This window comes from Equus przewalskii, chromosome 15 (genome assembly GCF_037783145.1).
Source record: "Equus przewalskii isolate Varuska chromosome 15, EquPr2, whole genome shotgun sequence".
Taxonomy (NCBI): domain Eukaryota; kingdom Metazoa; phylum Chordata; class Mammalia; order Perissodactyla; family Equidae; genus Equus; species Equus przewalskii.
The window spans coordinates 20,800,345-20,944,523 of NC_091845.1; positions in this window are offsets into that span (position 1 = coordinate 20,800,345).

Here is a 144,179-nt window from a genome sequence, read left to right on the forward strand (position 1 = left end):
TAACTTATCGCCAGTGAGACCCTCAGTCCAGGAATCCATTTAAAAGTGGTCCAACATAGGCCACTGGCACTTTGCCACATGCTGTAACGCTCCCTGGCTTACATGCAATGACCTTCAGGTTGGCCATCCACATGTATTCCAAACAACCTATCCGCCCCAAATGTAACAAAGAGCTAGGATTGTAAAATCCGGGGAAGACATTTGAGAAATGATAAACAACCCTGAGGATTTGAGTATTTATTCTAGGCTGCTTATGATGACATATTTTTATAACACTTGTCTGGGTGCCAGGTAATGGCAGGATGGAAAATCACATTCCCCAAATAAGTGAAGGGTGTGTCACCCTGAACCACTTCCATCTCCAGCAAACTCTATTGATAGCCGAGAGAGTTTAAAGGTGCAAGAGAGATTTAATTCCTCTCAAAATGTCTTTTAAGAACCTTATGTTCAGAGAAGGCTTCTTTTTCTTCCTTTTTCTTTCTTTTTTTTTTGACAGCCCGCTCTCAGTGTTTGCTAATTTGTGATCTTTAGAAATGTCTAATGTGTTTTCGGGCCTTCTGTGTACCTTTAGTGAGAAAGGTTTCTCTGCTTAATTAATTTACATTCTTTTTTTGTTTGCCAGACAGGGTCTTCTGTTAAAAAAATTTTTTTTCCCCTAGGAAGCAAAGAAGGAATTGGAATAATTTTGCATCTCGGTTTTGGAACATTTTATTTGGGTAATTTGGGGATCAAGCTGACTAGAAGAGACGTATAAATCAGATCCCTCTCATTTTCTAACACTGTGTTTCATAGAGTATTTGCTGGAAGGTTAACTTAGTTTTTCTTTTTTTTTTTTTATTAAAGTATGACTTGAAATTGGGATTCCAGTAGGAACCCTGTATACTTTCTAAGCACTTTGCTACTTCTCGTTGTAAAATAACCCAATACAAAGTTTCAAACACTATACAAATTAGGGATGGTCATTAAAATAGTCACCCAAGATGCCTGTATGTTTTCCCCTCATGTAATTAAATTTACACATGTAAGTTAGAAGCTGCTACAGAAAAAGAAGCACAATTTGTGTAAAAACCAGGGCTGAGAAGTTGTTCCTCCTCTCTGAAAATTAGAATTCGCCCAGCGTGCGAAACTATAATGCCGACTTCACGCTGGTCAAGTAAGAGACCATTATTAGTGACAAGTAAAACCAGGAGATTTGCAATTATGACTTTGTTCCGTTAGGGGTTGAAAAGTGCAGACAATTTATGCCAAATACATCAGATTTCTTGCATTTTTTGATGTTATTAGTAGACTTCGCTTTCACATTTGCTGAAATTTGCATGAGGTATGCCCTAGCTCCAGGGAAGAGAGTCAAAACTGTGTTTCAATGACCAAATTGAAGCTCGTAATCTCCAAAGAACTTGGAAACTGGTTTCTTTTGGGGCTATGGAAAGTCATTTGGCTGTTTCTTACAGAAGCCAGAGATATAACACAGCAGAAGACCGTTTTCATTCCTCTTGAATGTCCAATAGTGAGCATCTGAGGAAGACGTGGAAGTGTTCCAGGATATATACAAGTGGACTGTACCATGGAATCGCAACCTGGGCAGTCACACAGGGCCCTGTGCTCAGAAGGGGCTGCACTTGTTCTGACTCTCTGCTGTCTCCATCTTGAAATTTTAAATAATTTTATCTTTGAAGTTGTGTTTTGTAAGTGAAGTCTGATGGGATGACAGACCATGCAGGTGTACAGGGGAGATATGTGTAATATGTGTGTTCATTTTTCCTGACACCCCATTTGCATATAACCTTCAAGAAGCCCCTTGATCACAGAATTTTGGAGGATCCATGGTGTGTGGGAGTTCAATGAGACTCAACGTGAGAAGAAAAGGAGCATGTTATGGAAGCCCAAGTTCCGTAGAGAATTGGTAGAATGTGAGCGAACCAAGAAGTGAAATAAAAATAGTTGAGTTAGTTTTGTGCAGTGTTTCTACCGTTCTGGTAAAAATGAAATACATACAGGTTTAAGAGCTATGAAGTAGAAATTGTGTAATTTTGGTGACTCCATGTGCGAGTTATGTTCTTATATTTGCATTTAAAACTGGCACTGCATAATATAAAGATGAACAGTAAAAATCATGCTAATAATTTAAAGTTTTAACTTTACTGAGAACAATATTAAATGACAAACAAAAACCACTATGACAAGTTGAAAAAGAGAGAGAGAGATACCATGGAAGAAAGGAAAACACTATATTTTAGTATCTTTAATGGCACTTTTCCTTTACTTTTTGAGCAAGAGGTCCTGCATTTTCATTTTGCATTGAGCCCTGCAAATTGTGCAACTGGGGTTGGTTAGGAAGACAGAAACCATGCTAGTTATTTTAATGGAGATAATTTAATATAGGGAATTGGATAAACACGTATTGATGGGCTGAAAAGGCAAAAAGAGAACATGGAGGTAACTCAGTAAATGCAGACAGCAGTCACCACTCCTACGGCAGGGAGAATAGAGGGAGGAGCTGGGGTTATCAACACCTAGGAGCTGAGAGGAGGAGCCTTGTGAAGCTGGGGCCCAGATGGCTAAGAAAGAGGCATGACTGGCTGGTGTCGGTATCTCAAAAACTGAGAGGAGCAACCCCACAGAGTCAGGCCTTAGATGTCTGAGGAGTGGCCATTGCTTCTTGTGCTGGTCCCTCTGACATAGTGCAGTGTGGCTGGTTCTGGAAACTAGATCATCACTGCTGGAGCCGATTACTGCTCCAGGAACAGTGCTCAGGGAAGGAGCGAAGTCCTTCTGCCTCCTTCTGCCTTCTGATTTACTTTCCGTGCTCCCTATTGGCCAGCTAACAAGAACTCAGTTGGTAAAGGAGAAATATGGTTTGCAGAGTCCCAGCATGAGCTTCACAAAGTACAGTATGTAAGGATGGGATCGCGGCTGTGAGACTTCCTTAATAAATTAACCATTTTGGGAGCTCTGGAGTATTAATAACTTGTTACAAAAGCCGAGTGTTCATGGGGGGCCACAGACAAAGCTATAAGGTTCAACCTGAGAAGTTAGAGAAGTAACCCAGAAGAACAACACTGTATCTTCAAGGCTGAACATTTTGCTCATCTACGCTCACCCATTTCCAGCCACAGTGACTTCCATTCTCTTCCGTGACGTGTCTAGCCCATTCCCACCTCAGGGCATCTCCAGGTCTGGAGCCCCCTTTTCCCAGACATTCCCATGGCTGCCTTCTTCCTATCTAGGTCTCAGCCCAAATATTTCCCCCTCAGAGAGGCCTTTCCTGACCTCAAATCCAAAATGCAACCTTCCCTCCCACCCTGAGGCACTCTCTACCTCATTGTATGCTTTGTCTTGGCAATTATCAATATCTGAAAGGATCTGCTTGTCTGTTTAATGTCTTCCCATACTGGAGTGTCATCTTCACTGGAAGAGAAAGATTGTCTATCTTGTTCAGTGCCCAGAAGATGGCTGGTACTTGATAGGTACTAAATAAAATATTTGTTTTTAACTCCAAGTGGGAAAGAGTCCTACAGCAAATATTTTCCATCATTAATATTATTGTGTGAAAGGGTAGAGTATGGCTAGGAATACGGTACTTGGCTAAAGTGGTGCTCATCAATTTTATGATTATAGAATACTCTACTACTTTTTAAACATAACTGAAGATTAATCACACTTAACTCATTGAAACTTTCTACTTGAGGGGTTCCTGATGTGAGTGTGTGCTTGCGTCTGTGGGTCCAGGCACACTTTTGAATTCTAGAGTTTTTAGTGACACAAGCGAATAGATTAAAAGATTCAAAAATGTTTTCTGAATGACCCAAATGTCTATCAACTGAATGGATAAACAAAATGTGGTATATCATATAATGAACTATTATTTTTGTCATAAAAAGGAAGGAAGTAATGATACACAATACAACATGGATGAATCTTGAAAATATTGTGCTAACTGAAAGAAGCCAGTCACAGAAGGCCACATATTATACAATTCCATTTATATGAAATGTCCAGAATAGGCAAATCTATAGAAACAGAAAGTATATCCATGGTTTCTAAGGGCCAGGGTGGTGGTGGTGGGATAGGGTAATGATAGCTAAGTACGGGATTTCTTTTTGAGGTGATGAAAATGTTCTAAAATTGACTGTGGTGTTGGGCGTACATATCTGTGAATATACTAAAAATCACTGAATTATACACTTTACTTGGGTAAATTATATGGTATGTGAATTATAACTCGATAAAGCCATTATTAAAAATAAATGTTTTCTGGCTCAAGATGGTGGAGGAAACATACACATTTATGTTGTCTCCCACCCTATATACTAGGGATGGACACACTATAGCCCATGGACCAAATCTGGCCCAGTGACTATTAGCCTGTTTTTTATTTTTATTTTTTTAAAAAGTTACATTGGAATGCAGCCATGCTTATTTGTCTACATATTGTCTATGGTGGCTTTCTTATGACAACATCAGAGTTGAATAGTTGTGACAGACTTCATTGCCCACAAAGCCTAAGAAGTTTATTATCTGGCCCTTTAACAGAAAATGCTAGCCCCTGTTTTAGAAGAAAAAGACAGGCAGACGAATAATAGCAACATGATTGAAAGAGCAGACACTTGCCATGCTAAGTGCTATGTATGAAGCATGTTAAAACAGAATATGTTGGAAATGGCCACCTGGAAAATTTCCAAAGAAAAGCCAACCTTCTTATGAGCATTTCTTTCTTTCGTTATCATACTGTTATTCCCTAAATCACCCTATTTCAGTGACTCTAAGATTCTACCAATTATAGGAAATGCTATTACTGTATGTATTACTAAGGAAGAAAGAAATATTTTAATTAAAATATAACACAAGGCCTTCCCACCACAGAGAACTTCTATTTTGCAATTATTGAACAAGCTCATTGATTTAGGTGGAGTTTTATCATACATCGTTCTTCACATGCAGAGAAAGGTGGTCATGAGCTGTGGCAACACGCAGAGAGAAACCTCACTGTTGGTAAATCTGGAAAGCCGTCCTGACACTGGGCCCTCTATTTCCTGCCTCTTTTCCATTGCTTCTCTTACTCTCTCCTTTGTTTCTCTCCCTCTCTTCCCAACTGTTGCATCTGTCAGTCTCCTCTGCCCAGATGCTCCATATCTTCCCTTCCTCTGATCAGCCCCTCAACACACTTCCTCTCTTTGTGCATTTCTCTCTGCTTCTTCTCACACGTCTTCCCCATCCCCCTTCTTGTGGTGAGTACGAATGGCCCGTGGATAGTGATTATAAGATACATCTTGACTTCAAGGAGGGTAACATATGAAAAAAAAATGCACGACTTGGAATCCGTGAAGAATGGTTTTGGAGGGCTGTGGACTGTAAGTTGTAAACAAGATGATGTAGACAGGTTGCGGTGCAACAGTGCTAGTGTAGCCAGTGCTGTTTGGCTTATAAATTGGGTAGATTTTTGTATGTGTGTGACCAACTCATAATGCCTGGAGACATTATTGTGTTCAGCCCCATTAGAAAAGGAATCCCTCCAGCCCTCTGCTGGGGCAGGCTGTGATAACTAAGACATGCATGAGCTAGTTCATGTTGGAGGTCTAGTGGCTGGAGCCTTGTTTCTCAATTGCAGTTCCTGCTCTGACTGATAGGGGGCTCTGTGGTAACTTTCAGTCAGCCTGGACAACACCCTCTTTGCTCCACCTTCCCTTTGCTCTCTAGCAGTGGTTCTCAAAGGGTAGGTCCCAGACCAGCAGTATCAGCATTCCCTGGGAACTTGTTAGAAATGCAGATGTTTGGGCCCCAGCCCCTACCTGCTGAATCAGAACCTCTGAGATTGGTGTCCCTTAAAGTGTGTTTCAACAAGTTCTCCAGGCGTAAGCTAAAGTTTGGGAACCACTTCTTGACAACCTACTTGGAGTGGTGATCCCTGTCACCTTTATAGGCTTCCGACCTGTAGGCCTTATCTTCTGCCTCATTGGGATTACGAGTGGCAGGAGGTGACAATAAACCTAAGTTTTAAAAACTCATCTCAGGTGAGACTTTGTTCTCTGTGGAAGGGACTGCTCAGTTAGAGGAAAGGGCCCTGCTCTTTTGGCATTGTTGGGAGTAGAAAATTTGCCTTCCCTGGGTGATGAGATAGAACATGACTAAATAGGCACTGTAGACTGGGCAGTGAGAGAAGCCCTTACTGAAGAGGTGACAGTTAAGTGGACTGTGAAGGCCAAAAAGGCATCAGCCTTTCTAAGATCAGGAACAGTGTCTTTCTTCCTACCCTCTTCTGCATTTCAAATCATCCTTCGCATGGATGACAAGTTGATACACTTACAGCACCCATTTATTCATGCCACACTACTGTTCCACAGAAGGGAATACGGCTCCTGTCACAGAGTGTGTGTCACTACCAGATTTACTCTGCATTTCTCCATGGCCCACATGCTACCCATCCTTTCTATCTAAGTATTTTTACTTCCGTCTCAGGCTTTCCTCACGCATTCATCCTGCCTGTATGTGCTTCTCTTCCTTACCACCAATTTGAAGCCTACTGACCTACTACTGTGTCACTGTATTAAATAACCCCATTAATCACACTTCCTTCACAAAGCCTTTCTATAGTACCATGATTTTTACATGGTCCCCATTACACACTATTTGTACATCGCTTTATAATTGTTGCCTTAAGTTGTAAGAAGTGCTTATCCATAGGTATATAAGCATGGATCTGCCCATTTTTCCCTAGGTGTTTTAAAGATTCAGATCAGATTCAAGTTTTCACAGAGTCTACATAGTATATATTTAATGAATGTCTATCAAACTCATATAGGAAAATATGCCGTTATGTGAGTAAAGAAATTATTTGTGGCAGAGTTAGCACCTAACCTAATTAATTTTTCCTTGAGGGCAATTTCTGTTTGGTGTATCTAAACAAACAATAGAGGTGGGGTTCAGAGGAATTGCAGAAAAATGGGAAGATACCTGCTTGAGATTAAAGAGTTTCCAAAAGGGACCAGCCGAATAGATTTTTCAGTATTAGTGATTTCATAAAAGGGAATAAAGAAGAAAGGGAAGGAAGAAAAGCAAGAAAGATGAAAGAATGGATTGCAAACAGTGGAATTTTAAAAAATAGAGCTATGAATTAGAGGATTCAATATTTTAAAAAACAAGCACAATAGCCATCATTTTTCCTTTTTAATTACATATTTCTAATCTCTCAGTTTTTGAAAGTTTACTACAACATAATTCCCCCAAAAGAAGGAAGATTTCCAAATCACCATGTAAATGGCAAAAATCAGGGTTGAGACTCATCTCAGACACCAGATAGCACACACACGTGTGCTCTTAAGAAGCTTTCCCAGCTTCACTGTGCCCATTTCAGAGCAGTGTAAACAAAGCAGCAAGCAACCTTTTGTGCCTTAGAAAGTGAAACAAAGGTGAGAAGTCTGCAGCCTAAGACAGTGGTTAAGAGTTTAGGGTCAGAACTGAGACTGCTGTGGAGTCAGACAGCGGTGTCAAATATCTACTCCACCCCTTACCAGCTGTTGGCCTTAGACAATTTACGGGACTGCTCCTGAGGGTGAGCTGAATAGTTTCTCTTGCCTTCTTGGGAAGATTAAAAGAGATAAAGCATGGGAAGCTCTTAGCATAGGGTTTGGCAAGTAATAAACACTCAATAAATGCTAACTATCATACAAAGAAGAGGCCTTTTTGTCTAACCACCAGATGACATTTCCTTCCTTTTGGGTTCGCAGATTCCACTATCAAGTGATTATAAAGCTACATGCTATCTCACAGTAAGGCCTGCTTTCATGGCTCAGTTTTATGAGTTTCCTGGCTATCTGAGTGCTAGGAAATCCTTCATCTGACCAATGTGCCAAACCCGTTTCCCTGCTAAAAAACAAAACAACAGTGTCCTATTCAAAAACAACATAAAACAGAAGCCAGAGAATGAACGCATTTTTACAGTAAAGAGTAATGAGCACATCAAGAATGTGATTTCTGCCGTAGTCCAGGTGGCCTTGGAGGCAGGTGACACAGGGGCCATGATGGTATTAACTTCCTAAGAGTAGATAAGTCAGCGAGAGCTACTCAGTCACTTGACAGAAGTCAATTCAGGAGGCATCTGAAATGCCTGGCTTTAAAGATAATCACTTTAGGAATCAAAAAGCAGTCTAATGTTTGAGTCATGCCTTTCAAATGCAACAAATCATTATACCTGTCAAGATTTATGGACAGATGTATTTATGTTGACACTGTACTACTAATACTTTGACAAATGAGGGACCTTGACATATACAACAGACATGTCCAAGACTATTTCCCGATTCAAAAAAAGGGATGAAGTAGTGAATCATGACAAGCTGGCGATGTGAGCTGGCATGGCTCTGGAGGGCTTCCGCTGGCTGCCCTGGCTCCACCACTGCCCAGTGCCCATTGCAGAAGGCCCAAACAGTGTTCAACACAAAGCGCCCCTCTCACCAATAAACAAGACTGGAAATGGCTGTTATGAAAGTCTAATAAAGAATGAACTCCCATGGAGGTCACGCACGCACTGAAATGAGTCTGATTCCCTAGGCCTCAAAGGATTTGTGGCCCTCTGTGAAAGAAGTGAGGAGAATTTAATTAGCAGCTGGGAATCTGAGTGGTGAGGGTGTAGTGGCCTCAGCTTCTCACTAAGTTTATTAAAGAGGCTAATTCGTATCAGTGAATTAAAGTCAGGGCTTGATTCATACTCAAATACCTGGAAGAAATTTGCTTTGGAAAAAAAAGAAGTCTGTAAAGAGACAATTAGATTTATGATCTATCATCAGGAATTTGATAAACTCACATGGTCAAAAGGGACCTTTGATGAGATTCATTAATGTAATAGAATCTATAGTATTAATAAGAGGGAACTTTGCAGGTGGAATTTTATTTCTACCTGCTTGTTTTTGGATATTGTCCCCTGAATTTTTTTACCAACTCCCACATCTTGCCTTAGGAAAGTCCAATTTATAATAATTTAGTCCTTGGATTAAAAGTAGTGATCTTTTTGGGGGCAGAGAGTGAAGAAGATGCACCCTGAGCTAACATCTTTTGCCAATCTTCTTTGTTTTCTGCTTGAGGAAGATTAGTCCTGAGCTAACATCTGTGCCAGTCTTCCTCTATTTTGTATGCAGGTCATCACCACAGCATGGCTGATGAGTGGTATAGGTCTGCACACCTGGGATCTGACCCCCTGAACCCCAGGCCACCAAAGCTGAGTGCACCAAACTGAACCACTACTCCATCAGTCTGGCCCCAGAAGGGATTTCTTTATTATAGGACAACTCAGTGCGCATGAAGGCTTACAGGAGAAAACAAGAGCCTTCAATGTTGACAGTGAGCTTTTCCACGGGAAAGGAGATTGGATACTGGGTACTACTGCAGACAGGGAGAACTTGGCACTACTGAATGAGAGGTCCCCACAAGGTACAACAGAGAGCTTGGGTGGAAAACAGGGGTTCAGCTAGTATATCTCCATGTTCTTATGCAAATACACATACACTTTCTGAATTTAGTTGTGACATTGGAAAACAGAAGAATAACAGGAGTTCTGCGGGGTACAGACAACAACTATACCAACATTCATTCCTTTGAAAAATATTTATGAACACATACTGTGCTCCAGACATCATGCTAAGCTCTGGAGATACACCAGTAGAAGATTGCAGATAACACGCTTGCCCTCAGGAGCTTACACTCAAGTTGTGGGTGGTGTGAGGGGAAAGAGCGTCAAACAATGCACACATAGGCAAATAAAAAGACAAGTGCAGTGTGAGATAGATGCCGTAAAGAAAATAAATGCCTGTGGGATAGAGAGTAACTGGAGAAGGGAGCTACTCTAGAAAGCAAGTTTAAGGAAGATTTTATAACAAGATGACCAAGAGAGAAGATCTGAAGAAAGAGAATGGAACAGCCATGCTAAAACCTGAAGTGTTACAAAGTGGGACCAGTGAGTTGAAAGGCCCTAAGATAGACTGACACTTGGCTTGTTGTAGAAAAAGAAAGGAAGCTGAGTAGGGCAGAGTAGGTAGAGTGAGTAAAGGCAAAGAGTGGAGAAGGGCCACTGAAGTGGTTTATGCTTAGGAGCCACATCATCTGATTTCAATGAAAAAAACGCATTCTGATTGCTCTGTGGGGAACTGATTCTAGAGAGGTAAGAATGAGCGCAGGGAGATTTGTTAAGACTATCTAGGAATTTAGGTAAGATGCTGGCAGCTTGGACCATGTGGACACCATGCAGATGGAGAGAAGTGGATGGATTTGGGTTTTATTTTGGAGTCAAAACAGACTGTAATTCCCTAGTCAGTTCCTTCTAAGGTTAAAAAAATTTTTTTTTCTACCATGCACCTAAGATTTATATGGAGATTAATGAAATGGTACCCACACAGTGCTTTGAATTCCTTGGAGGGAAGCAAAGTATTATTATTATTTTCTTTACTCATATTATGAATTTATTAACTTTTAACTCCTAGACTGAGGTAGGTATTTCACTGACAGCTGGGGTCTCATTTAGCTAACCAGGTGCCCATGTTAAACAAAGGTTATATTATTATTGAAGTTATTATTAAAAAAACATAATAGCTCATGTTGAATACCAATAACAAAACCTAATTTCATATAACTCCAGCAGGCAACCTTAGTTATGGAGCCTGGCTAGGTGTACTCAGTGATCATGTTTCTGATACTCAGTGTTCTGTTTTCTCACTAGCTTTAAGGAGGTTTGAGAGCTTGAGTGATTCCAGCCCAATTCGTTCTGAATAATAGCTTTGCACAGTGGTCAAAACCAAAATTCTCTCCAGAATTTTAAATTAAGCTCTTGAGGAAGTGAAGGCCAGCATATTGACAGGGCAAAAGAAAAAACCCAAATTAATTGGTTCTTAAGAAGTAATTAAACCCAGGAAATTTGGTTATAGGAGGAAGGAAATTTTAGAATAAGCTTATGATTAAATTTAACAAAACATAATAAATGTAATAAGAATACACAGCAATATATTTTTCATAGTTTGGATGTGGACAAAATCAGAGCTAATATATCACCTGAGAGCATTCTAATCTCCCCCCTGAAGGCCTTCCTCCTAGAAAATCAGATTGTACCAGGCATACTTTTCATACAGGTAGTTGTGAGCACCATCACTTGATCGTTGTTTTTTTAAAAAATAATTAGACCCTGCAAACCGAATAGAATTGCTTAAGTATGGCAATTGTATGCAGAAATACTGGTTAATATCCATGTTAACCAGGGTAAAAAATATCCCTTAATATGGACTGGGCACTCGTTGAGGATACAGGCATTACTGTCAGTGTTTGTGTGTGTCCGTGAAGGGCACTGTAAGAACCTGAAAATGAGTATTCTCGGAGAGTCAGGAAATCAATATATAGTTGGAAGATGGCCATTACCAACAGCATTAACCCAAATAAGTCGAATGTGCAGAGGAAGAGTTTCCTCCAACTGAGTGATAAGTTGTGAACTCTTGAAAGAGTGAAGCATCCTTATCTTTTTCTAGGTCCAGGCCCTTGCTCTCATATTCCATGCTCCCTTCCATCATAGAAGACATTAGTCTTGCCTTAGTTGACTGTTCAATTTTCGTTCTTTTCTTCTTGGTTAACAGAACCCTGATTTTGTTTGGGGTGACCATGTGCCTAGGTCAGCTTCCCAGAATCCCTTGCAGCTAGGTTGGGCCATGTGACATGGTTCCAGCTAATGAGATTTAAGTGGAAATCTGTTGGATGGGGCTTCTTGAAAGCTACTGTTTTTCTAATTCTAAAAGGACAGACTCAATTTAAAATTTTAGCCCACTACTCTTTGTCTTTTTTCTCTTCTTTGCACCAGAAACAGGTGTGATGCCTGGAGATGAGGAAACACATTGACAATGTGAGGCATCAAGCATGACGATAAAAGCTAACTCACTGAGGATGATGTAGAAGTTAGAAAGAGCCTGGGCCCTGATGGCATTACTTAGCAGCGATAATAATCCTGGATTGCCTACTTTCAGATTTGCTAATGCATTTTTAAGCCTTGGTTGGCTGAGCTCTCTGTCACTTATACACTATCCTGAAACACTCAGGTTGACCTTCAGCTTTCACCTTATTTGCAGAGCAGTGCTCCCCATTTCACTGTAAGTTTCCTGAGGGGAAGAGCAAAGCTTTCTTCATCTAAGTGTTCTCCATGGCTAGTACAGCCTAAGATCTAGGGAACACTGAAGTAATTTTAGATTGCAAAAGGGATGTAAGAAATCTAAGGCTTCTTCTATCCCAGTGATTCTTAACCAGGACTGCACATCAGATTCACTGCGTGTGTATATATGTGTAGAAATAAACACACAAACATATGCAACATACCTACCTGGACCCCATCTCCAAACATTCAGATTCAGAAGGTCTGAGATGGGACCCTGGCATCGGTATTTTAAAAAAAACTCTCCAGGTGCGATTAAAATCCTCTCTTCACACGATTGCCAGGAAACTTGGCTTTAACTTCATGTACTATACATATCCATCCATCTCGTTCTGTCAAATACTCCCTTCGAGAAAAGTCTGCCATTCATGGGCTTCCTAAACTTTCTGGTCATATTTGTAACCTTAGTGGCAAAACCTCTTCTCCCCACTCCCCCATTAATGAAACATGGTTTTGTGTAGTACCCAGAGCCTTTTCTATTTTAGCCGTTTGAGAGGGATACAAATTAGAAGGAGTAAGAGTTAAATCACGGCTAGCTAGTCTGGAGCATTTTCAAGAGAAAGCTTCAAGAGTGTGCATGGTAAGGAATTATCATCATTGCACCCCTCAGGTAATTAAAACATTTCAAGGTGGCTAAATAGTGGCTGTCTCTGGAAGGGTTAGGGTAGGGACATGGGGGCATCCAGTCAGGTAGGGGCACTCTGGGATAGTAGGTCCGTGGATATTTGCTGTCTATATACCTTGTACATGCATTAGAGATATGCTTTTGAGTATGAAATAGTTCCTTAAAATACTGAGCAATTCAGGTAAAGGATATCGTAATTTTACTTTGATCAAAGAATATAGAAAAAACAAACAAAAGCCAAACAAATAAAACACTGAACTGTGTTTCATACCAATTTTCCCTGACAGCAAATGATTCCAGTTTCCGGCCTCAGCAGTTTTCTTTTCCACTACCTTAGTACACAAATTTTCCTGATTAGGGAAGTTTCCTATAATAAGGTAAACCCTAGGCCACATTAGAGAACTTACCTCTAAAGTAAGTAGAGTTTTATTTAGAGCAGTTAGGGTATAATTACTTTCCATTGACCCTCAACTTATGAAAGAGAGGCAGGTCATGGAAGGCTGTGGATCTATCTTGTTTTATTTCAAAACAAATTCTATTTTGATTTTTCTCTCTTGGACCAGGCTTTCCAATGATCTGCACGGCAGGAGATAGATACAAAAGCATACACATCCCCACAAAGAAGGCAAACTCACAATGTATCATTTCAAAAGCTAGCTTACTTCCTATCTAACCCAACATTTGCTTCAGAGTTGGAGCAGAGTTGGACATTTGCATGCATGTCTTTCCTTCCTTCCCGAAAGTGATGGAGGCTGAAGTAAGGCAGTGACAGGCAGCAAAGTAGTAAGGGGTATGCCACCCCACCATGGTGAGTCCATGGCCAATGTTGCCAGTTGATTACAAAACTCTTTCTTATTGAGCCAGACAATGAACCAGAATCTACAACTCAGTGCTTCAAACAGTCCCTACCCATCTGATAGAGACAACAGACTACATGGACCTATTTGCCATGACTGGTGAAACCTGAAGGTCAATGCTCTGAGGGAGTGGGGAATAATGAATTTCTCAGCCACATACTCATACTTCTGCTTTATGACCCTCTACTTGGTGATGTCAGGCCTTTGGATGGTAGGTTTTTGAAATGTCAGAGGCCAAATCCACTGCACTGAATGAGATGCCTTCCTCCCGGCTTCCCTAAGTCACCCAGAACAATAGTTCCCCAAATTAGTTTGCATTAGACAGACTTGGTGCCCCAGCCCCATTGATTCAGGTAGGTATAAGGTAGGGAGGGGGCCCAGCTATTCTAGCATAGGTAGTCCAAAGTCCACACTTTTAAAGACACCACCTCTGGATGGCTCTAATGCCTTTGTGGAGTGAGAGTCTTATTTTCGGTGGCTCTGGGGACTCATAGGGGTACCACATACAAGATGCAGTGGATCTCTCTGCCAGTCCCTACCTCTCCTACCCATTTGGTTCAGACCTGAAAGGTGACGCCGGACAGATTTGTCCTAATTCCTCCTCCCACTGATTTATTCACTGACTCACCCTCAAAACAATGAATAACTGACACATAGTAGGTTTTCAAAAACGCCTTGTGTGAATGGATGCGTGAATCCAATTTTACTTTAGGAGGGAGCTCTTAGAGGTCTCCTGAGATGTGTTTGAGGGTCTTTCGAGATCTTTGATCTGCATCGTCTCTTTAAAGATTTTTGCAGGAGAAAAATGTAAAGATCTTTTCAGGAGCCCGCTCCAAAGTCAATGCTGTCAGTTGGAATGTGCTTGGAGTGACTTGATCAGGGAGCATCATTTCTGCTACGGATAATTGAGAAGAGCCTGGCTGTCAACTAATCCAGGGACAACCACTGTCTGAAAACTTCCTGTGTTGCACAAGCTGCCCACTATGCATAAAAGAACAAAGGTTGGAGCAGATGTTTGCGTGAGAGTTGTCCAGTTGAAAAATTGGCTCCAAGACAAAATAAAAATAGGACTTTACAAAATAGATCACACTTGTGCAGTGAGAGTGACTCACCTATCTTTGCATCCCTCAAGGTCAATGTTGCCAGCTGCTGTTTATATAGGGAAACAATTGGCTAATATTTCCCATTATGCCTTTTTAAGTTTTAATGCCATATTCTCAGCAAGACCTCATCCCACATAACTGTAAGACATTGGCCTGACATGTTTCAGATTGGGACGTAAGCCATCCACTACTATAGGGTCTGCCTTCTCCTCGAGGGACAAGAGAATTGTCAGGATTCATGGGAAGTGTACTTCTAAATAACGCCGGATTAAAATTTGTTCAGCTTTCATCTCGATTCAGTTCCGTCTCTATTTACTGAGCACCTGCAATCTGTGCAAGGTCCTGGGAATACGGCGGTGAATCAGCCAAATGGGGTCTGGCCTCAGGGAGCTTTTAGTCAAGGGCAGGCACCTCTTCTGCACCACAGAGCCCTTTTGAAGTTTGGTGAAGACTATGAACCCCTTCTTGAGAAAATATTTTTGAATACATTAAATACACAGGGTTGTAAAGATAACCAATGATAATGAAATTACCTAAATAATTTCACATTTTTGATATAATGTAAGTGCTTCTTTATTAATATATTAAATAAATTCTTGCAGCGTATCTAACGACTATCATAATAGTGGTGAGCATAAATCTTTCAAGAGATCAGCAATAACTGTAATGTGTCATGAAATATCTATGCTCTGTTGTTGACAAAGTCATAGCTACTGCTAATACTGTTGTGTTTTGTTGCCTGCAATTATACTAGAAGAAAATGATGAATTTCAGCTTGAGGTTAGTTAAAAAAAAAAAGAGTAATTTTCTTCCATGACCTTCCCACCCCTGCCAATTTCTATCTGTGGATCACTTGGAGGTCTGTCATGTCAGGTTAAGAACTCCCGGTAGTGGAATAGACAATGAATTTGGTAATTCTCCTACACCATATCTATATCTATGTGTCCATATAGGAATAAAATATAATGCATGGCAGATGTTCTGATAGGAGAGTACCGGTGTTACTGAAGTACCTCATCTACTTACAGCTGGAGGAAGGCTGGGACTTTTGGAAGGAGTAACACGTAGGTTATGACATAGAAGATACGTAAAATTAAACCAATGGAAGGGCTGAAAGGAGGGGGAGGTAAGTACTGTTTTAGACGAGAAACCATATGTGCAGTCTCCATAAGACAAAATGGAGCATGTATGCGAGGGAGGAGAGAAATTTCCAAGGCTGGACTGTGGAATGGTGAGATGGATGTGGTTGGGAAGGGTTATGAGCTGAGGCTGGAGAGGTGAAGATACCTGTTTATAAGGGAAAGTCGTTTATCCTAAGACTGTTGAGAAACCATTCTCGGTTTCCAGGAAGTGTTCCTTTAGACGATCATTTTGACTACTATGTGGAAAGAAGATCACAGAGTAAAAGGAAAGAGGCTGAGAGATAGTTGAAAGGCCGCTGGGCTAATTTGGTCACCGAGTTGATGCAAGAGCGAGCGGGCCTCTGGGTGTATGATGGTGCCTTTACTGAACCCGAGAACGTAGAAAGAGATGTGGATTTAGGGCAAGGGAGAAATCCTGCATTTGGTTTCAAATATGGCAAATAATTTCATGTGCCTATGAGACATTCAAGAGGCTATAACCAGTAAGCAGTTGTATATATGCATGGAATCGGATGCACAGAAATAAAATATGGGCTAGAGATGTAAATTAAAATAATCTTTTTCTTGTTGAATACCAAAGATTCTAAAATTGATGAAAAGCTATAGTGAAGCACATGTTGAGTAATTATTTTAAAAAATTACCATTTAATGCTATGTATTAGGGATAATAATATACAACCTTTTCTTGGTCTTCGAAGAATTGGGTGATCTAGGTATGTTTGTGCTAACTTCACAGACAGGAAAATCAATACTAAGAGAGGTTAAGTAACTTGTGTTTCATAAGGTGAGTAAGAGAAAGAACCAGACTTTAAACCAGGTCATCAGATGCCCAAACCCACACTCTTAAATTCTGTGTTCTACAGATTCCCTAACCAAGTGCCCTCCACGAAAACAAAAACACAATGCTGCATTTACAGAAAAGACAATAGAAATTTCAGACTTTTTCTTTCTCCCTAAGAAGTCAACCAATTTTTACAAAATTTCCTGCACCTTTTTGTTTGAGGGCATGGATTATATCTAATAAAATCTTTTCATCCATTTCATTTTGCACTACTCAGTACATGTTTATTAAATGAATGGAAATACAAGTTTCACCCAAGTTAGATTTATCAGGGAAGAAGAATATGCATGGAAATTTTGTGATTAGGTAGAATTCTGTTAGTTGCAAGAGACATAAGCCCATAAATCTGATTCAAACTAGTTTAAGGGGGGAAAAAAAGATTATTTCCCGAAGAATGTAAAAGTTCTCTTCACGATGGCTGGATCCAGATATTGTTCAAATGATGTCACTAGATTTGGTCTCCTTCCTTTGTTGTATTAGGCTTGTCACAAGGCTGCCCCTAGGAGCTTGAGGTTGACATCCTCTTGGATTCATTTCCGGGAAAAAGAGCTTCTTTATTCCAGTCATTCCAGCATGATTCTTTGAATTGCATCTTTTTGGTCTGGCTGGGATCACACGCTCAGTTTGAGCCAATCTCTGTGGCCAAGAAGAAAGACTCTGATGTCTGGATGGGTCTGAGTCACAGGTCCACCCTTCTAGTGTGGGCGAGGATGAGGGTCCTCCCAAAACCATATGCACTAAGGGGATTAGAGGGGTGGGACCTCCCCCAAAACGCAGGCTCTGCTAATAGTAAAGGGAGGAATATGTGCTGGGCAGGCAAAAACAACAGATGTCCATTACATTTGGCCGCAGCAAAATAAGATTCTGGTTTGTCACAAAGAATGCAGTTTTCATATAAATATCTTTGTGTCTAGAGATAAGAATATTTCAACAACAGTAAGTTACATAGTTAACTGTTCAATCACCAGGTGTTATTTTACAAGAGTTGCTCTGCGATTTTAACTGGAATTGAATAACTTAACCAAGACATAAAATTTTAAGGGCGCCTAACTGCAAAAAATGAAAACAACCATAAGCAATGTCATCTGGCCTACTGTCAGGAATTTCTAAAGCTATATATTCTATGATTTAAAGAAAAAAATTATCCCTGACACCAGTGTAACTTCTGTGTGAAGAATAAGTGACTAATCTTAGAACAGAATAAGAAAACTAGCCCTTATTATCTAAAATTTATTTGGTTCCTGAGTTCGGATAGCGTGAGTTATCACCGTGAGGGACACCTGTATTGGTTTTAGGGTAATAATTCTCTATACTTTAGGTAGGAAAACTTTTACTTTTTGATGTATCCTCATAAACATCAATGACATACACAATTATGTAAATGTAACATTTAACAAAATAAGAACAAAATTCCATCCGTTAAAGATGAACTATAGCATTCTCGAGATGTGTGACAGTGTGTTAGTTTTGTCTAGAAGTAAAAGCAAGAGAAGGAATAACTCGCTATCTAATCGAAATCATTAGGCAAATACCTTGTCGTCATTAGCACTGTATTTCTGTGGGGCCGGTATCAGAATGCTTCGAGTTGATAGATGTCTTGATATTTCTTAAGGAATAAGTTCATCCATAACAAAGCAGAGCAAAATTAGATTGAGGCTTTTCTTCAGTTTTTCTTTTCGCCCTCTCCCTTTTTTGTTCTTGGCCCCTAGAGCGACTAAGTAAAGAAGGAACATTAAGAAGTTTTCCCAGGAAACTGATCAACATAAATATTTCAAGATCAAGAGAGGGAAATTAGTAGGATGTAACTAACACTCATTGAACACCTACTGTGTGCATGGCATTTTGCAATTAAGAAAAATATTTTTCAATTTTGAAATAATTTTAGACTTACAAAAGAGTTACAAAGAGATTTCCTGTTTGTTCTTTAGCCACTTTCTCCTTATGTTAACCTTTTAAGTAACCATAGAATGTTTATTAAAATTAAGAAATGAACTTTGGAACAATACTATTAACCAAAGTACAGACTTTATTTGGATTTCACCAGTTTTTTTCACTTATGTCTTTTTTTTTTTTTTCTGTTCCAGGAATCAATTGAGAATTCCACATTGCATTTAGTACACTTTTCTTAATATTTATATTTATGTCCTTTAGTCTGCATGACTTTCATACAAACTAAACAACAGTTACTAAGAATTTATTAAGATTCCTGGTGGCATGATCTCTGACATCAAATGCTGTAATTTTCTTATCCCTATACTTCACTTTGCTTATAAATTCATAAATTATATAGGGGATATTTTTGCCTAATACTTTTATCAATTAAAGAATTTTACCTTCATACTTTCAGAAATTTCCCCTTTAAGATGTACGATATAGCCAGTTTCACAACCTGTATGGATCTAAAACCAGTCAGTCAAGATCAATATAATGCTATAAGAAAACTACTAGTAACTGATTAATTCAAAAGATAAACATTTCTAAGATTCTGAACAAATAAACAAACAAGAAGTAGTCAGGCAGATCTCGTGGTCGTTTGTAGCCCTGCATTCATTCCTGCTTTTTGATGTAACTTGATTTTTCGGGAGGAAATTACCTCTTCCCCTTTGCACATATTTTTGGTGGAAAGGCAATTGCTTGTGATGGTTTTACACTGAAGAAGGTGAAGGATCGCCTACGTCTCCCTCCCGCCTGGAGGAAGTCCAGAAGTAGGTGCAAGACCTAAGCTCAACCAGTTGCAAACTGTTTCCCAGAACTTTGGATCCTGAGCAGATAACATAAGGATGAAAAGACCAGCCAGAAGTCAGCAGCCAGCTCACTATACCACTTCTACTTGTAGATTCTGGTACCTGTGCCCAGTCCTCTCTTCCTGCCCATTTGTAAGCCAAGGTCTCTAGCTGTGCATTAATTCTATGCATTTCCATCTCAAATTTCCTTCCAGTGAATTTCCTTTTACTTAGATTAACAGAATTGGTTTCTGTTGCTTGCAACCATGTACTCTAAGTAAAACATACAGGATATCCTGTCTAAGCATTACTAATTCCTTACATGTTTAAAATGCTTTGGAGGGCTTCAAAACACTTTCTTTTCCAATCCTTCCGTTGTTTAAAAGTCTGAACATTAGCCTCTAGCTTTACGGGCCTAGGAGCCAGTACTGCCCATTTGGTCATATTTATCACACTTAGTTTTTGCTGTCTGACTTCTCGCTTGCATGACACTTTCCACGCAGGCAGGGCCTCAGCCACCAGCATTTAGCATTGCGTTGGACACATAGTAGGCACTCATTAGATGGAGGGGAAAGAAATGTATGATCACAAAAAACATTTCTTCCAGTGAATGTACACGCCTCATCACTATTCACGAGAAGTCGCATTTTTACCTTTGTGATAGTTGTTTTTACTTCTGGTGAAGGGCTAACATTTTTGCCCAACTTCAAATTATCAAAAGCAGAAGCTATTTCACCAAATGTTAAACAAGATCGCTTTAAAGGTGGCAGAAACATTGTCATCATGTAGATTGGAAAGTGTTTACCAATTTCGACTTCACCAAAGAGGCCCACATCATTCCCTGGCCTAGGATGATTTAGGAAGAAACGACTTCCAAATGCTATGATGAATCTCATGGTAGATCATTAAAACTCTTAAGGGAGATGTTATTTTTCTCTTATTCTTCAAAATCATGGGCTTATAAGTGAGGGAACAATTACAGCCAACCAAAGACATAACAACACTGTTTAGCAAACGAGGGTGATGTTTACAACAGGACTGAATGTGACAGCTTTCAAAGCATTATGTATATTTCTAGGCATATACATGTATAGCTCTGACAGCATGTCAGTTATAATTTTTGTAATAATGTGGATATAATTTACTAGAATTCAAATATAGAGTAAACTGAGCACATGCTTCCGCCCAAAGTACTAATTCGTCTATTGATGACAGTTTTGTATGTGTTTTAAGTAGAAATAAAGACATTATAATTGAATAAACGTTTTCCCCTTGCTAACCATGCCCTCTCAGGGTTAACAGCAAGCAAATGCAATAACGTGGAATCCTTGCAAAAGTAACCACAAATAAGACAACTATGGGGGAGAGGTGGGTTTCAGCTTTCCTTGTTGCCTGCCATAGAGGTTTGCTCATATGTGATTGATTGCCCTGGTGAGTAATACCAGTTGGCAGACATTAGTAACACTTTGTCTTACTTTTGGTACAGTTGTTAGCTTTTCTATGTTTAGCATGTTTTCATATTTTAATAAGAATTCTGAAGCTGTGTATATATATATTCAGCATTAGCCTGAAACTTGACACTTTTGATTCTGGGGTAATTTATAGCTTCATCTGTATTTGACATAACTACAAGATGCTTTCAACATATGGAATTATGCTTATAAAATTTAACCTTATTACATTCCTTTTCCAGCCCCTGTGCATTTTTTTATACACATTTTATTTTGCATTTTAAACATTTTGATTATATATTGTTAGCGGGCTTGGCATGGTTTTGCAGGAGGCACGGAGGATGGGAGAGAATCAGGAGACGTGGAGTTGTTTTTTGTTTTTTTGACAATTGACCAGAAGGCTCCATTTCATTTATGAACTGCGATGGATGAGGTACCAGCCTGAAATCCTTTGTGATTTTGCCAACAACACGAGTACCCGGAATGTTTTTACCCTCGCACTGAAGTATCCGATGAGGTGTTGGAAACATGTGGGCTCTTCCAGTATTTTGCATGGTGCACTTGCTCCCTTCTGGGAGTTGGAACACGTCCACCAGGCGGACCATGTGAAAGGCATGAGCCTTCAACAATGGTGTGATGGAAATTTAAATAGGCGAGGACCTGTGCCAAGTGTGTGGAGCATTGTTTTAGGCTGACTTAAGCTCAAGCCAATGAGTGGCTTGGCTTGTGTACTTCAAGGCAGAAGTTGAAAATGGCTTAGGGTTGTCTTGAAAATCGTGGGAGTTTCTAGATACTTAATAAAGCACTATCAGAAGATAGTTCTAAGGACTGACTTGATCTAGGAAACGGCGCAAAATACCCGCAAGAAAGAAGGCTCTGGATGGTTTTAATTCACAATGGCAAACTACAAACTAAAATTAAATGGATGATAAGCCATTCTATATTTGCTTATTTCAGTTTATTGCAGCAGAGGAGTGTATTTTAAACGCTTTATCATGTTCTTTCTATGGAGTTCAGTTAACATTGCCTGGGGCCCGGGAATAGGGGAAACTTAGAGGTTTTTCTTAAACAAAAGAGAGGAGAGCTTGCTCCTGAAGCAGGTTTCCCAAGGTCATGGCCACTTCTAATTACAATTCTAATGAAACATAAGGAGATCTTCCCAGGAGATCATTACTTGGTAATTTTTCAACAATAGCTATACCATCTTCTTCCCTATTTGGAAAATACAGAAAAATGGCCCATCAGCGTCCCTACCATAGATTTCATTTTCGTACGCGGTATTTCTGAATTCCTGATTAGTTCTCTGACAAGCAGCACATTTATATACAGTATGAAATATGAGCGTTATCTGTGCCTTGGTCTTAATTTAAAATTTGCATTATACAGTATTTATGTAGCCCTTCTCTGCAACCTTTCAAGTACTCGAATGGATGATTCTCCATTAAAGGAGTTTATCTTGAAATATCTGTCTGAGCATTGTAAATAGCATGTTATGGATCACGCGTTTATTTAGACAAGTGAAATACAACATCAAAAGCTATCGCGGAAAAACTAGGCCAATATGGGCATTAAAAATATAGCGCCATATATCTTGGGCAAGAAAGTTCTCCGGATCCCACGTGCGATGATGGGGAATATTTAGACTCTCTAGCAAAGATTACATGTTTCTTGATTCATCTCACAGTGCAAGTCTACTTCATTTGCAAAGTGATAACCTATTACCATAACTAAACCGCCTATTGCATGGAGGCTCAGAAATAAAATAAAAAGATTAGCCAGTTATCTTATTTACATATATTGAATTGCAGTAATACAGCCCGATCTCTGCCTCTCATTTGATTCTAATTAAAGCGTAGCAGAGAAACTGCAATCCACACAAGAGCTTATTTTAATAGTCAGAGCTGGCAAAGTCCCAATATCACAATGTAGCAATTAACAGCACGGCTGTATTTGCTATTCATGGTTTGATGTAAAAACTTGTTTATTAAGATGGGCTGGAGGCGCTGGTGTGCAATAGACCTGCATGTAATTAGATTCCAATTATTTGTCTGTTTCTGATATTGTAAACTGGCACTTAGCACATCAGTTAAATTGACACACGGCGCTGCATGGTTTACTCGGTAATTAAAACATGTTCTGTTAATTAGATGATGACCACTTTATTTCAGGGCTCTTGTGTTTGGGTTTTCTAGTGTGCTCTGTTTGTATCATGAGCCACCAGACGCTCCTCTAATGAGTCCTTGTTTTGTTTCAATTACCACCTGCTGTTCAAAAGCAAAGCTTGTTTTAACTAAACAAAATTAATGCTTGTCTCTTCCTTTGTAAGAACTTAAACGTTAGACAAATTAATACGCTTATTATCGAAGTGCTAAGCTCTGGTTTTAAAGACTGCTAAGGCAATTAGAAGAAAGTTATAAAATGTTGTAGAGTGCGGCATAAATATTGTTTAGCGTATTAAGAGGCATTACAAACAATGAAATATTTGCTGGAGTTGAAAGGGAGCGTGGAGACTTAGCCTTCCCACTTCCAAATTAAATTAGGTCTCGCAATTTGCAAAGGGATCCAGAAACTAAAGATACCAGGGACTTTCTACGAGAAGGAACTGGATGAAATTGGACATGAAGGTGTATGGCATGGCTATGAGTAAATCCATGAATGATATTGTACCATCCTGGATGGTTTCCAAAACTACGTCTTTGCTGCATGTTCTCCTACATAGTATATGTTGTTTCCATGCTAAAGAATCAATTGAGCTGTTTCTTAAAACTTTTACTGTGAACGCTAGTGAGAAAGCCACTTTGTATTTTCTGGGAGGTCAGGACTTGTCCTGTTAACTAAGCTTCTTATTCCATAGCCACCTCTACATTGGCGATTCTCCCATGGAACCACAGGGCACAGTTTATCTTTACAACATTTCCACGGCCCTTCCCATCCCAACAGCTTCTCGTTTGCACGCCATGATATCATGACCACTCCTCTTGTCTGCAGTTGAGAATTGTGATGGTGCAAGGGTAGGGAGCAAAGGATGACGACATTTTCCCCAGAGTACCTTCCTCATCAGATTTGGAGAACTCATTACTGAGGCTAATAAAGTGATGTCAGGCAAGTAAGCCACTGGTAGGTGTTTAAGAAACTGTTCTAAATAGAGTCAGGCATGTTAGAATATCATGCAAAACTACCAGTTCATTCCCTTACATTGGCACCAAATCAGCCAAGTCAATAGCTAGGGGGTTGTCCTATGTAAGGTAGTGAAACACAAGATAACTTCAGGATTAGTTCGGTGTACTGTTTTGTAAGTTGCAATTCAGAGTTATTCAAGGTTCATGTCACCGTGTTTTAGAGTTAATATCTGTCATCCTAGGGAAAATGCACAAACAAACCTGGAATGGCATATTCACAATATAGTTTCTTGGAAGGTATTTTAATTCCAAGGCAAATCATGCTCTCCTGTTGTGAGAATTGGTTTTATTCCTACAGGTGTATTCTAGAATTCGAAATATCATTTATACCAGAAATTCAACAACAGCCATGTCACAATGTGGAATGCCAGCCTGAGCTTGTGGACATCAGCCCCCAAGACCACAGCCCCATCAATAAAGGTGATATGCCTGTATGCAAAAACTAAATGCCACACTTCCTCCTGGAACTTCAATTGAAAAAGAAGTTACAATAGCTGATTTCTATACCTCAGGAGTACACTTCCAAAGCAATGGGTGGCAAGTGAGCTTCAAGACTTCTATTGATATTAATGGCAGTTGCGGAGCTAAATCATTGAGCACCACTTGGCAAACTTACTCCATAAAGCTGCAGTTGCCTTAAATTAATATTTTACAAAGACCTAAAGTAATTAGACTGTGTCTTACTAAATGCCCCATTTACTCATTAGACGTTTCAAAATGCATCTTTTGCGGCAGGCCCATTGGGGCACATTAACTTCTCTAAAATCTATAAATGACTTCAATGGGATCGTTTTTTTTTTTTTAAAGATTTTCTTTTCTTTTCTTTTTTCTCCCCAAAGCCCCCACTACGTAGTTGTATATTCTTTGTTGTGGGTCCTTCTAGCTGTGGTATGTGGGACGCTGCCTCAGCGTGGTTTTGATGAGCAGTGCCATGTCCGCGCCCAGGATTCGAACCAACGAAACACTGGGTCGCCTGCAGTGGAGCGCGCGAACTTAACCACTCGGCCACGGGGCCAGCCCCTTCAATGGGATCTTTTTAAAAATGCTGGTCCAGGGGACGGACAAAGCCTCCTCACCGGTGACCAGTTAACATTGGCCCATTAAGGTACACGCTGTTGGGACTTAAAGGACATGACTTGATCATGACTTGACCATCTGGATGCTATCCAGATCCAGGAACCAATGAGTTATTTTTCAGGCACAACTCATGTATAAATTTGAAATGTAAACCTTAATTTATGTCCTTGTGGTAGACATTTGCTGTTTTTGGCCTCCCAGGGTCTATTCCTCTTTGTCTAGTTTCTTATTTGCGTTCTCCTCCACGCCCAGGTATACCCAGGGAAGCTGATTCCACTCCCGATTCTGGAGTGAGAAGGCCAAGTTGAATTCATCCCTCTTGGCTGCAGTGATCGGTTCACAGATGGGCATCTTAGCCAGGATGGTCCAATCCCTGAGGTTAAGGATATTTATTGAATTGTTGAAGGAAGAAATATTTTCTTTTCTGCTGGATGGGGGCCTGGAGGGAAATAGCCCCAACATTTGCTAGCAGACGTCTTTGACTACATCTTTTAAGCAAAGGGCCAACCCAGAGGAAGCAGAGGCAACAAATGGAACTCAGTATATTGTCTGTGACCTGTATCAAACCGGGTCTGAAGACAGTGCTACCCCTCGAGCTATGTGAACTATTATCTCCTCTACTACTTTCGCCACCATTTTTGTTTTTAGCACCTAAGCCACTTAAGGGGTGGGGAAGTTTCACGTGCAAGTGGAAAAATTCCTAACTATTCAACCCTACTTTTCATATCACATTATCATGCTATATTTTACCCATTGTGTCCTGAAGCTCAAGAGAAGAATCCTTAAAAGTAGATTCTTCACCTGAGGTCAGGGTGGATTTCAGAGGACTAATCAATTCCCTGGAGTCATCAACAATGTTTTATGCTACGTGCATTTTTCTGGGGAGTCAAAGTGATTGTGAAAACATTCTCCACCTTGAGAAAGTTTAAGAACCTCTGTTACTGGTAACGAAAGTCCTGGAAGGTCAGCAAGGAGAGGGGTCACTAACATGAAGAAGGATTTTGTATGAAATCACCTGCCTATAAGTATCAATCTTAGTTTCCTTAACTGAGCTCAAAAATTCAAGAGAGGGGCTGGCCTGGTGGCATAGCGGTGAAATTCATGTGCCCTGCTTTGCAGCCCGGGGTTCACCCGTTTGGATCCCAGGCGTGGACCTATGCACCACTTATCAATCTATGCTGTGGTAGGCGTCCCACACATAAAGGAGAGGAAGATGGGCATGGATGTTAGCTCAGGGCCAGTCTTCCTCAGCAAAAAGAGGAGGATTGGCAGCGGATGTTAGCTCAGGGCTAATATTCCTAAAAAAAGAAAAATTCAAGAGAAGACAGAGGGCTTTTCTGAAGAAACTTGCATAGCTAAAAGCTAGAACTTTTTAGAAACTGGAATTGGTTGTCCTGGGAGATACAGGGGGCAAACTGGGGCTGCATATGGGAGAATGAAGTGGTGCTTTTACAAAAATCCTTAATGATTGGCTTTTTTCAGTTTGCTGTATCTATGTTTGTACAATGTGTGTAGAATATACTACATACATTTTTTCCCCCACAGAAGCCCACACCAAAATGTCTGAAGCAAGAAATAGGTATTTATGGTCCATATTGCACCTGAAGGAATGTGTAGTTTCAACTTTAACTGCACTTGGAAAAGGGGCTTGCCCCAAGCTTCTGTACTCAGAGAATAAAACCAGAACAAGACTCAGAACGGTTCTAATGCCACAGACATGGAGGCCAAGTCTGTTACATCATCTTCTCGTCTTCTCTCAGATGTTCATCAACATCTGTTTCGTCTGATCTGGATGAAAATAGGTCCCTGCTACTCAACGATGATACTATAAGGAAAATAAAGCAAAGCAAAACTAAACTAAACATGCAAAAAATGATAAACCAACCCTCCCAAACTTATCACTCACTTATACTTTGGAATTCTGCGTAGTTATTGTGTCAAAGGGATTACAAGCCTGGGCTCTCAAGTCAAAGGGTAAATTCAAATTCTGGCTCCACCACTTCCTACCTGTGTGCCCTTGGGCACATGAATTTACATTTCTGTAACTTAGTTCACCATCTAAAAAGTAATAATAAGCTAAATTACATGAAATGCTGGACATTCATCTATATCTAGAAAAAGAGCAATGTTGTATGGCTCAAACCTACCTGTATTAGTTTGGTAAAATACTTCAAACTGAGTGGCTTAGAACAGCAGAAATTTATTCTCTCACAGTTCTAGAGACTAGAAGTCCAAAATCAAGGTGTCCTCAGGGCCATGATCCCTCTAAAGGCTCTAGGGAAGAACTCTTCCTTGCCTCTTTCCAGCTTCTGGTGGATACTGGCCATCCTTGGTGTTCCTTGACTCGTAGACACATCGCTCCCATCTCTGCCTCCATCTTTACATGGCGCTCCCCCTGTGTGTGTGTATCTGTGTCTGACACTCTGTGTCTTGCCTTATGACACCAGTCATTGAATTTAGGGCCCACCCTAATCCAGTATGACCTCATCTTAACTTGGTTATATCTGCAAAGACCCTATTTCCAAATAAGGTCATATTCACAGGTATTGGGGGTTAGGATTTGAACGTATCTTTTTGAGGGATACAAATGAACCCACTATATTAACTCATACAGTTTTTATGAGGATTAAATATGTTAACACATGTAAAGTGTTCAGAGCAGTGCCTGGCACATTGTAGATACTCAATAAAGCTGAACTGTTGTTGTTCTTATTGTTTCAGCCGATTTCAACCTATCTGCGTTGGACAAAGCTCAGACTCGCTTAGACATTGGATGCCTCCATGCCCACCTCAGGATCAAACAAGCTCTTTTTCCTCCCCATATGCTAAAGGCAATTCCTTCTGTACCCTTATTGATCCAACTGTATAATCTCTCATCACAGAAATTTTTAAAAAGATTAAGCCACAGAATATTTTATTCAAAGGAAATGTTATTGGAAGACCAATATCTAAACCAGATGAAAGGGGAATTGCTCTTTGAGAAGATGGAAACTCACAAGTGATATCAGTTCCCTCATTACTGTGCACCCCTGTGCTCTATACCCCTCCCCACAATGGCCCCTGAGATCCTTTTTTGGAACATAGAAGGCTCCAGAAAAGACAATATGGTAGCTACTCCTTGTCCCCACCAGGTCAAGGAAGGAGGGGTTCCCCCTCTGGGCAGAATCTAGGATATTGATGGTGGCATGTTCACCAGCATTACTCATACCACTGGTTTGGTGACAAGGCACCAAACCACACACAAGCCTGTGCTTCTATATGCTGGATTTTGCTTGAGATTTCCCTAGCAAAGGTTGTCCACAACAGAAAGATTCCAAGTTCTTGGAATTCACAACTGAATTCCAAGATTCAGTTGTGCAGAGGGGAGGACTTGCTCATACCTTGAGGCCAAGCTATATGCTCTTGTGCAGCTTTATCAAAGGTCTGCACATATGGCACTGTCTTAGTCTATTTGGGCTGCTATAACAAAAGACCACAGACTGGGGAGCTTATAAACAACAGAAATTTATCTCTCACAGTTCTGGAGGCTGAGAAGTCCAAATTAAGTGCCAACATAGTTGCTTTCTGGTGAGAGCTGGCTTCCTGGTTCCTAGCAGCCTTCTCACTGTGTCCTCACCTGGTGGAATAGGGGAGCGATGTCTGGGGGGGGGGGGGTCTCTTTTATAAGAACACTAATCCCTTTCATGAGGGCTCCACCCTCATGAGCTAACCACCTCCCAAAGGCCCCGCCTCCTAACACCATCACATTGGGGATTAGGATTTTGGCATAGGACTTTTTGGGGAAACATAAACATTCAAACCATAGCAGGCACTTAGGAAGAAGCCCAGCTAACATAATAATGGCAAACCTTTCTCCTTTGGCTATTGTTGCTTGTATGTAAACCTCCTGTGGGAAATTGTAAGGAGAAGGGATGATTGCCCGGACTGAGTTGGGACATTCCTGTGAGGCCTGGCCAAATGTTATCAACTCTCTTTAAAGAGTGCTTCCTCCCTTTCTCTCCAAATGAAATCTGGGTTTTCCTAGGGGATACCGTTTTGACTATAGTCTTCTCTTGTGCAGGAAGCTGCTTTCCCAGTATCCTGTGTGCCTTGTAGCCACAGCAGGTTTGAATTGTTGTTAGGGCTCACTGTTTATTCCACATAATGACTTGTCAACTCATTTGGAAAGACCCATCATGTTATAGGGTCTTTCTTCCCTCTCTGCCTTGTTCTCCTTTTACCTCTAAGCATCATACTCATTCTTAGCCCCAATTTCCTGTTCATTGGGAAGGTAGACAAGATAAGTTATAGCTCTGTCACACTCCTAGTCCTCCTGGCCGTGCACTCAGGAACGTCTTCCCCAAACAAAAATGGAGCACAAGCTAAACACAGATAGGTGTTAGTCAGTGTTCTCAGAGAAACAGAACCAATAGGATGTGGATGTTTATAGAAAGAGATTTATTATAAGAAATTGGCTCATGCAATTAAGAAGGCTAAGAAGTCCCAAGACCTGCAGTTGGCAAGCTGGGGACCCAGGATTGCCAATGTGGGTTTCAGTCTGAGTCCAAAGGCCTGAGGACCAGGAGAGCCGATGGTGTAAGTTCTGGTCCAAAATCTGGCAGGCTCAAGACCCAAGGGGAGCCAATGTTTCAGTTTGAGTCTGAAGGCAGGAAAAGACTGATGTCCCAGCTCAAAGCAGTCAGGCAGGAGGAGTTCCTTCTTACTTGTGGAAGGGTCAGCCTTTTTATTCTATTCAGGCCTTCACCTGATTGGGTGAGGGCCACCCACATTGGGGAGGGCCATCTGTTTTACTCAGTTTACTGATTTAAATGTTAATATCATCTGAAAACACCCTCACAGATATACCCAGAATAATGTCTGACCAAATATCTGGGTATCTTGTGGTCCAGTCAAGTTGACACTGAAAATTAACCATCACTAGATGCTTCTCTCCTCTGAGAGAAATTCTGCGGATAGCTCTTACATTTCTTTCTTTCTTTTGCCACTCTTAGATTACTTTAATGGTTTTCTAATTGGTCCCCTGTTAACAATGCTCTCATACCAGTTCCTTCTCCGTGTAACTGGCGGACTAAACTTTCTAAAAAGATTGGTCTAAAAGACCATAGTCTGCTACCGTCCTGTCTACTCCACCCTACTCCTTGAGAAACATAAAAAAGAGAGAATTAAAAATCCTTAGTTTGGCATACAAAGCCATTCCCAAATTAGCTCACAGAGCCATCCTCAAATCTTTTAGCCTTTCTTTCCACGCATCCTGCCCTCCTGCCACATTGAATTTTTCCTGTTTCCTTAGAGGCCCTTTTCGTATTTTACTCTCACAGAAGCCCTTCCTTTCACCTAGAACACTTGCTCATCTGCACATTGTTCTAAACTCAGGTAAAACTACTTGTTCTATTTGCTGTGTTTATAAAACATGTTCTCCACATCATTCTAATGAAGCTTCCAACTCTTAGTCTGTTATATATCTCTCACTACCACTAACCCAGCATTTCCCGAAATATGTATTTGAGAATGGTAGTCCCAGAAAAGAGTCTCTCTTTAAAAAAGCATTTCCTATTTAAAAAATTGCAAAATGTGAATATTGTACTCCCCTGTAGGAATTTCGTAATGTCTATGCTAAAGACTCTAAGAAGAGCTTTGGAAAAGAAGTCTATTTAACTTGGTCTAATTGAATATTTGGCTTATCCTAAGCATGGTTTATTTTGCATTTATACTGGCTGGGGGATTGTTGAGCTCCTTGGATCTATGGGTTGAAGTTTTTCACTTCATTTGGAAACAATTCAAGAAACATTATTTCTTCAAATGTTTTTCTGCTCTATTCTCTATTTTTCTTTCATGACTCCAATTATACAATTAGATCATTTGGCATTCTCTCATAGCTCATCTATGTTCTCTACGTTTATTTAATTTTTTCAACCTCTCTTTGCCCCTAGCTTTAGTTTAAATACTTTTTATTGACCTATCTTGATTACTCCTTTCTTCCTCTGTGTTCAGTTTGTTGCTAAGCCTCTCTCATGAACTTTAAAAAATAACAGATGTAATTTTTTGGTGCTCAAATTTCTTTTTGGTTCTTTGGAAAGGTTCCATTTTCCTGCCAGAAATACCCTCACTATATCCATCTTTTTATATAAATCCTATAAATCGTTTCATATATTTATAAGAGTTATTTAAAGCCTTTGCTAATTTCAATGACTGGGTCATCTATAGATCTGCTTCTATTGACTATGTTTTCTTTTGATTATGTTCATATTTTCTTGTTTCTTCTCATATCTCATAATTTAATTTTTTTTACCTGACTATATAAAATGCAAAGAGTTCAAAAGATGAAAGATATTTAGAACAAATTTTTGGCCTTTCTCCTTCCCTCCTAGTGGAGAATGAAAGTGAAATGTACCATCATCCTAACCAAGTGTGGGAACTTCAAGAAATTCTCCTGTAGAGATGGTGGGTGTCTGCAGGAAGGAGGAGTGGGAGTCCAGATTCTGGTTGGACATTTACTTGTACATCACTCTTGCTGGACTGTCTTTATGCCCTTTTGAGCCTGATAAAATGAACAGGAGAGAGACAACAAGGTGAAGAAAGGACAGCCATGAACCCACCTTTATTGCCACACTTAGTGTGACAAGAACATGTGAGTTTTGTGTGGGTCAAGTGGGCCAACCAGGCTTGTGCTGTCTTGCCAGCTCTCCACTTTAGAGGGTTGCCTGACAAGAGGCTGGGGGTAGGGACTGAGGGTGGAACTTGGGTGGAGAATGAGGCCTCAGAAGAGCTTAATGCACATTGGGGGAGTCTCAGTGAGGAGGACTCCTGTAGGGCTTCCTGGAGAACTCATACCTGAGTACCATTGTATCCTCAAGAGATGGAAAAGGAAACATGGATAGGGCACACTTGAAAGTCATGATTTGTACCATTGCATGGCTGTATTACCCCATCAGGATTCCGAATGATTAACAAACTGCTTACATTTAAGTTTCTGTCTCCCACAATGAGCTATAAGCCATGGCTTCCGTCTGTCTTGTCTTCTACTCCATTCCTGCTGCCTGGTGCAGTTCCTGGCACACAGCCTGTGCTTAGTATGTTCCAAGAGTATATTTTGAATAAATGAACAAATGAAGCAGTGTCCCCACTTGTCCCTACATGCTCTCTTGATTTTATTTTTCTTCCTAGCACTCATTACATCTGACACATAATATATTTACTTATGCATTTGGTTACTGTTTACCTTCCCTATAGAATGTAAGCCCTATGAAAGGGGGGCTTTGTTTTGTTCACTGTGTGCCTCTAGGGCTCAGAAGAGTGACTGGCACCTAGTACATGCTCAACAAATATCTTCTGAATGAGTGCTTTTGTTATATGCCACACTCAGAACACAGAACATGAAAATGGGAGAGGGGGCAAGCTTAAAAACTATAGTCATGGCAAACTTGTGATGGGTATTTTGGTAGCACAGATGAAATTGAGGCAGGAGAGAATTTTTATGCTAAAACAGTTTTTGAAAACGAATTGTGAAGCTACTCCCAAGGATCTTTCTTTAAAAGAAAAATCCCATAAGTTCTAACATGTATCTTTAAACAGTTACCTTTGCTCAAATCTTTTAAAAATTGTAACTTTTTAATAATTCATTGTATGCCAAGGATAAAGAAAGAAACAATTCCTGATTGATAGGATTACAATCTAAGAAGTTAGCTGAACACCAAATATTTTAAAAACCAGTTGAAAAGACATTTGAATAGTGGCTAACATGAGGCTTCATACAGTAATTACTGAATCTGCCTAAGCAGATATAGAGAATATTAGCTTTGGAGCGAAGATTTTTTTAAAAGTTTTTATATGCAAAATGAAATAGTTTTATATTGAAAATAGAGAATTGTTTAATAATATACTTGTGATATGTATTTGGTTAGACTATTTCTTGACTTATAGACTTTCTTCCATCTTGCTCGTAGGAAGGGCATCAAACCATAAGCCAGGAGAGGCAGCATGTCTTGGGTTGTTTGTGACTTTGGAATAAACTGGTTTCAGAGTGTTTGTAAAGAGCGCTGTGGCTGACCTCTATCAGGGTTACTATTGGTTACATCATGCACAACGAAGCTAGTCTATGAATATCTACGCGCCAGAGAGAAAAAAAGAGTGTCATTAGGCTTTTGCCTTATGACCCCGAGCTTTATGTAACAAATATCTTCCCCGAGTAAGCAATCGATAGTCCAGTGAGCCCATCATCTAGCTCTTTGCTTCTCCTTTTCATCATTTGATTAAGCTGCAGTCAACTCGAGTGTAAGGATTCTCATGCTTGATAGCCAAAATCAAGGCAGCAGCACCAGTCATAGCACTGTTTCTTTTAATCAATGATACTGGGCATGTGGAAGAAACATCTCTGAGATTTTGCTTGATATTCCTTAGATGCTTAGTGGTGAAGCTTAAGGCAACGCTGGAACTTCAGGAACACCTATTTCAATAACCACACTTCCTAAAAACACGCTCTCTGACGTCAATGAGGTGTTGTTTCACCATGCAGGAGATTAGCCAGAAAAAGAATCTGCAAGTGGCAATTTCTACAGTAATAGATTTTGATGAATATTTTTTCAAAATGTTCTGCTGATGCTTGACATCGTAATGAATCATGCCAGATTACATCAATCATGTTGTGTCACTTAAAAAAAGACAAACCCCAAACCACCATGTGACTGTTTAAAGATGGAGTTGTAATGGGCCATAGTTAGGAGGTATCCATTTTAAGAAAGAAAAAAATACTGTAAACACTTAATACTTAGGGCCCAATTAGCAAATTAAGAAAGGCTTGTAAATTCTCTCTGAAAAGCAGACATAGTTTTATATTTAATTTTTAAAAAATGAGATATATACTAAGGAAAAAGGATCATCTAGAAACAAATATTTTAAGCTATATAGATTACCAATTCACAAATTCAGATTGATTGGGACCATTTTTAAAAAAATGGTCCAATTTTCTCCAACTTGAACACAATTCTTAGCTTATCAACCAGATAGGGCATGTATAAACATTCCCATATTGAAACTAGCTTGTACCAAAGAATAAAACATTGGAGCAAGATACAGGCGAGGATGGGGAAGATAAAATCATCCTGAAAGGTTCTATATCATCCATAAAGTTCTCTGTTAGTTTGATGCACTTAAGTAATATTTCTGTAGGATGTCAACACCCTCAGAATCAAGGAGCGTTTCTTTCTGTCTTCCCTTCAATTATTTTTTTAGCTCTATTTCCTCTTTTTTTGTCCTTAATAGAAACAGAATGACATTTATTATACTAGATATATTTTTTGAGATACAAAGATTGCATTTTTGCTTTCTCTAAAACTATTATTTTCAAACTGTTTTAGCCGAAGAATTCTCTGTTCAAATAAAATTTTAATATATAAACAGTCAAAACTACTCAAGTTAAAGGGAGTGTAGGTTGTCCTCAAATCTTTCCTACAGGGAATATTTCATTGACCTAGTTTTTGCAGACCCAGTGGGTCTACAAAGAACTTCTAGAATCTAGTATAACAATTACTGCTTCATCTACCTTTGTCTATGCAGACCCAATGCCTAATATTATATATTTTTTTACTCTTTTCTGTCCCTGTCCCCCTCCCCCACCCTTCCATTTTTATATGTGGAGCCTGAAACTGAAGAATCTTGAAAAAAACCATGCTGAAATTCTGGTGCAAGAAAATGAATGCCATGGATGAACAATGTGATTAATGTGACTGGTCTATTCTTTATATGGCAAATGTATTTCTTAATACTTTTGGGGACATGAATAGCTCCATTGGTATTTTCTTGTTTCCAAGATGTGTGATTAGGTAAAAACTTTTAGAAGTTCATTAAAAATTCTTTTTCTATATTTTTGAAACTCTAAGCCAATATATCAAATCCTTGGATTTTGTACATGGTCACAACCATCCTAATATATGCAGGAGGGAGAATGGGAAAAAAGAAAAGCAATCTGTGTGTGTTAATTTGACACACAAAGGAAGGAATCTGCACATATGTTGAGGGAGTACTGTGGAGCAGTGGGGGTCAATGAGAGATCTGTACTCAGTCTGCCTGGAGTTCAAATCCTCACACTAATTACTAGCTGTAGACTTTTGGTAAACTATTTTATCTCTCAAAGCCTATTTTTCATCTATAAAATGGCAATATTAATGATGCTTGTCAGTCAGAGTTATTGTGAGGAGAAAAAAGACACAGCACACAAGACATTTAGCAACGAGCCCTCACTCTCAGCAAATACTCACATGCCATCTGCATTTTACACTTTGTTTGGGAAAACAATAGTTCATTGTAGTCTTTGCATGCCACTTTAAATTTTTCAAGGTTCAAGAATATAACTAAATTTGTTTTTCTAACCTTTCTTAAAATTTAAAAAAATCAACCAATCCTAATCCTAGACTTTTATTAGAAGATCAAATGCTCTGCAAACAAGTATTAATATTTTCATTCATGACTTGTAGAAATACAGGCAGAGAGGCAATGTAGTTTGACTGCAAGTCATGGTTAAGAGAATGCCTGATTCTCCATACTTCTCCCTTTAGCCACTAGAAAATATTTACTCTGCAAAAGAGTTCCCCGGTGTTATTGGATCTCTTGCAGCTTTGACCTTTGGGCATTGGCTAGTACGTTTTTGGATCTTCTTCAAATGAATGGAATACATTCTGGGTTGAAATTGAAAGTTGGAGAAACCAGAAATCCTTCATGGTGAATTGTGGCCTGGGGGCCTTGTCAAATTTCTCAAAGAACATCACAATTTACCACCTGCTCTTACTTGTCTGCTTCGTGAAAACTGGTGGTGTGTTGGGTGGGTGGAGGTGGGTGGGGACTGATGATTTACAAAGAGCTGCTTCTACTACCCAAGTTTTGCAGCAGGCGAGAGCAAGTCACATGGGAAAGAAGGAGAACGTAGATTGCTTTGATGACGGTTGGCCATTGCCAAGGAAACTGCTCCCTTGGTAACCGTGGTCAGTACATCTGTCTAGTTGCATTTCTAAGACTCACATAGTAACTACCATGGAAAATGTATTTTAAAACACAAACACACAGGAAAAAAAACAAATAAAAAATAATGGAGTTGATAAGGAATTCTTTGCTTTTATGGCAAAGTTATTAGGATGGAGTTATGGTATTCAGCAGAACATGTTTAGGGGTGTTAACTCATAAATGGAAACCAAAATGTCCCCAATTTAAGCCAGCCCATAAAACAAAACAAATCTAAACCAGATAATCATTGGGTTTATTATTCACAATATACATGGGTTTAAGACTTCACAAAAGTATTTATAAGGAGCTTATTTCAAACATTGAGCAATCCCAAGTACAGTAAAGCTAAAGTTTGCATAATTTTATCTATCTTAAAGAGAGATGTGGGCAACAGTGAGGGAGATAAAGTTAAAGACCTGTTTGGGGAGAGGGTAGAATGCTAAGACCTATCAGAAATTAAGAAAAGCAACTCTGAAGTAAAAATCTAACATGGTAGAAATTATGATTCTGTTTAAGAACATTTGATTTATTCCCACCTCTTTAGGAGTACAGTAAGGCAATATGTAAGGAATGCCTCCATTGAATGGCCATTGACTTTGAGAGGCTAGAGAGAGTTACATTTTGAACTTAAAAAGTGTGAGTAAAGAGAAACAAAGATTTTAATATACATTACCTGCCTGAATTTTATGGAACATTTATTGTTTCTATGAAAATAATTTGTGAATTACAATTCACACAGTGAATAAGATCTTCACTGAGACTGTAATTTGAAGAGTTTATACCAAGAAGGAAGGGTATAAATTCCAAATGAGTGTCCTTTACAATTGAACACCTATTTTAATGTAAAATGCTACATAGAGAAAAGATGTGTAATGTTAGTTACATTTTATATTCTGAAAACACCACACGATGATAGCGAATTGAGATAAGGGTTAGGTTATATTTTCACATGCACCTTAAACACTAAAAAGTGTTTAACAAACTCTTGATGTGCTTTTGCACATCTTCATGGAAAGCATCTTAACACTGCTGTGGACTCGGCAGTAGTTGTGACAGAGTTATTATCTGTGCTTGCGCATGAAAATTCATTGCGTGAGAGTATGTTAGCAGCTTAGAAGAAAGTCTTGGGGATAATAACGGAGCATTCTTTTCAGGCTGCTAATGTTCATGATGGCACAGAAGATGAGAGAATATGGAAAAATGCAAACATCAACAACTGCATCAAAAATGAATTCAGAAAAGTTGAACGATAAGAGTTGCAAAATTTTAGGAATACTTTAACCAATTTATTTTACTTATGTTTTACTTTTTATGTTTGCACAAGTGTGAAATATGATAAAAAATGTGTCTAAGTCTGAAACTGTTCTTTTGGTAAGTATGGAATAAAAATTCTAGGTGATAAGAAAGCATTACACTATAGTTTAAGCAGCATTACTTTTTCTTTCTTAGTGGTAAATAAAAAAATGACCCACCTTGCAGTTGATAGTATCTTAGATTCAATGAAATACGGGACTGTTTAGACATCACCTTTCATTGTCTAAGAAGTGAGGCAAAAAGAGAGTGAGAGAGACTGAGATGGAAATTCTGACTAAGAATGACACTACGCACCTTTCTCCTCCTCCCCAACAAATGGAAAAAGGCAAAGATGAAAAAAGGTGTTCAATGAATTGCTGAAAAAGATAAAAGTACAAAGTTGGTAAGCATTTCTCTATGGCAAAGCATGCCATGATTAAACAAATGATTAAATCAATTTCATAGATGACCTTGGTGTTTAATCTTAATCTGCCTCTGTCACTTAATCCGAAATCCAATTTAATGTCTGCTTCGTACATCAAAGAACAACACAGGTCCACGCTACATATTTTCTCAAAGGAAAAACTTAAAATTAAAAGAGAAAAACTTTCCCAAACAGTAAGGTTGATGTAGATGCATTCGTTAGAGTAACACTAAATTTGGCAGTTTCTGTGGAGCAAGCTGATTTTCTCGCAGATAAATTACTCTTCAAGAATATCTTCAATGTCGAGCCTAAAAAGTTGTCCTTACAATACTGCCAGTCAGTTACTGTACATGTTCTCTTTCAACGGATTTATCTACCAGGGTCTGTTTGTGCCTGTTGATTGAAAAGTCAACCCTGCATACATTCCATATTCCTGACCTATTTGACAGAATCGCAGGGAAACATTCAAGGAGAAGATCCTGCTTCCATAGTTACATCACTCTGTTTGAGATTCCATTGAAATTCAGCAATAGATAATACCAATTCCAACTTTATAGTATAACTTCCATTTTGTGGAAAGCTATTTTCATTTTGGCACATTAACTAGTACAATATGAAAATGAAAAATCCTAAAGTGAATATGTAAATCCGTATACCCTCCAGCTGATTCTTCAAAGTTCATTTTCAAAATGTACTTGTTTTGAGATTTTCTGCAGTAGGAAAACTGTATTTACCAAACCATGTAGCACATTCCTAGACAGACACAATACCACTAAATCAGCCCATTTAATGTTGGCACTTGCCTTACTAGAGAGTTTGGTTTTGATCACTCTTCTCCTTTTTTCACCAATAATATAATTTTTGGAGCATGCAGTAACTGCTGGCAAATTTTAGTTATCATACCTAATTGTAGCAGAAACAAACTATGTGTGCACTAGGAAGGCCACATTTCCCCAGGCTGCATTGCAATCAAGTGGGATCATGTGACTATATTTTGGCCAATAGAATGTGGACAGAAGGGATATATCCACTTGCAGGCCTTATCTTTCTGTTTCTTTGCTTGCTGGATGATAGATACCAGAGATCCAGGGAGGACTCTGAGACTTAATGGAGGGATGAACAGTAGGAGGAGGTAGCCTGTGTCCATGTATGACTCTGGAGCAGAGCAAGCCCACACTCTCAATCCACATTTGACTGCCAAGAGTGACAGATTAACCTCTCTTATGTCAAACTGCTGAAATGCTGGGGCTGTTTGTTACAGCAGCTAGGGTTACTTAACCTGACCAGTAATGATGGTATAATAGAGAAGTCTCCAACTATATTCCTTAGGAGCTCCATCAGACACTGTACAATATAGATATACGGGCTTTGTAACATAGGAAAACATAATCAAAATGTATCTGGACATTTGTTACCTCATCTCAGAGATGCTTTTGAGTGCCCATGTTCCAAACATTGGGATGAGTTCAGCAGATATAATAATTAGCCAAATAGACATGATTCTTTCTCTTATGGAGCTTATAATCCAGGAGGCAGACATTAGGCAGTGGATTGCACATATAAAGGTAAAATTATAACCATGATCATTTCCATGACACAGAGAATCATGTTCCTATCAGACACAAAAGTAGAAGTGTTTGCCTTAATTAGGGAGGTGCCCACGAGGAAGGATTCCATGCTGAGGGGGACAGATACACAACTACGATGTGGAAGTCAGATGGTGAGACAAAATGAAAGAGGGACATAGTAGGTGGAGCAGAGAGAATGAAGGGAAATGGGGTACATGAGCCTGGACAAGAGTGCAAACCAGGCTAAAGTAAAGATTTTGCTCTTCATGTAGATACTAAACGATTAGACTTGTTTTTCGCCCTTTGAAAAAGGCCACTCTGTAGGGGAATGGATTGAACATGAACAGGAACCTATATTTATATAAAGAGTGTATGTGACAATATGAGCACCACCTATCAATACATGTATACCCCAGAAATAAAAGGAAATATAAAAACAGTTCAGCACTGGAAAAGTTTTTGAGATTGGATGGTTGTTTGGTCCACTTTAGTTACTTTTAGTTTTGTGCCATTTTTTTTTCTTTTACATTTACAGATTACCTAGTAGTTCCATCTGATAAGTTTGAGACAGGAAACATTTGCCTCAGAGCACCAAGAACATACAAGGCAAATGAAATTGCAGCCAAATGCGAGGCTGTTTGAGTGAGATTTTTGTCTTCAGTGCCTCTAGCGCCCAACACCTGTCACTCATCCATACCAGGCACTGAAGGGGACTCCCCATGAGAAGCATTTGGAATCCCTGACTCTCATTACTGGGAAGACATTGTGACATCTCAGTTTCTCCACAGAACTTGTGAAAGATTATGCCCAAAACGTGAAGGAGAAAGTCTTCCTCAGCTTCCCTGATTTACCCCCATTTGTGGCACTGATGACCAGCTGTCTCAGACTATCTCCCAATCCCTGAGAGAATTATATGCTGATGATTTACTGATTTTTTTCTCTCTGTACATGAAAACCACGGGCAATCACACCTTCCCCACCACATAAACATCAGTGCGGGTTCACACGGGGCCTCTCTCCCCTGTGCATGCGAAAAAGAGCTGGATGCTAACTCCTTGTTGCTTTTCATTTTTAGACACACTTCACCTTTCCAGAAGCGATGTGTATAGAGAATGCTAAATAGGCTGCCCTGCATTGAGTTGCTTCTAAAAGATGTCTTTTTCCCTGTAAGGAAGGATGATTGATTCCAAGTAGTTATTTCCTAAGGTACGACAGTACACCTTCAAAGTCAGGCTGTTAATTTGGTGATATTAACTTTTTGAGTCACTTGACTAATCAGTTTAGGAAGCAACAATTCTCTTGAAACTCTTATAATTACATTTGGACAAGTTTGCGCGTAGGACCGCAAGTCCATCAGCTTATTATAACCATGGCACATTTCACACACCATCTTCATTATCTTGTGCTAAAGAAGAGAGCACACACTCTTCTGTGGGTAATTTTAGATTGGCCACTGACACACTCCGCAGTGTTTATAAAGAAAACAAAACTTGGATGTTGGCCCTTTTAATTATAACTGGCAGAATCGCTACACCCAAAAATCACATAATCTCTTCACCATATTATATCTTCGAAGACATCTGCTTGCAAAGCAGTAACAAGGAACTTGAAATCTAAAAACAAACTTTGTACTAGATTGATTGGTTTGGCGAGCCACGCTTCTGAAGTACTGACGGATTCTGAAAGATATATTCCTGAACTTCAAGAAAAGTTTAAAATATGCTATAATGGAGCTACATCATATTGTCCTTGGTCTCAACAGGCAGATCAGAGTCTGTTATTAGAGTGCCTATTGGTGCTATGGGAAATCCAGTTGCCCAATGGGAGGTGCCATAAATTTTACCAGTTATTTCTATATTTTTGTTTCACAGTTTCCAAATAAACGTGTCACTGATGAAACATTTTGATAAGTTCAGTGCACTGTTTCACATGAGAACCGGTCACCTCTAAGGTGCTGTTTTCTTGGGGCTTTATATAATATTTTGAGGACAACAGAACATTAGACATTTCATCAAAGGGTGAAAGCCGATCTACGACCTCATCTTGACTGTTCATCTAATAATATGTACCACTCTTCACAAGATTTGGATGTGATCTGAGCTCATCTTTGAATAATTAAACTGTGATCCTAGTCACTTAGGTTTGGGCAGATCATTTTACAGCTCGCAACATTCCCAAACTTGTGGTACCACAACCTGAAAGATAAAACAGGACGATTCATTAATCTGTGCTCTGCGGAGGAGTAAGTCTTTCCTTTCGTTGGTGCCTTGTGCGTGTGTATTTGAATTAGGAGTATATAAAAAAAAAAGCCCAATGCAAAAGCCTGAATTTATTGCCAAAATAAAATTGCCTACATCTTATGCAGTCGTGTAATTCATAAGGTCCCACCCTTCTTCCAGAACTCCAGCCAAAGAGTCTGTTTTTCCTTCTCTAACAGTGTTTTCTGGAACCCGGGACTAGTTGTTAAACACTAACATGACTTAAGCCGGCTGCTGGGAAAGTGAAAGCAATCTCATTGTGCTGCATTAGTTCAACCAAAACGACGAACAAATTTCAACATTTAGAATATTCAATTGGACAAATATTTACCGCTCAGTGAGTACGTTTATTTTAAGATCTTAATCCAAAATTACTTTGCTGGTGTTAATGCTTTGAACATTGCCTATATTTTAGACAAAGTGATTTTTTCCCTCGATGCTAAAAATTACGTTTATAGATAGGCACATTGACTAAAAATTACAAAATTGTGTATCTCATTTTTTAAATGTCAAAAGTGTTCAAAGGCTTCAAAGATGTTGACATTTGTTGTCATTCTAACGCTAATTTTATTAGTTGAAAGTATTTTTTCCCAAATTTTTTTTTTTGAGAAGCGCAGAGTAACTGCAGCCACCCCAGGGCACTGAACTATTAACGGTTCATGGCAGGGGAATTTTCGGGTTCCCATATTTCAGCTGCATGCTTGGATATAAGTTATTTGGTTCATACATCTCCTTCTTGCAAATTCACAAGCTGAGGAAGTGAACAATTTTGAAGTGAATTAAAAACTCCTGAATATCTTCATATATGTGGCACACGCTCAGGAAACATTATTAGAATTAGTCAACCACTGGGATGATAGGAAGCCTGAAAGTAAAAAAAAAAAATGATTACAGCACTAAGAGTGATTTATTTTAATGGAGCCCGTTCAGCATTTCCATTTTGTGTATTTATGGTGAAGTTATTCAACATGTTTTCTTTCTTTTGGTAGGTCATGCCAGGGAGATTTCGGCTGAAGAAAATCAGAACAGACTAGAGATAATGCAAAAGAAAAATAAAACCATCCCATAAAGATGTTATTCTAGAACTTTCTGTTTTCCAGGGAATGAGACCAGGATGTTTGGGGCTACGTAAATTTGGGTAAAGCCTTGGGTTCTCAAGACTACCACAGAACACTGGGGGCAAAAGACTAGCAGGGGCTCTTAATTATAAGAGTTATGTGGCATGTACTTTCTTTAGAGTGTGTAGCTTTGTGTTCACAGATAGATGCCCCACTTATAAGTCTTGGGTGATTTTATGCAAGTTTGCTTTGCAGGACTGGTTTTCTTACGTGTTTTCCTGGGCCAAGTAAAATCTTGATCGTCAAGAGAGAATAAGTACATACATACCTACTACAAATTAATTTGGCTCAAAGGCTGCTAATGCACAAAATTCCTCCCAGGCTCAGAGAATCTAGAAAAGCCTGTGACTTCTGCACGGCTCTCTCAAATGTGAGGGAAGTGAGCACGACTGCTCTTTGATTCTCATAGGAAATATAAAGATGTAATTTCTGTAGTGAGTAATGGTACAAATAAAATTATGTTTATTATTATTTTATTCATGGCATTTAATTATAGAAGGAGATGGGTAGTCAGATAGCAAAACAGCCATAAACAAGGGAAAAGGCCCTCTGCTCTTTAAATGAATGCCCTAAAACAGTTGGGGAGAGCATTATAGAATACTCAGCTACAGACAGACTCCACAAGCCTATGTATTTGCTTGAGGTTCATCAAATAATGGACCGTTGGCCTATTTTTCAAGCCATTTCTCTGCAGTAACTTGACATTTGATAGGATTACCTTTGGATTTTGGTCTGCGTCTCTGCTATGCCTGAGAAGATTGTCATCTTTTGATTTAAAGATAATAGAGCCAAACATGTGAAACTCTTCTGCAAAGAGTCAACCTGTGACACATCACCAAATATCAAAAAAGATTTTGTCTACAGTTTGCTTTCTTACCTCACTGTTGTAACAGAAACGATCAAATGACTAGTTTCCATTATAAACACCATATATTTATTTTATAAAAAAGCTTGACATTCTTCAGAGATGAAATACAATAGTATCTTAAAACTCAGGGGCGATTCTTTTCCTGGAGACTCAGAGCATTTGCTGATTATAATTTTAATTCGAAAGTTTCACCAGAAAATATGAATCAGTTTTGCTTAAGCACAACATCGGAAAATTTTTTAAAAACCTGAGCAGGTTAGATATAGATAAAACCAAATTATGAAGCAATAGAATTGTAAACAGGGGAATAAACGAAACATACCTAGGCATTGGCAATGCAATTGACCAGTCAAAATATAGTTAATAAGTTTCCAAACACGCAAGTTCGAATTTGAAAATTAAGCCTCCCAATTGCCAATTTCAAAAAACATAATGAGTTTAGAGTGGCCTTTTTATTATGCATGGTTTTATGTCTTTGGATTTCAAAATTACCTAGCATGCATTTTCAACTTTGCTACAATTTCTGGGCTGTTTTCATTTCTATTTAAAAAAGCCTAAACAGTAAGTTGTGCCTCTGCTTTGCATTCTAATTGCACGTAACTGATTTGCACAGCAGAACAAAAAACTCATTTTCAGATTAAGAATCGTGCACCAAGAAATAATTATTGTTCTACCAGAAAAAAAATATTTTCTCACTTTCTCCCCTCATTTATGTGCAATCTTTGTCGCATTCCCCCGGGTTGATCTCTTTTATAGACCACCATGCATTGCTCTTTAGGGACTAAAATAATGTAAATGGAAACAAGGAACATACAACTGTTTTGACTACATTCTTCTGCTTGCAACATAACACTTGCCTTTTATTATTTTATCTTCAACAATCAAGGGGTGACTAAATGGTTGCAGGTGGTGATGAAAATAAAAGCCATCCATCATTATTTATTAGGCATGAAAAAGATACACAATAATGTAATTTAATCTCAGAGCATACAATTATTTCCACATATTGATAATACAATGTGAAAACTGTCATGAATTCTAATATGATATTTTGGCTTTATTGGTGCACCACGGCCAGCGTGACAAATAATGAAATTGTATCAAAAAGAGAAAAAAGATAATTATGTGCATATGTCAATATCACGGGTGGAAAACATATCACCAAATTTTTAAAGCTTCTTCATTATAACTTGACCAATTCAAAAGTTTGGAGTGGAAAAAAAGTACATTTTCAGTTTTCACTACTTAAAACACAATCTATTACGTTCACACCACAATCTATAATCTGAATAAACATTGACTATGTAAGTGTTTTATCATATAAAAGTTTTGAAGGCAGCCAGTCTGCTAAAATACTTGCAAGGAGTATATATACACCACTGGGTCAAATTTCTAACATGTTCTTTAGTTCACTTTAGTCTGGTAAAAATCTGCAGATGAAAACTCTGAGATCTCGACTTTGGGTAGCATACACATGACTATTAAATGCAGCAAAGAACGTACCTTTTAGCCAAATAAAACAAGAAATGGTTGAAAATAAACATCTTTGGTAGGAAAAATCCTGACTGATGAAATGCTTGCTTAAAAAAAAGTGAAGGCTAGGTTTTCGTTATGTTAAATAATTCCTCTTTCCACTTGGTTGTGGAACTCTACCTCCAAAAAGGCCTCGGTAGATGAAAACACGACAAAAAAGAAACAAACTAGCATCTGATCTCCGGAGATGGAAACCAAAAGCATTGTATGACTTATATTTGAATAGATTTTGGTTTCTGTCCAAAGAATGAGCATGATTAGAGACTTTCCTAGTTAGAAATAAATGAGATGGTTTTTAAAGGACCTGCTCATTATACAGTACACACACACACAAACATACGATGTGTAATTTTATTAAAAACTAACGGAAAGCCTGGGATCAAACCTATGTTTTTATGGTGTTAGTAAACTCCAGAAACATATACATAGCACACTCTATGCTTTCTCGGAGACTAATTTATTCACGGTTTGCATGTAGATTAGAGATATAAATATAAGTTTATTGGATGAGATAAATGACCTCTTCTTAGAAAAATGCCTTTTAGAATTATTAAGGAAGGAAAATATTTTAGACTTGGCTTTGAGTGGTGGACAGGACCTGGAAGAAAAAGTATCTCTGAGTGATCACAACACTGTGACCATTCTGGGCTGGGAGAGAAAATTTATATATCATGTGGTTACTCAATTTTATAAAGGGAACCTAAGAACAAGTGTAGGCACTGGTTAGGAAAAACAAATGAAAGGAATAATTTAAAAAGTCAATAAGCCACAGGAAATCTGGAGACTGTTTAAAAACACCTTATTGGAAGCCTAGCAAAAGTATGTGCCAGAGATCAAAGAGACACTTGGAAATGTGGCCCAAGTAAGGAAACCAGGGAGATCCACAAACTATGGTAGGTCAGGTGTGAACAAGAATGCAGGCGAGCCAAAAGAGAATTCAAGAGTACCTTGCAAGCGACTCCAAAGCTAATAAAAATGTTCTTCAAAATATATCCATGGCAGGAACCCAAGTAAAGAACTAATGGGCCGATCAAGTGACCCACTCTGGGCAGAAGAGATATTCTTCTTGAAAGATGGAAACTCTTTTGACTTTACTAAAGATGATTCATTCATTCATTCATTCATTCATACATTCACTTTAATTCACTCATTTAACCATCCATCCATCCATCCAATCAGCTATTCATTAAAAGAAAAAATTACAGAATACTTACCATGAGCCAGACTTTGGGTTCAGTACTGGGAATATAGAAATACATAAGCCATTCATTCATTTATTCAGTCATTCTTTCTTTTCATTCGTTCATTCATCAATTCATCCATCCATGCATTTGATTACCTATTCATTCAACAAAAAATTTAAAGAATGTATATCATGAGACATACCCTGGGTTAAACACTTGTCATATGTCAAACATAAGACATTCATTCATTCCGTCAACAAATATTCGAGTGTATATTCTGTGTCAAGTCCTGATCTAATTCTTTTGAGATAAATCAGCGAACAAAAGAGAGAACATCCCTGCTTGAATCTAGCGTCCTTTCTAGTAGGGAGTAGCAGTGGAGGTAGGCAATATACACAATAAACAACTAATCACAAAACCAAATCAATCACTTAGTATGATAAGTATTATGAAGGACAAACTTAGGCAGCTGAGAGTGCCTGATGGGGGTCCTGTTTAAGGCAGAAAGCAGCACCTCATGGATAGACCTGAAGGAATAAGAGCAGAGAGAGAGAAGCGGGAGGTGAGGATGAGGAGATGGCACAAGAGCCACATCATTTGGTCCCTGGGAGGCCACGTGAAGAACACTAGACTTTTTCTTAAGAACAAGGGAAGCAGCTGAAGGGTTTTAAGGAAGAGTGATCTGCTTAAAAAGTTCAACACTCTTCTGTTCAAAACTTGGCAACGGCTCGATACTTCAGAGTAAAAGATGAAGTTCTTACAATGACCTACAAAACCCTCTGTATTCTTTTCTCTGTTAGCTCTGACCTAATTTTTTTTACCTCCGTCCGCTGCTCACTTGACTCCAGTGGAACTGAGCTCCTTGTGCCCACTGGCTATGTCCTCCCCTACCCCAATCCAAACAGATCCACCCTTACCTTCTCCAAGTCCTTGCTCAAAACTCACCTTGTCTATGGGACATTTCCTGAGGACTAGACTTAATATTGTAACTTCCTTGCCCTCTCTACTTTTACCTTGTTTTCCATGTCCCCCTCTTGAGGAACTCATTACCTTCTGATGTACAGTACACTTCATTTATTTATGAGGTTTTGAGTATTGTCTATATCTTCCCAGTAGAATATATTCTCCAGGAGGCAGGAATTTTTGTCCTTTGTTCACATTTATGCTAGTCAACTACAACAATGCCTCAGATACACAATCAGTAAACATTTGCTAAATAAGTAAATTAATGAATGCATTGGACAAAATGATCATCTTGGCATTTAGAAGATTACTGTGGCTAAAGCTTAGAGAATAAGTTGAGAAGAATTAAGCGGAGATAGAGACAAATAAGAGGCTATATTGAGGGTCTAATAAAAAAGCAATGACAATTTAGGCTAGGGTGATGAGGCTAGAAGTGGAGGAAAGTAAACCGCTTTAAGAAATTTTTTAGGTAGAATCATCAGGGCCTACTTACAGTAGTGTGCTGGTGCTGGCTCTTGCTGGTTTGCAACAGCAGATAGTTAAATTTTCAGGAATTTTGTTAGTTACTTGTTAAGCACGGACATTATTAAAAATTAAATTATACAAACTTACAATTAAATAAATTATGTGAAAACGAAGTTAATAAATATTTAAAAGTAATTAATTCCTAATTATTTTCCTACATTTTACTATTATCTATGCTCTCGAGGCTATTTATGTCTATTGCGTTTCTATGGGAAATATTATCTGATAGTATGCTACTGTGCAAATCTTTCCAACTTCACATTCAGTTATGTCACATTGGTAACTTGAAATCAGTCATAATGGGAGTATTTATTTCTTGGTAATTGTCAAACACTATAAATGAGGGCTTGCTTTATTGTATTGTTGATTTTCTAGACTTAAGAAAGTGATGGAGAAAATGTTAATAATACAGATTAATTTTAGAAGTGTGTCATATCTGCAGATGTTTCATTGTTAACATCACACAAAATTGAAGAAATATTCTTCCAGTATGTGAAAACAATTATCTGATTCAGCAAAGAAGTCATTGACATCATTGACAAAAGAATGAAATTCTGACATACATCCTTATGGTTTCACTCTTGTTGTACTTATTAACGTAAAGGAAACTATGAACCAACGTACACATCAGAAATACACTCATTTGTTAGTTGCAATCATAAGTTGCCTAAGGATCCAAGAGTTTGGTGAAAACACAATGAAAGCATTCTGTGAGAATCTATTGGCTATATGAAAATACAACAAAGAGTATTGTATATTTTATTATTATTTGTAAACTGTGTGCTACACATTCTTATATCAATAAAATCTAAGAAAAATTTAAATATATATGCATACATTTTCTTTTTTGGAGAACTTGTTGTTACACAGCATACCACTGGGTATATATGAATCAAAAGAGAAGGAACTGTCAAAGATGCTGCCAGTTTCTGTCTTGTTCAGCTGCCTAAATTATCATGCCCATTCCCTTACTCAGGGAACATTAGACAAAGCCTAGGTTTCATGGGCAGGGATAGGAAAAGTAGTGTCACAGGTTAGGTTGGGTGATATTAAGTTCAAAGAAATAGACTGCATGGTCAGGTAGCCAGTTGGATCTGGAGCTCAAAAAATAATTCTAAGCTGGAGCCATCAATTGGGTGATATCTGTGAAGAACAAGTAATTTAAGACTTGAGAGTGGATGAAACTATTCTCAGTGTTTCTTCAAATTAACTTCTGAAGCAGAGCTTGGAGGTATCTAGGTAAAAGTAATAAATGCTGAATGTTCTCGTTCTGACTGACAAATTAATGGTACATACATCATCAAGACCAAACAGTGTCCTTTAAAAATATTGGAGATTTCCATTAGTGATGTACAGTCCTGTGACCAAAGACATGTCCTACTTTATTGCAGACGGATGTCTTAGTTAAATAGCGTCAAAAATATAGATCACTGTTGGGAGCCTGTGATATGTAGGAGACTGTGGTGGGTGCCGTGTGTAAGTGGACTTAAGTTATTTGCTTACCAGTAGACAAGGATTCTGAAGACTGTGAGTAGGATTAATTACTAATTGATACGAAATGTGGGGGTCAGATCTTCAAAACGAGGATCCTTCTTTGAGGACTTCATATTACCTTTAAATTCCAAGGGGCACAGACAAAAAAAAAAGAAAAAAAAAAAAGCAGCCCAACCCAAACAAAAACCTATTCTCTCTAGTCAAAGAATCAGGAAAGGGGCAGCCTAACAAGATAGAAAACTTTCAGAAAATAACCACTCTATTCCAGCCACATATCACAGAAAAAATGTGGTTCCATCCTATCCACACCAGCAAAGACCCAGTGGGAAGCCTAGACATTCACCCTTGTGAGACTGCAGCAAGGCTTGCCAGGATCTCCACTGGGACAGTATCAGAGAAGGCTGAGTAGGGAGCTTAAACTCATCTCCCCCAAACACTAATGATACCCCTCCTTCCTCATCCCTGCTCCCAGTAATGTTGATGGAGACCACAAGCAGATTCTGGACTTCCATCCCCACTCAGCATTAACGTGAACGCCACTACCACCACTGGTGTTAACAGACGCTAAGTGGGGAGCCTGGAATTCTACCTCCATTTGGCAGTAAGGAGGCACTGCTTCCTCTCTTTTCTCGTAGGAGCCATACCAGAAAAAGTAAGCTAAAACAGAGGTTTAAATAAGATTCAAGAGTCTGAAAACATAACACAGAAAAATCACTCATCATGGGGCCGGCCCGGTGGCGCAGCGGTTAAGTGTACACTTCCGCTTCTCAATGGCCCGGGGTTCACCAGTTCGGATCCCGGGTGCGGACATGGCACAGTTGGCACACCATGCTGTGGTAGGCATCCCACATATACAGTAGAGGAAGATGGGCACGAATGTTAGCTCAGGGCCAGGCTTCCTCAGCAAAAAAGAGGAGGACTGGCAGTAGTTACCTCAGGGCTAATCTTCCTCAAAAAAAAAAAAAAAAAATCACTCATCATACCAGGAACTAGGAAGATCTAAATCAGCAAGAAAGAAGACAATCAACAGATGCTAACATCAAGTGGAAGTTTTAGAACTAAAAAGTATAATAAAAATAAAAAGACCAGTGGATGTGTACAACAGCAGAATGAAGGGGAGAGAAAACAATCAATGAATGGTAGGACAGAACAACAGAAATTATCCAATCCGAATAACAGAGAAAATATACTGAAAAAATTTAAGCTTCTCAGGGACTTGTAGGACAATAACAAAGGATATAACATTCTTTTCATCAGAATCTCAGAAGAAAAGGAGAAATAGAATAGGCTAAAATAACACTAAGAAATAATGGCTGAAACTCTCCCACATTTGCCAAGACACATAAAACTATAGGTTCAAAAGCTGAGTAAATCTCAAATAGGTGAAAACTTTCCTCATGATTAAAGGGGAAATCAAGACGATCTTTGATGAGGGAAAACTAAGAGATCTTGCTAGCAGATCTCCTCTAAAAGAATGACTAAAAGAAGTTCTTTAAACAGGAAGGAAATGATAAAAGAAGGAATCCTAAAACATCAAGAAGGAAGAAAGAACATGGTAAGCAGAAATATTAGCAAATCTAACAGACTTTCCTTTCCCTCTTGAGTTTTCTAAGTTATGTTTGATGGTTGAAGCAAAAATGATAACACTCTCTGATTTGGTTATCAATGTGCAGAGAGGAAATATTTAATATAATTGTATTATAAACAGAGGAAGGTAAAGGGATGTAACAGGAGGTCAGGTTTCTATATGTTACTCAAACTAGAAAAATGACAACACTAGTAGACTGTGATAATTTATGTATCAGTAATGTACTATCTAGAGCAACCGCTTAAAAAGTTAATCAAAAGGATATACTCAAAAACACTACAGATAAACAAAAATGTCATCAGGAAAATGTTCAAGCAACCCACAAGAAGGCAAGAAAAAGAAAAATAAAAAATAGAACAAACAGAAAAAAATGACAGACTTAAGTCCTAACATGTCAATAATTATTTAAATGTAAAAGATTTAAATATACTAATTAAAAGACAGAGATAGACAGAATAAAGAACAACCTTATTTGTTTGTCAAATATAATGACACACAGATTGAAAGTAAAAAGATGAAAATAGATATGTCTTGCAAATATTAATCAAAGGAAAGCAGAAATGGCTGTATTAATATCAGATAAAGTAGACTTTAGATCTAAGAATATTACCAGAGATAGAAAGAGACATTACATAATGATAAAGGGCCAATCCACCAGGAAGGTGTATCAATCAAATAACAGAGCTGCAAGATACGTGAAGTAAAAACTGAAAGAACTAAGGAAGAAATCCAAAATTAGATACGTATATAATATATATTACACATTATATATTATATATAATGTATGTATGTATATATACATATATATTTAAATTGTGTGTGTGTATATCTATCTATCTATATCTCCTTATTTCCACATTTAATAGAACTAGAGAGAAAATTAGCAAGGATATGGAAGAAGTCAACATCATCCACTAAGTTCTAATTGATGTCTGTAGAACTCTTGATGAAACAACAGCAGAAGACACACTCTTTTCAAGTGCCCATGGATGAGATGCCAAAATGGATCATATCCTAGGCCATAAAACAAACTTCAACAAATTTAAAAAGAACTGAAATCACATGGAGTGTGTTTTCTGACCACAATGGAATCAAATTAGAAATCAATAACAGAAAGATAAGAAAATCTCCAAACACCTGGAAACTAAACAACAGACATTTAAATAATTTGGGGTGTCAAATTGGAAATATCAAGGGAAATAAAGAATACATTGAATTAAATGAAATTACAATATATCAAAATTTGTGGGAAGCAGCTAAAACAGTGTTAAGAGGGAAATTTATAGCACTAAATGCTTACCTTAGAAAAGAAAAGAGGAGAAGCCTCTAATGAATAAGCTAAGTTCCCACCTCAAGAGCCTAGAAAAAGAACAGCAAAATAAGCCCAAGACAAGAAGAAGAAAGAAAATAATAAAGATAAGATCAGAAATCAATGATTTTGCAACAGAAAAACAATAGAGAAAATTAATAAAATAAAGATCTGGTTCATGGAAATGATTGACAAAATTATAGTAAGACAGAGAAATAAGAAAGAAGATACAAATTACCAATATCAGGAATGAAACAGAGGATATTACCACAGACCTTGCAGACATTACAAGTATAATAAGAGAATACTACAAACAAATTTAGACACATAAATTTGACAACTTAGAAGAAGTTGACCAATTCCTTGAAAAACACAAACTAATACAACTCACCCAATTTGAAACAGACTGTTTGAATAGCCCTATATCCATTAAGGAGTTAACTTCATAATTGAAAAACTCCCCCAGGGTCAGCCCCAGTGGCCTAGCGATTAAGTTCAGCATGCACTGCTTTGGTGGCTCTGCTTCAGCGGTTCCTGGGCATAGACTTACACCACTTGTCTGTCAGTGGTCATGCTGTGGTGGCAGCTCACATACAAAAAGAGGAAGATTGGCAGAAGATTGGCAGCGGATGTTATCTCAGGGCAAATCTTCCTCAGGAAAAAAAAAAGGAAAAAGAAAAATCTCTCCAAAGAAGTCTCTGGTCCCAGATATTTCCACTGGAGAATTTTATCAAATGTTTAAAGAAGAATTAATACCAGCTATACACAATCTCTTTCAGAAAAGAGAAGAGGAAAAGTTCCCAATTCATTTTAGGAAGCTAATGCTGCTCTGATAATGAAACCAGAGAGGGCAAAACAAAACAAAAGCTAGAGAACAATATTCTCATATAGATGCAAAAATTCTTATCAAAATATTAGCAAATAGAATTCAGTAATATACAAAAAAAATTACATACTGTGACCAAGTAGCATCTATTTCAGGGATGCAAGACTGATTCAATATTTGAAAAATGAATGTAACTCAGCATATTGAGAGGCTAAAGAAGAAAGATCACATGATCATATCAATTGATACAGAAGAGCCATATGACAAATTTCAACATCCATTCATGATACAAATTCTCAGACAAACTGGAATAGAGGGGATCTTCCTCAACTTGATAAAGAATAGCTACGAAAACCTTAAGCCAACATCATACTTAATAGTGAAAGACTGACCACTTTGCGCTAAGACTCAGACCAGAAAGAAGACAAGGATGTCTGCTCTTGACACTTCCCTTCAGCATTGCACTGGAGCTGCTAGTCTACTAACTAGTCAACTGACTTTGGACAAAGGTACAAGCACAATCCAATGGAGGAAAGAGAGACTTCTCAATAAATGGTGCTGGAGCAAACGGACGTTCATAGGTGGAAAAAACCCCACCTGAGACTCACAACTTCTTCAAAAATTAACTTAAAATGGAGTGCAGACTTAAGTGCAAAACTATAAAACTGAAAAAAAAAAAAAAAAAAAACCAGGAGAAAATCTTCAGGATCTAGGACAAGGGAAAAAGTATTTACCCTTGACATCAAAAACACGATTCACCAAAAGAAAAAGAATACATTGGATTTCATCAAAATGAAAACTGTTTGGTCTCAAAAGACCCTGTTAGTAGGATGAAAAGATGTGTCACAGACTGTGAGAAAATATATGAAAATATATCTGACAAAAGGACTGGCATCTAGCTTATATAAAGAACTCTCAAAACTCAGCAGTAAACAACCCAAAATTCCAACTAGAAAATGAGCAAAAGATGTGAAGAGGTGTTTCACCAAAGAGGATGTGCAAATGACACGTAAGCCCATGAAAAGATGTTCAATGTCACTAGCCACTAGGAAAATGCAAATTAAAACCACAATGAAATATCACTATATACCTATCAGAATGGCTAAAATACAAAATAGTGGCAACACAAAATGCTGGCGAGGATGTGAATGAACTGGGTTACTTATACATTGCTGGGGGGGAACGTAATACGATGGAGTTACCATGGAAACGTTTGCAACAGGTGAAGTGAACTCCAACCTATTTTCTCTAATTCAATGTGCAAGACTATTTCAACATGTAATCAATATAAAAATTCATGATATATTTTACATTCTTCTTTTGTAATTATTTTCCAAATTCTGGTGTGTATTTCATACACAGCATATTTCAATTTGCACTAGCCACATTTCAAGTGTTCCATAGCCACTTGGGACTAGTGGCTAGTGTATTGGGCAGTTTAAGTTCCCATACAAGATTGAAAGGCCCAAGAAAAGCTTCACCTCCAGCAGAAGCTGCAGTCAGTCATTTTGGCCTTGGCAGACAGGAGATAGGAGGTTTTGCCAGCAGCTTCTCTGAGTCCTACAGGCAGCTGAACTCATCGGTGACAGTTTCCTGTGATTCCTGCACTTACTGGTTTCTTGAACTTTAGCGGTGTCTTGCCTAACCTTCACTTTCCCTGTCTTTCAAATGATTATACATGCTTCCTAATGTCCTGTGTTAAATCCCTTCCTACTTGAAATATCTAGAGTGGTTTCTGCTTTCCTGAGTGAATCATGACTATTAAGATTGGCAGGGATATTTCTCTTCACCAAATATCCATATGTGCGCCCACGTTTCCTACTTTCCCTTGAAGTTATGGGGCCATATAAATAGTTCTGGCCAGTATGCTATGAGAGTTAGTGATGAGAAATTAGTGATGCTATTTGCAGTCTGAAGCTTTGAAGGGTTATGTTCAACTTTCCAGCCACTTCCCCTCTGAGGCCACCTTCGTTTTGTATATTGAAATGTTGGTGTCATGAGATAGAAGCCACTGGATTGCGTGAATCACTGCATGGGAGACATGCCCTGGACAACTGCCCAACCCACCGTGGACTTTTCTTAAGCAAGAGATAAATTTTTGTTGTGTTAAGCCACTGGGATTTCAAGGTTTGTTTGTTGCCATACCACAATGTATTCCAGAAATTAGTCCTGGAATAAATACTACAGCATCAAACCCCTAAAATATGTGTCATTGACTTGGTATTGCTGTGAAAGAAGAAGGTTAACTGATTCTTCATTGCTTAGGAATAGAAGATGCAATTGAAGAAACAATTTAATCTGATCTTGTGGAAGAATGGGAAGCTGTGCTGGGACTTTGGAAGGAGAAGCCAACATATTTTGAAATCGGTAACAGTGAGAGAAGAGAATATTGGGATATTCAGACAGCTACTCAAGACTTATTTCATAAACCCAAGACTAGGTTGCATAGGAAGTGTAAATATGATTCCTTAGACATAGTCTAAGAGTCTATCCTTGAAGAATGAATGTCTCCTCAAAAGGAAATTTGATTCAGTAAGTATTAACAAACAGAAAGAGGAGAGGGAGATATATAGAAGAACCCATGTTACCATAGAGGAAGCTTGGAGTTAAGATCAAGAAGAATTCTGTATGTTCAGTAAATAAAAGAAAATGTTTTAGAAATGTGGAAGAGTAGGAATGATACATAGACTTGTCTTGGCACTGGGAAAGGAGGAAAATAGGTCTGAGAAAGTCTAGAACAAAGATGATGGTAATAACTAGTAAAATTTCAATTGATTGTTCAATAAAAGACAGCTGTATTGAAAGAAAAAATAGCTCAAACATTTTCTCTTCTGAGGCTTAACAGACTGGAGGTCACTTATCGAGAAGAAGGCATGAGGATCATATCCTATTTGTGGATGACATAAAATTGAAAGGATAGTCAGTGCTTTGGGTGAAAGAGGCAAAATTTTAATTTACTGATGGAGAAAATCATTAAGATAAATTTAAAAGCTAAAATAGAAACATAAATTTCTTTAGATAACTCTCTCCCCCAATAAATTAAGCACAAAATAAAAGCTATTTAAAATAACTTTTGCAAACAGGAAAAATCTGAGATTTTATTTGGCCCATATTAAACAAGCTCCAAATAATCTGTTACTAATTTACATGTATTTAAAGCACTCTTGGGCAAAATTCATAGGATTACTGTCCACAATGAAGGAAGTAATAATCACCAACCAGACCCCACTTGAAGATGTGTGTTCAAATTTGAGATACTGGCAAATTCAAAGTGAATTCTGATTCCAAGCAAGGAAGAACTTTCTAATAATTGTTACTACTTAGTAACACAGTTTTCAAGCATTTTTCTCGCTCATTGGGGGGCCCGTTTCCCACCCTCCCCCAAACCTTAAAATTATAAAAAATAGATACAGAGCTGCCTTACCTAAATCAACCTGCTTACACCTATATTCTTGCTCTTTGCCTTCCCTTCTGAATGAAATTGCTCTAAAGCATTGAGTCACAGCTAAGGCCAATCCCTCCATTTGTTTTCTGGATCCCACCCCCTCTTGTCTTCTCAAGGATGCTGGTCCTGCAATTATGCTTGCTTTCCTACACCATTACTTTTTTCCATCCCTTAGGTTTTAGTTTGTTCCCATCAATAAACAAACCTGTTCCAGTGTCAACCTTCTTAATCCACATTCCTCGTCCCCAATTTCCCCTCCAACTATTGCTCTACTCCCTTCAAAGGAAAACTTCTTAAGAGTTATTTATAGCCAGACTTTCTTCTGTCCCATTTTTTTAATATCCATCCACACTGGGCTCTTGCCAAGGTGATCATGACCTTCACATGGAGAAATCCAGTGGTCAGTTTTCTGTTGTCTTTTTTACTTGACTTCTCAAGCAGCATTTGAAAGAGTGATTCCTTCCTTCCTTCTTGAAGCATTCTCTTCCCTGGCGTTCTTTTAAAGCAACATTCACTCGATTTTTTGTATACTGTACTGACTTCTTTTCAAGCTCTTTTATTTGTTTCTTCTCATCAGTTCATTTAACCTCTAATTGTTGAAATGCCCTATGGCTCAGTCCTAGGCTTCAACCCTGTTCTATCTACACTCTCTCCTAGATGATCTCATAATGTTCCAAGGCATTAATTACAATTAGTATATTCAATGCCTCTCAAATTTCTATCTCTAGCCCTGACTTCTCTAAACTCTGATATTCAGATTCCTACTCAATATCTCTTTTTGGACACTTAATAGTATTCTCAAACTTAGCATGGGTAATCAGGACTCTCTCTTTCCCTTTGTGAATCTCTTCCTCCTCTGGTTGTTTCTCTTTGAGTAAGTGGTCCTTTCCCCGATTTGGTGACGTGAAAACCTAGGAGTGATACTTGATTCTTTCCCTTTATCTCAGCTCTCACAATCCACCACTAACAAGTCCTCTCAGCTTTTCCTCCAAACACATCGCAATAAAACTAGTTCTTTACAACTTCTCTGCAAACACTTTCATTTCTAGTCTAGATTATTTTAGAGTTCCCCAACAACTGCTCAGCTAGCACTCTAGCCTATTCACAATCACCTTTCCATATGGTTGCTGGAGTGATAGGCAAAAAACACTCAAAAGGCTTACCACTGCACTCAGAAAAAAGATCCATACTTCTTACCGTGATGTGAAAGACTGTGTTAATGGGCAGATTGAACTTTGTGACCACATGCTTTGCCATCCCCACCTTCTCTTACTGTGATCCAGCCATACTGGCCGTCTTTCTGACCTCACACGTGCCCAGCTCCATCCTTGCTTAGATCCCTTACACACATCCCTCTTCCTGGCCTTACGGGGCTAGCTTCTTATCTTTCATATTTCAACTCAACCTCATCTCCTCAGAGAGGTATTCTCTGGCTACCATCTAAAATACATTTCCACCCCTCTTCATGCTCCAGAATACATATCACACAAATATTTCCGTAATATACAATATGACGTTATAGAAACGTATACAATGATTATGCTCTATTGTCTTTTGAGCACTTTCAGCATCTGAAATTTTCTTGTTCATTAATTTTTTAATAATACAAATGTTCGGGTTACCTCCTCCTTTCCAAAATTATTAATGGTTCCGTGCTAATAATAGGGAAAGTCCAAACCCTTTGGAGTGTCATCCAAGACCTCCATGATCTGACCTATCTGACTTCTACTCATCTTCTGCCTATGTCTATTCATTGCCCACGAGTCCCATACTACTACTTCATACACTCCGTCCCATATCCATCCCCCCAGGGACACTGAAACGCTAGCCTTTCCCTTATCTGCCAAGTGACACTTGCCCTTCTTTCAAGACTCAGCTCAAATGCTACTCTTTGAAGTCCTCAGGAAGAGTAATTTACTCTTCATCCTTCATTCACAGAGCTTTAGGTACATGTCTTTGGTGTAGAACCACTCTTTGTCTGCCTGCCTCAAACTTTCCACTCCTAATGAGTAGGAAAATTGTTTATTCATATGAGTATTCTCACCAGTCACATTGGTTCCTGTACAAAGTTAATTTTTGTAATACACGACACATGCTTTTAATATCCTTCCCTAGACTGGATACTCTGGTTTCTCTTCTCTGGGTAGTTCTGGCTTACCATCTTAATTTTGAAGTGTGAGGCTCAGAAAACTGTGATCATATTTGACATAAATGATTCATATCTGTATCTCAGGGCTCAGTTCCTGGCACATAGTAGCAGCTCAACAAATGTTTGCTATTGCATCCAAATGAACACAATACTGTAGTACACATGGGTCCATTAATCACACGAAAACTGGACTTCTATCTTACCTGTCTTCTGAATTCATGAGAACAATTAGTGAAACCTGATCACATATCACACATATATTTTATTTTAATAAAATGGCATTATATTTTAATAATATACACTATGGTGTAAAATTTATAATTATTAAGACGGTTATTTATCAGCAATCAACAAATGCCTATTCAGCACCTACTATTTGTCTCACACTCTACTAAACACTCTGGTTGACAAGACAGATTGCATTAGTCAGGCTAGGCTAGGCTCTGCTGTGGTAACGAATCTCCACATTTCAGTGGTTTAGCAACACAAAGCTTTCTCTCTTGCTCATGTCCTAGCCCAATTGGGCATAGAGTGGGCAGTCCTTCCTGAGATCTTTCAGTGATCCAGGCTTGTTCCATCTGTTGGCCCTGCCACCCTCCAAGGACTTTGAGTCTTTTGTTGGAACTCTTGCATGTAGTCAGTTGACAAATGAAGAGAGAAAAAGCTAAGGACCTCGCAGGAGACAGAAGTAGTATTCATAAGACCTGACCATATACTATGGGTCAAAACCAGTCAAGCAGACCTAAACTAACTACGAAAAAGGTTTGGTAGTGTGTTCACAGGAAGAAGAAAGAGGATCAGTGAAGACAGGTACTGTCACGCAGATAGGGCCCTTATCCTACTGGAAATGCCAAGCTATCGTAAGATGCTTCAATCTGATTCCTTACTCAAATTTAGACAATATGAATAATTAGGTAGAAGTTTTTCTTTTCCTACATAAAGATATTTGCCAGAGTGATTAACGATATTATAAAAAAATTTCAAGAAAAATCCTTAAACTGCTCAAGGAAAGCTTTTAAAGCAGGGGTGGGTGAACAGCAGACTGTGGGCCGAATCCAGCCCGCTGTGCTGTTGGACAGCATGCAGGCTAAGAATGGTTTTTACATTAATAAGTGTTTGGAAAAAAATCAAAAGAAGAATAATATTTCATGACATGTGAAAACTGTATGAAATTCAAGTTTTGGTGTTCATACATAAAGTTTTATTGGAAAACTACAATATATATTGACTATGGCTGCTTTCGTGCTACAATGGCAGAGTTGAATAGTTGTGACAAAAACCATATGTTAGGCCGCAAAGTCTAAAATATTAACTGTCTGGTCCTTTACAGAAGAAGTTTGTCGATTCCTGTTTAAAAGCATTTGAATAGCACGTATTTTAGTGTTGACAATTCGGTAACCTAATTACAAGTCACCCTAGTATTTGTATTCATTTTACAGGGATGGGTCCCAGAAAACAGCTGGATCTGAAAATGGAAAAACAAAAATTCACCTAATGAATAGTCCAGAGTGGGAACAAACATGTTTTCAAACCAAAGAGATCCAGCTCAAGTAAACAGGAGTATTTACTTGTAGATTATTAGAAGAAACAAAGGTAAGATCTTCTTTCCTAAGATAAACAGATGCTTCTATGCTCAGGTTGTTTATCCAGGAACTTACAACCAGGTGTTCCTCATTGCCAAAAGGAAGGCCTCTTGTACATTTGTTATGCCAGCTCTTGGCTCTCGAAATTTCTGGACACGGAGACCTGTAACTGGAGGTCATAAGTCAGAACTCCGCCATTTAGTAAAACAGACAACTCATTGTCAGACACAATGAGAAAAAACGCTAGTGAACCATAATCATTTCTACAAAGTAAATTTCCAAAGAACATCTAGTAGATATTTTAGTTTCACTCCATTTATAGTGTAAGCCTTTAGAGTAAGTATCTAAAGTAAACAGTATTTCTTCTAAAGACATCGTGCAATTCAGAATGTATTAGTTCCAGTGGCAATATTTAATGGATTGTCTAATGTATTCAAATGAGAATGTGGATCAAGAAAGCCAAATTGATTTATTTTCTTTTCAAGGAAGCTCCAACTCTGTTATGGGAATGGATGCAACATTGCAAACCAGGGAAAATTCTCTACCTGATCTGTACTAAATTGTTCCCTTTGAATTCTGCTTTGGAATTTCAACAAATGCTTCTCGGGAGTTTGAATATTTTTTTCATTTGCAACTATCAACATATAAATAGTTCTATACATAACTATGAATATATATTCATATATTTTTATTAATTCAAATTGCCTTGTTAGTGTAAACTAAACCTATCACTCTATTTTCAATAGAAGTAGTAAATATGGCTGACTTTTTGCTAATTTCTGTATCATTGTTTGTCTCCAATTATCGTTTTGAAGTCCTCATTTCCAAATAGAATCCCAACTGAATTCTTGCTATGACAAGTTCATCTAGTCTAGTGAATGAGACAAGTAACATTAAGTAAACATTTAAGTTTACTTTTAAATCTCACACCTCCTGGTATTGATTTATCATGGCCCAGATGGATGAGTGATAGGTTTGCTCATTTTGATTTTTTTTTAATTGGGCACTTTTGATGGAAGGAAGATAGAACTGATTTTTTTTTTCTTTGCTGAGGAAGAGTCATCCTGAGCTAACATCTGTTGCCAATCCTCCTATTTTTTTGGCTTGAGGAGGATTAGCCCCGAGCTAACACCTGTGCCAGTCTTCCTCTATTTTTTCATGTGGGACGCCACCACAGCATGGCTGACAAGTAGTGTAGGACCACACCTGGGATCCGAATCTGCAAACCCAGGCTGCCAAAGCAGAGTGTGGGAACTTAAACACTACACCATAGAGCTGGCCCCAGAACTGATTTTCAATTCAACAGACTGCCCTAATTTTAGGTCTCTCAGGGCAAAAACATGTTTGCTAAAGTTTCTATTGAGGGACCATAGTTATAGATGTTCAGGGATTTTGTTTTCATGTGTATAAAGTATTTTAAAATAATGAGAATATTGGAGTTTGAGGGGGAAACAGTCACATTTATTATTTGTTGTTAACAAAATGAAAACTCCTATTGCTGCAGTTTGGGAGATTAATTGTGTTTTTAGGACTTTTATTTTGACTCTCTCTGCTGATTCATTTTAAAGTTTATTTTACCATTTTACCTCCCAATGATCTACTTCTCCCCAATAATGTATATATATCATTCCAACTATTGTTATATTTGAACACAATGGGCCGTTCTTATTTTTATTAATACGTAATTACATTTGGGCCAAATATTTGTTTGATAGCAGCGTTGTAGGATTTGGCATCTCAGTTTTGAGAAATGAATGGAAGACTGCAAGTTCATGAGAGCTTATGGTTTTTAAAAAGAAGCAGAAAAAAATAACAAAATTTCTTTTGGATGTAACCACAAAATATCTTGAAATTTTATAAAATTCAAAGGTAAAATACGGGAAATGCTGGCAAATTGTTCAGAGTAGCTGAAATTATGCATTACAAATATTTTTGTGTGTGTGTGAAATAACTGACATTTTGTGAGGATCAAAATTACCACAGAAATTTGGCCAAGTCAGCATCAAGTGATTTCACACAATAATTGAACTTTTCTCTGTTGGAGATGTTCCCGGCCAAATCCTTCCTTTTTGGAAATTTCCTGGAGCTCCCTCGTCTGCCACAGAACAGCATTGAACGTCTCTCATCCAACGGCTGAGGAAGACATTAGTTGCTCCCTTTAGTTTTCAGCCGAGCCTTTATCTTTTATCTCAGGACAAACTCCTCAGGCTTTTCCTCTACTCTTGATTTTTTTTGTATGTTGTTCAAGCAGCTTTCTGGAGAGGCCTCCAGGTCTGACCTTTCTCATCCATCTACTTGGCTAATTCTGCCTCTCAAACTCTGGAACAGCACCTTCCAATAGAACCTTCATGATGATGGAAATGTTTTACATCTGCATTGTCCAATATGGTAGCCACCAGCCATATGAGGCTCTTGAGTATTTAAAATACTAGCACATTAGAGAACTAAAATTTTAATTTTTAATTTAATTTTAATGTTTTAATTTAAATAGTCACATGTGTCCACATTGGACAGAACAGCTTTAGATGGTCTCTTTCCATACAGACTCTGCAACCCTTTTAAAAATAAGATTATAAATTCTATGAGTATAGCTTCATATCAAATCTGTTTTGTACACTGTTGTATGAACAACATGTAGCACAATGGTTGGCACATGGTAGGCACTGAAATGTTTTTGTTAAGTATAAGATTGAATGTAGGAATGAATATATGCACCTTGAGGATAAAGATAAAATTGATATATGGTCAACTAATTTTTGACAAGGGAACCAAGAATAATACTCAACGGAGAAAAGAATGAAATTAGACTGCTCCTTACACCACTCACATAAATTAACTTTAAATGGGTTAAAGACTTAAATGTAAGACCCGAAACCATAAAACTCCTAGAAAAAAGCATAGGGAAAAAACTTCTTGACATGGCTCTTGGCAATGATTTTTTGTATGTGACAGCTAAAACACAGGCAACAAAATAAAAAATAAACAAATGGGACTATATCAAGCTGAAAAACTTCTGCACAGGAAAGGAAAAAATCAACAAAATGAAAAGGTGACCTGAAAAATTGGAGAAAATATTTACAAGTCATTTATGCAATAAAGAGTTAATATCCAAAATATTGTGTATAAAGAACTCATACAACTCAATAGCAAAAATACAAATAATCCAATTAAAAATGGGCAAAGGAACTGAATACATCTTTTTTCTAAGGAAGATATTAAAATTGCCAACAGGTGTATGAAAAGGTGCTCAGCATCACTAATCATCAGGGAAATGCAAATCAAAACCACAATGAGATATTATTTCACACCTGTTAGAATGACTATCACCAAAAAGACAAGAGGTATCAATGCTGGTGAGGATGTAGAGAAAGGAACCCTTGTGCACTGTTGGTGGGAATGTAAACTGGTATAGCTACACTATGGAAAACAGTATGGAGGTTCCTCAAGAAATGAAAAATAAAACTACCATATGATCCAGCAATCCCTCTTCTGGGTATATACCCAAAGGTAATGAAATCACTGTGTTGAAGAGATATCTGCACCCTTATGTTCATTGCAGCATTATATACAATAGCCAAGACATGGAAATAACCTAAGTGTCCATCGACAGATGAATGGATAAAGAAGTTGTAGTACATATACAATGGAATACTACTCAGCCATAAAAAAGAAGGAAATCTTGCCATTGTGACAACATGGTTGGACCTTAGGGTATTGTGTTAAGTGAAATAAATCAGACAGAGAAAGATAAATACTACATGATCTCACTTATAGCTGAACTCTAAAAAAACCCAAACTCATAGAAAAAGAGATCGAATTTGTGATTGACAGAGGCAGGGGGTAAGGGGTGTGGGTGGGGAAATTGGGTGAAGGTAGTCAAAAGGTACAAATTTCCAGTTCTAAGATAAGTAAGTACTGTGGATATAATGTACAACATGATGACTGAGTTAACATTGCTGTATGGTATATTTGAAAGTTGCTGAGAGAGTAAATACTCTAAATTTCTCATTACAAGGAAAGAAATATATTTTTTGTAACTATATAAGGTGATGGATGTTAACTAAACTTATTGTGGTAGTCATTTAGCAATATATACGTGTCAAGTCATTGTGCTGTACACGTTAAACTTACACAGCATCGTATGTCAATTACATCTCAATAAAAGTAGAAGGAAAAAGAGGCAAAATTCAAATAGGGAAGAAAAAAGGGTCTGCATGTTCCCTTTTACCTTAGAACACATTAAATCAATTCCTTTCAAAAAAAAGATTATCTGTTTAAAGTAATACTACTGTTTAACCAAACTGTGGAACCAAAAGAAGTGATGACTTTTGCTTGCTGTGGATTATCTTCTTAGCTCTAGTCCCTTAATCAAAAGGGACTGTGTCAAATATGCACGACACAGTACTGGAGGGTGTTTTCATGCCTCAGTCCTGCTCACAGGACGTATCAAACAGTTACATCAGTGGCTGGCACATATTTGCTCTCAATAAATGTACATTCCTGAGAGATCAGTTACTGCACCTGTTGATTGCAGCTTTCTTGACATCCGCAGGTATGAAGGAGACACTGGGGAAGTGTTGGAGAGGCACGAGGCCTGGTTTTCACTCAGTAGCTCAATATTGCTGCTTTTCACCCTTGCATCACTAATTCTGGCCTGTGATAACCAAATGCGAAACAAAATATCAACAAATACAAAGTGAACTCTTAGGCTGTCGCGTTCTACTTTATTTTATGACAGGAGAGCACACAGGGCAGTTGCATTTGGGAAATCAATCACATTCTGGATGAAAATAAAGAGATTTGTTCCTATGCAATAAAGTCAAACTGTTTTTAAAAAATAAAGGGCTTATAAACCATGCTATCCTTTTTGCTAAGGGGTCATGTAAAATAAAAGAGCATTTAAAATTTAGGACAACTTGCAAAAAGAATCATTGGTGCACTTGGAAGAAAACTAACTTTTCTCTTTAAAGTTTCTTAATATATAACAAACCACCTAAGAACAGAACAATTGATGAATGATGGTACTAGATTATTGAGAATATAAACTAAAGAAAACTATAGGCAAACAAAATAAATTCTTCTGATCATAACTCAAGTTAACTGTGAACAAATAGTAATCAAGTTGGCAATTTAGCAATAATGAAAAAAGAAGTTTATCATTAGTATTTAAAATACAAACAAATAATAATAGCTGCTTATGGTCAATATTTGCATTTTTAATTTTACTTAAACTATGTATGCAACAAATTTCATGATCCCTAACGCATAATAGTGGAAAAACCACTGGGAAGCTGGATTCCAGAACTGTGTGGCATTGGTCAAGTCATTACCCCTGTCTGATTGTCTTTCCTTCTAGTTTAAATATCGTGAGCATAATAATGGCAGCAATTATTTATGATTGCTTAACAAGCTCAAGGCAGTGTCCATTATCTCATTAGATCCTCATAAGTCTATGAGGTAAGTATCACGGTTAACTCCATTTTACTGGTGGGGGAAATGAGAGCTTAGGGGGTTAAGTACAAACACAGCTAGAAAGGATGCAAACCCTGGCAGTCTGAATCCAGAGCACGTGCTCTCAACTACTGCACTAATACCACATCTAAACTTGCATGATGCTACAAAAGTATGCGTACTTCAGTTCATCTCTTGTTAAATCACATTTTGAGTTAGTCAAGGAGACATTCTATTTTTTCTAGCTTTACTGAGATATAATTTGACCAATAGCATTGTATAAGTTTAAGGTGTACAACATGACGATTTGATATATGTATATATTGTGAAATGATCACCACATTAAGGTTAGTTAACACCTCCATCACGTCATATAGTTACTCCCTTTTCATTTTGTGGTGAGAACATTTAACATCTATTCTCTTAGCAAATATCAAGTATATGACACAGTATTGTTAACTATATTCACCATACTCTGCATTAGATCCCTAGAACTTATTCATCTTATAACTGGAAGTTTATACCCTTTGTCTAACATCTCTCCATTTCCTAAACCCCCCAGCCCTTGGTAACCACCAATCCACTCTCCGTTTCTATAAATTCTCCTCTTTTGATTCCAATTACAAATGAGATCATAGTTTTTTCTTTCTCTGTCTGACGTATGCTAAGTGAAATAAGCCAGACAGAGAATATTCTTTAATGTTTTTTAAACATTCATATTGAAATAATTGCAGATGCAAAGAAAGTTGCAAAAATAATACAAAGAATTCTATATATCTTTTACCCAGTTTCTCCAAATGTTAACATTGTAATAACAACAGTAAAAAGATCAAAATCACGAAATTAACATTGATTCAATTTCAAAATTCAAAATTGTCAATTTCAAAGAATGGATATGCACAGGTCCCATTAATTAACATGATGAAATTAAATTAAAAATCAGCAACAAAAAAGTTTCAGCAAGGTGCCAGCATGGTAACTCAGTGGTTAAGTTCACATGTTCTGTTTTGGCAGCCCAGAGTTCACCGGTTTGGATCCCGGGTCTGGACCTACACACAGCTTGTCAAGCCATGCTGTGGCAGGCGTCCCACAAATAAAGTAGAGGAAGATGGGCACGGATGTTAACTCAGGGCCAATCTTCCTCAGCAAAAAAGAGGAAGATTGGTGGCAGATGTTAGCTCAGGGCTAATCTTCCTGAAAAAAATTTAAAAAGCCTCAGTGACCCATGTACTTGTAAAATAAATGAACTCATAAATAACTCAGATGAGGAAAGGAAAAAATCCAAAGGAACAAATTTAAAGTACTATATACTAAAACTTGTGGCATGCAGCTAAAGTGGTACTTATAGATAAACATATAGCTTTAAAACTGCATTTAAAAAATAGAAATGTTTAAAATACATAAATTAAAGGTTCAAGAAAAAAAAGACAACTGGCTTGTTACAGGGAAGTTTTACCAGTTTCAAATAGATAATCCATAATTTGTAGAAAGTATTTTAGAGTGTTGAAAATCTAATCTCTTATGACACTAGTATAATTTTTATATCAAAAGAAAATGGGAATAGTATAAGAAAGTAATATTTTAGACCAATTTCTCTTTTGGTAAAGGGAAAAATTCTAAATAAATGCTGGAAATCCAAATTCGTATCCATATCTATCTATATCATCTACATCTATACACCCATTATGGAAATGTAGGGCTCAGCCCTGACTGCAAAGATTGGAAAAATCTATTGATACAACAAAGCAAGGCAAAGATTAAAGAACAAAAATCAAATGATCAATTAAATAGATACACAGCAAGTGTTCAATAAACTGCAATACTTACCATGATAAAATCACTTAGCAAACTGGATTGAGGTAATTTTCATATGTAGGAAAATGTAGAGCAAACATAATGGTTAATGGTTACACTTCAGATTTCTTAGTGACGTCATTGTGAGTTTTAGTTGTTACAGGATTAGAAACAGAAATAAGAACTATACCATTGGAAAGTCAGAGATAAAACTCCTCTTATTTGCAGATATGACTGTTGTATTAGTTTGCTGGGGCTGCCGTAACAAAGAACCACAAACTAGGGGCTTAAACAACAGAAATTTATTGTCTCACAGTTCTGGAGGCTGGAAATCTGAGATCCAAGTGTCAGCAGGGTTGGTTTCTCCAGAAGCCTGTCCGCTGGGCTTGTAGGCGGCTATCTTCCCCCTGTGTCTTCACACAGACTTCCTGCTGTGTGTCTGTGTCCTCATCTCCTCTTCTTATGAGGACACAGTCATATTGGATTAGGGCGTGCCCTAATGATCTCATTTTAACTTAAGGACCTCTTTTCAGATCCTATCTCTGAGGACAGTCACATTCTGAGGTACCGGGTATTAGGAGTTCAACATATGGATTTGCGGGGGGGGGGGGGGGGGAGGGGCCCAAATCAGCCCATAATGATTGTCTAAATACAAACCATTGGCAAACTATTAGGATGAGTAATAGTTCTCCAGTATTGCTAGATCAAAGATAAACATACAAAAATGGAAAAGTATTCCTATATATGAGTCATATGAATTAGGAAATATAAATGGACAAAATTATAATGGCAGCCAAAATATAAGGTACCTGGGAACAAATCTACAAGTCTTATAAATTGTGCATAAGAGCATTATGTTACAGAGACTATTAATATCTGTTTGTATTTTTTCACTTAATAACAAAGCCCTCTATGTTATTGGGGGCAGTAATGGGTCTAGTTAAAAACCACACTTTCCAGTCTCCCCAGTATATAAATAGGGACATGACTATGTGCTGGTTAGTAAAATGCAAGGGAAGTTATTGTGTACACCTTCTGGAAAGGTTCCTTAATGGGGTGACAGACAGACCAAGCCCATTTTGCCTTCCCTCCTTTCTGGCTGAATGTATATGAGACGGTTGGAGCTCTAGCAGCTCCTAATGAATGATGAGGTGACCTCGAAGACAAAGCCATGTGCTAGGATCGTTAGAGCAGAAAGTTAGAAGCTTGGGTCCCTGTAACAGTAGAGCCGCCACATAGCCCTGAAGTACCTTCATTCAGACCACAATTTAAGTGAGAAAGAAACAAACTCTCTTCTTTAAACTTCTGTTATTTTATGTTTTCCGCTTTATATAGTTTAATCTCAACTAATACAATTGTAAAGGACGTAAAAAAAGACCTAAACAAAGGAGAGCTATTCAAGAGTATAGATAGAGAGTCTCAATGACATACAGTTGTCAGTTCTTCCCAAATTATGACATCGTTGTAATTCAAGCAAAATCCCAAAAACAATTCATGGAATTTAACAAGATGAACCTATATTTTGGATGAACAAAGCAACATGGATATCTAAATAATTTTGAAGACAATATTAACGGTGGGGTAGGGAGGAGCATAACACACAGGGTATATAGAATGATTATAAAGCTATAATAATATGGCATTAGTAAACATGGTTTTAGAACAGGGCCAAGGTTTGAAATAATGGAACTAAATAGAGGGCATCTTTATTGATGCGAGGGGAAAGATGGACTACCCAAACTATCCTGGGACGAACGGTTACTCGTAAGTAAAATAAGGACAGAGAAATTCCAACTGGATCCAATACTTACATATGAAAAGGGTAATGTTTTATGACCTCGAGTATGACCTAGAGTAGAATTTTAAAGAATAAAACATGAAAAGTAGAAACGCCAGTTTAAAAGTGAAAGAGTCCATGAACAGTGTCGAAACACAGACAGGCCAGAAACGATATCAGCAACACATATCACAAATGATTATCTTCCAGAATATATGAAGAACTCCGAAAATCAACAAGGAAAAAGTAAAAATCAATGGAAAAAGGGCAGGAATAGGGGCAGACAGTTCTCAGGAAAGAAGACATGAAGGGCCAATGAGCATAGTAAAGAGAGCTGACCTCACCAGTAAGCAGTATAATGCAAATGAGAAAGTCATTGTATGCTAACCAGATTTTCAAAAAATTAAGAAGTCTGACAAAATCAGCTGTTAGGACAGATGAGGAGGATTAGGAATTTCCACACATCGCCGGAGGGAGTGTAAATTGTCACAGCCACTCTGGAAAGCAACTTTGCAATATATTGTAAAGTTGAAGCTATGCATTCTGCTTTCCCTTCCTCCCAGCAATTTCACTTCCAGGAATACACACAAGAGAAACTGTGTGTGTGTGCACTAGGAGACAGGTACAAGGATGCTCACATCATTACCAGTACAGTGAAAAACTGGAATCAATACCCATTAACCAAAGAATGGGTGAAGGAATTTCACTATATTCATACAATAGAATATTATACAGTGGTGAAAGTGAATGACGTTACATGTATTAATATAGCCAAATCTCAAAAAATGTTAAAGAAAAATGGCAATTTGTATAACGTTATATAAATTAAAATACTACTTCTATATGAGGTGAAAATTTAACCATCCATTAAATTTATGGACACATATATGTGGTAATGGTATAAATATCTGTGTGGGCATGATAAATGTTAAATTCAGAATAGCGGTGACTCTGGAGGATGCTGGAATTAGGCTGCAAATAAGTCTGTAAAGTTTTATTTCTTCAAAAAATTGAAATAAATATGGCAAAATATGACTTGATAAAAGACAGTACTATGTATAGGAGCATATTTTTCTGAATATTTGAAATATTTTGCAAATAAATTATTAGTATCGTAGAAATTTGAAAAACCATTCAAACTAGGATTTTTAACATTAAAAATGAAAGATTTTTGCCTATCTCCATCTCACAGATGTATCAGGAAGAGGTAATCTATAGAAACTGTTCTTGTTCTTGGAGATTAGGCTAGGCCAACAATTTACAAATATTTCCAAAGTGAATTTCAGTAGTTCTGGACGTACAGTCTATGGCGTGAAGGGAGGAGGATGTGACAGGCAAATTGAGACTAGGAGGTGACAAAAGAGGATCTGACTCACTGAGATGGTCTGAAATGTAAAATCCAATTCTACGTTCTCCACAAGAAGGAAGCCAGGACATTTGAGAATGACACAATGATAAAAGCTGCAGTCTGGCATAGATGAAGAGGCTCTTGTGATATACAGTTTAGAAATAATGGCAACTGCCCTTCAGAGAGTGTTCATGTGCCAGGAAGGGTGCTAGGGGAGTTCCATTTTTCATTCACAGATAATATTTTAATGTCCATTATGCAGATGAGAAAACTGAGACCCAAGTGTCTACGATTATCTAGCTATCGAGCGGCAAAGCCAGCATCCAAACCCAAGGTTATTTGATTACAAATGGATGCTCTTCCATTATTCTACAAGACTGCTAACACATAATGAACAAAAAGGTACATTTTCACATCCAGAGTGCCTAGTCCTCTCTCCTTAGAACGCATATTTCTTGGCCTTATATTATCTGAACTCTTTCTATCAAATCAACATATTTTTAAGGCACTTCAGGGACTATTTCACTTTGCTCCATTCTTATGATAGTTCTTATATGGGAGAGCTCCTCTTACTAAGCAAGTAGAATAGATTCTGTATTGCCTGACTATCTCTGTTTTCACGTTTTCCATTCAAGCAGTGAATAGGTTCCTTGTTCCATATGCTAGAACTCTCAAAATCTAAATTTAAATTTAAAAAAAAAAAGGAAGGAAGAAATAAAAAGGAAAAGTGAAAACTTCCAATTAGTTTCTTTCCACTTATTGTTCTTTGGCCTGCCAATGATTTAGCTAATCACATGTGTTTGCTCAAAATGGCTTTTACAGGGAACGTCTCTAAATCTATAACCAGTTACTGAATTTATCAAACCACGGAGGAATGAGGAAGAAGATGAGGGTAGAAGAGAAATATATACAAACATGCATACAAAAGCATATATGTTTTTGTGACATATCCAGGACCACACCCATTTTGTCATTTAGCCATTCTACAAAAGAGCTTGACTCATTTTTTCAAAAGTTAGATTGAAAAAAAAAAATCCATCAACAATCTTATTTCTTCACTACTAATCACTTGAAAAGTTTTGTTGACATTATATTCTTGGAGGAATTCTTCCCCTCTCCAAGATTAATTTTCATTTTCCTCAGATGCATTTTCTGCGTAAACCCAAGCAAAACAACATTCTAGATGCTCATGGAAAATTCTTTTTCCCTCTGCAAATATTATGCTAAAATCTGTCATTCACTCTATGTCCCAAATCAACAAATGGTAAATATTTCAATATAGTTGTCTGGTATATTTTGGTATCTTCCTCTCTAAATTCCTTTTAAAGAGAAAGCATGCCCTTCACTTAACTAAAGGTATCTGCAAAGAAACTAAAAACAGTCTGGGGAAAAAAAAGTGTCTCTGTTCTCCTTTATTGTCTCACACAAGGACCTTTGTACTTACAATAATGCTGTGGAAAATGTCTTCGTGTTCTATCAATAATACATTGAGGTTCAGTTTATTTCATTTTCTGTTGTTTTTACTCTGCTTGGCAAATAACACTCTCTCGCCTTTCCCATTCTAATCAAACTGTAGAATGCTAATAAAACAAATCCAAACTAATAAAGCCCATTTCCTCTATATTACTCCCCTTAACGTTATTAGGAACTCACATCTCTAGGTACGAATAGTATAATCAGACAAAAAGGAGGAGGATAAAATATTATCATTAACATTTACAATTGTTCATGCAAGCACTGTTAACATGCAAGAGTATTAAGGTAAAAACATAATGACAAAAGCTGAACTGAACTTGATGATTATTTAAGACATGTGTTGGGTGGAGACTGCAGGATACAGGAAACGTCTAACGGTGTCGAACCCCCATAACCTCTGCATGAGTATTGTTCCAGCATTCCTAAAAAGGATTTCTGAAGTTTTAGTTTTACATTGATTTTGTTTTGAAAAAGATTTCATCCCGCAAACCAAAAATTTGATAATCGTTTTCCTAAGTGCTTAGCACGATTGAAACACGCTAGAGATTCTTTGCTTTTCACAAAGAAGAATTTCCTCTAAAATCTAGTTTAGTTTAATTATAGCAGTCTGGGTGTGATGTCTGTTTATATCCCTCCGGTTGAATCTGCTCTGGCTGGGTTTGGGTCAGAGCTATTTCTAGGAAATGCCTGCTACTTTTGCTCAAACTAAAACTTCTTTGCGTTTTTCATTTTCCAGCTTAATGTCTTTGTTACTTTAATATGAGAACAAGTGATCCATGTGCACGTCTATAACCGGGCATGTGGTCATGATACTTGATGCAGCTAATTCTAAAGGAGGTTGGTGAGGATGTGAGTATGGTAAGTATTCTCCTTGAACTGTGAAAGGCATCACATTAGTCAAGACTCTTCAGTTCCAGGTGACAGCAATCAAGCTTAGTTTAAGCAAAACCAACCAAACAACCAAACAAATGAAAAGCAAAGAAAGGACAATGCATGATAATGATACAGAGATGTCCCATGGATTCCTGGGCATGAAATCTACTGGACTTCAGGAAGCACTAGACCTAGGAGCCCAAAGCCAGCCTGGAATCCATGGAACATTCTCGCCCACTCTCATGGCTGATTGGCTCTCAGTCTATTTCAATTTCTTCCTTCTATCAGAACAGCTTTATCTCCTATACAATGCAGACGGAAGATGGTCCCCGACAACTGCCAATTTCACAGACAGCAGTTACTTTCTCGTGGAGAAATGAACTTTCTCATCTTCCCAGAGCCAAATTCCTAGGAAAGGAATCTGACGGGAGGCAAACGTGGCACAAACTTCCACTCCTCACAGTCCAGTGGTTCAGTCAACTGTGACTGAGATCGGGGCTCATGGTAAGAGGCCCATAGGGGTAGATCAGGGTGGCAGTTAAGAATACTTGTTGAGAGAGTAGTTGCTTTATAAAGTTTCCCTGCTGTTATGATGAGGAGAGAACACATTTACACATGTGACAGAGTAGCGAGGCTGAGACGAGTGCTACGCCCACTGGCATGTGAGCACACAGTCTTGTGAGCTTCAGGAACAACTTGGCTGCCACTGTGAGATGTTCAGCCAAACAAGGGGTAGTGCCTGAAGCAGTTCATAGCTCTTCATAAGAGGTGGGATCCGGTCAGCATGATATTCCGGGTTTGGATGCTCTGTTGTATTGGGATTAAATTCTGCCCAGATCTGAGATGTCAACTTGGTGTCCCTCCAGCTGAGAAGACGCTGTACTCAAGACATGTGATTTCTGTAAAGGCTTGTGAACTTTATTCCAGAAACTAAAGTTGAATCTGAAACCTCTAAGAAGATTTCATAATGAAAAATTTCACACATCAGTGTGTCCAGACCAAAAAAAATCACATACAAATAGAAACTTAAAAAATAAAAAAAGACTTGGATTGTACAGTTCGCATTGTTCCCCCCACACAAGGTCTGACTTCCAATTAAAGACATCTTTCCTTTCTTTGCTAAAAGATAAAAGCAGGTTAGAAAAAAAAAATTCCTCTTCTCCATACCGTCAAAACCCATACACCTGTACCAATGAAAACGAATCAAAAATTCAAACTACAATTGTTCCTTATGCTGTGATTTCATCTTTTCCTCATCCAAAGTGGGCAACAGGAACTTATGAGCATATATACTAGTGGGAGAAATTGGCAGCTTACTACCAAGCACCCAATAGTGAAACATGCTTCTGCTCAAATAAATGTTTTCTTCTTGACTCTTTTTGAAGGGAGAAATTAGTTCCTATGCCTATGTATGGATGGACTCACACTGCCAGTCCGCCAAAAGCAGAGAGCATATCACTGGCTTCGGTGTGCAAAAAGCATGGAGGGTGGTGGCATTTTCCTTTTTGCCCTTCTCTTGTACAGTACTCAGTGAGTTTCACCACAATTCTATGTAATGATCATGATGAGGGAGAGAAATGAGCCTAGACAGGCACCCTGTAATTTACCAAGATGCAAGGGGCTCATTTTACACACACACACACACATTTTCTACATTTTCCTTTATGGGTTTATTAGATTTTGTAATTATGCATTTGTTTTGTGTGATTATTGGATTGACAACTGTGTTCCCACAAGACTGTTTGCTCCCTGAAGACAGGGACTTAACGTATCTTGCTGTTCGGGAGCAAGTGAAACCAAGAGTCTAGTGCAGCGCCTGGCAACTTGATTTTGGGGTAGGAACACGGTCTCTGGAGGCTGACTGTGGGGTTTGAAGCTCAGCCTTGCCGCTTGCTAGCCATGGGACCTTGGGCTAACCTCCCTGTAAGTTTCTCATCTATAACACTATCTACATCATAAAGAGATACTATCTACATCATAAAGAGGCTATGAGGATTGAAACTAGTGACATATAAAGCACTTAGAAACAGTGCTGGCACACAGTAAGTGCTGTGTAAGTGTTTGTTAAATAAATAACAGACCCTCCAGTATTTGTTAAATGATTGTTTAACAAATTATAGAGAGAAAGGAATGAAAGAGGCATTTACAATTTTACAAGATCTGAGGCCTGGTAGTTTTATATTTTGCCTCCAAATCCCAATCTGTTCTTCTTTTCCTGCATATTACTCTTACAAACATATAAATCCAGGGTATTATTTTTTTGCCCCCAAAGTGGCTCAAGGAAATTTGTGTTCCAATATGGCTGAACCTTAGTTTGTCTGCTCTATGCTACCTATGGCTGGAAGATGGGGAGCATCTCTACTAGGAGAGAAAAATATTGGTATCTTTTTTAATCATCAATTCTCTCCAGACACAAGAAAAATTATTGTCTTAGCAAATTTAATTTCAGTTTCATCATAAAAAGAATACATTTTCGTTATAGAGAAATTTAAAAATAAAAATTGTTCATAATAAAACAAACACCCTTATTCATACTATGTTGAGAGAATCACTGCATTATAAAAATGTTACATTATATTATTTCCAAGGTTATAAATAAAAAACTCTTTCACTTAAAAATTGAGGCTGTAGTACACATTTTATTCTAATAGATTCTTATTTACACCAGGCGCATTCCCCCATGTTACTAGATAATCTTCAAAATGAGAATTTTTAAATGGGTATGTTACCGCCCATGGATAATTTATGATTCCGAGATTTTGGATGTCCAGGATGTTTGTGATTTTTCTACTATAAACAATGCTGTGATCAGCATCCTCACAGGAGGGCAAAAAGGGTTTTAGTTGAAAATATTAAGAAATAAGAAGGAAAAAAAATGCCCACAGATGAGAAATCCCTGCCTCGATAGCAATCTAGAAGCCCAAGGAATATTTATTTCTGGTTTCACACTTGCCCATCCAATTTTAGTAAGTTCACATTTAATCTTTTAACCTTCCTCTTCTTGCGAAGTATTCAAAAAATGCTGAAAATAAGTTCACAGTGCCGGGATCACCATCTCTGCTCAAGAAATACACGCTGAAGGACTGACCCCTATTTGCTTTCTCCGTGAAAAGTTTGAGAGTCGAATCCATAAACCCAGATCCAGAAAGAGGGGGTAATTGTAAGATCAAGATATTGGAGCAAAGCTGAAAGCTATTCAAAGAAGAAAGACAGAAAATATGTGGAAGAGAAATTTTACTTTTCAACAAATGCTTAATAATCAGGAGATTTGAGCTGTTAGTTTAATGAACACTTAAGAATGAATTCTCGCTTTCACACAGGGTCAAGAATTTTAGAGGTGAAAGGCAGTGCAGTGTCGCTTTATTTTGTCAGTAGTGGAATACAGAGGTGCAGAGTTGAAATAATTTTCCTAAGGGTTCATTTGGAATAAAATCTAAACTCTTCACCCAGGTTTACCAAACCCTACCTGACCTAACCCCCCCGCTGTTCGCTGCCCACTCCTCATGCTGCGCTCCACATTAAAGGCTGTGTTGCAGCCACACTGGCCTCCAGGAAACCACGAGCCTCAGTGGGCCCTTCCCGCTGGCAGGCAATCACAAGGATCCTCAGTGCCCACACACTTTCACACCTTCCCTCTCCTCTAACCCCCAACACTCCCTCCGCATCCCTCCTCCTCTGCTTGCTTTCTTCCTGCTAAGAAAAATGGAAACAACAAGAAGAGAAACTGACAGACCTCAATTAACCCCTGCACTCACCTACCAGCCTCTGTCTTCTTGCCTGTTATCACAGTTAAATTTTCCCTGCTCCAGTGGAAAGCCAGCCCTTCATCAGCACACTAGCTCCACCCACCTTGCCTACTCAAGGACATTGCTCAGCAATGCTTCCTTCTCTCTGCTACATCTTCAATTTTCCCTCTCTGCTGGATGGGTCTCATCCACACACAAGCATGTGCTGTTACTTCTCTCATGTTAAAAAACCAAAAAACCCTTGTCTTGACCACACCTGCCCCACCTACTACTTTGCTCCCACTCCCAGCAAAGCTCCTTAAAGACTTGTCTCTGTTTGCCCTCATTCTCCTCTTCTCATTCTCTTTTAAACTAACTTCAATCCAGTTTCCTCTGTTGCCTCCCCACCCAAATTGCTCAAAGACATGCTGTTAAATCCCTTGGTCGCTCTGTGGTCCTCCTGGTACTTCACCTGTTGGCAGCATTTGATACAGTTGATCACTGCCTGCCCTCCTACATTTCTCCTTTTGGCCTCTGGGTCACCAGACCATCTTGGTTTTCCTTTTACTCCCCTGCTTGCTCTTTCTTAGACTCCTTTATGATTTCTCTCCTTCTCTCCAATCTCTTAATACTGGGGTGCCCCAGAACTTAGCCCTTGACCCTGTTTATATTTCCATATCACCTATTCCCATGCCATGCAATACCAGACTCCTCTTCCAAACTTTAGAGTCTTACGTCTAACAGCCTATTTAACATCTCCACTTGGATGCCTAATAACATCCCAACACCAATATGACCAAAACTGAACTCCGAGACCACCCCACCCTTCCATTGCCCAAGCTGTTCTTCATTCAGCCTGCTTAGTGGATGGCAACTCCATTCTTCTCCTCGCTTAGCCAATAATCCTTGACTTCTTGTTCTCGAGCATCGCATATCCAACCCCAAATAAACTTCTGTTGGCTCTGTCTGCAAAATGGATCCAGAATCGGCCATGTCCCACCACCCCTACAATTCTGGTCCAAGCCACCATCATCTCTTGCCTGGATTAATGCAGCAGCCTCCTACTCTTCTCCCTGCTTCTACACTTGCCTTCTTAGAGGCTGTCTTCAATTCAGCAGCCAGAATGGTCCTTTAAACTCCTAAGCCAGATCACGTTGCTCCTGTGCTCAAAATTTGCAATGGCTCCAAGTAACTCTAAGTAACACTAAAATTCTTACTTTGGCCACGAGGCCCTACCTAATCTGATTCTCTGTTAACTTTCTGACCTTCTCCTTGTTTCTCTGCTCCAGCCACACTGGCCTCCTGAAACATGCTAGGCCTGCCGCTGCCAGGGAGCTTTTTGCGCTGGCTGGTCCTCACCTGCTTCTCAGTTTCCACAGATAACTGCTTGGCTGTCCTTTCATCATTTGTTCAAGACCTCTTCTCAGTGAGGTCTACCTGCACTACCCTGTTAATATTGTAAGCTACCCCTGGCCCTCTCCCCACTCCCTGTCATTTGTTCTCTCAATCTCCCCCTACTATGTACTATTTTTATAACAGTTATCAATCTCTAACATGAAATATAACTTACTTATTATGCATATTGCTTATTTTCCAACTCTACCTCTGCAATGCAGATGCTGTGAAGTAGAGATCTTTGTTCAGTTCACTCTTGAATTCTAATGCCTAAAGCAGGGCCTGGCACATAGTAAGAATCAATAAGTATTTCTAGAATGGACCTATGTATGAATGAATGGTCACTGCCCTTTGACTATTCCCTTTGTACTAATTGTTTCTTTGTCTGGAATATTCTTTCTTCATTGTCACATGGTGGCTCATTCAGACATCAAAGACCTCAAAGGGGTCTTTCCTAACAAGACAATCTGAAAGAGCCACCAGTTACTTGCCATCACTCACCCTATTTTCATAGTTCTTATCACTTATCTAAGATTTTCTTATTTGTCTATTTGTTTTTTATATATTCCTTGTCTGGACTCTGCTCATTCTTACTCACCTCTGAGTATCTAGAACCTAGAACACTGCCCGGCATACACGAGGCACCCGTTTATTATGCGAAGAACTATCATACAGCTAGTGTACCATCTGGAAGACATTATGCAAATTATATGTTAATGGCAAAATCCAATGCGGAACTCTTTCCTACAGCAGGTCAAAGCCTCCCTAATAGGTGTTCTGCCAATTGAGTAACAGAAGAATGCTAAACAAGAGGATAAACTGTGATACTGTGATATCACTATTTTTAGTTGGCTGTAGCCATCATGATTTACCCAACAGTCACGACCTAGCTTTCAGACACGTGGGTCAAACCCACAGAGGGTTGCAAATCTTGAGCCGAGTTATTCTCCCATTTCATATGGTTCCCATTACACGGACAGGTAAATCTTTTCCTTGCTTGACACTTCCCTCACTGTTTATCAATGTACTTACTTTTGCTTCATTTTATCTGAACCAAAGTCTCGAGGATCTTAACCCATGGCGTTTAATCCATGTTTCAATGCCCATCTACTCAGGAGGCCATGAGGGAGTGTCCATTTTTGCTACGTAGATTTAAAGCCATGAACGAATGGATGGTGACAGAATTCTATGTGTGTCCACACCCTTCTTGAAGTTGCAATTAGGGCACAAATGCTCATATTGGAGCTCAGTATGTCACATCATGAACACAGGAAGCTTGATGGGTATCAATAAATCTTCCAGGATTATGAACTCAGAGAAAAGGGCTCAATCAACTGACTGAGATATTAAAAGCAGAACATATCTCCAATTTGATGACAATACATACTCAAGTTATAGGTGTGGGTTTCACCATTACCAGTCACCCGTAACTCTCTCTTTTAGTGGTAGTACAAATTTATGAGTATCTTGAACCACTGAAAATGTGGTGGTCTGTCACATGGTAATTTGGGGGACTTTGTAAGTCTCAGGGCCTTTTGCTGAATCATCCAAAGGCAGCATGCAGGCTGACGTTGCTGTGGAAAGTCCCTACCCCTCCAAATTAGAAGGTTAGCTACTGGGGCTGTCAGAGGTGCTCACCTAAATGGTCCCCGAAGGCGTAGCTTCCACGTGACCCTCAGGCATGTTCCCCACGCTGTTCCATTTTCTCTCTATGGGGTTGTCCCAGGTTTGGCACTCTCCTCTCTGACACCGCTATGCCTGCCTTTCAATATCGTTCTCATCACTTCTCCGTCTCCCTTAACCTGTGCGACCCTCTTCTAACTGTTAAGATTTTAGCAAGCAACACAATGCATGTGCAGGTAAAGTTGGAAGACTTCCCTGGAAGGAAGTTTTATTTGTTAAGTCAGTGTTAAATTACGAGGCAGCGGGCTAGGAGGCTGTAGCGAAGCTTCTGAGCAGGTGAGGAAGGACAACAACGAGGACCCTCACCAGAGGGGTAGAAGGCAGGCCGCGGGAAATTAGGTGGGGAGGGTCCCATAGAGAGTGGCAGGAGGAAAGAGATAGCTGTATCCCTAAGCAGCAGCTGTCATGGGTCAATGCATTGGCCGTTAGGCTAAACTGGTTTAAAGGAACAGAGAGGGGGTGGGGGCAGATACTGTGTGAGCAATTAGGTCTCAGAGATTATATGCGTCTTTTAATACAAGTCATTCAAACAAGTCAAACACATATCCCATAATAATAAGCACTTGAAAACCAGGCCTTGCGCCTGGGCGAATGTCCTTCGTTACTGCCTATCACACCAGAAACCACTGGAGTGAGACACTCGGCACATGCAGGAAACTGATTGTAGCATGTGTGGTAGATAGTTCTGGTTTGCCAGCCCAGCATCCTGTCCCTCTTCATTTGGCAAGAGACTCCTATTTAGGGAATCACCACCTCCCTACTCTTAGCCCAAGGAGCCTTTACCTCCTTGCTTAGGTGGATGACAGTGACATGTGATGCAGGTGTGGTTTACATACCATAATCCTCATAATCCACGGATGGTCACGTGACTCAAGCCTGTTCAATGAAACATGGTCCTGGGGGTTTTGTCAGGACTATAGGAAAGGAGAATCTCTCTTTTCCATTGGAATTAAGGCTTGGAAGCTCAAGATTATTTTTTGCAGGGCGGGGGCACAGGGAGAGAACTTGCCTGAGGAGAAGCCAACGCAGAGAAAGGCAGGACAGAGAGCGACAGAGAGTGAGAGAGAGTGAGAGATCTGAAGAAATAATTTGTACACTGGGATCCAGTTGCGTTTTTGTGATTTCCTAAGTTCACTGAGTCAACGAACCGCTATTGCTTAAGCCAATTTGAATTGGGTCTCTGTCACTTGCAGCCAGAAGAGTCTGACAAATAACATTAGCTAACACTTACATAGTGCTTACCATGTGCCAGTCACACTAAACCTTTTACATCCAAACTCATTTAATTCTCTAAGAACCCTATGAGGTTGATGCTACTACGCTCCCACTTTATAGATGGGAGATCTACGTGATCCCAAGATCATATAACTAGTCAGTGATGGATTCAGGATTCAAACCCAGACAGCTTAGCTCCAGAATTGGTGCCCTTGACCCCTGCATCCCACTAGTCTAATTGAGCATAGCATCAATTTGAAGGAGAACCTTTATGGTTGTCAAGTGACTAGTCTGGGCCACGATTAACCAGGGTAAGATAATTTCTTCAGGGTTTTGACTTCAATAGAGTGTAACCTCCTATGGGGCAAGAACTACCTTTCACTCTGTAAACCACAGTGTCTAGCACATGCTTGGCTCATGACTATACAGTCAAGATGGATGTCAAACTGAAATGGAAGGCAGGGTACTTTAAAAACAGTCTTGTAGTCGGGCCTGCCCTGATGGGTGGCCTAGGGGTTAAGTTTGGTGCACTCCACTTTGGTGGCCTGGGTTCAATTCCTGGGCGTGGACCTACACCACTCGCCTGTCAGTGGCCGTGGTGTAGAGGCAGCTCATATACAAAAAGAAGAAGATTGGTAGTGGATGATAGCTCAGGGAAAATCTTCCTCAGCAAAAAACCCCAAAGCAACCCCAGGCTTGTAGTTTGCCTGTAGGATAGAGAATAAAGACCCAGAGCGAAGACCTCAGATAAAAGTGTGTGCACACATTTGCACATGTGAGCAGTCTTGCAGAGGGACAGAGCTGTAGGAAAAATTGCATATAGGATTGCATAATGAATTATAATTCACTTTCAAAAATTCTGGATAATTTCTTTCTCTCTCTCTCTCTCGTACTAGCTAGGGCTGCTGCTTAAGCCATAAAGGAAACCAATTTTCTGAGCTCTCTTGGAGTGCTATGCAGGTTCCAACCACACCCTCTGTGTGCTCAGCAAGGCCCACTCACTTTGCTTTCTCTGCCCCATGGATCCCGAGCGTGGGTTTTTTTCTCTTTTTTGCTGTCTGTCCTCCCCCTCGGCCCCACCTTCTTCCAAATGTCCGTTCTGATCAGATGGACAAGTCAGGCTTTGCCCAATTAGTCCACTTTAAGTAGCTTACCCTGTACTTTATTAAAAGCAAAATCCACATTGGGTTGACAAGATTAGAGGAAAATATAAAAATAAATTACTGTATTAAAATTAATTAAATGAAAAGCTGTATCTAATACCAGGAAATGATGGACTTCACGGGAGCAGTGAAGCCCTTAGTTCAACAAATGATTTTTAAAAATCCTAAAAACTCCCAACCCAGGGCTGAATTAAATATTCTACACCGAATGCAAAAGCAAAAAGATGTTAATTTTGGCTTTTTTGCACAAAGTGAATAAAAAGTTCATTCTGCTCTTTGCTCTGCAGGAAAATTCTTTTGATTGCAACACCATTCCACCTCCTTACAAATAACACCTCCTCATGCTCAGAGAATGACTTTGGTATGAGCATCTCTAAGAATTTTGCAAACATTCATGCAAGCGCACCAGTGAACAAGTACATAGGACTACAGGTTCCAGTGCTCAGTTTACCATTTATTGAGCACCAATAGGAGCCCGGATCTACACTGAGTGCTGGGCATACCAAAGAGGTGTGGAAACTAGAAAGCAAGAGGGAGGTAACCAGGATTAGAACCCCACACAAAATGCCATATGCTTTGAATTTTTTATACCCTGTCATCAATTATTTTTAAAGTTTAGTTCTTGATAAGTTCACATTCCTTCATTCACTCATTAACAACAGAAGGAACTGGAGTAGGATTTTAATGAGTATGGAATAAATTGGGAGGGAATAAAGTCCAAAGTGGAATATAATGGAAATAGCTAGATGCTTTTATTCTTCATTTGGATTTTGGATTTCTGACACTACATTCCCTTTAGAAACCAAAATGCATTTTCTCATTTTTCTTCTGCATCCGTCTGTTGATGGGGACAGGGCTGGGTGAGAGATGGGGTTGAAGCAGTCGAATAACGGGAGAGGTTTTCTTGGCTGCCTCGTCCTCTTCTGAAGCGGGTCCTCATCATCTCCTCCACAGCCCAGGAAGAAATGGAAAATCGAGTAGAGCTCAGAACGAAAGCTGCTTGGGTGGACCCGGCTGCATCACTTAGGAGCCCCGTGAGAGAGGGCCAGGGCTCAGCCCCTCGGAGCCTCTATCGCCTCGTCTGTTAGAAGGGGGTCATCAGAGCCTCTGCCCCTAGGCTGGCTGGCAGGTGAAATGGGTGGACATATGTAAAGCGTGGCACATAGTAAGGGCTTGGGATCTTTTAGGTCTCCAGCTGAGCTGGTACTGCTGTATTTTCTGGGCCTCAACAGGATTTCAGTGCATTGTCCTATTCTCTTCCTCGAGAGAGACTTGATCACCCTCTATTCCACCATCTCCCAGCCTCCATCACTCTCCGTTCCCACACTCCACCTTATTTTTCTTCATAGTATATATTACCATGAACATGTATTTATTTATATGTTTACTGTCTTCTTACCCACCTTCCTGAGGTTGTTACTGTGACACTTACAAATGAGGACACAAAGTTACTTTTTCACCCGCTGCCACTGGAACCTAGGCTCTGTGGGAGAAGGGACTGGTTTCTTCTGTTCCCTGATGCACACCCAGATTCTAGAACAGTGCCTGGCACACAGCAAGCACTCAATAAATATTAAGGGAATGAATGAATGAGCTGGTTGTTCTCAAGGGCGTAATACCTTGCGGCTCAAATAAGACCCCCAGTCCCTTCCTCCTTGAACCTGAACCCATCATGGAAAGGCTGTGCAGACTCTGCTCTGGATTTGAGGAGACCCAAATTATTAGATTCTACCTGGATTCACAATGGGTGTTGTTTCTGCAGTGTACCTGGTGCCTTGCAACTCCATCAGAACATTCTCCTGAAGTCCCATGCCCCTAGGAAGCGATCATAAACTAGCTACCTGGGCTCACAAATGTGTGTGGATATATTTAACAATTTTAGCAAATGTAAAAGCTGGGAGATTTCAGATGAAAATGCACAGTTTCAGGTTCCCTTTAAAAATCCAAAGGTGTGGCAACACTGGGTCCACACTCACAGGCATTAATTGACTGGCTTTGAGTGGCTGCACCTCCATTTACATGGAGTATCTGTCTCCAGTTTACCACAGGCAAAGCCTGTGTCTTTCTGCCATTGTGGGCAAGCATCAGTTGCAATTTATTATTGCACTTATGCAGTATTTCCCAAGATAAAGAAATCTCTAGGGGGCCAGGCTGGTGGTATAGTGGTTGGGTTGGTATACTCCCCTTCAGTGACCTAGGGTTCGTGAGTTCGGATCCTGGATGTGGACCTACACACCGCTCATCAAGCCACACTGTGGTGGCATCCCACATACAAAATAGAGGAAGACTGGCACAGATGTTAGCTCAGCAACAATTTTCCTCAGCAAAAAAAAAAAAAAAGAAAGAAAGAAAGAAAGAAAGAAAGAAATCTCTTAATCAAAAGTGGGAAAACAGAAGACTTGGTGCTTTAAGAAAATGGGAGAAATAATTTTTATTTTAATAAGGAAATAGATCTGATAGGTTTGCTCTGAAACTGCCCAGCAGGCTTGACTCTTTATGTTCCCTGGCCCCCTAGATATTTGAGTTTGCCATCCTCCCCTACGGAGATGGCCTTGTGGCTTGGACCACTCAGTTATCTTAGGGTTCTGCTAAACTGAGGAGTATTTAGTTTTTATTTTCCTTGCTGATGTGAGCAAGACGTGTTTGGATGTTGACTTATTTTCCATCATTTAACTTTACAGAAGCGATACTTTGAGTAATACTTCTGCAGGATATTAATTCACAAAAAAATTGTGAGAAATTGCTGTTCCTCCAGGATCAGAGATGATAATCTGATTCAAATGCATTAGAGCATTTTATTTCTGATTATACTCATATGCTTGGATATGTTTCAAAAAGTCTCTATTAATAAGAGGTATTATAGGAAAAGTGGGTTGATGGTTAAATAAACTGGAAAATACAAGATGAAGTAAGGTTCTATGTGTTTCTATACTGTGAAATTAATTTTACTTGCTTTTTAAAAACAGGCACTGTGAATCTCTAAAGGACTGAGAGCTCAGTGGGATGGGTGGGGGCTGGCATGTATTATTTGCCAAACTTTTATCTGGTTAGAGACACCTCATTTTTTTAAAATCACAAAAGGTCAGTTGGCAGGTATTACAGTTTTTGATCTTTTACTCTGCAGAAAGTACATTTCCTACATTTTGCAGGTCAACTTTAACCGGATCCATGAAAATAATAGTACAAAGATATCACCTACATTCTGGATTCCCAAGGACTGCACTTATTTAAAACATGCTAAACAGCCTTTAGAAAATAATCACTAATATTTCATATTCTTTAGGATCTTATTACTTCCAGGCATTGTACCAGGGTCGCACTCTCTCTATATTCTCTCTCTTAATCTTCACAACCCTCCACCCCCACAAGGAAGGTAAATATTATCCCCATTTTACAGATGTGGAAACCAAGGCTTTGGGACATTAAATAATTTGTCCAAGATCCCATCTTGAAGGAGTAAAGTTAAATCATCAGAAAATATTTCATGTGTGTATGTTTTCTCAACATCTATTCTCTACAATGATATAAAGAAATAGCATTGTATTTAAACACATATTCTGAGGCTGGCACACAGGGATTTTACATGTGTTATATAGTTTAACCCTTCTACTATGAAGAATGTGCTACTGTAAGTCTCATTTTTACAGCTTGGAAATTAAGGTTGAGGCAAGGCTTGTAACTGTTGCATCATCACATGATCGTAAGTTGTGCCAACTCCGTGCACATCTGTGGGGATGCTGACTTTCACATGCTTAACTGCTATTCTGGATGCTCCAGAGATATGCCTTGAGCATCTGTTCCTTCCAAAGTTCCATGATAAATACTGATATTCAGCCAGAGTATAAAATCACACAAGAAAATAGAAGGATGCTTATCTAAAGCCTCAGAACCGTACCACTAAGGTGAAGTGAAAAAATTCCAGTCAATCTTTTAACAACTTCAGTGAAGGGTTTTTAGTCCTTCTACGTGTTTATGTGGCTCTATTTAATTCTTTGTGTATAAACTTTTGCCTAGTAGATTTTCCCTATTAAAACAACAACAACAACATTTTGTCTCAGTGAATTCCACGTGAGAAGTCGTACAATTCACCACCCACAGATGCTGTCCAACATGTGGTTGCAGCCACTTGGGGAAGGTAGGTGCCTTTGCTCTTGCTGATGTCTTTTCATGACTGGAAGAGGGTGTCTCAGCTGTAAGGTGCGCCCAGTGTTGCCATAAAGAGGTCGACAGATTTCCCAAGAATGTAACAGAGGCCTAGAAGAAGGATCCCTTAGAGAGAAAATTGGAAGTGAATACCAGACCTTTACCAAGAACTCCCAAAGTAGGCCCTTGTAAAAGTGAATGATGAGCTGCATAGACTACTTCCCTCATGCTGAGCTCAACATACATCTTTAAACATAAGATTGTCGATTAAGCAGATACTCGGAAACCCTTTCATCTTAATTAAAGTTATGTGGGCTACGAAATACTTTCCCTTTATATTCAGCTCTTATTCCTGTGGAGAAATTTCTATTTGTTTTTATCTAATTTGAGCCTCAAGGTTAATCTCGGTTTAAGACTTTCACTCACTGGGAGAGACGGTCCATCCAGTTCGCCCCGGTCCCATGTATATGCATGCATCCAGCAGGCCCCCGCTGGGCTCCAAAGCCTCTGGCTGGTGGTGCATTCTTTATACTGTTCCCTTTGACAGAAAGAACGGGCTGTGGATCCGGGAAGGATATATGGAATGGAGAGGATTTTGAAAAAGGTCGCAAGGCTTTCTATTTTAGGGAACAACATGCCACAATCCTTAAATGTGGAGTTTCTGACAAAACTTGCTCTGGAATATAGAGCCCCAGGTTTTCAACAGTGGGGAAAGCAGGAGGAAGAGGGCGAGATTGGAGACAAAGAAGGAGAATGCATTTTATTCCAGAAAGGGGTTTTTGCAGACTTTGAGACAATTGATACATCAGATTGCTTGGCATACCATGCTCCCTCATTTTCTTTAATAAATATATGTTTGATTGAATTAAACATGAGGGAATGCTCATCAGTTTACACTTTTGATTTCAGAGAAAGCAAACAATCATAAATAAGTTGCAGAAGATCTCGTTTAGAATCTAATTGGAATTTCTTAGAATTTTTTGCTTGACTGTCTGCCTTCCATATATGATAGTACCTTAAACATCATCACGTCATTAGTGTCTAAGAAATAATACATGCTAAAAAGTTGGTAAAATGAATAAAGGAAGATTCTGATGTATATGGTATGTGTTCTGCCACACCCTAGGACTATGCCAATGACAGACATTGTTAATCTATCATGGTACTCCTTCCACCTGCAGCTGGATACAACCTCAGAACCCTTAACAATGACCTTCAGTTACCAGAACCAAGCAGTCAATGCTGGCACAAGACATGAAGCCTATTTATTTATTTATACAAAGTCTCTACCAGCTGTCTAGGAATCCCGTTCTCAATTCTTTATCTTGCCTCCAGGAGCTTATATTGCCTAAATGCATGAAACTTCTGGTAGATCCTTGACCCAGAAGAGAACAGAATTCTGACTAAAGTATTCACATTTGTGTCATCATGAATCGGAATGATATTGAAAGGCTGTCTGTGGTTAAGGCATGAAGTTGTACCTCTGGCAAATGAGTTTTCATTGAAGAGAACTCAGCTTGTGGCACACACAATGATGTACTTTGAGTTAGGAAAGCTGGACTCACATTCCAGATGAGATATCACGTGTGTGACGGTGGGTAAATTACCACACAAATCAGGGCCCTGGTTTCCCCCATTTATGAGGAGAACGTGCTTTATGCTTGCCCAACTCTCTTCTTGGGTCTCCTTGGAGAAGATGTGAGAAGTCAGCTCCTCAAGCACATTCCCATGGCATGAAGACAGGCCCTTTTGCAATAAAGAACCATCTCTTTCCTGACCACATTTCTGAAACAGAATCTCGGGATTCTGGAGAATTTTGACACACGGCTCACCTTCAGAAAGGCTAACGTAAGTAATAACTTATTTTTTAGTTATTTTGTATTTTTTTCATATGCAATGGCCTTACTAGCCCTGTAATATCAATTTCACCACATTTAGAATCTATTTTTTAATTTTGTAATTATTTTTAATTAAATTGTCTTTTTTGTAAAGGAAATTTTTCTTAGTGGTTCAAAAATAACAACAACAAAAATAGATTTCTTGTGTGCCCTTGAATATAATTTCTCTCCTTTTAAAAATTATATATATATATATACATACACACGCACACTCTTTTGCGCCTTGCATTTTTCACTAAATATGCCTTGGGATCTTTTTAAATCAGTACATGGGAAGTTTCTTACTTTATTTTGAAAAATTTAAATATTGGCCTAGCATCTCATTCTGTAAATCTACCATTCTCTAACTGGTCCTGTTGATGGTCATTTAGGTTGTTTCTAATTTTTTGCTGCCGCAAAAAACGCTGCAATGAATATTCTTATTCATACATCATATTTCATGTGTGCAACTTATCTGTAGGAGAAATTCACAAAAGGAAAATTATTGGATTGAAGAAAATGTGCATTTATAATTTTGATAGATATTGCCAGATGGCTTTCATAGGGGTTATACCAATGGACAATTTCACCAGAAACGTATGAGAGTGCCCATTTCTCCTGCTCTCCAACAGTAACTTTGTAAAAACCCTTTTAATGTACATTTAGAAAAGTACAAAAGCTGTAAGTGTACAGCGTGATGAATTTTCACAAACTCAACGCACACAACGATCGGCACCCACATTAAGAAACAGCACATTCTCATGACCCCAGAAGCCTCTCTTCCAGCTCCAGCCGCTATGCCCCACTCCAAGGGAACTTCTATTCTCACCTCTAACAGCATAGATTAGTTTTACAACAGTTGGTAAATTTTAAAATGCTTACATCAAAAGTGGTTTACCCTAAAAATATTCTTTGCTTTGCTAGACATGCTACATGTCTTGGCTCTAAGTACAAAAAACTCAGACAAAACACTTTCCCACCGATCACCTGCCTTTTTGTCAAACAGGTCCAACAAAATCTTCCCATTCTTCCACAGAGACGTTTGAGATGATGTCCGACCCTGCCCATTTTATTTGGGTCAATCTATGGTTGCAAAGCATTTTTGTCTTCTTCAAATTGGAAAATTGAGGTGTAATAAATGATTTTCACCAAGTTTAGCAAGGTATTTGGAAGGATTTCTGATTTAAAATATACAGTATATGGGATAAATGGAATTCATTTAGAAGGAGAACCTTGGAGGAAACCCAAAAAAATAGCCGCCCATATTCCAGAGGACCTTAAACTGAAGTGGAAATAAAGCAAGTGCGGTTGGAAGGAGACAGACCAGAAATAATAGATGCTGGGGGCCAAGCAAATTAATAGGGATTTTGAGTATGAACCCAAATCAAAAGTCAGAGGGTACATGCTGCTCCATATTGCAGGTACTGAGTTGCGATCAAGAAAGTTGACACATGGACAACTCTATTTAGCATCCTCCGGAGTGATGAGCAATCGGAATTTATTTAAGGATGCATAGTGATTCTCTGAAGCAACAGAGGGGAACCCAGCTGGTAATAAATAAGATGCCTCTCTAAGCGGCTTCCTCTCTGAAACCTCCACACTGTTACATTGTATATTCTCAGCTCCATGCCTGCAGGTTTCCACGACTTCCCTATGATTATCCTGCTCTGCTCTTGGAATCCTTACCTTCTTGAAATTTCCAGTTCTCCCCTTCTTTCTCTATTGAGCCAATCTATCATAGTTAAGAGTCAAGTGAATTGATAGTATGATACTTCATGAAGAATTTGTTAGCATTTCACAAATAAATCATAGAAAATTGCCCATCCGAGAATCTGCCTATCTGATTTCCCTGGAGACCTGCCTGGCTTATTGGTTAATGTGAACAAACTAGCATATATGGTCTTTAGACTATAGTAATTTTACTTATTATATCTACTTGGTTCTTTGAAAGATGTAATATGACTTAAAAAAACATACTAAACAGCAAGATAAGGTAAATTAGTATAAGTAAGAAAGACCAGGAAAAGGAACAACATGGGTCCCTTTGAAGCAACATTAAATGAAATGAGGAAGGTGATTTGAACCACACGTGTTTATCATTGAATCCTTTGCACTGTATGGATGACAAATTTGACTTTAAAATTCCTGGAAGTTAACATCAATAGGGAAACATGAAAAGTTACAAAACTGGTATAATTCATAAGATTAAAAAGCAAATCAGGGGCCAGCCTGGCGGTGTAATGGTTAAGTTCATGTGCTCCGCTTTGGTGGCCAGGGGTTCGAGGGTTTGGATTCCAGGTGCGGACCTACACATCACTCATCCAGCCACACTGTGGTGGCATCCCATATACAAAATAGAGGAAGATTGGCACAGATGTTAGCTCAGGGAAAATCTTCCTCACCAAAAAATAAATAAATAAAAAGCAAATCAGCTCTTTAGGAGAGCCACTATTCTTGACACTAAGACAAGAAACGAAAGTCTCCAAGGGTTATCATAAAGAAGATGCTTAGTAATGTGAATAACAAGGTCTGTATAGCAGGTGTAACAGAGCATTGTAAAGACTCTAGCTTATCACCCTCTTCAGTACAGTTGGAGAGTGTTGTATCAAAGAATAGTGTGGCTTAGGATCATAGCTTTCCAATGATCAGTGATAAATATGAGATGTTCCAGAAAGAAATGGATGAACCACATATACTCCATTAAAAAAACAGTTCGAGTTTATTAATGGCCTGGATGGTGGTTCATCTGGGTTTCTGGCTAGGGTTGGAGGCATAAGTTTTAATAGTCTGTTGAGCTGAGGAAAAAGGGTTGATAGCTTCTTATTAAAGAATGAGGTACTTAAAAAGGTCTCATAATTTCCTTGAAGACAACTCAACTGCTGCTCAGAGGGAGTCAGGGGCCCTGATTCACCTGGGACCAGGACTAAGATTTTCCTTAGGAAATAATTTTAGGTTCGTTGTAAAGAATTGAAAAATGGGCAGTGGAAGGCCTAAAGATCTATACTGCAGAGCTTGAGAACCACTCACATTTGCCTTACATTTAAAAGCAGGAAATCTCAACCAAGCCCCCAGAGGATGTCTGTTGTCAGCCATGAGATTGCCTGGTGTCTCTTAGATAAACTAGTAGCACAGCAATGTATTACTCTGAGGACATAAATAAAATCTATACAGCACCTAATCTGTACAATCATGCATTATCTTAACGGTTAAGTTCCAAATTAGACACAATACAAATCTTTTTGTACTAATTGCAGAATCTTTCTGATGAGAAGGAAATGCAATATAGGCACTGAAACTAACTATAGAAAAATATTCCTTAGCAGAATGATGTAAAATATAGACCTACTGTTCTTTCTGCACTTGATCTTTTGTGTTTGATCATAAATGCACATTGTGAAGAGATGCCTTATACCTCCAAGCTAAACACTGTTTGCTACTCATTAGTGATTTATAAATGATATTTTCTCCCTGGTGACATATCTTTTGATATGATTCTCTAATAATAACATCCACCAATATTAAAATAAGAACATCCCCATGTATTGTGATCATCTTCAACCACATTTCCTCACGAAAATTAAATTTTAGCACACCAACTGATATTGTATGCATATATTTGTCTACCATCATTATAAATCTCCTAAGGGTCTCTATAAAATGATAGTTTTGCCTCTTTGCGGTAATTCTACCTAATGCTCCAAAGCAAGAAACTAATTACATGCTGACTTTTCACTAACTTTGATCTTTCAAATACCATAGTACTGAGGTTCTATAGGTAATCATATAATTGCAATTCACTAAATGCATTGAAATTAGCCATAAACCTTTTTATTTAAATTGTATTAACCGTTTCTTCAGTAACACTGTCTGTGGTTCTACTCTTTCCTACACAAGTTTGCCGATATAAGGTTTCAAACTAAAATCTGATTATGGTCACTAATGTTTATAACAAATGCCTCATTATAACACCAGAAGCACCAATGAAGATGAATATGCGAAGAATTTCTTAAAATATGCTTAAGGAAAGGCCAAGGATAAACTATGGTTGTATAAGGAAATGACTGAAATTTCTCAGGGGAATGTCTCAGTCGGCAAGAAAAAAATGACCTCACTTGTGCTTTCCCATTGAGTTGGTGCAGTATTTCCTGAAAGAAAAATAGAAGACAATTGTTTCTTTCAGTATACCATAGGACTATGCATAGAAAGAGAAAAAAATCTTGGATTTCATTTTTGGCAAATATCAATTCCCTCATTCCATACTGATGGGAGTACCAGCTAAGGATGGCCTTTTTTTTCTTTTTCAAATGATCACTTAATTAAATTTCATTTGTTCAAAACAGTCATTACTGTTGGCGATGTTTAAGTTCCTGTTGTCACTTTTTAACGTTTCATGTGATACCATTTTTGTGGGTTGTTTTTACTTGGCACTGAAACTTTCTTTTCTTGTTAGTATATTCAAAACACTTGGCCAATGGCTCTCAACTGGGGGTGATTTGGTCATGTCTGGAGACACTTTTGGTTGTCACAACTTAGGAGGTTCTACTGGCATCTAGTGTACAGAGGCCACAGATGCTGCTAAACATCCTATGATACACAGGACAGCGCCCACAACAAAGAATCCAGTCCAAAATGTCAACAGTGCTGAGGTTGAGAAACTCTGCCTTAGACCACATAAAATGAAGCGAGTACAGATTAGCAACTACTTTGAAAGGGCTTAAAATGAAGAAACTCAAGGCTTTTGAGTAGGCAAACTGCTCATGAATTTTCTCTTTAAAGTTGACCCTGAAAGGTATGGAAAGGAAACATTGTATTGTTGGGAAAACAGACCTGTACCTTTACCGTGTTTATGGACCTTATTTATCTAATAACATTCAGAACCACACAAAACCCTGACCACCACACTCACATTAAAGCTGAGTAAACAAAGTGTGTTTTGACTTGTCATCAATCATGACATGTGATCACAGGGAATATTGTGTGCAAGAAGCCTTTGTTTTATCTGGAGCCTTAGCCTTTAAAAAATTCAAAACAGTAAAGTTGTTTATTTGACACCACTCTTGACCTGACTGCAGTGCTCCATTCTAAGAGAAAGTAAAACACACACTGCTTTCTGATTATTTGTAATTACATAGGAAGTCTATTTCTCTGGAGAACTTTGCCATGGTCTTAGGACTGGAAAGGAACAGGAAACGGTTTTAAAAAACAAAACAAAACAAAAAACTCCCAAGGAAAATAGGGTGAGCGCAATTAAGTGTTATTTCCAAGCCACGTGGAGAACCAATGGCAATTCTCATTTTATGAGTCTTCAGGATTATTAGGGTGCATTTAGCTCTGGGGGTTGCATCCTTTTGGAGTCTCTTGTTCCAAAGAACGAAATTACATACACAGAAATAGTAATCCGAAAACTGAGCTTCTGAAACTCATCCATAAACCCAACACACAAACTTTGGGCTTCATGATGGTAGATGGCCAGCACTCTTTCAGGCACATCCTTTACCAGTTTTCCAAACTTTCTTGCTTTCTTTGATCAGACTCATCTTCAAAATCAACTCCTTCCATTCTGTTTGAAGAATATCTTTTACTAACTTTGGTGGCCTAGGAAAGAAGTGTTTCTGTCCTGGGCATTAACTGACCTCCCAGTAGAGTGCTGAGAGGTCTCGCCTGGTGGACACAAGACTCTGTCCTAACCCTGTTCTCCCACATACCTTGGGAGCAACGAACTTCAGTCACTTGGGTTTTTCAGTCAGTGACTCACAGGATAGAGTTCAAAGTGCCCTTGGGCTGATAGTTTCTTTGATTCTTTTGGACAAATGCACGCAAATTCAACAGTCATTTCTTTCTTATGTAGGTTGTTACAATTACTTGCAACCTACTAAGAAATTAACCAGCATAACTAAAACCTGGTTTTCATGAGCTAGAATTACTATGTAACGAAGCTATCACGGAGGACTAAGTTAGTATTTTGAGATATTGGGTTACAAAGCCTCTCCCCACCCAACAGGTGCACACAGAGGAAATCCTAGTGTGCCCTGATGAGTGGGTGCCAAGCCATGTTTTTTGTTTGTTTGTTTTTGATTGCTTAAGTGGGATGCGCTCTAAAACCTTACCGAGTTGCCGTTGTAGTCTCTGTTTTCTCAGCTTCAATTTAGGATAATTGGACTGGCAGATTTCACAGCGACATTCCAGTGATTTGGGGTGGGGGTACATCTACAAATTCAGGTCTACCTGACTTCCTCTGGAGTCAAGCATACCTTACGATAGGGTTGGGAAGGAGAAACATAATACTGGCAAAATGGGCATTCTGCTATAAAAAAGAAGCCAATATTTTGGATGTGAGCATACTCAACATATTTATTTTGATTCAGCAAATTACTTTGATCCTACTTGCCTGAGGGACTGGATACTTGCTCTCTCTGCTTGGAATATGTTACCATCCACCCTGTCAACGCTACTTATCTTTTGGGACTCAGCTCAGCATCCCTTCCTCTGTGCAACTTCCTCTGTACCAGGGGGTCACTCCTTCCTCTGTAGCAACCACAGCCCTTAGCATGTATCTACATCCACAACTATCATGCTAGTCTATATTTTTAACAGCTTTATTTGAGGTATTTTTGTATCATATCACAAAATTCACCATTGAAATGTACAATTCAACGATGGTTAGCAAATTTACAGAGCTGTGCATTCGTCACCACCATCCAATTATAGAACATTTCCATCACACCAAACAAAACCTTCTGCCCATTTACAGTCACTCCGCATTCCCACCCACCCCCAGCCCCAGACTACCACTCATCTACTTTCTATTTCTACAAATTTCATCCTGCCCTATGTTGTCTCCTTTGCGCTTTCCCTCGAGAAGATTCTAAGCTCCTTGAATGCATGGATCATGATTTTTTTCCCCGTTTCTTCCCAACTCTTAGCAAAACTGCCAGAACATAGGTAAGAAATAATAGCACATAATATTTATCAAAGCTTCCATTTATTTGAAGTATGCAATTAAGAGCATTACAAACTCCCTCTAATTTAATTCCTAAAACAGCCATTGGACAGGCACTATTTTTGTCCCCTTCAGAGATAAGGATATAGCCGTAGAGGGTTTAAGTAAGCCATCCAGGGTCACTTCAGGATTTGAAGCCCAGGTCGTCTGACTCCACAGCTGAATGAACGAATGAATAATGAGGATAAAAGTTCTTCATCTGAAATAGGGTTTCTTAAGAGAGGATTCTAATAGAGACCTCATGAATTTGTTTGCAGTGTTTTCGGAGCGAACGGCACACATTCCTGCTGCAATGTCCATAGATTTCACTAGAATTCCAAAGGTGGCCATGATCCAGAAACGAAAGTGCCTCCTTGGGCAGGTATGGAGAGGGGCTACAGCAGTGGCAAGTCATGGTCCCTCATGTGCTTCCATCCTTCTAGGATCGAAAAGGTAGACACATCCTTTACCTTCTGTGTATGTGGATCACTATTTGAGCAAGCTTTCCTAAAAGCCCACTTGTCCCAAACCACATTCTGTGTTCAAAATAAGGAAGTTGACCCTACCTCCTGTGTATCAAAGGAAACACCTTCCCACTCTTTGCCCTTCCTTTGTTTCAAGCTGCCTGTCATGTCAATAAAGTTGTTGGAAAAAAAAAATTCAAATGGGACAAAGACTATAAATGGAGAACCCCTTAGATCCTTCCTTCTCCCCGGTGTAAACTCTTCCTTTTCCCCCAGAGCAGGGGTAAGTTAATTGTATTTGAATGAATAATTCTAATAAAGCGGTGACCTTTAATGCCAACTGGTGTTTTTAATTTTGATTCACTGTCAGTCACTCCAACGTGAGCCACCCCAGGATGTGAGCAGTGGAAAGGCCAGTATGTACAGAGGAGAAAAACAAACACACAGAGCTGGGTGCCGCCCGCAGGTAAACAAGTAGATGGCAGATCTTACAAAGAGAGGCAGGCCAGAGACGCCTTAACAAAGGAGCCAGGAAAATAGTGGAAATTAGTCAGAACCAGAGGTATGTTGAAATCCAACTGGAAAATTTCCTTCCTACCAAAAAGATAACAATTCATTGTTCATTATGCAAAATTTAGAAAAGACAGAAAAGCCAAAAAAAAAAAAAGTAAATAAAATAAAAGAAGATGGAAAAGTAAAACAAAACAAAATTAAAACCGTCTGAAATCTTATCACTTAGAGACAAGCACCGTGGCGACTTAACATTCTGGCACATATCCTTCCAGTCTTTTTTCTGTATTTACGCTTGCATCTATGTATTTGAAAACTGAATTATTGTGCATATCGTTTCATTGCTTGCTTGAGAAATAATTCTTCAGGTTTTTCTGTGCCTTAATATTTAGTTTTAAAATTCCTCAGTCATATGAATTACAAAAATAGTAGATGCCACTTCTAGGGGAAAAAAAAAAAAAAGAGTTCAAGAAGGACAGGATCATCTAAAGCCGATTTCAGAACTCAAATCCTAAAGGAGCTGGCCTTCATTTAACTGAGGGCAGAGTCCTAGGCTGGGGCTGTGGTGCTGAGGCAGGGCACCTATCTCATCGAGGCAGCCCTTAGCGGAACCCAGCAAGAATTTGGGTTCATTGTTGCCTACTATGCTGACTTGAAGTCAGAAGTTCATTTTCTGAGAAATCTTCCTATTTTAAAATGATAGCAGCTAATTTAAATTAAAATAAAAATATCGTACAATTAAATAAATCCTATCTCCAGGTTGAATTCGGCCTAGGGACTGGCTGTTATCACCTCCAGTCTAAAGCACAATGGATAGCTCCACCCTCAGCCCGTCCCTCCAGAGCACTCACCTATTGCAACCCGTGTCACAATACAGTATTTATCCTTCCACAGAAGCTGGTGGTCGTATACAGTGTTTATTAAAATTTAAACAATATAATTTAATATTCCATTTTAATTCCTTTCTCCTTTTGCAGCTTCTCAATAGTAACGTAAAATAAAAATGGATGTGGTGTCTTCCTTCAGAGGGTCTCTTCCAAGAGGTGTCAGAGGAACTACCACGAGAGAGGCCTCCACACCAATATATTGATGCATACATTAATGACATCATGCATGTCATGTCATCATGTCATGTCATGGCATCATGACCAGCATTTTATTTCCACTCAGCAAAAATTGCTTGTGCATCTACTATATTTAGAAATAAAGGGAACCACCAATTACTTCATATGCAAACGTGTGTGTATTTATTTATTCATTCAACATGTAATTGAGTTCCTACTGTGGAGATGATGCTCTAAGCACTGGGTATAGAGCAGTGAAGAGACAAAAATGTGTAAATGTGTGTGTGTGTGCGTGTGTGCTCTGCCACAGAGGGTGGGGTGGCGGCAGCCAGTGGGAATGAGCCGCAAGTCAGCCTTCCCCATTCTCTGCCACCAAAGAGGCCCCATTGCAGAGAGGAGAGCACCTGAGAGCTAGGGTCTCACTGTGAAGCTACAAGAAGTCCTCAGCAAAGGAACGTTTCTTACCTTAACATTCCACACATACGCTGGACTCTCTTGTATATCTTCGTTTGCTCTTAATTTAATAACAATGTTTTAAAATACTGCTCAAATGATTTAATCACGTGAGACATCTTGCCTGAGAGCAGAACTAGTTATTCTCAGGTCTGAGACTGCACAGAGCAGCTGTTGCATCTTGTGGGCCCACAAGCCAGGCCTGCTTCTCAGACAAGCCAGTTCTCAGCCCCGGCACACCGATTCGCAACCTCCTTCCTCAGAGGGTGCAGACAAAACCCAATAGGCCAGTGAGTAGCATATGGACATTGTATAACTATCTTCCACTATAAGCAAACTGGCCTTTCCATAGACAAATTGGCCTTTTTGCTTCATTTGGGACTAGTTCATGACAAACACAGCCAGTGGTGCCCCTTTGAGGCACCATTCTAAGTCTTATCAACTAGCTACATTGTGGGTATTAAAATCTTTCTGCCTCTGTCATCAGATATTACCTTCCTTCATGTCTACATCTCCACCACCTACTGCCATCCTTAGGCATTCAGATGTTAAATAAATGACCTAAACTTATGGGAAATGAAATATTTAGGATCTATAGGCATCTTGACTCTATGGGATAATCCCTTCATCTTTTTCTTTTTTCTTGAGGAAGATTAGTCCTGAGCTAACATCTGCTGCCAATCCTCCTCTTTTTGCTGAGGAAGACTCGCCCTGAGCTAACATCCGTGCCCATCTTCCTCTACTTTATGTGTGGGGTGCCCGCCACAGCATGGCTTGATAAGCAGTGTGTAGGTCCGCACCCGGGATGCGAACCAGCCAACCCGGGGCTGCTGAAGCAGAATGTGCGAACTTAACTGCTGCCCCACCAGGCCCGCCCCAATCCCTTCATCTTAAGCACAAGGATATTGCAGCCCAGAGAGGCAAAATGACTTGCTCAAATCACACAGGCATGTCGGTTTAAATGCATCCCAAAGATATTTTACTGGGAAAAAAGAAAATTAATGAACATTATGCTGGATATGGAAATCGATGTTTTCAGTAGCCGGTAGAAATGGCAGTTTTGAATTACCTAAATGCACTTCTAAGAACTCTGATGAGCTAATATGAAGCACATATCTGATATTTCAAAAAATTGGGAGTGGCAAATATTCAGGATTTCTTAGGTGATAATATACAAGTACAGCATACCTCTGTGTTTGAGATTTATTAAAACAAAATGAAACAAAAAACTACACGATATAAGATTAAATTCAAGGAGGTGTTTAATATTATCTCTGCTGGCAATAATGATTAGAATATGGTTTTAATGTATAATTTGATTCAAAATGTATTTCTTAGTGAGAATCTAAAATGATTCACTATATATGGTTTTGACTAAAATAATATTTTGTTAGACTGTAATAGCCAGGCTGGCTCCATTCAGAGTTCATCTTAATTAGCTAACATTAACCATCATTAGGGTTTTATATGGTACAATGCACATTACTTCATAACTTCCACCCAGATCACATGGAGCCAGATCGTAATACATGTTATCAATCATCAACTTCCCTTGGCTTTCTTAACACCTAGCTTTTATTTTAAAAGTTAAGGTCAATGTTAAGTGTTACACTTCAGCTGAAAAAGTTTAAAAAAATCAATGTTAATTAACAATGTTAATTAAATGTTAATCATGTAAATGAAAGCATTTTTCATTCACTTGCCTAGTAAATTATGGTCAGATAGTGTCCCATATATTATTTGAGATGACATAGGAAAATGGCATCCATGACTAGAGAATAAGGAAGAAAATTGGATAAAACAAAACAAAACAAAAATTTCCATATGGAAAGCGTTTTGTTTTTCTTTTTTGACATGGAGAGATTACCTTTATTTCCAGAGATCTCACAAAGCGATATCGGAGAAGGATATAGAAAAAATAAAGATGTCTACTTTGAGGTAGTGTGGTATTTGGAAGGTCTTTTTTTCCAACTAAACTAATGCTGCACTGACAAAAGATGCAGACCATATACACTTGGCTTCAGTACTCTGAATTAATGGAAATAAATATTAAAATCCTCTTTAAAAATACCTTAAGAGTATTACAAAGCAGCCAGGGACCCTTCAACCAATAAGACCATTTGGAAAGGTTAAACATTCCCAACGTGCAGGCCTGTTTTATGCTTGTCCTATTGGCAATGATCATTGCTACCAAGAGGGAATTTGATCAGAAAATTAGGTCTTCTGTGATTTTGCAAATGGTGTTGTGGTTTTGAATTCTAAGGTACCAGTGGCAAACTTTGTAATGACACTTACTCCAGTCAATGTGTAAGTGCCCGCCATATGTCAAATCCAGGGGAAAGATGTGGACAGGAGTTGTGTGTGTGTACAATCCTTTCTTAATGTAGTGCTAGTCAGATAAAATTTAAGACATTAGACTGTTATTTTTTGACCTTGCTCGTTGGTACGAGCACCCAATTTCCTTTTCGGAATGGTCTCTCTTCGACTGTGTGTAATTTTGATGGTAGCCCGTCGTGGCAGCCTTCTCTTCCTTGGCCAATTGGTGACACATGACTCATGCTGAGCCAATCAGACATTTTCTGTTGGCAGGCTGAAACTGAGGAGGAATGACTCAAGGAGGAAATGAAGCACAACACAAACAGAACCAGGACCAGCGGATTAATGTTGACCAAGCTGTTCAACAGCCCCATAGCTGCATCGCAATCTGCCTCTCCTGATTTCCTTTCTTTCCTTCGATTCCATGAGACACATAATAACCTGCTATCCATTCTTTTTCTGCTTGAGTTAGCGTGTTTCTGTTGATTGCAATTCAAGAATCCTAACTAAAGAATTAACTCTCATGGGTCTATCATTTTGGCAGAAAGAAGACTGGCTGAGGTTTATAAGTAGTTCTGAGAGCAACAGCTCTAACTTTATCCCTACCTGTCCGTACCAGAAGTAAGGGGGCTGAGAAGATGTGTTCGATATAGGGAAGACTTCTTTGCTCTACTCAACAAAGTAGTTAAATTACTCACGGACTTTTATATTTTGATCATCACTAGTAAAAATTCACTTGTAGTGCTTGTGATTTGAGACCCAGGCATGCCAAAATTTATTGTGTCACGTCTCACATCATTGTGTGATTTGATGCTTTAGGCTTAAATTTCTATGGTCAGAAAAGTGGGAATGATGACTCTCTTCCAGAAATGACCAAGACGAATGGTTTCCAAGGGACAATACTTTAAAGAGAATATCTTTTTTCTTTGATTAAAATGGGTTGTGAAGTGATTTAAAAAAAACTGAAATATCCAAGTTATGTTAGAGGCTTTTTACACTTAGAGGTTCTAGCCAGGAAGGGAGTCGGAGAAACTACCTCTGTTTGACAACTTTTGACTTCTTTCTCTCCACTCTCTCTACCTGGAACACACACACACGGATTCCAAGAGGAAACTACTTCTACTTGGTGTTAACTCTTGCCTTTCAAATCCAGTAACTTCTTTGATCACAATTTCCTCATAATATATCTGGGCAATCTATATCCACTATTAGAAAACAAATTATTTAAGAGAACTTTTGAGTCTTTGGGTGACTTTCAGTGTCTTCCATTTAATAGTCAGAAGCCAATACCACTTAATTTGCCAGACTACCATTAAAATAAGTCACCATGATTGGTGATCAGGAACACCTACTTAGTTTATGAGTCTTTTCCCACCCTTCCCTGGTAAAGATATCAATTCTAGAACATAGTAACTTGAAATTTGTGTATTTCTTGTTGAAAAGCTGACCCTGAAAGTTAATATCTTAGGGTGATTTTTATTTCCCAGAATTCTGCATTTAGATGGGCAGTTGGTTTCTCAGGTTGGTTAACTGAAATGCCAAGTTGGTGAGGTTCAGGTGGAGGGCCTGTCACAGGGCATGTGCAGAAGTAGTTGGTGAGGACTGGAGCAGAGGGGCACCAGTTGGCAAGGATGAGGTCCCTAGGGACATGGGGTTAGCTCTATGATTATTAATGGAAGGCACATACTCCAGAGGGAACACAAATTGGAATCTTCTATTGTTCTTGGAACCAGAGAAGGGAGCAAGTGGCAATTCTTTTGTTTTCAAATTAGTAAGAGGATTCAATAGACCCTGGTACCCTCAGACGCCTAGAGACCAGAAGAGTCAAACATTTTAAATTAATTTTTTCCTTAATTAGTAAATCAAGTCATGATCACAATGAAACCAGAGGAAGGACATCTAGACATTCTTAATTTTATTCATTTAGCATGCTTGTTTACTGTAGGCTCACATGGAATCAGAGACACAACGGTCACGGGCAGCAGTTTTGATAATGTGATTTACTTCTTGTGACTATGCTTTTGAGGTGGAATTAAATGCTGCGATTTTTTTTCTGGCAAATCTATTTTTAAGGGGCATACTGATAATTTGTCTGGAATTTTGGTTCAAAAATGAGATTAGAGAAAGTTATGCCTGGGAAATTTGCATGTCTCAAATTATTTCCCCTCCTGATGCTGCAGCCCCAAGATAAAATCACCCTTCTAAAAGCAGTTAACTTTATTTTGGAGGCATTTTTACTTCTATAAACAAAAGAAATACTGAATTAGACAAGAAGAAAATGACTACCTATTGAATGCGTCATTGAGGAATTTTAACCTGACAGCATTTGGAAAAGGAAGAAAAATTTAATTTGTAAAATCAGAAAACAGTAAACATCTTAATTGTATGTTACCTAGATGGGGAATGAACATATTAAAATTTTCTTGTTGGTAACCAGTGAAATTCTTTGGTCATAAAGAAATTTTATTTTTTGATTGGTAATTTACCCTATTTAGAAATAAACCAATTCCATGTGATCAGAATCTCTCTCCTCACCCACCTCCTTCCCCAGTCAGTCATTTAAAGTCCCTTATTTTTGAAGGAAACTCTGGCTATGTCTATTTTATAATACTAAGAATAAATGGAAAAGCACATGAAAATATCTCAAGCATCTTTTATGGTTAAGAATAAACAACGTGGCATTTCTCCCCTGCAATTCACTCATTCAAAAAAAAAAATCTGAATGAGATACTTGTTTTTTTAACATCAAAGTCCTATATTTTAAATATAAAATTTCTCAACCTACTTCTCAAAAAGTTAAAAATAGAAATACCATATGACCCAGCCATCCCACTACTGGGTATCTATCCAAGGAACTTGAAATCAGCAATTCAAAGAGACTTATGCACCCCTCTGTTCATTGCAGCACTATTCACTATGGCCAAGACATGGAAGCAACCTAAGTGCCCACTGACTGATGGCTGGATAAAGAAGATATGGTGTATATACAATGGACTACTACTCAGCCATAAAAAAAGACAAAATCATCCCATTCACAACAACATGGATGGACCCTGAGGGTATTATGTTAAGCAAAATAAGCCAGATAGGGAAAGACAATCACTGTATGATACCACTTATATGTGGAAGATAAACAAACACAAGGACAAAGAGAACAGATTAGTGGTTACCAGGGGGAGGGGGGGTGGGGGATGGGCACAAAGGATGAATGGGCGCACCTATAAGATGACTGACAAATAATAATGTACAACTGAAATTTCACAATGTTGGAAACTATCATAACTTCAATAAAATTTTTTTTTTCTCAACCTCAGCTTTGGTATCACAAAAGAATGAAGCACAAAGCAAAAATTTTCAGTTACTTAAAGTGATTTCTCCCCCCTTTCTTGATTTATTATCACTACTTTGTTTGCTACTTGGCGCCACTGGCAGTACAAATTTATAATGTAGTTTTGGTCTATAACATATAAAATGTTGGCTAAAGGCTGATGATTTTTAGTTTGATGCCACATTTTTTTTTTTTTTATTAAGGAAACAAACTTAATCATGTGTTGAGATGCTGCTGTAGAAGACCCGAAGTTTTGTAATCCCAGGGCACAAGCTGTGGCCTGGCTGGAGTCTGGGAAACATTGTTCTCTTTTCCTTTCTTAAAGACTCGGCAGTTCTTTGCTTACGGATTTAATTTAGTAACGCTTTAATTTGTTGTGTTTTTCTGATTTGCTTTATTACGTTACCAAACCCTTAGTATTAAAGCATTAAACAAAAGTCTCGGAAGACTGAATTCTGAGACGCAGCAAAATACTGCATCCAAGGAAATTCTCCTTACCCTCTCCCCACCATTTACCCTATTGGCGTCGCCACTTCAATGCCAAGGAACACTAGACGTTAAAGCAACATGAGTGCGAAGAAGGTAATTGGACATTTCTTAGGTCATTGCCAGGTGCTACGTTTCTATTTTCATTGGGACATTGATTGGGACAAAAAAAAAAAGGATTTCTCACTAGAAGACAAAATCAGTAGGTAAATTAAGGAAAAAAGATTCTTCAAAATTGCAGGATAGTCTCCTCCAGACATCCAAGAGATCAGTCTTTGGAAATGCTGACCTTAAGAGGGAAGAAAATGGACTCATTTTGGAAAAGTGAGGCATTAAGCAAACTTGGTAATTCTTAGAAGAATTACTCTGGCTGTCTGTTTCCTTGGTACAGAAACAGGGGACGTGGTGCCTGGATTCTAGAACAGAATGGAACCAGAGGATGATATACAACGTGTCAATTCTCAAAAAGCTTTATGTGAAACTCTTCTTCTAACGTTTATTTTTTCTTTGCAGCATCTCAATAGCATTTATTTCTGCATCTGAGGCATAGAGAGCTTTATTCTTTAAGTGGCAGCAACTTAAACACACGACTCAGAACTGCCACAAATAACTCCTGCTCCAGAGTGTGCAATACTTTACCCAAAACAGAAAAACGGAGTGTTTGTTTTGATAACTCTTGAAATATTTTTTCTTTATTTTCACTCTAAGTCTGAGAACTTTGGCATTTGACTAATTTACCATGCATTTAAGGCTGGTAGCAATATCGAGAAAGAAATATGATAATCACTTGCTGCCATAAAGTATTCTATATACTGTTCTCTTTTTCAGCTCTAGTTTCACATGTGTTGGTTCAATGGAATATTCAATAGACATTTATAGGAAATAAATTGAGAGATGAATGTAAACCATATGGCATCTGGAGGTTTATTTGCAAAGTCCTTGCATCAAAGCTTTCTCCAGATCACACCATATTAGCTATGTTTTTCCAGTCCGGCAGAATCAGGAAGGTAACCACAGACTTCCTTGATGGAAAACACATGAAAAACAGAGCAAATCTTAATATGTAGCTTGAGTTGCTGGTCAAGGAGCATCCCTTAAAATAATTTTATTACCAGTGTTTTCAGCACATTGTTTAGAACTGCATTAAAAACGTGAAGCACGTTGATCTTGCTTAGGATTTTCTTCAAAATTATACGACACGTTTCTATTTAGTTATGCCAATAAAAATTATGTCACTTCAGTAGCATTTTATTAAAATCTCAGGACTATTTTTCTGGCTTAGATATGTAAAAAGAAATTTCAACCAGAGAGAAATGCACCAGTTAAATATAGCACATATACAAATGCATATGAGAAGTTTTGCGAATAGGAACAGAGCATGTACATATGCGAATACACTCACATATACAAAGGCCACCATACTAAGCTTTGGAGAATCACATTATTATAAGTAATAGTTAAAAAACATTGATTGGACAGAATGAGAAATGGTCCTCAAACTTAATTTATATATAAAAAAATTTCCTCAACCTTGAATGCTCTCTGCTTTGTGCAGTTGGTGACGGCTAGCATTACATCTGATATCAAATTAATTCTCCTGCAGCCTGTTATATAAATCATTATGAAATGTCAAAAGCCTGTACATATATTTTTTTTAAGTTTTCACTTACTTTCCAAATAGTTTCCATTTTTCAGTGTCACAGACTTTTCAGCCACTCAGTCAATTTTAATGATTTTTTATCACTCTAAATTTTTCCCTCATTTACAGTACATTTGTGCATGCCTATGCGCACACATGCACGTGTTATGCTGTGGGATGTAGGTGGCGGGCACAATGGTAATCTGAAAAAATAAACTGAATGGTCAAATGATCGGCACTGAGAAAGAATAAAATGTTGCTATTTAAATATGCAACATCTAAAAGATTGCCCTTTATAAATAAATATTACATATTAAAACAATAGCAAATTGACTCCCTGTCCCCTGCTGCCCATAGTTTCCATTTTAGAACAGTTGCTAAGGAAAATGGTGCCTTGCACTTTGTGGCAATTACTCAATTACCCATCTCAATGAAGGTCTCCTCTCTTTACAGGTTAAGCTTCAAAAATTTATGGCAGTAAGTTAATGCCACTCACAACTTAAAAAAAAAAAAAAGCGTATGCGAGCAACATCACTTAAAAAATATGTGGCTAACTGCTGGAAGCTATTAAAAACCAAATAAACAAAAGAGATTACACTTCAAAGAAATGTCAACAGTTTTTCCTCTCTCAGAACAGACGAGTTTTCTTTACTTATATCCACATCCACATCTGGAAAATGCTTACGGCTTTATACATCTTTTATGGTAAAATGAATTTATTGAGTTTTAAAATTTTTGTGATGGATTAATGCAATCTTCATAAAAGGTAAACCCACATGCTAATAAAAATCTGACTTAACATTGAAAAATGATTTCAATACTAAATAATAGTCCAATGTTAATTTCAAGGAGCAAAATAATTTTGAGAAAGCATTTAGTTAACTAGTTTTTTTTTTAATATTACTGCATGGAAATGAAAATGCGGTATCTTGTTCCTTATGACCTATCTTTATGTTGGCACAATTAATTCTTAAGTTGAGAGAAAAATAAAAGAAGCAATGTGCAAAGCCAACTCAAAGTTTAACTTAATATACTCAGTCCAATTAACTAACAATAGAGTTAAAGAACATGGTAAATTTCCTGATAGCAAGATCTCCAAGAGAAGATTTCAAAACAGTTAATGGATTTCCACAGTTCTTCACAAAATTATACAGCACTGCTTTTGTGTATTTCAAAGGTGAGATTTCATTTCTCATACAAAAATATGTGCCTTTTCCAGAGGTCCAAACAATTGCCTTCATATGCTACACAATGTTCTCTTGTGGCCCCAAATTGACAGGGTCCATCTGATGTTGCTTTACAATTAGCTGGGTAGTAGCAACTTGCTCTCTAGTCCAGCTTGCCAAAAAAAAAATACCACCTTTGGTATCCAACCAAACATCCACATGTGGACAACTGACTTAAATTTAATTATTTACAGTTTTGATGGGGGGGGATCAAGACTTATACTACAGGAGAAGGTGTCATCTTTACAAGTCAGGCCAAGAAGTAAGGGGAAAAAAATCCTAAACCAGAAGAATGTTTAAAATGGAACAACGTAATTTAGACATCAAGTAAGTGGCCTGTAGTCAATAAAAACGAGAAAGAAAAAGAAAAATAAACTCCAACAAGCCGGCTGCAGAATAGGAAAGTAGATCTATTTTGTTTATTTATAAGTGAGTAGCAAGTAGATTCTTTCACACTAACTAAACTAGACAGTAATTATAAACATAGGTTGGTGAAATTCCATGCACCCTATCAAAGGAAACAAGCTTCTTTCTTTTCCAAACATTGTCATTTGTTTATTGAGCCTCTTTGGGGCTTGGTTTCATTTAAAACTATGTAAGCACACATCTGTTACCCCCCAAACAATGTCAACCTTTTTAGGCCGAACCTGAAAGCTCATTATGCAAAAATTTGCAAGTAACCCAACAGCAATTTTTAGAGTAGCCAGTTAGCATACTGAGTAAAGAATTTGGATTATTTTTGTTCCGTTACAGAAAAACCTTACATTATAGTATAATCATACAGGAAGAAAACAGTCCCCGCCTCAGTAGTTTCGGATAATTAGTTACCTAAATTTTCTAGGTGAATTCAATGTACTTAGACTAAGGAACATTATTGCTTGTATTCTGAAATACCACAATACAATCTTGGTTAACAATGAAATTATAAATATTGGAGTAAAACGTCATTTTAGAAATCATTAGGTTTTATCAGTACAGTACAACTGAGTCCCTCATTTAAGGAACTGTTTTATTAAAAAAATGGGGGCCTGTGATATTGCTTATATTAGCTCATGTCAGATATCAGATTTCAAAAAACTTTAACACAGTAGACACTATTAAAACATCATTATTAGAGTTGTCATGCTTGGGTGGTTTGAACTAAAGCGAATTTCATGTATTTGCTGGGAGACAGCAATAATAAGTCCTGGAGTCTGCATTTCTAAGCAGTGACCTAGAGTCCTGGGGAACAGACTTAATGAACCAACAGGACAATTGTGTAAGTACAGGGGGTGGAGGGCGCTTTGAGGAGGGGCAGAAACTGATAAAAGTTCACAGGGAAACACAGACATGCCACCCAAATCCCCTTGGGCAACCATTCTAAACAGAACAATCTGTAACTACTTTGATTTCTGTGTCACTCATGGAAGCCACACAAGCCATGACAAGGTCAGCAAATCTTACGTTACTGTACTCCTTCCCTCAGCCATGGCAGACATATCTAATTGATCACTGAACTCTCCCTGGAGCCTGAATGGAGAGTCATAGTCTTTCTCAATGCAATATACCAGTGAGCCACTTCCAATCTATCCATCCACCAGCCAGCATTAGACTGAGTGAGCTCTTACAGAGTAAGTTCTGTATTCCTAGCATCTTGCACATTAGCTGGCACATGGTGGGAGCTAAATAAATGTTTGTTCAGGAAATGATTACTTAATTCGCCTCAGATGGAAGAATATAACACAAGGAATAGAGACCTGGTGCCAAACCATCTGGGTTCAGAGCCCAGCTCGGCCACTTACTAATTCTGTGACTTTGGGCAAGGTACTCAACCTCTCTGCTTCTCAGTTTTCTCGTCTGTAAAATGTGAAGATGTAATCAATGTGAGGAATTATGGGTTAGTATATGGAGAAGGGCTTAGAAGAGAGTCAGATACATGATAATAAATGTTGGCTGCTGTCATTCATTACTCTCCCCATTATTGTTTATTGAAATGCCTTGTCTACATGAAAAATGTTATATGTAGCTTTTTCTGTTCATGTTCCCATTTAGTACTGAATAAATCTTCACATAGATACTAGAGATACCTTTCTGAAACACAGATCTCAGGATATCCACTTCTTTAGAATCCTCAAATGACTCTCCGTTGTTGATACAACAAAGTCCAAAGCCTACGTTGCCTTCCAAAAAGTGAGACCGACCTTCAATTTCAAACCTATCTTTGGCTCCTAGACTCCCCCTCCCATCGCCCTGTATTCTCTGCAACCTTATTCTTGGGCCATGCCTTAATTCTTCCTGTTCTGCAAATGAGCCATGAGCTCTCCTTTGTGTCTTCTGCTGAGCCATCCTACTTTACGTTCAGTTCTGCCTGCGCAATTCCCTTCTGTGCCTGACAAACACCAACTTGTCTTTTGAGACACAATTCAAATGTTCCCTCCTCTGTGAAGCATTCCCCCAATCTCTCAGTGAACTAGCTGCTTCTCAGCACATTTTATTTATCTCCATTATAGCATTTTCACCTGAGTTCCTACCATCTTGCTAACATGTGTGTCCCTTGCATTTAACACACAGGAATCCCTTAAATATTTGTTGATAAATGTATAAGCTCAATTCCAAAATAATAAATTTTCTAAGGCTATTTTCCTTTTTTTTACTTAAATTATTGTGTTAAGTACTCTTTACTAGTTTTCAACTTACAAAAATAATACATGCTTATGGTAAGTGTAACAAAAGCTAATTATTATTCCCGCACGCCCACTCAACCCTGCTGCCTAACATAACCAATAGTACCAGCGTATGTACATCCTCACCTTTCCTTTTGCCTATGTGAATACATACAATCATGTGTACCAGTGGCCAAACTTTTCCTGTAAATGTCTAGATTGCAAATATTTTAGACTTTGCTGGTAATATAGTCTCTATCACAACCTCTCAACTCTGCCCTTGTAGTGGAAGCAGCTACAGACACATAAACAAATAGGTGTGGTTGTGTCCCAAACACTCTATCTACAAAAATAGACAACCAGCTGAATGTGGCCTACAGGGCATAGTTTATTGTTCTATGGTTGAATACGGATACACACACACACACCCCGGTTTTATCTGTTCACTTGTTTTTAAATAACATGGCATCACGCCATCCAAATTACACTGCAATACTTGTTATATACTCTATTCGAATAAGTTAATAGATTCAAATAGAATTTTTTCTTCTAATTTTTCATACATATATAAGACATATCCATACAATATACAACATGCCATAGTTTGCAACAAATGGGATATATCCTATATACTGGCGTGTGGGTGAGTGTGTGTATATTTTCCTTTTCGTATACCTGAAAATTTTGCTTGCCTCTTTCATGCTGTAAGTCTTTTTAACACTATCATGTGCATTCTTCCTTTCTTCAATGCTCATCTCTCCAAGTATGAGACACATACACCTCCCCCCACTGCATATATTGTTAGCTTTACCAAAATATGACCATATGGCACACCTGTCTCTGCACCTTACTCTTTTGGCTCATAACACTCTTGGAAACCCTCCCAAATCAACTGGAAGAGCATTAATCCATTCTTTTTAATGGACACATTACACGGTGTGGATGTACCACTAATATTATTAGCCATCCATTGGTTCTAGCTTCTTGCTGCTACAAACAACACTGCAATGTGTGTCTTTGTACTTACAGACTTGCATACTGGTGCTTTTATATCATGATGTAGATTCCAAGAAACAGGGTTGTTGGTTTGAACCATGGACACGATTTCTTGTTCATGGGTATTATAAGAATTGTATTTCCATTTAAAATATACCAGATTGCTTTTTTTCTGTGCATCCCTACAAGCAATTGGTATTATCTCTTTGAATAATTTGCTTTGACAATCTGTTAGGTAAAGCAGTATTTCATTGTTACTTTAACTTATGCCTCTGAACACTCATGACCTGGAGCATCCTTTCACGGTTGCTGATCATTCAGACTAGCTATTCTTGAATTGTCCACTCATTTTTTGAAACGAAAGGGTTTTATTATCAATAAGCGTAACTCATATTATCTTCAGTTATCTTGATGTTTTATCTCCATTTCTCTTAATTTCCAATAAGGTGAACAGCCCGGCTCTATTTTCTTTCTTTTTGATCCTGCTATCTGGTGTCCCGGTGGATGTACCCAGATTAAACTGACCAAGGTACAAGTATTTTAACTATTTCTTACATGGTCTGAATTCTCTGTAGTGTTTTCCTTTTTAAATAGCAATTTTTAATGTTCACAGCCATTGCAAGTTTTAAAGGTACACTGACTGAGGTTTAATTTAATGGAAATGTGGCAGGCTCACCATTAATAACTGTATTAAATGAATGGTGTTTATTGAGCTTTTACTCTGTAATACACTGTGCTGAGCACTGTATATACAAGATCTCATTTAATAGTCAACAACAATCCTATGAGGTGGAGCCTTCTATCGCCTATATTATGGTGATGCTATTGAGGTTGTGAGAAGCAAACCACTTACCAGGGGTTGCCTGATACTGTGATTTACTCTGAAAGCTCAGCTCTTAACACTGTGTTAGCCTACCAAACTTGTCATTCAAGAGACAGAAAACACGAACATATTTTAAGCTTTGGTTGGATAATTTGGACATATCCTACATTTTACCTTGGATAATTTGTCTGATTAGTCCAGACATTCTAACTGAAAGTAAAATTTTTGTCAATCTAGATCTTAGAAGATTAGTCCCTAACTCCAATGTTCAGTTGAGAATCTTATAATTGTCAGGGAGCAATCTTTTATGGTCAAGGAAAAAAACAAAGCCCTAGATTTGGAATTAGAAAACCTGAATTCTGGTCCTGACTGAACCAGCCATTAGCCACATGCTCTTGAGCAGTTCACACTTAGTCACATTATCCTCATCTGTAAAATAGGGCTATTGTTTTTTGTTGTAGCAATTTCAGTGGTTTTTTATGAAGCCCCAACAAGATGAACTATAAGGAAGCACTTTTGTTGTGTTTTTTCTTTGTTTTGCGATTTAACAACTGTTTATATTTTGCATGTTTGCATTGTTATTTTTGATGAATTCTTTGAAATAAATTACAGATATTATTACATTTCATCTTAAATATGTCAAAATATATCTCAAAAAATAAGGAGAGTAGGAGGCATTTTTTAAACTCAAAAGCATGATTTAAAAAATAAGGTATTACTACTACATAGAAACCATTTTGAGGAATCTGCTTAACTTTCTTGTACCACTAAATTGCACCTATATCGTAAAGACACTGAAGAGTAATGTCATGTTCTTAGGCTGCTGAAGAGCTTCAGAAAAAAAATCTACAGTACTTATACAATCATCATCTATTCTTTCCATCTAATGGCTGTAAAAAGAGAATCCTCTCAATTATACTTTTGAAGCAGAGCACCATATTAAAAGCAGGACCCCTTTCAATAACTCAAGTTAATATGCTTTGGTCTGTCCGTCCTTGTGGATGCAGCTGAGGGAATTTCAAGTAAGCAGAAGTAAAGGTTTTGCCACTTACAACATCTGAAGAAATGAAATAAAATTTACACTCCTGGATCTTAGAGAGAGAGAAAACAAAAGTATTTCCACATCTTTGAATCTGCCCTGTGTAAGCCCACGGCACCTAGGGACAACCCCATGCTCCCTGGAGGAGCTCAACAAACATTTCTTGATGAAGATAAACACCTGCTGTATTTAAATACGAGATGAAGAAGTCAGAGCATAAATGAATCTAAGAATAAACTGGGTGTGTATGTGCACACAGCTACTATTAGCATTATGGGAAATTACATTCCCGCTATTATTATGATTATCATTCTAATGACAAAGGGCTACACACTGAGAAAGGGAAAATTATGAAGAAAGGAATAAATCAGTTAAAGAGAAAAGTGAGTTTAAAACACTCATTTACTCACACATATACTCGTATACACATATGCCCAAGGGCCCCCAAATAAAGCAAAAGGACTTGGTTTTTATAGCAGAAATTGACGGCAGGGGTGGAAACAGCAGTAAATGCCATGAGATCACAGGAGGAAATAGCTTGAAACTGCAGGAAGAAAAAGTATAGAATCTCCCCCATTAGTCCTCATTCTTTCTCCCTCCCACCAGAAAAACCTTTGTCCAACATTTTCTATTTAACAGATGTCTCAATGCCTTATTTGCTTTGTGGTTTGTTCACACCAACAATGACTAGAATCAGATTGATCAAACAGGAGCTAAGGTAGAGAAGCACAAAGATTTGCATGGGCAGAAGAAACAAGAGAAAGCATGGCATGAAAAGTTGCTAACAAAGAACAGAACTTAAAAATTGTGCTGGCTTTTCTAGAATTAGGGTAGACTTTATCTACTTAGGAAGCCCACTGTGAGCTGGAGTTTGAATTAATGAGACCATTTTCTCATGCTAAGCAGTTATGTTTTAACAAATAATCTCTTTCCCCAATAATATATTCTAAGTGAATGCCATGATTTGAGAATATGACTTTATGGATAACACTACGAAATTTCCAGTACCTTGGTGCTTGCTTGTATGCATGTAGGGCAAATTTCTGAAGAGCAATCCAGTGATGAGGCCACCTAGAATGTTGTACTACAATTTGGCCTTTCCTGGAGAGGGTGGATCTTTCTAGGAGTGACAACCACTTATAAACAGTACTTGAGGAAAAAACAAAATTACCTGCTTTCTCACAGATGAAATGGCTCCCCAGTTAATGAGGACAATGCTTCTAGAAATAACTTCTCAGGCCAGAGGTCTGACAGGAATTGGCAGGCAACCACTTCTCCAGCTCTGCTCTGCCCCCTGTGTATTCGGATGGCCAGACAAAACCAAACAAAGCACCAGCCCAGCACAAAGAACTTAGTAGGGCCTAATGCTGTGGGTAAAGAAAACAGACAGGAGTATTGGGAAATCTAGGGCCTCTTATTTTTAAATGCCCAAATGTTTACCAGCTGACCTTACCCTTTACTGCGGGCTGGGAAGCAAGGTGCATACAATAAAGTTCAAACCAATCAACTGCTTTCAGCTGTTCTTGTGCAATGAATTTTTAAACATTTGGTCATTAAGCCCTATATATATGCAGGTCAGTCTTTGAACAGGATGGGAACAGTTTGGGAGCAGATGCCACGGTACTGCCTTGTGGAAAGGGGATAGTAAAGAAGCACAGAGGATATTTATGTGGCTCCACCCACCAGGTTCAAGTTTTCCCGGTTCTTTTGCCTCCCAGTCCCCTCTATACATTGCGTCAATGATCTGGAATAGTTATTAACTTCTGTTGTCGCTTCTTTTCATTAATTGAATGGCAGCCTGAAGACCATAAAGAGAAGACCCTGGGCCAATTTTCTCTTAAACCGGACTTTCCATGAATAGTCTGAAGGTTGGGTAGCTGAAAATTGACCTTGTGTGTTTGGTGAATGGCACATTGATTTGTTAGTCTCTGAGCAGTCTGTGCTAGAGATTTTTGAACATCAATGAGCTGAAAGCTTTCAGTGGTAAAGAATTTAAATCGCTTAACCACTTCCCTTTGCTACATTCTGGCGGCCATATGTATGGGGGTAGCTTTAATGCTGATATCATGGGGGTCAAACACAAGATTGTATTGAAGATGGGAAAATAATAAGACACAGTATCCTACAGATCAGTTAAAAAGTTTATCTTTGTTAGCTCAGACCAGAGACCAACTTCAAATGATTACATTCCTTATAAGGAACTTCTAATAGCAAGATTCACCAAATTTTATAATATGCATCGCTCCTCCATGTCCCAAACAAGGCAGGAGGTGAAGCTGTCGGCCATGTTTTAGATTAGGACATGCGTAAAATCTCATCTAGAAGTTACCCCAACAAATAAAACTCCTACGTGGCCAGGTATGTTTGGATGGTGGAAAAACAACCAACCACAGCTTGCTGATAAAATAAAGAAGTGGTTGGGAAAGGCAACAACTAGCTTTATAAGGCACAGCTGGTTGTGTATAGGATCTCTTGTACGATACAGCAGCTGGCTGTTTGGTTTAAATAATATTTGAATAGCCAGTAATCTTGATACTATCAAAATTGTAACAAAGCAATAAAGCCAGGCTGTTAAACTCTTTTTGTGTGCGTGTGGTAGCAAAATTCTGTATTCCTCGCAAACTATCAGAGACAGAAAATTATTCATAAAGGAATATTTAATCAACACAAATATCATTTGTATATTTGGTCTTAAAAGTATTCAACCCAGAAGATTTTCATCAAGAAAAGTGAATGTATTTTACTAGGGGAAAATCATTATTGATAGATATCTTTGTCGACTGACTGTGGAAGGGAGGTATGGGGAAAATTGTTTATATTTTAAATAACCAAATCTCTAAAAATTCTTAAAGGGTTGATAGTATGTGTAGACATTTTTATGCACTTTTATGTCAAAGTTTTCCCTGAAAAATCAAGGAGAGCTGGTAAACCAATAGCCTTATGAAAATCTACTTTAAATGCAAGAGGGTTCATTTTGGAGTTCTCATTTGAGGAGACGCCAAATCGTAAAAGAAGTGTACAGGAAAAACATCGAGGGGGTCTCTGTTTTTTTCTTAGAACAGAGATCTACATATATGAGACATGTAAGATTCCTGCCATCAAGAGAGAGAAATTTCAGATTTAAGACAAATATTTTTGTAAAGATTGGCACCTGAGCTAATCTGTTGCCAATCTCCTCCTCCCCAAAGCCCCCCCAGTACATAGTTGTATATTCTAGTTGTAGGTCCTTCTGGCTCTGCTATGTGGGAAGCTGCCTCAGCGTGCCCTGATGAGTGGTGCCATGTCCGCACCCAGGATCCGAACTTGTGAAACCCTGGGCTGCCGCAGCAGGGCGCAAAACTTAACCACTCAGCCACGAGGCTGGCCTAAGACTTAAAGTTTTAAGGAATGAAGCTATATAATTGCTCTCCTCAGATGTGGAGTATACTGTAATTCATTACTGCTGGAAAGGAGGGAATGATCAAGAGAAGGCAACAGAATGAGCAAGAGGAATTTTAAGAGCCTTTGCTGGAACTTCATAAATACAAGGAGATAAGCCGAGAAAAAGCACCAAGCCAGCTCGCTTCTCCTCATAATAAAAATATTTTTCCTAAGTCATTACCTGTTTCTGACAGAATTTTAAATGAGAAAATACAACCTATTTTAATAGTTATCACCTGATAAATGCCTTTCAAAATCTAGATACACGGATTTAATTTTTTAAATCTTATGCCATGCCACCAGGAAAGTTTATTTTTAATAGCCATTTTTTATGTGTCACAAAAAACAATGGTTTGTGCTCCCTCTGTTGGCTTTTCAGCAGCAGTTAATTCATAAATTCCGTTCCTGGAGGTGCCCTGCCATAGCTGGGCGCTCCTGCAGCTGCCACAAGGAACAGGATGTGTCATTAACTGAACTTTATGTTCCCGTTAAATACGAAGTCATTCTAATTTCATTTCTTGCAAGTAACGCATAAAGCAGAAGATACTTGGTAATAGAGCAGAGCCATTTCACATCTAAAGAAGAATATGGATGTCCCCTAAAATATCAGGTCAGATTTTTAAAAATGTATAAAAAATACTTCTTGTAACCATTCAGGTTGGTGAGAAAACATATTAATAGAATAAATAATTTTTCATTCATTCTCCCGTATTTGTCCCTTTAAGAGCTGCTTAGTAGAAAAAGACAGATAATACTAAAATAAGAAAAAATTCATTTTCATGCCCTGGTCAGGCTAACTTGATGGGAAAAAAAGAAATCTAGAACTTCCCTTATTTTAACTTATTTTCCCATTTAAAAAGCAGTAAGTTTGGGGCTCAAGTTCCTCTACGTACTTCGTTACCACTCACCTCCATTAGCCTGGCAAGGCCTCCTAAGGCTCTTGATTTCCTGAGAAAAACCTGTTCACAATGAGTGTGCTATTCACCAAGATTTTTCTGCAGTTATTGTCTAATTGTTGGGTCTTAGGCTTTGAAGGCTGGAATAGTCAATCTGAGAATTTCAAATCTCAAGTACATCAATATTTCAGGCTCATGTGTGTGTGGTTTAAATTATCTAATTATGTATCACGAAAATCTTATTTGCTTTTGTACGTAGATTTCTTGTCAATGTTGGATAAACGGGTTCTCTTAAAAAGATGATCAGAAAATAATCATAGCCCCTATTAACTGAGCATTTGCTAGGTGTCAGCACCATGCTAAGCACTGCATGAGCATTATCTCGTTTCATCTTCGGGACAATCCTTGATGGATTATCAAAGGCATTATCATCAGGCTCATCATGCAGCAGAGGACACTGAGGACGGGCTAGACGAAAAACCTTGCCTAAAATCACAAGCCTGATGAGAAGTAGAGCTGAGCTTCAAACCCAGGAAAAGTGATGCCAAATCCTTGTTCTTAGAACAGTGGTCTTCCAACTTCAGTGATCCAACAAACCACTGGGGAGGTGCAGATTCTGTCTCAGTAGGTCTAGGGTGGAGCTGAGATTTTGTATTCCTAAGGCGCTCCCAGGTGATGCTCACGCTGAGGTCCTCCTAGCATACTTTGAGTAACCAGGCCAGCGGTTCCTTTATCGACCTCAGAATCACCTGGAGGGCTTGCCAAAACACAGATTGCTGAGCCCCATGCCCAGCATTTCTGATTCAGTAAATCTGTAGTGGAGTGTGCTAATTTACATTTCAAACAGTTCCCCGGTGATGCTGATACTGCTGGCCCGGGTACCATACTTAGGGACCCACTGTGGTAAAAGATGAAGTCCTACCCATGAGATTCTAAGTCTTGGGTAGGGGCTGGGAAGAAGTGCTTTCACAACAGCCCTAGGTGACTTTTATAATCAGGTAAATTTGTGAAATATAGTTCTATTGTAGAACATACATGTAGCATCTTACATTAGAGCGTAGTGTTCTATAGTAAGGTTATGGCATAATAGATGATAGTTTATTACTCCCCATATACAATAATACTTTATATTATTCAAAGAATATACTTACCATAGAGAAAAATCTCCCCCGCTTTTTAAAAATAATAATTTCTTTTTAGCTGTCTTTTGGTGGGAGTTTCTTTGAAGCTGTGCCAGTTTCCCAGGCCAGTGCCTGCTTTGGCAGTTTGACATTTGGCGTTTTCTTTTTTTTTTTTTTGGTGTCAATGTGGTATATGTTTCTCGCAATACTGGCTATTTAGCAAACATTCACTTAACCTTGCTTTTTGGCGATTTCAATCTGGTAGCTGTGACATTGTAATTACACTGATGGGACGCGTGAGATCTGTGTGTGTGTTTGCTGCTCTGTGCAAGCTAGAACGATCTTAACAGAACCCAGGTGGGAAAATCACTTGCAGAGACGTCAGTGGAGGCAAGAAGTCACGAGCTGTTCCTCTGACTTCCCCGCCAGCAAGCCGCAGACCCACTCTGGGCAAGGCAGCTGCCGACCTCTCCACTCAGAATCATCCAGTTTGTGAGCTCTCTGTCTTCTTCCTCGCGCCTCGCTTTGGCTTGGGTGTTGCTGCTGTTACGTGAACCCAGCTTCACTGCCAATGGGGCACTGCACGTGGTGAAGACAGATTGAATATTCCTTCTGAAAACAATTTAAATGTCTGTTCACTACCCAAAGAAAACAGGAAAAAACCCCTTACATCCATGAGTATAAGCTTTATTCTCATTCACTAGAAAATTGGACACTTTGGAATATTCTATCCGCTCCTGAGATTCGGTAAACATTCTAAAATATTTTAGATATGCCATAAGTATATAGAGTCACATGATAAATACAAGTATATATGTCACCTAGGTTAGGAAATAAAAGATCGTCTACACAGTTGAAATCCTCAGTATGCCTCTCCTAGATCATTTCCCCCCTCCCTCCGTGGTAAACACTATCATGCAGAATTGATATTTATCATTTACTTGTATGTCAAGTTATTATAATATACGTATGGATGCTTGAGGAATAAATAATATTGTTTTGGAGGTTTTTGAACTTTTCGTAAGTGGTTATCATACTTTACATATTATTCTGCCATTTGTTTTTATCACACAGTATACTTTTATGTTAAGTATGGCTCTAGCTCATTTATTTTCATGCTCTATCATATTGTATGATATGAATATATCACAATTCATAAACTCATTCTTTTGCTCATAGAAATTTGCATTGTTTCCAATGTAAAAATTTTTGTAACAAGGTTGCAACGAATATTCTTCGAACTGGTGCACATTTGTGGTGGTTTTTGTGGATACAACAAAGATTTTACTAGATGTTGACTTGTGTGGCACTGCCTGATATGGTAGCCACTTACCACATGTGGATACTGAGCCCTCGAAATGTGGCTAGTCTGAATTGAGAAGTCCTGTAAGTGTCAAATACACACCGGATTTCAGAGACAGTATGAAATAAAGAATGTGAAATATCTTAATAATTTTTTACATTGATTACGTGTTGAAATGAAAATATTTTGCATGTATTGGTTTAAATAAAATATATTATTATAATTAACTTTATCTGTTTCTTTTTACCTTTTTAAAATATGGCTCGCATTTTATTTTTATTGGGTAGTGCTGGCCCAAATGATGTCTGAAGTAGGTGTACTAATTTTGTCTCCCATCAGTGATGTTTAAGAACTCCATATTCTTGCTAACACGTGGTATTGCTACACTTTCATTTTCGCCATTTTAGTTGTGAAATAATATTTGTTCATGGTATGATTTTGCATTTAACATTATTTACGAGGTTTAGAAGCATACATATTTATTGTCTATTTTGGTTTCTTCCTCCTTGGATGTCTCTTGACCATTTTTCTATTGGATTATTTGTTATTTTCTTATTGATTTGTAGGAGTTTTTTATATTTTCCCAGTGTCTTAAAAACTTTTTTAATGGTCTCTTTTGATATATAGACATGTTTAACTTAACGTATCCGGTTATCAACTTTCGGAACTGGAGCTTCTCAGTAAATAACACTTTGAAATGTTTTAACAGGAGTAGGGATTTTTTATTTGTTTTAATAACTGCTTTATCCCCAGCACCTAAAACAGGGCCTGGCACAAACAGGCACTCAACAGATATTTGTTGAGTGAAGCTTTGTCACCTTTTTGTGGTTTTCTGGATTCCATAGTATGCCTTTATCATCACCTTCCCTCCTCAGAATTTAGATTCTCTTTCCTGTTGAGCTGAATGTGCCTTGCTTTCATTCCCTTTTGAAGCTTATTGGTTTCATATCCTTAACTCCACTGACAATTTGTACTTGTACAGTGTTTCTCAAAGTGTATTGCCTGCAATAGCAGTTCCAGAGGACATTAAAAATGTTATGTGAAAAACAGCTTATCCTAGACTAATTGAGTTTGGAAACTAAGTTGGACAATTTTTGGTTATAGCAGGACTTCTGCAGCCTTTGATATGCTAATATGCTTGTGAACATCTAAGACTGGGGCAGATACAGGTTATAGCATTTCCCAAGCCTATTTTACCAAGGGCACACTTGCTAAAATAAAAAATGTTATTATGTACCTCCAGCTCCAAAGAATATACTTTTTAAAAGCCATGGATGGACCTATTAGAGCACCGAATTAAGGACCTCAAGATTGTGTTTATACGCAAAGCAAAATATTGAATGTGGTCAATAATTTGGAAATACCAAGTTTTGAAATTCACACACATTTAACCCACATTAGGGGCTGTACTTGAAATTAATGTGATTAATGGAACATACTGAAAGTTAGTGCTTTTTTCCAAGTTAGAATATTTTTGAAATAAATGCATTCTAATATGAAAGACATTTCTGTACCCTTTGAGATTTCTCTGCATCAACAACTTAGGATACCTAGGAAAAGGTTCCTAGTCGTTTTTTTGTTTTTTTTCTCTTTTATTCTAAATTTAGCCTTTGTATTGAGAAAATATGTTCTCTTAACATTATAGAAATTAGTTCTGTGAGCATTGGGACATGGTATAGGAGAGGCAGAAAAGCATATGTTATGTCCTTGCACACAGTGGGAAGAAAGTGTTACGTTTATAATATTCTCTTTCATTTGTTTCTGGTTTCAGGCTGCTTACTTATGATTTGGAGGGGGTTAGAGATGACATGATCAAAAAACTGATCCACAAGAAGAAATATCAAATTGGTAAAGCCAATTTGGAAGCAAATTGGCAATATTTATGAAAATTAAAAATGGGCATTCTCTTTGGTCTAGTAATTCCATTTCTTGGTATCTACCCTAGAGAAAACAGAAATCACTGATGTATGCTAGGGTACATATTTGGAAATATTCACTGAAATATTATTTGTAATAATGAAAAATTGTGGACTATTTAAATGTTTGTTACTAGGGGAATACTTTAAAAAACTTGATATAGACATATTATGGGGTCGACCACATGGCCTAGTGGTTAGGTTCGGTGTGCTCTGCTTTGGCGGCCCAGGTTCAGCTCCTGGGCGTGGGCCTACACCACTTGTCAACAGCCATCTGTGGTGGTGACCCACATACAAAATAGAGGAAGATTGGCACAGATGTTAGCTCAGGGCGAATCTTCCTCAGGAAAAAAAACAAATCAAAACAAAATAGGCATATTATGGACTAATATGGAGCAGTTAAAAAAGAATTACAACTATATCTAATGATATGAAAGATCGCCAAGATATATTTTGAGCAGAAAAAGCAAGTTGTAGAACAAAGCATACAAATTAATCACATTTTGTTTTAAAAACACAAAACGTATTTCTACAGACATGCATGATCTAAATATAGTAAGTAAATACAGTATGAAAAATAGTAGTTATATCTGGTGAGGATACTTGAATTGAAAAGATGGTCAAGGGAGAAGCAAAAACAACTTCTTGTCTTGTGTAATTATATATTAACGGAAAAATTTAAAAACATTTATTTAAATTTCTCTTTCACCTTTTACACATTTAACTGTATCATATCTCAAATTTTGTAAAAACAACTCATGTTACTGGTCTTTGTTCCCTAAAAAAAGGCGTAACTGATAATTTTCCGCTTAGCATTTGGACTTGCATTCTCATATTATTTTAAGGACAATTTCCTGAAGATAAGGGACAGAAATGAGGAAGAAAACGGAGGAGAAAAGGCTTTCTCTCAGTGGGATAACGAGAGCACATTCTGAAGATTCTCCACTTGACAATTTTTCCCCAGGACAGGACATGTAGCAACATATTTGCCAACAACAAAGCCAGTTCTGGCTTTCAGAAACGGAGAAAAATAAAAGCAGCCCTGAGTGAAATTCCTTTGAAGACTACCTGTGTTGTCCATGGTCGACATTCTTCCTCTGGAAAAGAATCAGCAAATATATATGCGGTGGCTGCACCCCCAAACTGGGCACTCGATTAAAAACACGCCAAAGCAAGAGAACTAGACGCATGCCAAGAGCTGAATATCTCGGGCTGTAAAAACAGGTAGAGAGGCCTGCTCAGTTGAAACCTGCAACTGGATATTAGGGAGAGCAGAGAGGCGCCATGGGGGAATTTATGAACCTATTCGAACATCATAAGTTCGAAATTTCCAGACGAAATTGAGCCTCGTACGGTTCCATTTATCACACTTTCCATTTCAGGCTGGCTGAGATGGAGGGAGTTTAAGTGACAGTTTGCTCACCCTCACCCCCAGGCCACCTGATGAAATTGTGGAGCAGAGCCTGCTTGGCACGTAGGAAGCAGATGAGAAGACAGGAACTAGCAGCAGGGGAGTGTGGAAGGAGGGAGCTCATGGTAGAGGCACTGAGCAAGTAGAGAGCTGGACCAGAGGGGGATAAGAGGCTGGGGGGGTCTGATAGGAAGACCTGAGAATGAAAATGAGAAGAAGACTTGCAAAGGAGGCCTCTGTGCCAAGAGAAGGATAAACAGGGATGGAGCAGGAGGGCAGGGAGGAAAAAACAGCCTGGCTGTTCAAGTGGAGCCCTTGAAATTGAGCGGGCTGTTGATTTAGAACAGTAATCAGTCAGAAAAGCCTGAACAACAAAAGAAACACAGGAAGGCACTGCCTGGAGGAAGAAAGTGTTGCATTTTTATTGCTGTTTTTAAAATGGGACAGAACTGTAAAGGTGGGTGGAATTATTTCAGCGTCTCTAAACGTGTAGCTACCTGCCTCACTGTGGCCAGGATGTTTGCTTGGCTGCCTATCAGCTCTTATTTCCTTAGAAAGTTGGAGAGTTCACTTATCCATCCCCATCAGACGGGTGGAAACCATTCCTTAATACAGATGTAACTCTCTGTGCTTCACTGGCCAAGAAAAAGGGACATAGTAAGAAAGTTCCAGTTTAGCAGTTTATAGCTTTTTTTCCCCTTCTATTTTACCTTGGGCTACTATATCTCTCTCTACTTTGAGTTTCTCTTAAACACACTAAATATTTTGGTGTGTTTTTATTGTATTTTTCAAGACCTCCCAAAAAAGTTACCTTTGGGAAGAACAGATCATGGACTCCTAGAAATTCAAAACTGGCTTGGGTTATTCCAAGGCACTTTTTTTTGAGGGGGGTCACTTGAGACACATCAATAATACTAGTTTGTTTTGGAATCACATTTAGCAGAATTTTTTTTTAAACCATGAATAAGTCTGTGTTTTACATGGAAGCAAAGAGCAGATTTTGCAAACAAAGGACGTCATTTATCCCCCAAATGAAAGTGTTTTGCGTATAAACAATATGATGCTTTACCTAAGAAAATTAGTGGTGAATTAATGACAGCGGAGTCTGTTTATTGTTTACCTCCCTATTTACTGATGGTAAAAAATTTGCCCTTGAAATAAAGTGTAGTGCTTTCTCCTCACAGACTCATAGAGATATCAGTCATTTTGTGAAATGAAAGTTGATGGCGTGATAAGCAATTAACATGTGCTTCTTTCAGAGAGAGCCAAATGTTTCATTGGATTTTTAGATAACAGCATTTCAAGCCTTTCATTCAAACACACATGTAGTATATTAGAAATGGTCCCATTGAAGCTATTGCTGAGACTACAAAGGAAGACCTTCTCTCTCTCTCCAGCAAAGCCCAGCAATGAACCTTTTTCACCTGAGCTTTTGCACTAAAGGTCCCAGGCCACAGTCAACAGCAATCAATGTCTCATGAGGCTGCCCAAGTTTAAATGATACCTGTTGGTTGAGGTGGTCATGCAGAGCTTGAAGTTGTTTTCAAGGGCATCAGAGAGAATGCATGCCACCAAGAAAGGGAAAAGAGAAATGAGTCCAAGAGTGCAATTGATTTGAAAATAACTTAATCTGAGCCACACTATAGACGTGTGGCTAACCCATTTTTCTCTGACATTCAGAGGGGGAGACAATAAAATTAGATGCTCCTTTGGAATTGAGTGTACTCATCCAGAACTTCCCTTGGATCCCTACCAAGAGCATAAAATCTGTGCTTTAAAAATGTAAGAGGCAATACTCCGATTGGATAGGATGCTGTAAGATACTCCGATGGCTTACACTTCACTTGGGATCGACTGGAAAATGTGTGTTGGAAATCTCTTTCACAATTACGAAATTTCACTTCCAAAGCAAAAGTGTCTTGCAGTCTAAAAGAGAAGTAACACCACTCCAGAGAAAAGCATTGGCCGTCTCCCAGATTAATATGGGGTTATGGTCCATGATTGGGTTAGATGAGGTAAAAATTTCCCACCGCTCTTCCAGATATACAGGAAATTGTTGTGCTTGAAATAGATTTGGGCTAAGTAACTAATTAAAAGAATTTGGATCAAGAAATGTGACATGGAATGTGATGTAGATATTTCCAGTTCTTACTCAGGAAACCTTATTGCAAAAAGGTTGAAAGATAATTGAGAAAATAATTTATATGGTGGTGAGAGTTATTTGTGTGAAGATAAAATACAGAGTCCTTTTCATTGAGACGGAGAAGCTGCCAAATAGCTCTTGGTGATAATTCTATGCACAAAATTTTCATAGTGGGCTTCAGTACCTTGCCAGATGAAAGCTTTTGCTCAGTTTAAAGTTGGAAAAGAGATTTGAGTCTCCACCAAGGATAATGTGTTAAGCTTGGTAATTAAAGACTGTTTTTCATAAATAATGCCAAAAGCACACTGGGAACATTGGGCTCATATATTACTGTACTTTAAAGAAATCGAGGACCTAATAACATTTTTGGTGGGATCACAAACACACACATGCATGCACACACCCATTAACATCAGGACATGAGACGAGATTACGTAATTTTTCTAATCAATATGATCAAATGATATTAAAGGAAAGTATGCTATAGTATCTGTAAATAATGATGATAAGTCAATGACTGTTGAAAGTCATGACTTAAAAGTGAGCTTGTATGTTTTATTTATTTCAATTTTCTATTTCACATTTCTCATATTTTACAAATCTGTTGGCCCACAATGTTAAAAAATATTCTCCTCCTTCAGAGACAATTTGAGAAACACTGACATTACTATACTTTAAAAAATTTCAGTGCTATTATTTGAATTCACACTGTCTTGGTGTTGTAAGAAGGTAGACAAGTTCACCCCAGTTTAATGAGGAATACCAGACACATATATTGAACCTGGCCACTGTTGCCCTTGCTGACCCAGTCTCGGGCACCCTGCCCCTCATTTATTCTATTCCAACCAGACACCCTTCTATCTGTTCCTCAAACACACCAAGATCCTTCCTGACTTTGAGTCTTTATACTTATCCTTCCCTTTGCTGGAATGCTTTCCCTTTAAAGCGTTGATCTTTGCTATTTACATCTCAGCTTAAATGCCACCTCTTTAGGCTGAGGCCTCCCTAACTCTAATTGAAAAATAAGTTCCCTCCAAGTCACCTTGTGTTATTCTCTCCAGGCCACTATCAGGACTACTATATATTTTAAAGTTGTTTGTTGGCTATTTTTCTGTAGTAGATTGTTAACTCAACAAGAGCAGGAAATTTGCCAATTTTTTCACAGTTGTGTCCTCAAAGCCTACAGCAATGTATAACACATTGGCGTATCGGTTCATTGAAAGACTAATAGAATGTCTGAATATCTATATTCCCTTGGGAGAGAATAGGCTCCTCAAGGATAGGCTTTATTTTATTCGTTTATGTGTTCCTAGCATTTTAGCAGAGTGCCTAGCACAGAGGAACTACATGAAAGATGTCTTTTGAAGAAGTAAATGGACAAAATTCCTAATGGAACATCCATCTGGGTGGCCCACGGGCCACAGGACTCATATATTTGCATCTAAACTCATTACTCATTATCTTCAATTTTCATCACCATTCCCGTAGGCTCCCAAGCAAGGAGCCAGTGTCATACTTGCCTCTGCCCTCAGCCTTGTTCCCCATCATCATTAAAAAAAAAAAAGGGAAACATTTAAAATTCAATGTTTGTTTTACCTTTGATTATATCTTATTTTTGTTCTTGAGAGCTCTTCTTTCGGATGTAGCAGATTTACAAGTTTTTACTTTATGACTTCTGTTTTCATGTCTTGTTTAGAAGGTTCTACGTGCTGGTTGCAGTGGTGGTTGTACTGTGGAGCCTCGCCTGGTTCCCTCAGTCCTTCTTACCAGTTCTGCATGCCCACCTCCCCGCATTCGTGTGCTTGGTTCGCCAGGCTCCCACTTGCAGCTTTCCTCAGAGAACTGCCCTGAGGGTACTGGAGATGCTGCTACCCCATGTGCTGAAGGTCAGCGGTACTGGGAGTTTCTATCACCCTGTGGGCCGTTTGGAGCCAACAAATGCCTTCTATAGGAGTACGAGAGCCCGGGCATCCTTGCCTCGAGGCGGGATGAGCTCTGAGAGGTAGTTTATTCTTCAGAGCTCCCTAGGGATCAGACTAAAGCTGGCACTTCACCTGAGGCTGGTTTTACTTCTACTTCTCACTGACAGAAACTAAGCACATTAAGGAATTAGCGAGAGTTACTTCTTTCTCTAATCAACAGCATATGAAGATAATTACTTTTAATATTTCTTAAGAATATTAACTCTGTGGGGTGGAAGGAACAAAATAACAATCTACAAGTTGAAGCTTCCTAGGCACCCATGTTACATGAGGCAACTCAGTAAAGTCCCTGCAAGCGCGAGAGAGAGGGTCAGCTGCCATTGGTGAGGCCGGGAGGGTTTGAGGAAAGAGAGAAAAGGAGAGCGTCTGGACGATGGATTTGTCCTACAAAGCTGAATGGGAGAATTGAGCTTAAAGGAAAACACCCAATAATATGCTATGGACACAAAGGAAAGCTTATAACCCATCCATATTTCTGCCTATCTTAAAAGCCTTTTGACTTTGCATACAGAGCTGTATCTGACACAAGAAATAAAATCTGAAGTCAGTGTATATGGCACATGTTCTGAAAATATAAATAATAAAATCCTAAATCACACTCATGGTGGGTAGATGATGATCCTATAAAAAGCACAAAATAACTGAAACCTGCAAATGGAACAACAAATACGTGTTTCTCGTCTACTGTTTGCACTAGAGTAGAAGCGTAAGGAGTGGATGGTAAGCAAAATAGTGACATTTTTTAAGTTGTTAGTTTTCTCTTTCATACTTTGTTTCACTCTTGCTGACCTCCCTCTTTATGAAAGAAAACCACATAAATTTAAGTGGATTAAATGTTTCTATGATGTTAAACTTTATTAGTATATTAAGAGGACCCACTGCAAAAAAATCAAACGGGTCCAAAAAATGGCTGAGGAAACTAAAGCATTGGGCATGAGAGTTAATGGAAGCAACTTAAGGAGAGGACGGTCTTCATGTGTCCACCAGAATTTCCCTTCTTGGCAGGGCCGTTAAGACAACCATGAAGCAAATAAGAGCTTTTCATCGTTCAGTGACTGCAAGGTCTACAATCGCTTCTTAATTAGAAGAACCCATTTAATTAATTTTTTAATTAAGAATTTTTAGCAATGGAAAAAACTTGCACACATACAGGAAATGGATAATTATTTTAACATTTGGTGGCCTTTTATTACATATTCTGAAAAATATAAACTCTGTAGATGCCAAATTTTGCAACATGATCTTCTTCAGTCTGTTACTATACAGAAGTAAGCAGCTGAGTGGAAAGAAAAGCAAAGTTTCTCGCTCAGAAGAAAGATGGCTTTTATTTATCTGGCCTCCCATCCTTCTCCACTCATTGCTGTTTTAGAAAGATTACACTTGTTAAAGATTTGCTAGTGGTCTAATCTTAGACCAGACTTATTAATAGATGCCCTTTTTAAAACAGGATAAAAATGAATAAACCAAATAAAAATAAAAACACAATATGGTTACATTTAATACACGTTTATCAGAAATTAATACCTTTTATACCATAGATTAAAATTTCACCAGCTATGTTTCTGCATAGAAACTCAGTGGTTATTTTGATTTTTTCTCTCTGATAGAGGATAAAAATACATGACAATTATTACTGGACAGGAAACCCAATAGAAAACCCTATTACTGGAAAGCAAAGCAGGATTCTGCATTCACTTCCAGTCAAACCCAGGAAAATGAAAATATAAAGTCTGTAGGTGTCAACTATAAAGAGACTGGCTGCTGACTGGGGAAGCTCAGATTGGCCTAATGGTGTCCCTTACTCAGCTCAGGCTGGAAATTCGATGTCCCTGAACTTTGTCTGTAGATTGGGGATGCTATGCTGCAGAACCATTGTGAAGGCTTGAAGAAGTGATATGCATGAAGCACTCGGTAGTATCTGATGCTGTAGACACTCAATATAGGTTAGCTATTGTCAGTGGTACAACTTGAGAAAGTACTTTCCTTGCCAAGTATCTGTCTCCCCACCAGTAGAACAGGAGGCCTGAACAAGATCCACGCCTCCCAAAGAATAGGATGCAACCACAGGCATTAAAATCAAGACAATATAATGTATTACAGGACACAAGACTGAATGAACTTGAATCTCAATAGGAAAGTGATGTTCTTATCACAAATCTCATCCAAATCTGCCCATTAAGTCAAAAGAACATCTTTGTTTAGTGCTGGAATGACTTAACAACACCTTGTTATTTGAGAGGAGAAACAAGCTTTACTCCTTTGATAGGTAATGATAAGAATTTAGTATCATGCATTATTTTTCATCATATTTAATTTAAAGATTACCTTCTATTTACAATTGATAGTAGTTTTATATTTACAAATATTATAAAGTTTTATTTTGAAAGCTATGTTTGAATAATGGTTGTTGAGAAAGGCAGTCTTGTGCATGCAGTCTTTCAACCCCTACTCAGCCACAAAAGAATGGGCATTGGGCCTGGAACACTCCTTACCAGAGATCTAAAGAACTAATTCTCTCTAGTGACTGTTCCACAGCCTGTGCTGGGCTTATCCTCTTGTGCGGGGAATACCTTTCCCTGTTTCAGACTCAGCATGTGCCCCTTTGTTCTACTTAAGCGTGTGTGTCATATGGCACCTGTCCAAGCCCACTACTCTGAGTGTCTCCTGTAGGGAGGGGAGGGGGTTCTTTGTCCTATGGCACAAGATGGGTGCATGCAGGCCAATTGCCCTGCGTTGGCTGCCACGAGGGTCTTGCCGGCCATGGGAGACCAACGTCCACCCACTGAAGCTGACCTTTCTCTGCCTCTTCTCAGTATTCCATCCAGTGCTTGACTGTGTTGTGTTTTCCTTGCTGACTCTGATACTAGGGATGGGAGACAGATGTCATTTGCCCAACAAAAATAATGAGTGATTTAAAGAAAAATAAAGTAAAATAGTGCAGGCAATGTGCAAATATAGCAAAAATCTTGACCGTGGCTTACTAAAGGCTAAAGTTTGGCAAATGCTGGATTAATCTAACAGTCTATATTTCTATGGGAGAGAGCTAATTCTCTCTGATGACTGTCTCAGCAAGACTGCCTTTTAGGTCAAGTGTATTCTCATGGCTTTACCTCATCAGTCCTGAGCTTGATTGCAGTGGGGTGAGGTTGTTGCTTTGCAAGGATCAGACAGCTAGAGAGCAGCTCAGAGATCTTAGAGGAAAAGGAGGCAATGTTAGTGACTGATGCTTTAAACAAAAAAAGCAAAACAAAGCACCGTGCATGAATATATATACATGCACAGATAAATACAATGAGCTCACTATATTGTGCCACTCCATGTACCACCAAGGAAAAGTGGATAAGACACCTTACCCCCTCTTTATTTATTTGTCCTTATTGTAGTAAAATATACATAATGTAAAATTGATCATTTTAGCTATTTTTAAGTGTTCAATTCAATGGCATTAAGTAATTCACAATGTTGTGCAACCATCACCACTATCCATCTCCAGAACTTTAAATCATCCCAAACAGAAACTCTGTGCCAATTAAACAATAGCTTCCCATCATCCCCTCCCCTCAGGCCCTGGAAACCTCTATTCTACTCACTGTCTCTATGAATTTGCCTTTTCTAGGTACCTCATAAAAGTGGAATCATATCTTATTTGTCCTTTTCTGTCTGGCTTATTTTACTTAGTGTGTTTCCAAGGGTCGTCCATGGTATAACATGTATCAGAATTTCATGCCTTTTTCTGGCCAAATAATATTCTGTTTTATGTATATTCTACATTTTGTTTATCCATCCTCTGTTGATGGACATTTGGATTGTTTCCATCTTTTGGCTATTGTGAACAGCACTGCTATGAACATTGCCCCTTCTATTTAGTACTCTTCTCAGACAATATGTTCTTTCCTTTTTCTTTTAGAGACTGACCTCGAGGACTGTATTAGTTTTCTATTGCTGCTGTAAAAAATTACCACAAACTTAGTGGCTTAAAACAACACAGATTTATTCTCTTACAGTTCTGGAGTCCAAAATCTGTCTTACTAAGCTTAAAGTCAAGGTGTTGGCAGGGCTGGTTCCTTTTGGAGGCTCCAGAAGAAAATCTATTTCCTTGCCTTTTTTAGCTTCTAGAGGCTGCCTGCATTCCTTGGCCAGTTGCCCCTTCCTGGATCTGCTAAGTGCATCACTCCAACCTCTGACCCTCATGCCTCCCTTTTATAAGAACCCTTATATTACATTGGGCCCATAGGATAATCCAAAAAAAATCTCACCACCTCAAGGTCCTTAACTCAATTACATCTGCAAAATCCCTTTACCATGTAAGGCAACATGTTCATAGGTTCCAGGGATTAGGATGTGCACATCTTTAGGGAGTCATTATTCAACCCATCACAATGATTTTGACCACTGGCAAAATGACAGGAGTGATCCAGAGGGGGCTGGCCCAGTGATATGTTCCCACTACTTCCTTGGGGTGAACCTGGGGTATCAACTCCCCTAGGGATGGCCCCTTGAATGAGCAAAATGATTTCAGAGCCCCTTTGGGAGTGTGAAGAAGAGAACAGTCACACTTGAGCAGAGACAGCTGGAACACCAACTCAAGGGTAATTTGTCTAGGCCACTGAAAGGATGGGGAATGGGGAGAATGAATCAAGTATTTCCTCAGTGCTGATTAGGTGCCTGACATGTGCTGTCTCGTTAATCCACATAACACAATCCCACGGTTGCATAGCAGGTATGTGGTGGAGCTGGAAATTCAAATACAAGCGATCTGATGCTTCTGAGCTTTTCTGCAGCTCCATCATGGTTGGGCTCATATGACTTCAACTGGTTTGTTCAGTAGAGCTCCCGAGTGTGGCTCAGCAGAGACACAGACACTATAGACAGCTGTGTCTATACCTGATTGAGGCTTTAAGTTGACCATTATATCCACAATCACTTATCCACAACTTCAAAATTCAGTGCTCTGAAGACTAAAAAATTATTTTCTTACCTCCACTGGAGGCAAAAAATGTGACTGGACCTGAGCTAATATAAAGTGATTCATAGATTTCGTTTATCCTGTTTGGTGTGAATATTCTTACACTTTGTTGAGGAAATACTACCTTGCTTGATTATAGTATGCTTCCCAGAGCCTCAGATCCTTGGGTGTTTGTTATATGATGTGTGGTAAACACATCTTTGTACCTTTCTGAAATCCAAACATTTCTGAATTCTGAAACATATTTGGCTCAAAGGGTTTTGGATAAAGGATTGTGGACCTGTATTTCCCAATAATATTTTATAGTCAGTTCTGATACACATAATGTGAATGCGTTAGTCAAACTCCTTCAGCTGTAAGTACCATAGAACGAACTCAAACTACCTTAAGTATCACAACAATAACAATAAAGGAATTGACTCTCATAACTTGCAAGTACACTTGAAGAATCGTGGGTCCCAGGGGCCCAAATCACATTTTTTGGCGTTTCTCCATTAAGTTTTCATTGGCTTTACTCTTGGGGATATTCTTGTCCCATATGGTGGGAATGATGGAAACTCCAAGTTCACATCCTTATGGCTTACGATCCTAAAGAAAAACATTCCTCCCCTCAAATGTCATATATCAAATTTCAGGGAGAATCTGAGGGACTTGATTTTCCCTAAACCAATCATTCTAGAGTGATGTGGTTCTCCAGTCAGCATGGGTTACATGTGCCACCTGGTTACTGCTGCATGGGGATGAGGCATGTGATTTACACTATCACCAGGACTTCAGGGAATGGGAAAAGTTACAACCTAATGAAAAAGTGAGGTGGTGCTACAAGGAGAGGGAAAAGAGATGTTGGGAAGGCAAAATAAATAAACAAATATCACTACTTTCTCTACTTCACCATAGAATGTTTCTAAAAGTTTACTTGACACCAAATATGGGATTACTAAAACAAACTACTCAATTTTAAAAATAGTTTGTTCAAAAGCAAGTATTTTGTATCTTTCTATCAACTCATAATGACCAACTTTATCGGAAAACTTTACCTTTCTAAGCTAGGCCCCTGGCAACCATGTTTGTATTAGGTACTCTTAGATATCTGATCCAAGATGAACCAATTAGATTCTTTCTGATAGAATTGGGAATGGTACTGAGAGGCAATTGAGCGTCTAGGCTAGCATCTTGAATGGAGAATGTATTCTCAGGGGCTGTGGAGGGGTCTTCCTTCCTCCACATGCAAAGAGAAGTTGAGAAAGCTGATATGCAGAGAGGAAAGATTCAAGCGGAAGAGAACAGAAAAGACACGACAAGAAAAAGGAGAATTCTGCCTGGGTTCTTGTTGGGTATTCAGTTCCTAATTCTGGTCCCTTCCAGAGCCTCAGTCTTTCCTGTCCTTGGAATTCATGAAGAAATCCTGCCTTCTTAAAACAATCCCCCTTACTGATTAAGCCAGTGTAGCTTGAGTGGATTCCTGTTCCTTGTAATAAAAGAATTTTAATTAAGCTAATTTATTTCAGGTTCTTAGATTTGAAATATTCTGGAAATAAGAATATAGAAGCACTATATACATCTCAACATAAGTCAACTCCTAATCACAGTAATCCATTTGCATAACATGAGGACATTTGCTTTAACTACTATTTAATTCAACATAAAGCAATTGGGAGTTAACCATAACACAGGACATTTCAGGAGATTCCTTCTTATTTTGATGAATAATTTTAGGAAAAAGAATCTCACCTTCTAGTCAGATATACACTAAGTAGAGAGTGATTTGATCCTAACTAACTAGATTGATGTGAACTAACTAGAGATTGATTTGAACATTGTGAAGGTGATCACATTAGTCCTTCTAAGCTGACCACATAACCACTTATCTGAGAAAGGAAATGTGCAGAATGTAACGACACATTTTGCTACTCAGTATACTGCATGCAGAATTCCTGGCCAAACCTTGAGGCTAGTAGAAAAACTCAATACAGTAATGAAAGAGAAAGCTGTCCTTAAGGTAATAGAGCCCCAAAGGGCAAATTTATTACCAACCCATCCATATAGATGCAGAGATAGGAGAAAAATCAAGTTTAAAGTGAAAGCAAGAGCTTATAGAGAGCTTTTTATTCACGTGACATGATTTTGTGATAAATCACTTTAATGCTTTCAAAGCCCTGGTAAATGGATTGATATGATAACAGATTTTGTTTTGTGGCTTATTTACTCGCTAAAATTAAATTACGAAGTGGGAAGAGCATTAACTCTTTTGACCACTAGAAAACCATTTAAGGCACTGGACTGGAGAAAGTACCAGAAATAATGACTTGAGGGAGGATTTCTCAAGCCTCTTAATACACCTCAAGGCTTTATTAGGATACAAAAATCCCAAAGACAAGGGATTAGGAAACAAACAACCAAATAAAGTACAGTTAATGCTTGCATGTACAAGGAATTATGCTAAAATTATTGTGTCATGGAACATGCACAATGACTGAAAATGTAGTATAGAACAGTACATCTCAGCATGTGGTCCCAGACCAGCAGCATGAGCATCAGGAGAGAGCTTGTTAGGGAATGCACACTCTCAGGCCACACCCAGACCTGCTGAATCCATAATTCTGGAGGTGGGGCCCAAAAAGCTGCATTTTCACAAGCCCTCCAGGTGATTCTGATGAGCACCAAAGTTTCAGACCTACTTGAATAGAGATGAAGAGAAAGGGCCTTGGCAGTGGGAAGATGTGGGTTCAAATCAGCTTTTTGTCTCACTGGCCATGTTATTTTGGCCATTTACATAATCCTTGAGAACCTAAATTTCCTCATATATAAAATACGAAAAAGCATTCCTATCTCATAATATAATATCTCATAATATATCTCATAAAATTTAATATAAGGATTAAATTAATTTATATTATTTATAAGTGGACTTGTCAAAGTGCCTGATACATTCAATTAATGGTACCATGTTATTGGCTCCATTTTACAGAGGTAGTACACGGTGAAGCCAGGCCATGAACCTGTGTTAGCAGAGCTGCAATCCACATTCTCAACTACAACACTGATCGCTTCTCCTCATGCTGAAATACTGTTTCCTCTTGCAACTCCACAATCATCATCTTAATGGATTTATTTATTCTCTCCAATTACGTAAGAAATATTTGCCTAATGCAAGAGAAGACAGAAAAATGCAAAAAATGCACCCCCAGAAAAAGTCAGCATAATTTTATGACTCAGATAAGCACTACTACATCTCATATCTGGATTTCAAACCAATCTTTTGCTATATCTTAAATGCTGTTTTTTCCCACTCAAAATATTAATAATTAAGAGCCCCTTTGTAACTTGATAAATGCATCAAAGAATTAGACCAAGTTGTGCTATATGAAACATTTTAGCATATATGCCATATATAGAAAGTAGTATATTTCCAAAATTTTGAGTGTAATTAGAATGGCCATTATAGTTTTTATCCCAATATCCATTGTACCCTTCCCTCATTATGTGGCAGCCAGGTGGTTTGAATACTGCCAACATCAGGCCCAACACTAGGGATGAACCCTAATTTGTTTAGACCAATGGAAGTTATCACATTTCCCTAGTCACATGATTGGTTTAGAGAAGTACACTAATCAAAGCTTTCCTATTTCCTTAGCTAAGCAGTCAGCTTATGAGTGAACGTATGATCCAAGTTGATCTAGTCAGAGGGAAGCTATGGACTTTTGTTTGAGAGTGAAATTGTTCCCCTCTAGACTTAAATGAAGAACCATGTAGCCAGGAGGTGCTGATAGTCATCAAATGACTAGTAAGAGAATCAGACTTAGATTAAAACTGACTCAAGAGATGGAAAGATGAATCTCATGGAGTCTCTGGGTCAATTCAGTGCTGAAGTCTACAGTATCACCAATTAGTTTATTTATAGTTTGATTCAGTTTGACTTGTGCTTTCTACTATTTGCAACCTAAAGTATGCTAACTTATATAGTAAGTGTAGAAATATGGAATCTAGAATTTGAGAAGAATTTAAGGGGTTATCTAATCCAAGTTCCTTCTATCCAGGGCCAGGCTGATTTTATGCTCACACAATAGCCTTCTCCCAATTACTGGAGTAATGTAATTCTCCTATTAGCTTTAGCCCCAAAGAGCCTCTGGGACCAGGCTTTTCTTCATACAGATGAGATATTAAAAGTCTTTAGGGTGATGTCAGCATCATGGCATAGTGAACTTGCCGAGAACTCTCTCCCCTCCAACATATAACAAAAAGGGGCATCCATACTCCAACAGAGGACATCCTAACACAACACAAAAAATGTTGGGAGAGACACGCAGCCATACAATGGAGGGTGGAGAGGTTGGAGCCCCCGTTGGAGGAGCTGGAACAGGGTAAGAGAGAACTTCGCTCCTTTCTCTAAAGACTGCAACCTGTGACTGTGGGAGGCTCTGAGAGGGAAGGAAAAGGGGAGGGGACGTTCGCTCTGGGTATCATCAAGGACCCCTGAGGGCCTGTGCAGCCTAGAGGGAAGACTTCTACTGGGGTGAGAGCTTTTGCAGGGGGTAACCTCATCAAGCCAACACTCCAGGAGAGCAGATAGCGAGAGCAGAGCCAGAAAGCCCAGAGTGCACGCAGGAGAAAATGCCCCTCCCCCCATCTGCCCCATCACTCCCCTGCCTGGGATCTCAGCTGAAGGTGGAGGGCTCAGAATACATGGCTCTTGACCCCCACTGAGCGGCCATGGGCGGTAACTGCAACCAAATAATATCAGTATGCATAAGAACAAAACTGCCTCCTCCAGCATCATCAAACACTATATCAAATCTCCAGGTCAGAGAGAAAACAAGTACCCAGAATTCAGTCCTGAGGACACAAAAATATGTAATCTAAATGACAATACATTCAAAATAACTATCATCAAAAAACTCAATGAGGTAAAAGAATGTAGAGAAATGATTTAATGAGTTCAGGAGCTACTTCACAAAAGAGGTCGAAACTATAAAGAAGAATCAATCAGAAATATTAGAGATAAAAGACTAGGAAATCTCTGTTTCTGGTCATGACAGACTAACTGTACTGGACCATCCCTCCCTCTGTATACAACTATAAAACTGCACAAAATATATATAATGACAATTTTCTGATGTTGAAAAAAGGCAGCACAGAACTAAACTGTGACGCTTGAGAGAAGGTAAGCAAATGAGGTGAGACCCACAATCACGCTTTCTGCCTGAAGGCACTTTGCAGACTGTGGTGCAAGATGAGGAAACCCAAATAGACTATGACAATGTTGCTAAACTGAAGAGATAGAAATCAGAGTTTGGGGCTCTGAGGTGACTGGAATATAAGGGAGCAGGGTTCTTGATAAAAGAGTTGGGCCAAGAAGGAGCTCTTAAAATCTGTACAGGGGTCCCCTTGAGCTGTTGGCCAAATACTAAACAACTACACACTAAACAAAATAGAATCCGTAATGTCCAGCATAAAGTAAATAAGTAGTAGACATAAGAATGGATAGGAAAATGTTACCCATAATGAGGAGAAAAATCAGTGAATTGAAACAGATCTAGAAATTTCAGAAATGACAGAATTGTCAGACAAGGATTTTAAAATAGCTATTATAAATATTTCAAGGATTTAAAAGAAATTATGGACATAATGAGGGAGCAATAAAGACTCACAGTAGGGAAATAGAAACTATGAAGAAGTACCAAAGAGGACCTGTAGAAATGAAATTACAATATCTGAAATGAAAAATTCACTGATGAGCTTAACAGCAGATTAGATGCCACAGAAGAAAAGATCAATGAATGTGACAACAAAGTCATAGGAGTTATGAAACTGAAGCATATGGGGGGAAGAAAGGCAATACAAAATAAAAGGAAAACTCACACTAGAGCCAAAGGGAATTATGGAATAATATCCAGCTAATATACATGTAAGTGGAGTCCTAGAAAGAGATTGGGGCAGAAATTTTTTGAAGAAATAAGGGCCAAAACTTTCCAAATTTGGTTAATAGTATTAGCTCACATATCCAAAAACACTCAAAGAATCCAAGCAAGAGAAATAAAGAAAATCAACTATATAATGTGGTCTTACATATATATAATGTATATGTATATGTGTGCACATGTGTGTGTGTGTGTATATATATATATATATATATGCACATTATATAAGTCCCACATATTATTTGTGTGTGTGTGTGTATACATATATGTGTACATATATATCTCCCTTTGTTGGTCTGTTCTCCTGTGCCTGCAAAATGTGGTTACAAACAAGGAGTAAGAATAAGGATTACTCTCTCTGTAGTTTGCTTCTTTCAAGGATTGACCCCAAATCCCCAATATATAATTATGTATACAATATATATAATTTCTAATATGTATATATTCCCAATATATAATTACATATGTAATTTATATAATTTCTTATATTAGAATCCCAGGAGGAAAGAAGAGAGAGAAAAAAGCAGAAAAAGATATTTAAAGAAATAATAGCTTAAAATATCACAAATTTTTTGAGAAAAATTAATTTACAGATTCAAACTGTGCAATGGACCTAGTCAAATTAAATTAAAAGAAAATCACTCCTAGATATGTGATAGCCAAATTGCTGAAAGCCAAATATAAAGAGGAAATGTTAAAAGCAATTGGAGAAAAGTAATATCTTACATATGGGAGAACAATAATATGATTAATGGATAAGTTCTTATCAGAAACATAGAAGTCAGAAGGCATTGGAATGACATATTCATAGTGCTGAATGAAAAATGAAACTGTCAACCAAGAATTATATATCCTGCAGAGGTATCCCTCAGAAATGGAGGCAAAGACACTTCAGAAAATAAAAGTCTGTAAGCATTCATCCTATTAGACTGGCAATATAAGCAATGCTAATGGAAGTTCTTAAATCTGAAGGAAAAGGACAATATATATATCTATAGCTATAGCTATCTGAATAAAGAGCTTTGGGAATGATAAATATGTTGGTCTGTATAAAAGATTGTTTTGCTTTTGTTAATCTATTTAAAATACATATGTCTCTTTAAAGCAAAAGTAATGGCATTGTATGGATGGGTTTACAATGTTTATAGATGTAATATATGTGATAACAGTAGATCTAAGAATGGAGGTTTCATAATAAATCCTCACAATTTAACAGCTTAAAACAACACCCATTTATTACCTCTCAGCTCAGTAGTTTCTGAGTCTGTATTGGGATCTCTGTTTAGGTTTTCAAAAAGTTGAAATCAAGGGTCAGATATGTTGCGTTCCTGTTTAAAGCTCAGGGTCTTCTTTCAAGCTGGGATGGTTGTTGGTAGAATTCAGTTCCTTGCAGTAGTAGGACTGAGGCCTTGTCTTCTCACTGGCAGTTGGCCAGGGGCCATTCTCAGCTGCTAGAGGCCTCCCATATTTCCTTGCCATGTGGCCATCTCTGTAGGCCCTCTCATGTTTTGAATCTCTCTGACTTCATGAAGGGCCCAGTCCCTTCTAAGGGTACATCTGATTACGTCAGGCCCACCCAAATGGTCTTCCTTTTGATGAACTCAAATTCAACTAATTAATAACCTAGTCATGAGAGTGATATTTTATCATATTTAGAAGTGCTGCCCTCATTCAAGGAGAGGGGAAGATACAAGACATTCACACTAGAGGACAGTAATTTGGGGGCTGTCTTAGACTTCTGCCTAACAGAGGATATACATGGAAATTAAAACCATTGTAAACCTTTTATATTTTACATAAATAATTATAAATTAGCTCTAAGGACTTTGGGATAAGTTTAAGAGTCATATTGTAATCTCTACAGCAATTACTAAAAAAATTTCAAAATGATATAATGAAGAGGCCAATAGACAAACCAAAATAGAATACTAAAAAATCTAATCAACTCAAAAGAAGTCAAGGAAGGAGTAACAGAGGAGCAAAAAAGAAATGAGATAAATACAAAACAAAACTAGAAAATGTTAGATCTAAATGCAACATATCAATAATTATAGTAAATATAAATGGATTAAACACTTTAATGAAAAGGCAGTTATTATCAGACTGGATGAAAAAACAAGAAACAACTCTATACTGTCTATAAGAGGTACAGTTTAAATAAAAAGACACAGATTGAAGGAAATAGAGAAAAAAATATACAATGTAAACAGTATGTATAGGAAACCTGGAGAGGCTATATTAATATCAGACAAAATATATTTTGAACAAGAAGTATTACTAGAGATAAAGTAGAACAGTTGATAACGGACAAAGAGTCAATAAATCAGGAAGACTGTATCATAAAAATATGTAATAACATAAACACACAATAACACACCTAATTCCCCAACCCAATCTCCACTGAGCACTCAAAGTCATCTCTTTAAAATCAAAATTTTATTATGTGAGCCAAATAAGCTGAAACCCTGACATGAAAAAATAGAATTTATCCCTAGTATGCAAGGATGTTTTGACAGCAGAGAATCTATTTTTGTAATTAACTGTAATAATAGTTTGAAGGAGAAAAATGATATGATTATTTTGATAGATGCAGAAAAAGCATTTGCCAAAGACTACCACTTACTTCTAATATAAACCCCTAATAAACCAGGAATTGAAGAGAATTTTCTTTATACCTAGTTGTTATACCAAAAATCTTCACGAAACTTGATACATAACGGTAAACATTTAGCCACATTCCCTTCAGGATTGGGAATAAGACAAGGATGTTTATTACCATGAGTGTTTAACGTTGTGTTAGATGTGCCAGCCAGCACATTTCTTTCTCTACATAAAGAGAAATAAATAAGATATGTGAGGATTAAAAGGAAGACATCATTCTGACTATCGTTATATATAGATGTTATGCTCATCTATGTCAGCGCTGCCCAATGGAAATGCAGTGACCCACATATGTAATATTAAACTTTCTAAAATTAATACAAGTAAAAAGAAACAGGTGAAATTAATTTTAGTAATATAATTTATTTAATCCAATCTTCCAAAATACTGTTATTTTGACATGTGCCACTTGCTCCATTTGAAATACTCAAGAGTTCTATGTGGCTAGTGGCTACAATATTTGCCAGTGCAGATTAATATAGTAAATCCAACAGCTTCAAAAGATAAACTATAAAAACCAGTAAGAAGTTCAGCAAGGTTGCTGTTTATGTTATCAAGAAATAAGATTTGTTAATTTTCTGCACCATCAATAACAAACTAGGAAATATAATAAAATACAGAGCTATACACAATGGCCAGAAGAGCATATAAACTACCCAAGAGTTAACAAAAATTAATCTAGATCCTTTCAGAGAAAAGTTTAGCACTAAATCTAAAAATATAAAAGAACTGAATAAATAGATAGCCCTTCCTAATTTAATATTTAAAGTCAATGGAATTCCAATCAAAATTCCAGAAGAAATTTTTGCCTTAGGCATTAAATAAACTTATCCAAAATTTAACAAACCAGAACAGAACAGTGAATAATGGCATGCCCTACAAAATAAGTGGTATCTTAAATCTGTAGGAGCTTGGTACCAGAACAGACAAATACACCATTGAAACAGATAGATGAGCTCAGCAAACTGAATGTTTGATCATAAATCAATAGAGACTTTATTGGATAATGTTAGGAAAACTAGCTCAGGTATAGGAACAAAATAAAAGTAGATCCCTTCGTAATACTATATGAATAAGTGGACTTCAGATGGATTAAAGAACTAAGTGTGAAAGGAAAACACGTAAAGTGAGTAAAAAACAAGGTAGTAGAATAATTTTAAGACCAAAATTGGGGAATGATTTATGAAATAAATGCCTCCAAGTGCAATCCCTAAGTCAATAATAGATAAATTTGATTACAACAAAATCAAAACATTTGTTGAAATGAAAGATGTAATGGGCAAAGTCAACAGAGAGGCGGCAATTGGAAAAAGATGTTTTCAATGTCCAAAACTGATAAGAGGCTAATATTTAGATATGTAAATAGAATTTATGCAAATGAAGAAATAAGGATACCAGTGGGAAGACAAGTAAAGGATGTGAACAGGCAGTACACAAAATTAAAAACTCAAAAAGTTCACGAACATATGACAAGATACCCATATGCATTAATATTTAGAAAAATGCTTATTAAAACAATAATGAGACATCAATTTATGCCCATCATATTGACAAGAATTAGCTAAATAATGCAAATTATAGGCAGGAGTCTGGGAATATAGGAGCCTCCAGACGCTTCTCCTGAGAGTGTAAACTAGAAGAACTTTTCTCGAGGGGCATTCTGGAGTTGCTAGTTAAGTATATTTATATCCTATAAGGAGGCAATAGCACTCCTGGGTCTACAGACCAGAGAATATCTCATGCAGGTTGATAAGGAATCATGTATGAGGATGTTCCTGTTGGCCTTACAGTAGCGGGGAGTTGGAAGCAATCTACTTGTTTGTTGTTTGGTTAAAGGATGCGTAAGTTATGGTGGGTTCATGCTATGAACACTGTGCAGCCATCAGAAGCAACCAGCCAAAGGCACATACCAACTGGCAAACGTTAAGAAAATAGTGCTGAGCAAAAAGAAAACCTAAAGGAGTTAAGTAACATGGTGCTATATGTACATTAAAAATACATGCAAAGAAAATGAACAATGCACACTTTACAAGAGCATGTGCTACAAAGAAGAGAGGCATCGAACAGTTAGAATGATTATCTGTGGTGGAGGGCAGGATGGGAGTGCGCTCTGTGAATAAAAAGGAATATAAATAAAAATGAAGAAAAACAGGACTCACAGAGGCCAAGATGACAGCGTGCAATGGTCTGGGAAATACGATTAACTCAACTCTCTGCACCTTTGGTCCAGCCCACCCTTGTTCCTCTCAACCTCGCATGCAGAAATACAAATTAGATTTTGTCGATTAAAACTGTCTAATGATTTCCCAGGTACTTCAAATCAAATCCAGACACTAACCTGGTCTATGAAACCCACTTTTGCCCCTCCGTGCCTAGAACAGTGACTGGAATATAGTAAGCACTCTATAAATAGACGTTGTATATGAAGAGTGAGGGAACAACTCTCACTGGACTCTTAACATACTGATGTGTCTTATTTCATTAGCTAGTTTGTAAGCCCAGGAAACGCTAAGAGCAACTTGCTTGTCTTTTCATGTCCCCAGAAAGTAGAACTGCTCATACCAAGTCTATGACTGGCTTTTTCATCAGTGCAATAATGTAAGCAAAATCATGCAAGACTACAATAGGTGCAGGAAAAAAGTCTCAAACTTAAAAATATTAATTAATGTTCAAAAGTGTTACATGATAATAATCACAATCACTATTATCTGTTCATTTAAAGGAGTTTTCTAAGGCATCCGTACTTGGCGACAATTTATGCTCTCTGCTCCATTAAAACTTGAGAAACACTTTGAATGACCAAATATGTTGGAAAGTTATGATTTCTAGTTTCTTTAAAAACATTCTGTAATTCTGACTTTTCTACCAGTTAAGTCTGGCCTTCCACCAGTTGGTCTAAATTAGATTTTACTGTATTTGGCAGTTCCTTAGTATTGTATAAATCACTCCCTTATTAACATCCTCTCACCACTAATTAGTTAAGGGACCGTAACCAGTGCACACATGTAACTCCCAATACCTTCACGAGGATTAAACAGTCATACCTTAGGGCAAAATTGGCATTTAACAAGAGAAATTGTTTCATGTGAATTAACCTTGAAGATGGGAGATAAATAATCCAGGAGGTACATGCAGATTCCTGAGTGTCCTCACTGGGGACTCTGTAATCATAGAGTGGCCCAAATAGCGGTGGCATATGGAGAAATTTAAACTACCTTGACTGATGCAGACTGGTGCTGTTTATGTTAAATCTTTCAAGTGCCAAATATTTAAAAAGTATCTGGTTATTAGAGTACGTAGTTTGGTGGAACCAATATTATAACTACAAGCTCAAAGCATATTCATACATGACAGGACTATTTAATTTCATTCATTTTAAATCATTTCAATCATATATTGATGACTTGGATACCTGGTTAGTATTGCAGACTCTCTGGGGTTTTTTTTTTTTTTTTAAAAAAAGCAGAAAATAAATCCATTTTGGTTAATTTTGTCAAAGGCTAGAAAGCGTTGGATTTTGGAAAGTTGCATGTATAGAATTTTTAGTAATGCTATGTGCCAGGGATCATATTAGCAGTTGTATAAAAGGAGTTTCTAACCAAAAAGTCATATTAGGATACATACAACTAGCAATGAAATGAGAACAGTATCATACCACTGATCTGAATGGAGAAATTCTGCTTATGAGGGAGGGCACAGGGCAGGCAGTTCAGAAAGACTTCAAAAAAAGATAGTGTTTAAGCCTGGTCTTAAATGGGAGAAATGACGAGTAGAGGCGGAGCAGAAATTCCAGTCGGGAGAACAGGAAGAAAAAAGCCATGGAGGTATAAAATATGAGAATATTGGCAGTGGAGGTGTGTGTGTTGGTGAGGCTAGCACACAGAGAGCGAGGATAGAGGATCCATATATATACATATAATTCTGAGTTTGTCCTAGGAGGACTAGAAAACCATTTTAAAAAATCACATAATGTTTCTTTGTCTCAGAGTCTTCTTCAGGGAACTGAACCGAAGACGGACAGTTTAGATCTGAAATTTCTGTTTGCTATCAAAGCGACGATGTCAAGTAGGCAGTTGAGTGTATGAGTTTAGAGCTCGGGGGGGAGAGTTCATGGCCAGTGCTAAAAATTGGGCAATCATTAGTATATCAATGGTATTTAAAATCATGGCAGTGGATGGGACCATGATACATCAGAGGAACGGAAAGGAAGGCTGCTGTGACTAGAGTACAGATGGAGGGAACAGACGAGACAAGAGAAGGATGGGCC